At 40.8% G+C, this 120,904-nt stretch overlaps 1 protein-coding gene across 2 annotated transcripts; it reads right to left on the reverse strand.

The window, feature by feature from the left end:
* Positions 1 to 6,055: 6,055 nt before the first annotated feature.
* On the reverse strand, positions 6,056 to 86,983 carry LOC311066895 (complement C4-like). 2 transcript variants are annotated; one of them, XM_084088332.1, is made up of 41 exons: positions 86,850 to 86,983; positions 69,524 to 69,710; positions 69,106 to 69,277; positions 62,894 to 62,964; positions 61,287 to 61,375; positions 58,269 to 58,351; positions 58,079 to 58,166; positions 57,762 to 57,882; positions 57,517 to 57,646; positions 56,736 to 56,848; positions 56,392 to 56,553; positions 54,952 to 55,119; positions 54,496 to 54,681; positions 54,208 to 54,363; positions 53,951 to 54,083; positions 51,408 to 51,479; positions 49,580 to 49,789; positions 33,052 to 33,163; positions 32,756 to 32,826; positions 32,538 to 32,677; positions 31,951 to 32,169; positions 31,780 to 31,831; positions 31,408 to 31,497; positions 31,042 to 31,248; positions 29,443 to 29,518; positions 29,045 to 29,237; positions 28,784 to 28,885; positions 18,341 to 18,503; positions 18,032 to 18,216; positions 17,762 to 17,920; positions 15,601 to 15,660; positions 14,701 to 14,791; positions 12,380 to 14,585; positions 12,199 to 12,289; positions 11,666 to 11,740; positions 11,459 to 11,565; positions 10,145 to 10,230; positions 9,901 to 9,993; positions 9,723 to 9,806; positions 9,396 to 9,528; positions 6,056 to 6,371 (listed from the first exon to the last, which is right to left on the reverse strand). In XM_084088332.1, the coding sequence occupies exons 1-41, from the start codon at positions 86,924 to 86,926 to the stop codon at positions 6,230 to 6,232; spliced, it is 7,155 nt and encodes a 2,384-aa protein (XP_083944458.1). In that variant the 5' UTR covers positions 86,927 to 86,983; the 3' UTR covers positions 6,056 to 6,229. The 2 variants fall into 2 exon arrangements, with proteins under 2 accessions (XP_083944458.1, XP_083944457.1); XM_084088331.1 differs by having other exon boundaries at positions 10,145 to 10,234; positions 11,463 to 11,565; positions 86,850 to 86,982.
* Positions 86,984 to 120,904: the final 33,921 nt, after the last annotated feature.

Raw genomic sequence — 120,904 nt, forward strand, 5'->3', positions numbered from 1 at the left:
TCAGTAAACAAAGAGTGAATATTGTGATGTGACATTTTAGACATAATATTCCAAATATTCTCTGTTTTTGCTCTATTTCTCAAATGACAATAGTTCCAAACAAGCCACAGAAAGAGTTATGCGTATTTGTGATTCAGTGACCTAGTTGCTTAGTTCCAGAACGAATCCACTGTTTTGAACAAATCAGTTGAATGAATGCTTCTATGACTGGTACATTAAGACGGTGATTTGGTGCCACCTATTGGCGGTTTTAACTTCATAATTAAAAATATAACTTATAAAGGGGATGCCAGTTTGAAGAATGCCATTTTATGGTGGCATAGGAACCATTATACTTGAATTGTGAATTGTTTAATACCTTTTAATGGTCTTCTGCAATGTTTGAGGCATATTTATTTTTTCATGCATTAATGTTGGTCTAATTTCAGTTACATTTACATTTTAGGCTATGTAGTTTGAAATTATATGTATTTTTTATTTTTTAGATTTTTATTGTAGTAACCACTCAGCTGTATGTGGAAATGCATATTTTAAAAAAATGTTGCAAATATTTAGTACATAGTCCACAACTTCTGTAGTTTTAACTTATTTTAATATATAAATTCAGTGAAATCATCAAACGTTTGTATGACTTGCTAGTGACTTGTGACCCAAGCTACGACTTGACTTGCTTGACATAAAGCAGTGACTTGACTTGACTTGCTTTTCACAAAATTGACTTGGACTTGCTTGAGACTCGAAGGTTAAGACTTGAGACTTACTTGTGACTTGCACATGTGTGACTTACTCCCACCTCTGCCACGTAGGCTCACTATTGGCCGATGCTGGTCATGTGTGTGATGCGTGACGCATAACACAGAAGCGCTGCGCAAAAACACTACGTGAACCAACTCGAGGCCCAGAGAGAAGGAAATGAATAGTGGAATAAAGTCGTTATTTTTGTTTTTTTTGCGCACAAAAAGTATTCTCGTCGCTTGATATACTTAAGATTGAGCCACTGTAGTCACTTGGACTATATTAACGATGTCTTTAATAACTGTTCTGGGCCAGCAAGTTTCATTCCCTTAGAAGCCTATGGAGGAGTGAGACAGCTGTCAGATTTCATCAAAAATATCTTAATTTGTGTTCCGAAGATGAACGAAGGTCTTACGGGGTTGGAACAACATGAGGGTGAGTAATTACTGACAGAATTTTCATTTTTGGGTGAACTAACCCTTTAATACACATGTAGATAACGAAAAAGATGCTGTGGGATTGGCATTTAAAGACATTCTGAACTCTATTGGAGTTAGACAACTCTCTAGATCTAATATTATTGCATGGAATCAATGTTGATGCAGAGCGATGACATCTCAGATCATTATCTAGTGTTGTGTATACTTCATTTAGTCAAGGCTCGACTCTGTGTTACAAATATGTTAGACCTATCACTTCTGCCACTAAAGATTGCTTTATTAATAATATTCCTGATCAGTTTCATCTTCTCAGCATCCCAGATAGCTTAGAAGAACTCGATTTTGCGACAGAAACTTTTGACTCTCTCTTTTCCAGCACTTTAGACACAGTTGCTCCTTTGTTCTTAACACTAGAACCGCCATGGCGGTCATTTTGACCGTTTTGAATTTTATATCTGCAATAACTTTGTTGAAAAAATAAATAAAATCCTGCTGGTACCTGACTTTTCCTAAAAGTGTCTGTATTTTCATTTAAAATGTTTTTCATATAAATTACACAAGGCAAAAAAACAAATGAACATATTTACCTATTTCGGCCATAGACGGTCAGATTGACCGCACTGAATTTCGCGGTATTATTATCAATATACACAACAATAAAATGTGGTAAAAAAATACACAAAACATATTCCACAACAAATCATTTAAATGTAATGATATTCAGAACAGAACAAGAATGAAAAAATAACTAACGTTATAAACAAGCCAAAATGAAATGAGCTACTTTCAAGCGAAAGTGAAAGTAAGCGGCGTTGGGCTCACGTAACTCTCTAATTAGAATCAAAATGTTTCACATTTGCGATGTATTTGGAAAGAAACTATTCTTTATTATAGGCTTTGTACTTCATTCACGTTCCAATATCGACGGAAAAAATCATCCTCTTCACATGCGCAAAATGGTACGAATTGTAGGCTAGGCCTACTACTGACTATATAAACAGAGCAGTGGAATTTTTATATGTTAGGTTGACTATTTTATTATTATATTTTATTATGGCTATAATGAACAGGCTGCGATGTCAAGATTGCAATTGTGGAATATGGTGTGTGTGTGTGTGTAAGGTGCGGGCGCGATCGAACAGTGTAAACATGAAAACATAGGCTGCTCCGTCATTTTGTTCAGGACATCTCCGGATATTATTATTTATAGATGTATAATTAAACTTTTTTAAATGTACAGTTTGGTGTTGTTTTGTTTTTAAAAGATATCCTAATACAATAAATGCATTAATCTCTCAATTGGGTATTTATCATTAAAGATAGCCTATAGAGTTTGGAATCTAGCGGTCAAAATGACCGCTTGCGGCAGTTCTAGTAGTTATGGAATTCTGGCACTTCTAGTGTTAAAGAAGATTAAAGAAAATAGTCCAACACACTGGTACAACAAGCACACTCAGGCCCTTAAGAGAGCAGCCAGAAAAATGGAGCACAACTGGAAGAAAATAAAACTAGAGTTTTTTTCGCATTTCTTGGAAAGAGAGCACGACTGCGTACAGAGAGGCCTTAAAAGCTGCTAGATCTGCTTATTTGTCAACCCTATTAGAAGAAAACAAACAAAACCCTAGGTATTTATTTGAAACAGTGGCTAAATTAATGAAAAATAAAGCTTCAACCCCAGATGTTCTCCAAGCAGCACAGCAGTAATGACTTTATGAACTTGTTACGACCCTTGGCTCAAGGGAAGCAACAAAAACAAGGGACACACGGAAACCAAATTATAGGCTCAAAAATAATATTTATTTAATTACAAAATAAGGCAACACTAAATAATAAAATGAAAATCAATTAAAGAAAATAAGTGTTTCTGTATTCATCAGTAAAGTCAGTGTGTAAAGCAAGATGCAGGGTTGAAATGTAATGTAGTGTTGAAGTAAAAATGTAGATGCAAATGCAAATGAAAAGGTAACCAAATACAACGCAACCCAAGTCCAACAACCCAAAGAAAAAACTCTCCGGTGAATTGGTGATCTCTTAAGCCGCGTCTAAGGCACAAACACAGGTGCTTCCAGTTGACTGTCAATTGAGGTGATTAGTGAGCTCAGGTACCAACAGCAATTCCCAGAATCAACAGCAGAGGTCGTCACAAACTTCTTTACTTACAAGATTGATAATATCAGGGAGAAAATTATAACTATGCAACCGTCTACTACAGTATCGCGTCAGGCAGTGCATTGTAGTGTCCCTAAGAACAAATTTGATTCATTCATTGCTATAGGAGAGATAGAATTTTCTAAACTCGTTAAATCATCCAAATCGACAACATATTAGACCCTATACCGACTAAGCTGTTGAAAGAGATGCTTCCAGAGGTCACAGAGCCTCTTCTTAATATCATTAATTCATCTTTGTAATTAGGATACATACCAAAAACTTTTAAGCTGGCTATGATTAAACCGCTTGTTAAAAAAACGCAACTTGATACTACAGAATTAGTCAATTACAGGCCGATCTCAAATCTACCTTTTCTGTCAAAGATACTAGAAAAGGCAGTATCCTCACTGTTCCTTTTTAGAAAGAAATGGTATCTGCGAGGATTTTCAGTCAGGATTTAAACCGTACCATAGTACTAAGCCAACATTATTTTAAATACACTCGAAAATTATGTTGGCATTAGTGGAATTGCATTAGCATGGTTTAAATCATACTTATCTGACTGTTATCAGTTTGTAGCAGTAAAGGAAGAGATGTCTTATCGATCAAAAGTTCAGAATGGCGTACCACAAGGCTCAGTACTGGGACCATTGCAGTTCACTCTGTACATGCTACCCTTAGAAGATATCATTAGGAAGCATGGCACTAGTTTTCACTGTTAATGCTGATGATACTCAGCTCTATATTTCTTCACTCCCTGACGAAACTTACCAATTCACAAAATTAACGGAATGCATAGTTGATTATAAAAAACTGGATGACTAGTAATTTCCTACTACTTAATTCTGAAAAAAAACCCCAAAAAAAACAGAGATTCTAATTATTGGACAAAAAAGTCCTCACGTAATAACCTAGAATACTGTATAACAATTGATTGCTGCTCTGTCAAGTCTTCGTCGTCGGTTAGGAACCTGGGTGTGCTCTTTGATACCAATCTTTCATTTGAAAGTCACGTGTCTAGTATCTGTAAAACCGCATTTTTCCATCTTAAAAATATATCTAAATTACGTCATATGCTTTCAATGACAAATGCGGAACAGTTAGTTCATGCATTCATGACATCAAGGCTAGATTATTGTAATGCTATTATGGGTGGTTGCCCTGCACGCTTAATAAACAAACTACCGCTGGTCCAAAACGCAGCAGCCAGAGTTCTTACCAGAACCAGGAAGTATGACCATATTAGCCCTGTTCTGTCAACACTGCATTGGCTCCCTATTAAACATCGTATACATTTTAAAATATTGCTGATTACTTAAAGCACTAAATGGTTTAGCTCCCCAGAACTTGAGCGAGCTCGTAACGCATAATAGTCCGTCACGTCTATTGCAATCTCAAAATTCCGGCCAGTTGATAATACCTAGAATATCAAAATCGACTGCTGCCGGTAGATCCTTTTCCTATTTAGCACCAAAACTTTGGAACAGTCTTCCTAACATTATCCAGGAAGCAGACACACTCTGTCAGTTCAAATCTAGACTAAAAACACATCTCTTTGACCTAGCATACACATAACACATTATAGACTTCTATAATTCAATGTTAGGCTGCATAGATTAGGTAAGCCGGAACCGGGAACACTTCTCATAAATCCTGATGTACTTGTTACATCATAAGAAGGATGGTGTCTACGCTAATATTTAGGCGCTCTGTTTATCCTGAGGTTTACCGCAGTCTGCCGGATCCAGGCCGTATCCAGATCGGATGAAAGACCTGTGCCTGGACACGATGACAACGCAGTCCTGAAGTCTCAACTAGTCTCTTCCCTGTGAAGGCCTCCTTCTCTTCCCCTTACCTCTGTACAGATAAAATGTTGTCTGGATAATTCCGGTTCATGTGGCTACTCGGAAGTGATAAAACATTCTGTATTATAACTTTTTCAAGGCTTGTACCTTGGAACCTATTTCATGGTTTGCGTTCTCGAGTCACCAGGAACTGTTGCAAATGATTGGCCGGATCGCATTAAGGGTTTTCTGTTAGAACGGTGTTGTGTTAGTGGCCCCTAAGTTAATAACTAATCATTGTTGCGATGGAAGTGAATCAATCAAAACTAACTTTAGCTGGACAATAAATTTATTCTAGAGCTGCTGTAAAGCCAAAACAATCTGTTACTTTAATTTCCTATTATCACTGTAAAGCTGCTTTGAAACAATCTATATTGTTAAAAGCGCTATATAAATGAAGGTGACTTGACTACTAATGTATCCCCCGTTCCCGGAAGGAGGGAATCGATAAGTTTCGCCCCGTCACCACAATCCATGTGCAACTGCTGAACGGCCTGGACACCGTCTCGGCTCCTCAGCAAAATCTTGAATGAGTGAGTGCTGCACACTTCCTTGTATACACGTGGCACAGGGAGTGGTTTGCAATGCAAATCTCATTCGCCAATGTCCATTTTCTTGTTTTGTTACCATTCAAAGTGATTGGGCTCTCAGGCGAGATTTGTCGCTGACTTTACGGTTTTGTTCTTTTTCTCCAATTTTCAATTACATTTTTGCTTCAAAGAAAGGTTTGTGATGTGATTCACCTCACAGCTGGTTGGCATCGTTTAATGCCTTATAACACATAAACAAAAAACTACTTATGGAACAAAATGCAGCTGAAAAAGTGGGTGGGAAATAATGCACTATTGTGATTGTTTTGAAGATAAGTACATTTAAAATGCTTTGTAAGCAGGTTTATTTTAAGACATGATAACAGAAAAGCATATGCATGTCGTACAGGTTTGTAGTTATCATAATCTGTAGCATAAAAAGATGAGCTTTGTTTACAAAAGCTGGTTTACAATTTAGGGATGCATGTAGATTCCTCATGTGGAATTATTCAATTCCCCAAATTGCAGTTCAGACTACACACCCATCAACTTGGTACTTTTTCACAAAATCAATCTGTTCCGTGCAGTAAATCATATTGACCGCTGCTTGGCATGTTGAGGTTGATAGCTTCTGCTCAACCCATGTCTTTGAATCCAACAGGTACTGCATGCTGAGAGAGAAAGAGTTCATGTCTATTAGCTTTAAGGTCTTCTATATGCTAGTACATCTGTTTTCAAGGTTTTTAATGCCAATTTTGTCAAAGACCCTGAAATATAATAATCTAAATGCAAGGGATCCTACATTTTTCATGTATAGGCAGCTACTGTATATTTCCAAGTATAAAGTTATTTTCTTAATACGATATTGTATTAAGTTATTTTCTAGTATTAAAGCAGATCTGAATTTGTTACATGTACTACCGTTCAAAAGTTTGGGGTCAGTACAATTTTTTAAAATGTTTTTTATGTTCACCAAGACTGCATTATATTGCTGTGAGTTTGTGGAAACCGTGATACATATTTTCAGGATTCTTTAACGAATAGTTCAATAGAACAGCATTTATTTGGAATACATTTTTTTGTAACCTTTGCTGTCACTTCTGATCAATGTAATACATCCTTGCTAAAAGTATTATTATTATTATTATTATTATTATTATTATTATTGTTAAAAAAAACAATTACTGACCGCAAACTTTTAAATGGTAGGCTAATGTATAAACCAGAAAAGTATGGAAACTATTTAACTATTTAAATTAATTATATTATTTTTAGTGCTGTCAACCCTTAACGCATAACGTTAAGGCATGTGATTGATTTTTGTCCAGTTCAACATGTTAAAATATTTAAAGGGATAGTTCACCCAAAAATTAAAATTAGCCAATGATTTACTCACCCTCAAGTCATCCTAAGTGTATATGACATTCTTCTTTCAGACGAATACAAACGGAGTTATATTAAAAAATGTCTTGGCTCTTCCAAGCTTGAAAATGGCAGTGAATGACTGTCTGTCTTTGGAAGTCCATCAAAGTGTATCTATTCATGATTAAAGTGCTCCACGTGTCTCCAGGCATTAATAAAGGCCTTCTGAAATGAAGTAATGTAAGAAATATATAAATATTTAAAACTTTATGGACTAAAATAACCAGCTTCCGGCAGACGGCCGTACACAAGTAGACTTGCGCCAAAAGATTAACACTTGAACTTGACGCACAACGTAATAGAACCGCGAGAGGCATCATTTGCTATCATCACATTGTGCGTCAAGTTCAAGTGTTACTCTTTTGGCGTAAATTGATGCGTACGGCCGTGTGCCGGAAGATAGCTATTTTAGTCAAAGTTTTAAATATGGATATTTTTCTTACATGAAGGCATCACTTCACTTCAAGAAGGCCTTTATTAACCCCCGCAGAGCTGTTTCGAGCACTTTAATCATGAATAGATGTGCTTTGATGGACAACCTGTGGAATAACAAATTTAAGAATCTATTTTAAATATGCTTCCGTACATAACATCACGGTAAATAATATTGTATTTAGCTTTTAAGGTTAAGATGATGAAATCACACAAATGATTTGGCTCAGCAAAGTTGCAGTTCCTGTTTTCTCCATTATAAGTTAAATGATCACTGAGACTGTCACCTTTTGTTCTGCAAATGGCTTTTGGAGCCCAAATAGCTCTTGGAGCCCCAGCCCCAGACGTTGAATCGTTAGGCTGATTGGATTAGCAATGCAATAGACTGTTATGCTGATTGAATTAGGATTGGCCAGACCCTCAGTCTAGGGTGTGTTACCTAAACCTGTATACTCATTTGCATGCTTTGTTTGGATTTGCCTCCACCTTTTTCAGGCCCTCCTCCTTGTAAAAGTATAAAAAACTATACTGTATAGAACTAAGTTAGACTGTTGGAAGAACTGCAGCAACGAAATGCGAAGTTCTCAGTAAAGAATAACTTCTGTTTGAACACGATCCCAACATCTCCTGGTCTCTGCTTTGAAGAAGGAAAAAGTTCCCTACAACATCCAAAGACAGACAGCCATTCACTCCCATTATCAAGCTTGGAACACCCAGGACATTATTTAATATAATTCTGATTGTATTCGTCTGAAAGAAAAAATGTCATATACGCCTAGGATGGCTTCAGGGTGAGTAAATCATGGGCTAATTTTCATTTTTGGGTGAACTATACCTTTAACGCAGCATCCATTTTTTGTCATCCTTTGGCAAGCTTTACGTTATATGATCATGTTCTTATTCACGCAAACACTTTTAAAGAGTGACATTAAAAAAGAGAGCACGCTGTCTGTGAATGTCATGTCTCTTTCTCTTTCGCGCTTGAACGAACAGTAATACACACATGTATGCCAAAACGTCCGTTTTGTCGAGTATCCTCATAAGAGCAGTCTTAAATGAATGTTAAGAGTTGTGAGTGAATGAGACGCGTGTGTGATCTTAGTGGCAGGTCTTAAAAAGTGACAGCAATCACTAATGCTTTCTGTCAGTAAAGTTAATCAAAGAACAAAGGTAACAGAGAAATTCACTTACTGCTCTTGACAAAAGAACTTTTGTAGCTTTAATAAGGATAAGCCTAATCTATATTTCATTTCTAATTTATGCAGTGCAGATTGTTTGATAACTTTATTCAATTTCTGTATATTTCAGAGGGCACAGGTAAATATGATATTTATTATGGTTTTATGTGAGGATTGTTTGAAGTTCACTTAAATTAAAAGTTGTTATATTTTTTGAAGCCTAATAAATGTAAAAAATAAAAACTGTAAACAAACTGTTTACAACACTGTAATGTTGAATGGCAATAATTAATGTTTTAAAATGGGGGAGACATCAGTAGCTGTATTAGTATCAGTGATACTGGCCTTCATTCATAAAAATATGCCATTAAACAAGTATTTAAAATATAGCGTCTTTGTTGCTTCTATATTAATTTGGAGATTAACTGTGAAATTATTACATTATAAAATATATTAAACTTATCAAAACTTGTTTTTAATTGCAATTAATTGATTAATGTGATTAATCTATAATTATTTTTAATTGATTGACAGCACTAATTATATTGGAACTTTTCTAAATATCCAGAAAACAGAAAATCATACCGAAATATGTCCCACCCAAACTTCACATTTCAATAAGAAATACATCTTCTAAATTAAAAAATTAAAAAAATTACTTACTTTTCATTCGAGTCTTTGGTGGGGCCATCATTGCCCATGATGAGGTACGTCTCGCCCTCTTTCAGCTCATCTTTGCAGTGCTTTCTCTTGGCAAACACCCGTGTGCTGCCTGGGTTCACATCCAAGTCTCCCACTGAGGTTTAGAGATTAAAAACTTAATTTAGTTGAGCATTTATAAAATAACAAGCACAGCACAGTGTCCTTTCTTAATTTATTTTTTAAATACTTGTGACTATCTATATTGCTCATAATTACTGTAATGCATGTGACACTCTAATGAACTTGCTATTATTTTTTAGGGAAAATAATACAAAAATATTTACTTACTGTATTGGAGGACCTCCTTTACAGATGTTGAATACAAGATAAAGTTGCTCTCCTCAGTAACTGAATCCACAATGACTTCAAATGCTGTCAGAAAAAGAATATGCATTAGTAAAGGTAATATCTTCAAAAATCTTTTAGGTTTTGTTAATGTTTGCTTGTATAAATTTGGGTCACAAACCATAGTCAATGTTGGAGTTGTAACAAGCATAATCATATCTGTCCTTTTTAGTGATTTTCATCTCAGTTGTTTTCTTCTCGGAGAAACAACCCCCTGATGACACAGAGACCATAAGATTTTATGATGGCATAAAAATCAAACCAATTCTACAATTAGCAATCATTGGAGTGGTGTAGATATGCTAACTGGTTTTAAAATGGGTGTAATTGATTGAATGGTAAACGAAGAATTACTGAGAACCTACTTTCTGCACATTGGCACACATCATCTGAGCACAGGACAGAAACCATGTTGCTCCTCTTGGGGGCGCTGTACAGCACAGAACATCTCCTGTCTGTGAAAACGATGGGGATTGATATTTAAATCAGTGACTACGTTTACATGCAGCCAATAACCCGTTCAAAACCGGAATATTAGCAATAACCCGGTCGCGCACGGCCATGTAAACACCGGCAAAAATCCGGATATGCTCATATCCCGGTTTTTAAAAACCCGGATATGATCCCTGGGGTACCCCTTTTCTAACCCGAATATTTGGTCATGTAAACGCGTATCGGCACAATTTCATTTCGCTTCTGTATTCAGTCTGAGAAAGCATAATAGCTTTCCGTTTTCCGGCCAATCAACGAACAGAGGGTGGGCTGAGAGCCGTGACGTAGACGCTGATTGTACCGTGGATGCGTAGATTTACTTTACATAATCTGCAAAATAATCTGGCGGGGGCGCTTGTTGTTGTCTTTGGATACAGGAAGAAGAATCGGAAATGACGCATATTGCGTCTTAAGGTGGTCCGTACGTCCAGACGCTAACCGTGCGTCGCCGTTTACATCGGGATATTGCCAATTGATTACAAATTCCATGTATACAGGAGTAACTCGCTCTGCTCACGCATGTAAACGGGTTATTCCGAATGTTTCAGAAACCCAAATAGTGACCTTAACCTGACCGTAACCCTAATATTGACAGCTTGTAAACGTAGTCAGTGACAAATCAGAGCATTTTTGAATATCTAGTGCTCTGAATATCAGAGCACTTTTGAATATCTAGTTTAAAACAAGTTTTTGGATATGTACTCCTTAATTCATGTTAGTTTCAAAACCTTTACACCATTTTAAAGAATGGTTTTGATGTAATAACTCAAATATTGTGTTGCGACAATTAACTGAAAAGGAAATATTCTCTCTCTCTCTCTCTCTCACACTCTCTCTCACACACACACACACACACACACACACACACACACACACACACACACACACACACACACACACACACACACACACACACACACACACACACACACACTTCAGATGTTTATTTTTCATAATTTCCTCAAAAAAACGTTTACATATGAAAAATGTATGTTATCTTTTCAGAATTCAGCTCTTTAATAATATTTATTTTCATTATTATATCAAGACAGTTGTAACACCTTGACATTTTGATATTATGCTCCCTTATTAAATATTTATCAAATAATATTTATCATGTCATTAACAAGATTAAGTGTCACAGTCTGGTAAAATACTGTACATTTGAAGTGAATTGGAGGAACCACTTGCCTGGTTCATAGTAATCATAAAATGTAGCAGGAGCTGGTTGAACTAATCCAATGGGCACACTCTGCTTAGCTCCGAATGCTATACAGGTCCCATCTTCATCTATCTGAGGGGTGAAGGAAATACAAGTTTGACTTTTTTTTTTAACATTTATTTTTTATTGGGAGATATTATTAATTATGACTGTGTGTTTGTGCTCATGTCACCTCATTGAAGTACAACAGCACTCTTCCACGTGTGAGCTCATAGTGAGAAATATATCTGTCCACCAGGTCTTTCAGCTGTTGGAGAGAATGTTACAGAAAATAAGAGAAAAGTAGAATCAACAGAAGAAAGCAAAATGCAAAAAGACATTTCATAAGATACAGACAGATAAATATTAAAACAGGAAGTCTAGATTACACACTTGAAATTATAAAAATATAAAGTTCTATATAAACAGATAATTAAATATATTTATACATTTAATAAACAAATAGGCCTAATTATATATATAACAAATAATGATAGATAGATAGATAGGTAGATAGATAGGTAGGTAGATAGGTAGGTAGATAGATAGATAGATAGATAGATAGATAGATAGATAGATAGATAGATAGATAGATAGATAGATAGATAGATAGATAGATAGATAGATAGATAGATAGATAGATAGATAGATAGATAGATAGATAGATAAAAATACTTTCAAAATGCCATGTAAGGTCAAAAGTCATTGGATAAGATTAGGGTTGACCTTTTCCAGATCTGTACTGACTGCATCAAAGCCACTAAGTAGAGTTATGTCAGCAATGGCCATTCCAGAGAGTTTCTTCCCCTGTGTGTGCCTGTGAGGGGACAGATGATTCTAATAAACCTTTAAAACAGTAGATTATGATTAAGACAACTGATGTTTGTCAGAAGTATATTTTTCTCACCTGACACACACCGTATAGACCACATCATTTTGCATGTTTTGCATGGAGTCTCTTCTTTGTCTCTTCTTTGTCTCAGTCTTCTCAGTGACCGACTTGAGGGGATCTCCCTTCCCATCTGACTTTTTAGAGTGATCTTCTCCCTTCCCATCTGACTTTTTAGAGTGATCTTCTCCCTTCCCATCTGACTTTTTAGAGTGATCTTCTCCCTTCCCATCTGACTTTTTAGAGTGCTCTTTTCCCTTCCGCTCTTTAGAATTTTTAGAGTGATCTTCTCCCTTTCGCTCTTTAGAATTTTTAGAGTGATCTTCTCCCTTTCGCTCTTCTGACTTTTTAGAGTGATCTTCTCCCTTCCGCTCTTTAGAATTTTTAGAGTGCTCTTTTCCCTTTCGCTCTTCTGACTTTTTAGAGTGATCTTCACCCTTCCGCTCTTCAGAATTTTTAGAGTGCTCTTTTCCCTTCTGCTCTTCAGAATTTTTAGAGTGATCTTCACCCTTCCGCTCTTCAGAATTTTTAGAGTGCTCTTTTCCCTTCTGCTCTTCAGAATTTTTAGAGTGCTCTTTTCCCTTCTGCTCTTCTGACTTTTTAGAGTGATCTTCACCCTTCCGCTCTTTAGAATTTTTAGAGTGATCTTCACCCTTCCGCTCTTTAGAATTTTTAGAGTGATCTTCTCCCTTTCGCTCTTTAGAATTTTTAGAGTGATCTTCTCCCTTTCGCTCTTCTGACTTTTTAGAGTGATCTTCACCCTTCCGCTCTTTAGAATTTTTAGAGTGATCTTCTCCCTTTCGCTCTTCTGACTTTTTGGAGTGATCTTCACCCTTCCGCTCTTTAGAATTTTTAGAGTGATCTTCTCCCTTCCGCTCTTTAGAATTTTTAGAGTGCTCTTTTCCCTTCCGCTCTTCTGACTTTTTAGAGTGATCTTCTCCCTTCCGCTCTTTAGAATTTTTAGAGTGATCTTCTCCCTTCCGCTCTTTAGAATTTTTAGAGTGATCTTCTCCCTTTCGCTCTTCTGACTTTTTGGAGTGATCTTCACCCTTCCGCTCTTTAGAATTTTTAGAGTGATCTTCTCCCTTTCGCTCTTCTGACTTTTTAGAGTGATCTTCACCCTTCCGCTCTTTAGAATTTTTAGAGTGATCTTCTCCCTTTCGCTCTTTAGAATTTTTAGAGTGATCTTCTCCCTTTCGCTCTTCTGACTTTTTAGAGTGATCTTCTCCCTTCCGCTCTTTAGAATTTTTAGAGTGCTCTTTTCCCTTTCGCTCTTCTGACTTTTTAGAGTGATCTTCACCCTTCCACTCTTCAGAATTTTTAGAGTGCTCTTTTCCCTTCTGCTCTTCAGAATTTTTAGAGTGATCTTCACCCTTCCGCTCTTCAGAATTTTTAGAGTGCTCTTTTCCCTTCTGCTCTTCAGAATTTTTAGAGTGCTCTTTTCCCTTCTGCTCTTCTGACTTTTTAGAGTGATCTTCACCCTTCCGCTCTTTAGAATTTTTAGAGTGATCTTCACCCTTCCGCTCTTTAGAATTTTTAGAGTGATCTTCACCCTTCCGCTCTTTAGAATTTTTAGAGTGATCTTCTCCCTTTCGCTCTTTAGAATTTTTAGAGTGATCTTCTCCCTTTCGCTCTTCTGACTTTTTAGAGTGATCTTCACCCTTCCGCTCTTTAGAATTTTTAGAGTGATCTTCTCCCTTTCGCTCTTCTGACTTTTTGGAGTGATCTTCACCCTTCCGCTCTTTAGAATTTTTAGAGTGATCTTCTCCCTTCCGCTCTTTAGAATTTTTAGAGTGATCTTCTCCCTTTCGCTCTTCTGACTTTTTAGAGTGATCTTCTCCCTTCCGCTCTTTAGAATTTTTAGAGTGATCTTCTTCCTTCCGCTCTTTAGAATTTTTAGAGTGCTCTTTTCCCTTTCGCTCTTCTGACTTTTTAGAGTGATCTTCACCCTTCCGCTCTTTAGAATTTTTAGAGTGATCTTCTCCCTTCCGCTCTTTAGAATTTTTAGAGTGATCTTCTCCCTTCCGCTCTTTAGAATTTTTAGAGTGATCTTCTCCCTTTCGCTCTTCTGACTTTTTAGAGTGATCTTCTCCCTTCCGCTCTTTAGAATTTTTAGAGTGATCTTTTCCCTTTCGCTCTTCTGATTTTTTAGAGTGATCTTTTCCCTTCCGCTCTTCAGAATTTTTAGAGTGCTCTTTGGAATCAGAAGTTTCTCGTTCTTTAGCTAAAAATAGATTTTTGTAAGAATAATTGCACAGTCACATAATAAGTGAAAAATGAAAAAAGTTAAATGTAGTTAAATTTAGTCTCAATTTTGCCTTGGATAATTCATAACTCACTTGTGTATTCCACTTTTCCCTCTACAGTCACATGTATTGACAAATCAGCACAGTTGGAGTCTTCCTTAAGAGCATAATAAGTCTTTGCCACCTACAGTAACACAAATCCCCATGAAAGATAACACAGCTGTGGTATCCATTTATATATTTGGGGTCAGTAAGACTTTTTTTATGTTTTTGAAAAAAGTCACTTACGCTCAACCAAGGCTGCATTTATTTGATCAAAATTCAGTAAAACAGTAATATTGTGAAATTTCAAAATTTAAATATATATATTTTTCTATTTGAATATTTTTTTACAATTTAATTTATTCCTGTGATGGCAAAGCTAAATTTTAACAGCCATTACTCCAGTCTTCAGTGTCAGATGATCCTCCAGAAATCATTCTAAAATGCAGATTTAGTGCTCAAGAAACATTTCTTATTATGGTAACACTTTAGTTTAGGGTCCATTTCTGACTGTTAACCTTTTGCTCATTAGCATGAATATTACTAGGATATTGGCTGTTTATTAGTCCTTATAAAGTATGAACATATTCTACATCCTTTAATCCTACCCAGTACCTAAAATTAACAACTACCTTGCTAACTATTAATAAGCTATAATTAGTAGTTTATTGAGGCAAAAGTCATAGTTAATAGTTAGAATTGGACCCTAATCTAAAATGTGACCCTTATTATTATCAAAGTTGAAAAAAGTTGTGCTGCTCAATAATATTGTTGTGGTTATCGTGATAATTATTCTGTGATGAATAGAACGTTTTTATTTAAAGAAAAAAAATATTTTGTAACATTATAAATGCCGTTACTGTCGCTTTTGATCAATTTAATGCATCCTTGCTGAGTTTTTTTCCCCTTAAAACTCTCTCCATTTATGGAAATATTATTTAAATCGCTTACTTTCAGTTTAAATTTTCCTTCTCCAGAAAGGTGTACATCTATTCCCCTTCCGGCTAGTCTCTGGGAAGACAAAAGCGATAAGCAGAAAGATAAAGTACAAAAAAATAAAATAAGTTAAGTCATGACTGTCACAGGCATGTTCAGTTTGTTTTGGTTATCACTCATCACATGTGTTCCTTTGTTCTAGTTTCCCACCACTCATCAGTCACCATTGACACTAACACTTATCATCACAGCTGTTCATCCTTTAGTTAATCATCTAGTTAATCATCTATGTGAAGCCAGAGCTTTCCCTACCCAATGTTTTTTTTCCTTGTTCTAAAAAAGAATTACGTAAACAAGGCGTTGTCTCAAGAAATATCTGCGTACACACAAAACTAGGATAAGCTAATATTAAACTAAATGATTGACACCATTGCAGAGTCTTACATGCAGCAGAGTTTTTAGAGTCCCTCAAAGAACTGAAATATATATCAAAATCTTTCTTAAAAATGAAAAAAGGAGTTTTCTTTGAAAATTTACACTTGTGAATATAAAATTTGGCAAGTAGCAAGTTAAGAAAAAAATAAATAAAAATAAATTAAGGGTCTAATTTCAGAGACTCACCAAAAAACAGATTTTTTTGGCTTATACAGAAATTTAAAGATAGATACCTTAACAAAATTTGAAAAGTCAACCCAGAAGATTTTGCAATATACAGACCCTTTCCAAAAAATTAGAATATCATGGAAAAGTTTATTTATTTCCATAATTCAATTCAAAACGTTAAACTTCCATAGATTATAGATTCAGGGCCCACAACTTAAAACGATTTCAAGTATTTAGTTCATTATTTGTACATAATTTGGGCTTCCAGCTCATAAAACTCACGAAAACAGTATTTCAAAAAAATAGAATATTACATGAAATCACACAGTAATTACACAGTGATACCATGGTCATTGAACCAGGTTTTGGTAATTTTGGCAGTGTGGGCAGGTGCAAATCCTGCTGAAAAATGAAGGAAGCATGAAGTGCTCTGAAAATGTCCTGGTAGACAGCTGCGTTGACTCTGGATTTAATAAAGCACAGTGGACCAAAGTCCTCTTTTCTGATGAGAGCAAATTTTGCATCTCATTTGGAAACCAAGGTCCCAGAGTCTGGAGGAAGAATGGAGAGGCACACAATCCAAGATGCTTGAAGTCCAAACCAACACAGTCTGTGTTGGTTTGGGGAGCCATGTCATCGGCTGGTGTTGGTCCACTGTGCTGTCCACTCAACGCAGCCGTCTACCAGGACATTTTCAGAGCACTTCATGCTTCCTTCAGCAGACAAGCTTTATGGAGATGCTGACTTCCTTTTCCAGCAGGATTTGCACCTGCCCACACTGCCAAAAAAACCAAAACCTGGTTCAATGACCATGGTATCACTGTGTAATTACTGTGTGATTTCATGTAATATTCTAATTTTTTGAAATCCTGTTTTCGTGGGTTTTATGAGCTGGAAGCCCAAATTATGTACAAATAAACAACTAAATACTTGAAATCGTTTAAGTTGTGGGCCCTGAATCTATAATCTATGGAAGTTTAACGTTTTGAATTGAATTATGGAAATAAATAAACTTTTCCATGATATTCTAATTTTTTAGAAAGGGTCTGTATACATTCCCAAAATAAATGAATAATTGTCTCAAAGTGTTCAAAAGAGAGCAAGACACCTCTTTCATCTAAAAGTTGACTCACTAAAAGTATATTTTTATCAAACCAATTATTTAAAAAAAGAGATTTATTTTTATATTTAATATTTTGGTTGTTCCAGATAAAATAGCCATGTGGAGAAAGATTATAATTATCTATTAGGGACCAGCATATTAAAGCTTGTTTATGAAAACTAGAAAGAGTCAAAGGTATTTTAGAGATGTTATAGTTGAATAGTTATAGTTAAAATAATTATCCAAACATTGTCTTTATTATGAAGTGGGTTCTTGGTAAAAAAAAAAAAAAAAAAAAAAAAATTATATATATATATATATATATACACACACACACACACACACACACACACACACACACACTGTATTCCGTATTACAACAGAGGCTATCCCGGCGGTGGGGTTCACAAAATTTCAAGCAGCAAAGGCTGATCTGGCTATATTAGCTAGCTACAGGTTCAGTCTGTTTACCTTTAATTCTATTTCCACTTTCTTTTCATTTTTGTCCAACTGCAGCCTCTCCATCTCAGACCTTCCTGGAACGGTGAACTGTGCGTTGACTGTAGTGATGGGGATTTGTGGTATATTCAGTGCATACTCTGTGAGGGCTTCCAAAGCGATGATAGTATCCTAAAGTGTGTTTGAGCAGTATAATTAGTATTATCATTTTATAATTCCTTCTTCAGATATTCTTTGGCATCAGGAACCATGAAAAAAATCATTCAGTTGCATTAGACTCACCTGTGTTGATTTGAAACCTCCTTCATAGTTCTCTTGTGAAGACAAGAAGCATGCGGCAGCATGTGCAGTTTTTAAGTCATTCTGTTCTAGTGCAGTCATGAGAGCGTATGCGGTGGTCTCTACTGTTAACGCCTCATTTACCAGTCGCATATTGAAGTCATCTTTCCACACAAGACACTCTCCCTCTAATCGGTTCAGTTGAGCAGGTGAGAAGAAAGAATTTACAGAAATAACATGAATGAATGACTTAAATAGATGAGTCTCTTTAATAAAGTATTTCCATAAAAAATTCAGTATGTGGTATGATACCTGGTTTTGCAAGACTTTTGAGTTTCTTCCAGGCTGACAGTGCACGAGTGTGGTCAGTGAGGCAGATAGACAAGCAGTATGCCGTAATGGCTAATGCATAGGGTCTTTTAAGATCACCAGCCCGTATTAGGAGGAAGTCGGTGGCACGATACATACTTTTCTCCTAGTCAGCATTAAAAGACAATATTTTTTTCCTTTATTACAACATCACATTCTTTCATTTGTCTCTCGAGCAGGCTATTTGTCAATCCAGGCTCACTGGAAATATGTGACTCTGACAACATTTCTGCAAAACACAACCTTGATGAAGGAAGCTAAAACAGCAAAAGATTTGCATCTCGCACTTCACTCCACAGAGCGAGTATAAATGGGAAGCGGATGCAAGCACCAGTTGTTTTTCACTGAGGAGCCGAGCAGGAGCGTACATCTCCCATCCCTCCTTCAGGGAACGAGGGTTACATGCGTAACCAAGACGTGGGAGAGGCTGTCGTTAGGAGCATGAGTTCTGGGAACCAGGTCCGGTTGGGCCAATAAGGGGTAACTAGCAAATCCTCCTCCCTGACTTTGCACAGTGTCTGTGTGAGAAGGCTCACTAGGGAAAACGTATACTGCCGTAGGCCCCGAGGCCAGCTGTGTGCCAGTGCATCTGTGCCTATAGGGTCCCCTCGTTCATTGAGTAGAATAACTAGCAATGGGATGAGCCCGGAGAGGCAAACAGGTCTACCTGTGCAGCTTCGAAGTTGCCCCATATCAGCTGGGGCACCTGGGAATGGAGACTGCACTCTCCAGAAACCACAGGCTATCGTGAGAGCTTGTCGGCTGCACGATTGAGCAGGCCTGGAATGTAAGTGACTCCATAGCAGGAGACAGCGGGCACGTTGCAACATGTGGCGGGAGCATAGACCACCTTAATTGTTGATGTTCGCAACGGTCACAGTGTTGTCTGTACAGACCAGTTTGTGCTTGCCAAGTAGCGGCTTTTTGAGGCGGCTCAGCGCAAGGCGTACTGCTAACACAGGGGTGCCCAATCCTGCTCCTGCCGATCGACTGTCCTGCACAGTTCATCTCCAACCCTAATCAAACACACCTGACTTTAATTTTCAAGTGATCCCGAAGACGTTAATTGGTTGCTTCAGGTGTGTTTGATTAGGGTTGGAGATGAACTGTGCAGGACAGTCGATCGGAGCAGGATTGGGCGCCCCTGTGCTAACAACTTTAGGCAGTTGATGTGCCAATGCAGTTGGGGGCCCGTCCAGATCCCCGCAACTGCATGCCCGTTGTACGTGGCCCCCCAACCGGTGGTGGAGGCATCCGTGGTGACCACAGAATGCCTGTACACTTGTTCTAGGGGAACTTTGCCCATAGAAACTAGGGATGTTAACTGATGACCGTTTGACCGATGGTTGACCGTATCAACGTTAACCGATCAAAGTTGTCGGTAGTCGGTTAAAAAAAAAAAGTGATCTCTAAATTAGGCTATTATAGACAGTGGACTAAACGCTACTACAGTTAGCCATCTCATTCCAAGATCTTTTTGTGTGAAGTGAACAAATCCCTCACACTCAATTTTTCATAACTCGCCTGTTTGTACTTAATAAACCAATAAAAACATTTGGCGCGAGGTCACAGCGTTTGGGTTCGCGCGCTCACAAGGTTTGCGAAAAGTAAAGGCTACAGGCTAAAACACTCAAGGTTAGAGCCAGGGCAGACAACAGGATGAAGCGTGCAAAGAAATGTAGTGTGTGGGACCATTTCACCAAAAAAGAATCACACAGATGTAAGTTGCAACTTGTGTGATACAGTGCTTAAATACAGTAGTAGCACATCATCTATGATGTAAGGTGATGATGATCATCATCTTTCTTTATTATTGTTAGCACTACCTCAAACTAAAGCGGCGTCTCTTCGGAGCTGTCATTTTCTTAAATGAGCCGTGGCAATGATGAACTTCAAACGCTAGACAAACGCCTTTATTTTCAATGCGATCACCTTGTACCCAAACCATTTCGAAACTAAGGAGCCATTTGTCCTCCGATTACATACAAGCTCCTCGGCGCCACGTTTGCGGGACTCATGTTTCGCGCTGTAAGGGATTTTAAAAAAGTGACGTGAGTGGAAGGGCGGCGGAGAGATGCGACAGAGTTGTGAAATTGCAGGTGCGGCTCGAAATGGCTGTTATTTCAAATAGCGTAGCATATTTTAAACTAATTGGTTAACCGGTGTTCAACTGGCTAATGAGGCTCGGTGGTCGGTCAAGAACATTTTTAGTTTTCGCCATCCCTAGTAGAAACAAAGGGTCTGACCACGGGCTGAGGGTTCGGCGGCAGGCCGGGGTTATTGTCACAAGGAGCTTGCCACTCTGCCACGCCCATCTCGGGACTCGGCCGTGAAGCCAGTGCTGAAGCAGCCTCATATGAAAAAACCAGAGCGGCATTACTGCAACTGCCATATGCCCCAGGAGCCTCTGAAAATATTTCAGTGGGGCCGCTTTCCTGCTCTGGGGTGTATTCAAGAAGTTTAACACTGACCTCCACACGTTCCTCTGTCCCAAGTCCCAACTGGCTAAGGTGACTGAGCACCATGTCCCTGTGTTCGCACAACTATTCCCAAGACTGAGCTAGTATCAGCCAATCATCGAGGTAGTTGAGGATATGAACACCATACTCTCTCATGGGAGAAATAGCCACCTCCGCGACCTTCGTAAAGACAGCCCGAAGGGTAGGACTTTTTACTGATACAGGAATGGCCTGTGTCGTGGGAGAATCGAGACATGAAAGTACGCGTCCGAAAATACATTTCTGTGTCAACAACTCACAGGTCCAAGATCGACCGTGACCCACCGCCTTTCTTGGGTACAATGAAGTACGGGCTGTAGAAGCCGGTCTTCATATCGGCTGGAGGGACGGCTTCTCCAGTAGGACTGCGATCTCCATTCGCAACACAGGAGCACCCTCGTTCAGCACGGAGGTGAAGTAGATGCTCCTTAAGTTTTTTTTATTGAAACACTACAGGAACACAAACAGAACATAACTGAAGATTCTCCACCCGCCCCTCCTCTGGGGGAGGGAGTGCTGCGGTCACCATCTCCCAAAAAGCTGCTTCCTCCATCCCTGGGTTGCCCATCTCAGGGACACGTGTACTTGCACTTGCCACCTGGTTTGGCAGCGGCTGAGACGGGCTGGGCGGCCTTCCAGCAGCCGGCTCCACACTGAGGCCTGGGTAAAGGCAACCATCTCCCAAAGCAGGCCGAGCGGGAGCGGAGGTGGCGGCAGGAGGACGCCCTCGGCAATGAGCAGGCAGAGGATCTGCCAGGGCAAGATGTGTCAGATCGCCTCCCTCTGCTAAGAACTGCGGGGCGATGTTCTCCACCACATCACCGAATATGCCAGCCTGGGAAATGGGGGAGTCCAGGAACCGATACTTGTCAGTTTCCCTCATGTCTGCCAGGTTCAGCCAGATATGGCACTCCTGGACACAAGTGTGGACATTTCCTGACCAATTGAATGTGTGGCAACCTTTGTCGCCCGGAGGGCAAGGTCAGTTGCTGTACGGAGCTCACCCATAAGTTCACGGTCAGGGCTACCCTCTTGCATATCCATGAGTTTTTTGGCCTGATGGACTTGCAGGACCTGCAAGGAGGAAGCACCTGTCCACATTCTCTGTAAGCCTTGCCCGTGAGAACGGACAAGAACTTACAGGCCTTGGATGGGAGACGTGGATTACCCCTCCAGGAAGTAGCGGTCGCCAGCACAGTTGCATCGCGACAGATCGCTCAACCTAAGGAATACCCACATACCCTTTGGTCGAACCACCGTCAAGGGTAGTGAGGGGGAGGAGGTACCAGCCAGAGTCCTGCACGGGTCTGATTTTGTAAATCTGCACCCGCCCGTACCCGCAGTGCTTCAAACCGCATCTGACCCGTTATCCGTCAACAGCACTAATTAAAATCCGCACCCGACCTGACCCGCTTAAAATAGAACCGACACCCGACCCGCACCCGAAATAAAATCAGTTTAGCCAATCACATTATAGACACAATTACAAAAATGTTTATTGCCAGGTCATACAGAAGTTATAACGACAAGAATTAACACAAGGACAACTTCAGCCGAAGCTGTCAAAAGGCCGGTAACTACATGAAGAACATAACGTTACCACAAAACTGAGTAGCCTAACAGACGCGGCTACAACACTATATCTGGCACGCAATATCGTCTAGCCTACATCTGACAATTTCGCGTTCAAACACGCCCTGCACACTATACATACTGAACAACAGTGTTAAATTCGAAAAATACTGTTCGATAGAACTGCTTGCTTTGTTACCACAGATATCTGCGTGCTTCCTCGGCGATGAAGTTCCACATTTGCGGCTATCCAACACGAAACTGCATGCAGCAAAGCCTTTCACAATATTGTTTTCTTCAGATAACTCCAAATTTCTCCCACACACTGGACTTGACTTTTGATGACGTATTGTCGGCAACTTTACAATCTCCACCAGCTATTCTTTTCTTCAACTCCTCAGCATCCATCTCGACGACTGCAAGCAGATCGCGCGCGCGGTAATGAGGAATTTTTAAAAGTGAAAGTATAGGTAACGTTATAGATCCTGGGAGGGCGTGCTGCGTGGGCACAAATAAACTGATGTTGATTTTAAATTATTTTATCGACTTGAAATACAGGAATATTTTTGTAGATGTGTTCCTAAAAATATGCATATATTTTTACGTTTGCATGTGATTGTTTTAAACCCGTGTTTAGACCCGTGTTTAGACCCGTGTTTCCCCGTGTCCGACCCGACCCGCACCCGTATCCGACACAGTTACCCGCGGGTACCCGAACCCGTGCAGGACTCTAGTACCAGCTCTGTTTCTGGCAGAAAAAGGTGTCGTCCACGACCTGGTAACCTTCCACTTCCGGAAGAAAGGCACTGGGGCGGCGTGCTGAGAACCAGGACACGATCAGTTCCACTCAAGCCAGACTATCCTGGTGGCCCAGGAAAGCATAGCCATCAATTCTGGATCAGGCTCGGGTAACGCTAATCTCCCAGAAGGGGGTAGCGCAGATTCAAGCTCACGCTCCGATGCTGCATCTGGTCGGCAGGGGGAGCTCCAAATGAAATGACTGGCCGGTCATAAGAGGAGCCAGTGTGATCAATTGAAATCTCCATGGCTTGTGGTGTTTGTGAGGAGTGAGGGACCCATGGGGATTGGGTACGGGGCGGGGAAGCCCTTTGCCCTCTAAACTGTTATCCTCAAGTCACCTTGGCTTTTTGTCCAAGTAGCCCTTTTCTGGGGTTGGACAGAAGAGGAACTATATTGAGGTATAGGTAAGGGGATTCCACCACCTTTAAGGTATAGGAGTCTCGACCGTTACACAGAGATTGTCATGTTCCCGTAGTGAGAACATGAGTCATCCACAAATGCTGCTTCAGTGTGCTCAATGCCCAGGCATGTGTTGCAGTGTTCATGACCATCAGCCTGCGGCAGGAAACGACCGCATCCAGAAACACGTTTGCTCTTTCAGGAATTAACTCACTCAGCTGTTATTAAAACGGCGATCTCTTTGAAGACGCCCTCAACACCAACACTGCTGGAGGGGCTTTTTACTGAAGAACGCTCGACACACTCGTTGAATTCAACACTCTCAGAGACTGCATAAAGAAGATCTGTTCAGCTCCGAAGCGAAAGACAACTGGTGCTTGCATCCGCTTACTATTTATACCTGCGCTGCGGGGCGGAGTGCATGAATCAAATCTCGCACACCAATGTGCATTGGCTCATTCTGTTTACACTCAAGATGATTGGGGCTCTCTGACGAGATCCCAATACATCAGTACGTCGAACGTGACCGACTGAAAGGGCTGAAACCCCTAATATTAAGACCTATGCTGCAATAACAGTTATAGTTATTTATATTATTTTTATAATTACTTATAAGTTATGCATTTTATTTTTCAATGTGCATGCTCATAATCCATTATAAACTGATTTATAAGACTTAATTAGTCAGTCATATGGTTCCATGAATGAACAGTTCATGAAGTCACCTTCATCTGTTCTGGATGTGGCCCGGACCCGGCTGACTATCGTAAACCTTGGGATAAACAGAGAGACTAATATTAGTGTAGATGCCATTCTACTTATGATGTAACAAGTACATCAAGATGTTATGGGAAGTTTTCCCGGTTCCGGCTGACCTGATTTATGCAGCCAAATAATCCTTTTACATGACTTGAATTCTAGAAATTGATAATGTGCTGTATATACAGTATGCCAGGTTAAAGCAATGTGTTTTTAGTTTGTAGTGTGTCTGCTTCCTGAACAATGCCAGGAAGACTGTTCCAGAGTTTTGGTGCTAAATAGGATCTACCACCAGTAGTGTAATCTAGTAATAATCTAGCCTTGAGGTCATGAATGCATGAACTAACTTTTCCACATTTGTCATTGAGAGCAGGGCTTGTAATGGGGGGTTACACAGGGGGATGGAGCCCGGGGAGTGAATTTCGAAGGGAGGCAATGTTCCAGTTAAAATTGTTTAAATTGTTTAGTGAAATTAAGTAAAAATTCTCACTGTAGGTAGGTGCATTCACCAACGCGATCGAAAAGTGTGATTAGACTTGCGCAATCCGTTCCTATGATAAAATGTGCAACCCATTTGAATTGAATTTGAATATAGAGAATGTAGTTAACCCCCTGGGGTCGGCCTTGCTTTTTTTCTTATCAGTGCGAAAGAGACTCAAATAACTCAGTCGATTTTTGTCATACATAAGTGTTATATACAATTCAAAACTGTTAAACGTACACTATGTAATTTTTTTCGCCACTAGGGGTCGCTAACCTCTTACAATAACAAAGGCGTGGTTTGATGACGCAACATTTGCTAAGAATTATGGATCTTGTCGTCAACGTCAAGCCGACCGAACTAATAATGTTTATGGATGAGTAAATACATCAATGTTTTTATCATGACTGTGATATGAAGCAGTTCGGGATTGCTAAGAGACAGCTATCAGCTCCACATGCGACGCGAGTCCCACGGATATAAAAGGAATATGGACATTTCATTCTACTGAACTACACACAAGTGCAGAATTACAACTCACAGGTCAGTTTATTAGACAAATTAAACTTGTGAGGTAACGCAGCGCTGTTTCACTTGGTCTAACACTGTCACACTAAACTGCATGTGAATGTGTTGGAATGTATGTTATTCTATGTTAGTTTGTCTGTATGAGACTAGCAGTAAGCTAGATCAACATTAGAATAACATCCAGATCATATTCTAACATTTTATCATTGTTGAACTATATAACATTGATTAGTTTTATGTAAATGTGCTCACCTGTTTAATAAAGTACATGTAGGAGCGGTCGAAGTCTCGGACATGGAGCCCTCGTTTATATACTGTCTATGGGAGCTCTAGGCATCTCAAAAACACTGCGCTGATATGGATTCTCGTTTTAGTTCTCCTTTTTTATCCAAAGTCTGCTTGCCATGGTCCATAATGTTTGAACGAAACAACAACAGCGTGCAGATATACATTTCGAACTACACATTTGTCCACGTCTGTCGCCTTGGTTACTATCAGAGGGCTCTGGTTGCCATGGCAGTACGAGCGGAAACCAGGGACAACGCGGATATGACATCATTGACGGCGACAAAACGGAAATAAAGAAACGTGCCGTGTCTTCGAATTAAATTACAAATTTCTCCTGGTTTTAAAGTTGTTGGAAACAGTCGGGATAATGTAAGTACACAACTAAAAAAAAATATAACATAGATATAGTGACTTTTGCTATTTTTAAAGCAAAAAAGTTACATATTGTGCCTTTAAATGTCTACTTTTATTTGTGTACACATAATAAAAACAAAATGTTGTGATTTTCATGAAATAAAGAAAATAAACATGCACGTTCTGCCATCTCTCTCATTCTGAAGCGCGACAGAAAATTAACTGTAACTCTTAAAAAAAAACAAAAAAAAAAACTAAGTAATAATAAAAAACCTTCCCAACTAGAGTCCCACCAGTGAATCTCAACCATTTCCAGCCCTGATTGAGAGCATATGTTGTAGTTTAGATATATATTTTAAGATGTAAGAATGCGTTTTTATGGATGCTAGAAACGTGTCTTTCAAATGAAAGATTGGTATCAAAGACCACACCCAGGTTTCTAACCGATGACAAAGACTTGACAGAACTTCCATCAAGTGTCAGACAGTGTTCTAGGTTATTACGTGCAGAGGTTTTTGGTACAATAATTAGAATCTCTATTTTTTCAGAATCAAGTAGTAGGAAATTACTAATCTAATTTTTTATGTCAGCTATGCATTCCGTTAATTTTGTGAATTGGTAAGTTTTGTCGAGGTGCAAAGAAATATAGTGCTGAGTATCATCAGCGTAACAGTGAAAGCTAATGCCATGCTTCCTAATGTTATCTCAAAAGGGTAGCATGTCCAGGATGAAAAGCAACTGTCCTAGTATTGAGCCTTGCGGTACTCCATACTGATCGATATGAAACCTCTTTTATTGCTACAAACTGATAACAGTCAGACAAGTATGATTTGAACCATGCCAATGCAATTCTACTAATGCCAACATAATTTTCGAGTCTTTTCAAAAGAATATTGTGGTCGATAGTATTAAATGCAGCACAAGATCCAGTAAAACTCCTAGAGAGATACAACTACGATCAGATGATAAGAGCAAATCATTTGTAACTCTAATTAGGCAAGTCTCAGTACTATGATACAGTCAAAATCCTGACTGGAAATCCTTAGATACCATTTATTTCTAAAAAGGAACATAGTTGTGAGGATACTGCTTTTTCAGTATCTTTGACAGAAAAGGGTAAATTCCAAATTGGGCTGTAATTGACTAATTCCGTAGGATTAAGCTGAGTTTTTTTTTTTTAAACAAGCGGTTTAATAATATCCAGCTAAAACGTTTTGGTATGTATCCTATTGACAAAGATGAAATAATGATATTGAGAAGAGGATCTATGACCTCTAGAAGCATATCTTTCAGTAGCTTAGTCTGTATAGGTTCTAACATGTTGTTGATTTAGATGTTTTAACGAGTTTAGACAATTCTTCCTCTCCTATAGTAATGAATGAATGGGATTTTTTCCTCACGGGACACAATAATGCACTGTCTGAAGCGGCTGGTTGAAGCTGTACGGTTGCATGGTTATAATTTTCTCTCAAATATTATCAATCTTGCAAGTAAAGAGGTTCATAAAGTCATTACTGCCATGCTGTTTGGAAACGTCTGGGGTTGAATCTTTATTTCTCATTAATTTAGCCAGGGTTGTATTTATTTTCTTCTAAGAGGGTCGAAATTTATTTTCTTCAATAGTGCTGTCTTTCCACAAAATGAAAAAAAAAAAGCCCTCTACTTTTATTTTCTTCCAGCTGTGCTCCATTTTTCTGGCTGCTCTCTTAAGGATCCGAGTGTGCTCGTTGTACAGCGTCGCTGGACAATTTTCTTTAATTTTCTTTAAGAGCAAAGCAGCTACTGTGCTGGAAGTGCTGGAAAAGAGAGTGTCAATAGTTTCTGTTGCAACATTGAGTTCTTCTATGCTTTCTGGTATGCTGAGGAGATCAAAATAGTCTTGATCAGGAAGATTATTTATAAAGCAATCTTTAGTGGTAGAAGTGATCGTTCTACTTTATTTGTAATAGGGAGTCAACTTTGCAGCCTTGGCTAAAAGGAGTATACATAGACTAGATAATACTCTGAGATGTTATCGCTCTGCTGCAGAATTTCAACAGCATCAACATTGATTCCATGTGACAATATAAGATCTAAAGTATGATTAGGGCAATGAGTTTTTGTTTGTTTTTTAAGTATGATTTTAAACTGCTATAAGCAATACCATATTGCTGAGGAGATTTGGGTTTTAACATATCAAAATTAACATTCATGACCTCTAATGCAAACATTAACCAGTAAAATACATAATTGATACATATAATTGCTACAGAAAACAAGTGTAACACTTTGATATTTGATAATTGCCCATTGAAAAAGCAAATTGATGACTTATAAGTAATTATAAAAATAATATAAATGTAACTTTAACTGTTCGTATAATATCGTATAGGTCTTAATGAGTCTTTGTAAATATATTTATAGAATAGTAATACTTATACACAGCAAGTATAATTGGCGCTATAATTCATTATACTGTAAGCATGGGCTTCACGGAAATTGTATATATATACATATATTGTATATATATATATATACACATATATTGTATATATATATTGTGTATATATATATACATATATTGTATATATATATACATATATATATATATATGGTTTTGTGTTCCCCTCACACTTTGCATTCAGGGTTTTGTGTTCCACCGAGAAACTTTGCAGTGTTCACACACTTTTTGAGACCAGTGTAAATGATACAATCACTGATTCTTACCACATCGGTTAATTCTCTGCCCAAGAAAGGGAGGGAATGATAAAGGGCTATCGTGATGAAAGCTGTTAAAGAGGCATCTTGCTCAACTCCTCTAATACCTCCCTACAACAAAAACAATGAATATCAGCACATTTATTGCAGTACCACAGGAATGCAATTGCTGTTTATACTATTTTGCAATGTTTCACATGTTGTTTGACATAGTAAAGTTTTTTTGCAAAACCCCTTGGTTTACTGGCAAATGATGGAAGGCATTCAGACCTGCATTTCTCTGTGTATGACTGGATTGGCATCAGTGAAGGACCCATCTGAGCTTTGTGTTCCAATCAGATATGTGACTGCTTGACGGATGTCCTCCAGTGAAATCAACTTTTCCGTTGAATTTTGCTGTTTAAGAGTTCCTATCTGTCCTTCAGCAACTAGGGACAACACTTTCGCCACCAGCGCAGTCAACCTACGAGAAGTGAGAAGCCATCTATTACTTCGAATAGGTTGGGATTTAAAATAAACAACAACAACATCATTTTATTTGCAAAAATAGATATGGGAAGTGTAGCACTGAATTGCACAAAAGAGGTCACATTTTTGTGACTTGGCATATTTTTGACATCGAATGCATATCAAATTTACCATCACATTTAAATGCACATCAAATTTACCAGGTACTTGTCGGATGGTCTTGCCAAGCTCCGTAGGATCCATCAGGCTTTTGGAACATTAAAATTCGCTCATAACCTGCCAGGATAAAATGTAATGCCACAAACTTTTAGAGTCAGGGCAGGGTACAGCCTGATACAATCAAATTGTGTTAAATCATAGGCCTTAGTCAAAAAATAAATTATATTAAAAAGATTTTTGCAAACAGGTGTGTGGGGGACATTTGGTTGTTGACTGAAGAAAGTTCACCCAAAATAAAAATTATGTTATTAATTTTTCACATTTATTTCAAACTCCATATCATTTTCTTAAAGGGGTCTAATGATGTGATTTCTTGTTTTCGTTTTTCTTTAGTGTGGTATGTAGCTGTTAGTGCATGTATAAGATTTGCATATTTACAAAGCTCAAAGTCTCAAACCCAAAGAGATATTCTTTATAAAAGTTAAGGCTCAGCCACGCCTTCCTAAAAAACTTTGTTCAAACACGCCCCCACAAATCTACATCAGTGTGTGGGGGCAGAGTCTCATAACACCGCCCAAATGTATACGGAAAGAAAAAAGGTGTAACTTTTCTCTCGCTGTATTATTGTTTCCGCCATGTTGTGGAGACGCTGTGTTTATCATTGCGAAAGCTAAACTACTTTGTTTGGCCTTCCAAAAGAGGACACAATTAGAAAACCGTGTTTAAGCATTATTTAAAACGCTATTGCAGAACAGTACACCTACAATTTTCGACTGTGTGCAGCGCATTTTTCGGAGGACTGTTTCCAGAACCTGCAAGAGTACAAGGCCAGCTGTGTACAAAGGCTGATTCTAAAAAGTCATCATGCATCTTTGCATGCACATTCTGGTGCTTCTGACTCACACAGCCTGTAAGTATGGTTTCATATTTTAAGAATTTGCTACTGACTATTCAAACGCGAGTGGCGTGACGCGTAAGAATACAGTACATGTCATTATAATTATGTCCCCAATGAAATAAAACCTTACCAATCTGATACGATCTGGTCCAGTCGTGCTGGCAAAGTTGATCAATCAGCTTGGACATCTGCATTTCCGAATCAGATTCGGGCTCAAATTGATCATAAGGTAGAACCGACATTATCACCTGTCATTATTGCTTTGGGAGCTGATGTTTCAAAAATTTTAAGGAGCATGACATTTCCGTCACACGCTTAAGAATTTCAGGCCAATCACAATTCACTGTATCGCTGACCAGTCAGAGCACACCGTGCTATTCAGAACGACAAGCTTTGTAAAAATCGAAGCGTTTCAGAAAGGCGGGGCATAGAGGAGCAACAATAATGTACTGTATGTGTAAAATAATTACTTTTTTTAACCTAAAACTGCGTAAAGACACTGCATTAAACCAAATACACAAAATAATGTTCTTTTTAGAACCATCATATGACCCCTTTAATGAAAAATTTATATACATTTTTTTAAAGACTGTGTTTTGACATTTTTGTAAAATGGCATGTACCCAAGGTCCATTGGACTGTCATTTAAAAATATATATATATTTAAAAAATATATATAAAATATATATAATTATTATTTGTATTTTTATGTTTTCTTATGTGGCATACAGGTACACTAAACCTTGCTCAATGAAATCCATTGCTTTGTCTCTGGATCCTGCTTCCAGTTTCAGCCAGCACTGAGTTTTGTCTATGTAGCGGACTGCCAAGGCAGTTGGAGACATAAAGAACATAGTCTGCTCTCCACAGCCTTTCGGTGCTCGGATCAGATTTTCCACTTTGGATGGTGAGAGTAACGGAACAGCAGTGGACTGGAAAAATACTACTTCTGCATTCAAAAGATTTTAGTTAAATCTAAGATAATACAATAAATACAGTATGGGATTGACCTTACCCAATAAGTAATAATAAATAATAATAAATATAAAAAATGGAGAATTTGACAGCATTCACAACAACTAAGTTTTAAAAATATGTTGCTTTGGACCTTCTAGTTTGACAAACAAGTTGACATCCGTTTCAGGGACAGTGTTGTTTGGGAAAAATCCATCGATAAACAACTGCTGGTCACTTCTACCTGATGAGCAGAGTTCAGGTATTTATAAACATGTATAAATGCATATATAACGAATTTATAAACAATGTCACAAACTTTGTCAGAGCTTTAAAAAAAAAAAAAAAGCCAAAATATGTGTACATCTGTAATGGGTGATCGGTAACACTTCAGAATAGTGTTCTATTATTAAAGAATAACAACACAGGAACAAATGAGTAATGACTAACAACACAGGAATACATAACTACAGAACAGTATTCAAAAGTGTGACTGGGTGATCAAATGAAAGATAACAAATCTCACCATCCAGATTAATAAAATAAGTCTGCTCTTCTCTCTTTTCCACTCCCTCATTCTGAGACATGAAGAGAAAGACAAAAGAATATATTTTAGAATCACTGAAATCCAATTGTTCCAAAAACAACAAAGGATATGAGATCAATTTGGGTATTCTGATATTCCACTTCTCCTTACCATGACCAGGAGCATCTTTTGAACAGAAGCCACTTTAGTTTTTTCTTTTTCATCTTCATAAAGTTCAATAGTGATAGGGATTTGGCCTGTTACCATGGGAACAGCAGGGAAAGTCACAGTTTGAGATGACTGTTGCTCCAGACTGATTTTGACAGTGGAAGAGGAAGATGCTGACCCAGGTGAACAAAGACCATCCACTTTCTTCATTTGCACAACAAGCTGATCAGGAAAGTGATAAACAACATTAATCTCAGAACAAATTTGTCTTGTAATGTATTCAAATATACACTGTATATTGTAACAAACACTCTTATGATGATTTAAATTGGGTTTTATTTAAAACAATTATCATATGACTGAACCAACTTCACTATACCAATAAAGTCAGGTGGAAATTAATTACTTAAGGTAACAACAGCAACTTTTTACAGTTTCAATGAATTAATTAATTTTATAATAAATATAAATATTAAGTTTATACACTAGTAAAATGTATCTTCTGTAAATATATATACCATTTATAATTGTCAAAGTGGTATGATAGTGCAGTGAATTTGTTCGGATTTTTATTTTTATTTTTAACAAACCTCTCTTTTCATCTTTCCATAATTAAAGATCACCACACCTATAGACAGTTGTTCAAAGCGTTTGACCGAATAGGGAAGCCTCAAGGATATAAAGAGCGGCTTAAATACTGGAAGGTCAACAGGCTCTGTCACACAAAATCCTGTAAATAATAAAAGTAGAAGTTTTGTTCTTTGGTGGATTTAAATTAAATTTGATAGCAGTGAAAGGGGAAAATTACCATGGGATGGAGATAAGCTGAGAGCCTGGATCTCCCATGTTGTGATAGAGTGGGGTAAATGGATTGTGTGTCTGGAAGAAAGAACTGGTGCAATTACATCATTGTACAAGACCTTTGTAAACACTAACACTTAAGACTGTTTTTTTTTTTTAAATGGTAACATTTTAAATTGTAATAACTTTATGTATAATATTGTAAAAGTGAGCACTTTATGCCTTAGACTCTCACATATTATGTACTTAAATGTAACATTTATATATTCTTACTTTATAGTAACTGAAAGAGAAGCTATTCACCTATCTTTTCCTTTCACATCCATCTCCTTAAACCCAAAGCTTGGAGGGAAGTATCTGCGAAATGTTTGTATTTCAAAATCAAAGAATTCCTCATCTTCATTAAAATCAGAACCTAGGGAGATTAAATATTGGTGAATCATTTGTGATTTTTTTAAATTGTTTTTGTTTTGATTACTTCATTGTACAGATTGTGGCACAGCTTAATTTACAAAAGCCTTCGTGTAATGATAGTTTACATGGAGCAGACGAAGACAATAGCCGCGTTTCCACTGTCGGGCCAGGGCCGGGCCGTGCTAGAGCGTGCTAGGGCCAGTCGCGTTTCCACTGTCACTTCCGGGGCTTGATCGGGGCTTACTCGGGGCCAACGGCCAGGATTTCTGGCCCGTGAATACCTTGGGCCAAAGCGGGCCAGCTCGGGCTAGAGGAGTGGTTACGAACAGAGGCGGAGTTCACCTGAGTCGGGAGACGGCAGCGCCGGATGATTCTGTTAGCATTAAAGACTTTTAAAATAATTTAACTCGCGTTCATGTTTGAATGCCTTCTGTTTGTGATGCAAAAGACTATGCGCGCTAACCGTTACCACCATAGTAAACATAGTAAACGCTTGAAGATACGCATAGTAAAAAAAAAAAACACAGTGAACGCTTGAAGAAATCAGACCAATCTTAAAGGCTATCACAGTCATGTTTTTATTTTATCTGTCAGTATAGCCTACGTCTCGTCTCTTTAAACCGGACTATCATAAAATAAAGTAACTTTTTTTTCGGGAGCTTCTTCTGTTTCTCTGACTGAAAATATCTGTATGGGAGTCGAGAGAGTGCTAAAGCTCCTCAGGTCGTATGGCATATATTTGTAGAAATTAACATTCTTTCTAAATGTGATGTATCTATGTGTCCTGTAACTACTAGATAAAGAAACAGACGCGACTGAAAAAGTAAGTGTGTCATCTTTCTTTTGTGAAATAGACATAATGGTAATTTATTTCTGAGTGACTAATGTGCAATTTTGACATAAATTAATTCATTATGATCAATGTATCACTTTTTATTGTAAACCTGTGGTAAAACATCGATGCTTGGGTTTTAAATATTCAAGTAAACAAAACAAAAAAATTCCAGCAAACGGCCGCTTTTATCGTGTTTGTTTTCAACGCTGTTTCCAGTGATTTCTGATTAGTTTTATGATAAAACTTCCATTTGTTGGTGAAATGATGGGTTAGTGTGAAGTTGTTCCAGAGAGGCGTGTTACGGGCGTGTTTTAGTGAAGCGCTGTGGAGCTTCTGGCCCGACAGTGGAAACGCAGGCCCGGTGCTATTGGCCCGAGGCTATTAGCCCGGCACGGCCCGTTTAAAGCCCTGGCTCGCACTGGCCCGACAGTGGAAACGCGGCTATTGGTGAAGCACCAAAACCATGAAACCAAACAAACTAAATCCTGGCATTAAACAAAACATAAACTATGAACTTGACAACAAACAATGGGCCTGGCATGTGGAACATGGAAGCGTGGAAACAGCATAACATTTTTCAATATATGACAAAGTAACATGCAAACATAAGGGCTTAAATATGAGACTATGGGGATCTTCGAATTTTTGTTATTGCCGGAGTATCTGAAGCTTGTGTAAAGGATTCAGCCATCTTCTGAATGGAGGCGGGAAGCAGCAGCTCATCTGCATTTAAAGGGACACACACAAAATACAAATTTGACAAGCTATAATAAATGATCTGGGTGGTATTTTGAGCATAATTTTCCCAGACACATTCTGGGGACACCATAAATTTATATTATTATTAGGGCCCGAGCACCGATGGTGAGAGGACCCTATTGTTTTTGCTCCGTTTATTATTATTCTTCTCCAAAGTGAATCGCTTTTTAGAGGGCCTTAACATGCTCGAAAACTCATGAAACTTTGCACACGCTTCAGAAGTGGTGAAAATTTATGTGTGATATGGTTTTCAAAATGGGGGGGGGGCAAATTCGGTAAATTATTGCCCCCACATTTTGCCCCGGCTCTAGGTTTCACGTACAGATATGAAATTTGGTACATACATGTAATGACCCAATACCTACAAAAAAGTCTCTTGGAGCATAGCCCTAAACACAACAGGAAGTCAGCTATTTTGAACTTCCTCCTAGATTTTGTGCATTTTTCGTTATTTCCTGATGTTGTACTTTAACAAACTCCTCCTACAGTTTTGATCTGATCCTCTTCAAATTTGGTGAGTGTAATCATAAGGCCTTTGCAACGTTAAATTGCGAAGATCTTGAGTTTTCGTCGAAGGGTGTGCCCTCGGCGGCCTGACAAATGTTCACCCAATTTCGGCCTTCTGGTGATGTATGCATGATCAGATAAGTTCTCTGTCAATATTGCTTGCAGTTCCAATGTTGCTAGGCAACCACAGACAGCCTGCAGTAACTCAGGCATTCAATGTCCAATCTGCCCCAAACTTCACATGTTTGATAAGAGTCCTGTCCTGAACACATGACCATGCTCATATTTGGTTATAGCAATAGCGCCACCTGCTGGTAGCAGGAAGTGTGGCAAATACAAAACGTGCTCGAAAAATCATGAAACTTTGCACACGCTTCAGAAGTGGTGAAAATTTACGTGTGATGTGGTTTTCAAAATTGGGTGGGGCAAAATGGCTTAATTATTGCCCCTACATTTTGCCCCGGCTCTACGTTTCACGTACAGGTATGAAATTTGGTACATACATGTAATGACCCAATACCTACAAAAAAGTCTCTTGGAGCACAGCCCTAAACACAACAGGAAGTCAGCTATTTTGAACTTCCTCTCAGATTTTGTGCAGTTTTTGCCATTTCCTGATGTTGTACTTTAACAAACTCCTCCTACAGTTTTGATCTGATCCTCTTCAAATTTGGTGAATGTAATCTTAAGGCCTTTACTAAAGGCGCCGGGTGGCGGTGGCAGGGGTGCGAGGGCCCTTTTCATCGCTGCTTGCAGCTTTAATTTGTATTATATTATCTTGTGAAAAGGGGCATAATATGTCACCTTTAACTTTTTTTGCTCACCAGCCAATGTGGCTAGTGGTTTTCCAAAGTTACTAGCCACTCAGCATTTTCACTGGCCACAATTTTGACATTGATAAATGGGTAAAAACTACAATATAGATCATTTAAATATTGTCTCATAATTTGGCAGCCGGTAGACTATATTAGGCTGCTGTCACTTTAAGACCTAACGCACGAACCCATTATACTGTTTATACAGCCAATATACTTGTCTTTATGTGCACGCAAATCTATGGGAATTATAAAAATATGCTCAATACGTGCAGTCCCTCTGTGAAATTCAAGCCCTGTAACAGCAACAATATTCATCCAGAGCAAATGAAACAAGTGAGTAAAGGGAAGCAGGTTTGTGTGTACTTGCTTTCAGAGAGATTAGACAGCGAGAATGCGCAGCTGGTATTGTGTATAAAAACATTGAGACAATGGCACATCTGGTATACAGGCTACATGATCAGCGGGCTTTCCGGCTTGAAAGAGTAATGAGAGACTGCATCAATCATGTTGTAATAATAAATGTACTAATTAAATTGTGTATATGGTCAAATAAAACAAGATTGCTGATGTAGATTTTTTATTTTTTTTAAACAATTTTTTTTAATGCATTTAGGATTTAATTTGGGATTCAAATTTAATAGAGAACATTTATTTTGATCATGTGCCGGTATGTGAGTATAAACACACTGTCATTCTCGATTGTGTAGCGGGCCCTTTGCTCCAACAGCTGGATCTCTAAGGCAAGTTTCCGTTTCTCTAGCTCAAACTTCTCCTTTTCTACCCTTAACAGTTCTCTGTCTCCATCTCCACTCTCATAATTTATTTCTCCAGTAACACAGACTGGGGATCCCGATTCTTAACAGGCACTGTTGTCGTGTTTTTCGGAGCTGTCCTCGGAACTAAAGGCAGGTCGGGATTATCTGCAAAAGTTGAATGCGTTATTAAAATATAACTTTCTTCATAAATTTGTGTAGGCTACACCGTACACCGTGTAAACAGGTCTAGCCTATTACTATTTATTATTCCACTATTTTAAGAGGCAATACTTTCATAACTGTTGTTTGATGAAACATTTGATATGGAAGAAAAACTTGCGTCCTCTTCAGCTTCAGCTTATTTTCTTCGGTTAGATCTACGTAGCTGGCACTAGTGTCACAGCCTTTTAGGCTGGTAAATGCTGGTGAGTCCTCTCCAGCATCCATTAGAATACTGTAGGGTGAGATTTTAGGAGATTTCCACCTGTTGCGGAATTTTTAAGCAGGATCGAGTCTCTCCTGGCTGCCTGAAGAAGGTCTTTCCATTTCTTTTTTACTTCATCGACTGTCCGATTTCCTAGTCCACCCTCAACTTCATTTACTGCAGCTGTTGTCTTTTGCCAGATGTTTTTTTTTTTTCCTTACTGAATTGTTTTGCTTGCATACCAAAATATGCATATACTTACTGAATATCTCAATCATTTTTCTTGATTCACAATCTGAGTGTGGCAAGCATGCGGAGGTCGAGGGCTGTAGGAGGACAGCGCGAGGCCGGTGGCGTGATTAATAATGCGTGACACCTACGCGACGCACTATTCTCGTATCTCTTATGGAGGAGTGGAAGCATAAAGGAGGAGTGATGACTGTGAAGATAGAGAGAGGACCAGGCCTGGACTTATGTTGTGTTTTATGTTTTATTATATGTGACAGCAGTCGTCCGTGAGGGGCTGCTGTCTTTTACTTTCATTTTGTATTTGTTTATTTTATGTTATTAAAGTCTTTGAATGTTCGCCGGTTCCCGTCTCCTTCTTCCCATAACAACGAACTTTGCTACACTGAGTAATTTAATTTTCGTTTTTTTGGCTTAGCAGTCATTTTTCATCTATTCATTGGAGCCAATAAATTGAAATTTGTAACCATAGTAACACAAACAGCATCTCAACTATCTGTGCAGTCCAACATGTCAGCATGTACGCGCATCTTCTATGCTTAGCATAGCTGTGCCTAGTCGTAGTTTTAGATGGTGCAACAGGTGTAAATATTCATCGGAAAGCTGGATGTAACTAAGTCTAGCGTAGAGCTTACACCCAACTTTTTTATGACCAGCTGGTGCAACCAGCCCCTGGAATGGAAGAGGAGTTTCCAGCTAGATGTCAGAGATGGACTGGTATCGAAGCTCAACCGTGTGCCGCCTTTTTCTGTGTGTTCCACTGCCTGTTGAGGGCAACTTAAACAAGAATTATTGTTTTCCAGTGTTTTGTGCAATAAAATCAAAACAACTTCACAAAAAGTGTTGTTCTCCTCTTCCAACTCTCACGGCATAAACAGCTTCCTGACACTCGGCGGCAAGCTGTCAAATCACGCCATGCTGAAAATTCTCTCACATTATGCAGAGGCGCAGAAAGCGTTGCCAGGTATATCAAGTTGGATGTTAAACTCAGTATCAAACAGACACATGCTCCAAGCAACAGCACACAGACACAGAGAAGGTACAATCCCCTTTGGACTTTATATGAGATTTAGGGATCTTTAAAAACAAAGTTTGAGATGACCTCAATTCTGTCAGGTCCATTAAGTCAAGAACACAGACAATAAAAATAAAAGAATTTATATTGAATAGATTGCAAAACAGGTTGATGTTCCTGAATTGAATTTGGCGGTATGGCTCTGTTCAGGGAGTCCTCTGACCTTTCATGAGCACCATGAAATAGCAGAGAGTCAGAGGACAGCAGCAGCAGCAGCATTAGGGAACGCTCACACAGTTTAGGACTGTGAGAGCTAAAATATCCCCCCTGTGAACAGAGCAGGCAACATGACATAAAGCAAATACCATGTTATGCATAAGGAGGAGCTGGGGAGGTTAGAATTAGCAGAGTCAGGGGACAGCAGCAGTATGAGGAGATAGCAGCCGCATATAGGGACAGCATTATCAGCATGAGGGGATGCAGCAGCAGCATAAGGGCTCTCACATTATTTTGACTAGATGAGCTATTCCCCCTAAAACAGAAATTGAGTGTCTCGAACGGTGTCGTCTGAGCCACCCTAATTTAGCAATTATATTATGGTAAAAATTATTAATTAATTACTGAAATGACTATTCAAGACCACAATAGCTAAAACATGCTGTTACCTAGAATTATCTGTCTTTGAACTGTTTTGACAGTCTACAGTGTAAGCGCTATGAAGAGATGACTAAGCCACCTTCTGAGAAACAAGCTAGATGAAGGAATTAAACAGCTTTTTACCAGCGTACAGATCAGCAGAAGCGAGCAGCAAGTATGTATGAGCAACTAAATGTGCTTTAAATAGGGTGCCTTGTTTGAGCTTTGGCCATTGAGCAGCGAGGGGAGTTAACGAGCTAATGCAGCTCAGCTGGAGCTCTGAAGGAGCCTACAACGTGATGATCTAGTATTGCAAAACATCCAACTTGGTGGAGCCACCTTCAAGGAGGCTAGTATCTGTTAGAAGAACTAGCCTCAGATATCTTAGGTGTTCTCACAAAAATTCTGTGGGCCTGGTTTTCCTAGTTTATATTGCCAACGGACAGCGTACTCAGCAGGAGTGCTATCGCCCCTTTAAACAAGGGGAGTACAATCTTACACTACCTGACTATCGAGGAGGCCTATAGACAGGCCTACAGCTTCAATTATCAAAAGCGTCAGCCCATGGAATGCTTAGGCTCTAAGGGAGTGTACTCAAACCATCTCGAATGGGAGGGAGTACTAATGTGTCTCTACCTGAGCCCTAGTGTTGCATGGTGAATAAACTAAAGCTGTGGGTAGCAAAGCACTCTAACAATGACCCTAACAAGGGAGTCCTACCAGCATGCAGCAGCATTTTCTCTGGGTCGAGGCCTATTTATCTTGTGATACAAGACAGTTTCCTTGTTTCTCTGCTAAGCCCAAGGGAAATTGAGGCCTCAGCTATGAAGCCAACAACATTTAAACTTATCACTTGAAATTTAATTAAGGCTTAAGGCCTAGCTGGATAATTCTAGCTACTATTATATACAGCTCCGAAGAGCGGAGACCTCAGCATCACTGCTTCCGACTCTCTCTTTCAAGAGAGAGAAAACCCTGACAACGCTCAGAAGATACCGGAGGCTTTAGGAGATAGCCTGCTACTTGTGTTGTTATTCATTCTACCCTTTAACATCCACTAGCATTATCACCTAATGCAAAGGTGGGCCTAGCCTAAACGACTCTTGTAGTAAGAGGAGGCCAGTACCAGGGAGAAACTAGACCTTACAGAAGATAAACTGAAGGTGCTCTAGCTCTAAAGAGCCTATACTGAGGAGCTCAGGACGAGGATACTTCTAGCAGATCACCTTAAAAAAAACTCCTAGTACACCTGCCTAAGCCAGATATTGAGGCGGCCCCTGATGTGTCCAACACTTGAATATCATATGTCTGAAGTTCAAAGCTATAGTCTTATTTAAAGGGGTCATATAATGCCATTTTTGTACAAGCTAATATGATTCTTAAGAGTCTAAATTAAAAGATTGTAATATACTTTAATTAAAAATTCTCATTAGTATTGTAAGTAAACACTCATTTTACCTGGTCAAAAACAGCTCTGTTTTCAGCACGCCGTTTAAGTGCATGTGTCTTTAAATGATAATGAGCTTTGCTCAGCGCCCCTCTGTTCTGTGCATACACCGTAACACAATAACACAATAACCATAACGCGTTGTTCATTCTAAACGTGGGATTATGAATTATATTGGGAACGTCGTATATAGAAAACATGCCGTAATGTACCCTGAGTGTAAACAGCCGCATTCATCGTGAAGCGTGCAGAAAGCGATTTGCAAAGATTAATATAAATATTAATTTAAAGGTTAATAAAACGTTACACTCACTTCTTCCTCTGGAGGTGCAGCAGGAACACGAATAGTTGGTACCGATCCTTTTTTCAGGAGCAGCTTCTTAGCAAAACCAGCTTTATATTGACCTCGTTTGTAAAGCAGTCTGGTGTGTGAAATGATTCGCGCAAACATGAAAGCATTGACGTTGATCGTGGGGAATATTCCCTTCGAAAACAAACTCAGCCACTGCGTCTTCAGCGGTTTGGATTTAGGAACATCAAAATGACTGCTGTGTTCCTTATTACACCCAAGAACAGAACACCACAATCGCGTAGACGCCATTCTGCTCATAGACAGTGCTCCAGCGTATCAACAATGACCGTGCCGGTCCGCGCGGACTATGATTGACAGCTCGCTCACGAGCGAGGGCGGGTCTGTGTTGAAACGCTGCTGTCAATCAACAATCGTGGGAGGGGCGTCGATTTTGTGATGATCTGTTTAAAGCACCTGTGCACGGTGGCCTCACCAGAGACTTCTCTATGAGATGAAGCCAACCTGTACAGTACTGGGTGACCACAGATTGGCACCACCTACTACATAAACCTGACGATGAATGCGAGCAGAATATGGGTTCGTCCATGCCTTCTTGATCTAAGTGGTCTGTGTGGGTCCTAACACCCCAGTGTAGTGATGGGGACACTATACTGTCAAAGAGCACCGTCCTTCGGATGAAATGTAAAACCGAGGTCCTGACTCTCTGTGGTCATTAAAAATCCCATGGCACTTCTCGTAAAACAGTAGGGGTGTAACCCCAGTGTTCTGGCCACATTCCACCCATTGGCCCTTAACAATCATGGCCTCTTAATAATCCCCTTCCATTGAATTGGCTCTAACACTCTCTCTCCTCTCTCCACTTATAGCTGGTGTGTGGTGAGCGCACTGGCGCCGTTGTACTGTGGTTGCCGTAGCATCATCCAAGTGGATGCTACACACTGGTGGTGGTTGAGGAGAGATCCCCTGATATGATTGTAAAGCGCTTTGGGTGTACAGTAGTACATATGAAAGCGCTATATAAATGCCTCATTCTATTCTATTCATTCTGTGTGTAGATCAGGAAGGAATGGAAGGCTCACGGGAGCTGGGGAATTATAGCCAGAAAGGATCGGTTCATCGAGCCTGCCGCAAACGGCTCCTTCCCTCACACGCTCCCATGGCAGTTGAAGCCTCTCTGAAGCGCGCTCCATAACACTCAACAGCTTTACATACGAGGGGCAGGGAGGCTGTGAGGGTTCAGGTAGTACCTCTTCTTCACCCTCATCAGCCATATCCTGATCTTTTGAGCTAGGTGCCAGCAAAGCACTTGCTGCTGGATCAGAGATAACACATCCTCTTCCAGCAGTGCACTCTCGCAAGCTTCTGACGGGTGTGTAACGGTGGCTGCCCCAAATCAAATTTGATTATTTAATAAATGTAAATTTCATTTAAATTGTTCGGGCGCCAGACAAGTCAAAACTTATATTAAAAAAAATATATATGTAATGACGTTCAGTTTCCCAGATAATAGCTCAAACTACTGAAACACAAAATGAATGTCCAATACCCACAATAACATAGAATAGGGGCTTAAATGACACACATTCACAGATTGAAAGGTTTCAGTCAAAAATTGTTATTTAGGAAAACATTTTACAAAAAAAAAAGAGTTACACAAAGTTACATTTTCACACAGAGTTTGTATTTTTTTTCTTTGCCTCACATGACAAATGACAAAAGAATTAATGAAAACAAACAGTAAGGAGATTGCTGCTCAAGTTCAGTTCAAGTTAGATTTCACCCAACAAACAACAAAAAAAGAGAGCCCTTGATTCACCAATGTCTTAAAGTTTTGTTTCTCTTACGAGAGGTCTCTCGTACTGCGTAATATCTTACGCTAGGGGAAAACTCTTTTCCGCGAGATATTGAAGCCAAAAATTATCCTTAATTTTGAATTAATGCAAAACGCGTTGCCGCAGCATGCAGACATAGGCGAGACGGCTCGCGCGCCCATTGGCTGCCCTGCGACAACTGCAGCAGCCTATCGAAAGAGGCCCTAATGATGTCAGATCCAATGAGGGCGCTTCGCGCCCACTGCGTCACGTCCCGCCGAGACAGGCATGGCTTGGGCCTATAAATATAGCTCGACAGGCTGATAGAATCTGATTTTTCATCTCTCCAGCGAAGCTCACGCATCACTGGATCCCGAGAGGAAGAAGCCGCGCCGTCTGAAAAAGCCTTCTGCCGGACGAGCCTTCGAATCTGAAGCCGCTGGCCGATAACTCGCTGCCTTCAGTCGCCGTTCCTGCTACGCTATCCGGCGTGTATATCCTTTTTCTCTGCTAAGTGTGTGTTAGCCGCTGCGACTCACACTCTGCTAAAAGAGCCGAGCGTCTTTGTTAAGATGTCTCGTACCTTCTGTGCCTCGTGTCGAGCTCCACTCAGCGACGGGGACTGCCATGTCATCTACATTTCCTGCCTGGGTGAGGATCACGCAGCTCTCGTGCTCGCTGACGGCGGCTGCCCTCATTGCGAGCTGATGTCCATGGCGACTCTGAGGACTCGCCTTGTATCTTTCGCCGAGACTGCACCTCCGCCCGCTGTGGTGCCATGCCGTAAAATGCGCCGTGCTCAGCAGGTCCCGGAACCTCCTCCAGCCTGCAAAAGCTCGCTGGTTCGCCCGCCAGCTTTGCCGCCTGCTTCGCTCGAGTCTCTTACAGTCGGACAGCGGCCGCCGTCTGCCGCCACTTCCGTCATGGATGACAACGAGGAAGCCGTGTTTGTGGAGGATGACAGCTGCTCTCTTCTGGCGTGGGGCAGTGAGGACTGGTCGAGCTCTGTGGATCTCGCCCCCTCTGTTCGCCAGCCTTCTGGTAAAAGAGCTAGCATCGATGCAGAGCTCATGCGTCTGCTCGAGCAGGCCGTAGCGAGCCTCGGCCTTGAGTGGTCTACGCCCGAGGAGCCTGCGCACAATCGGCTGGATGGTTGCTTCCTGCAAGGGGACCGCGCTTCGCCGTCCTCAAGACCTGCGCCGTTTCTTCCTGAGCTTCATGAAGAAGTCGCTAAGTCTTGGAACGCCCCCTTCTCAGCCAGAGTGCGTACCTCAGTCTCAGCTGCACTCTCTGTGGTGGACGGTGCTAAAGACAAGGGGTACCTTTCTCTTCCCCCCGTGGAAGAAGCTGTAGCGGCCCATCTTTGCCCGCCCTCTGCTGGACGGTGCGCTAAGACGGCGCTACCATCTAAAGCTTGCCGCACGACGTCAGCCATGCACAGCCGCGCTTACACCGCCGCTGGACAGGCTGTTTTGGCATTGCATTCTATGGCCATCCTGCAAATCTTCCAGGCTAACCTTCTCCGTAAACTGGATGAGGAAGGACCGGAAGCTATCAGCGTGCCGGACCTTAGGAGCGCGACGGACTTAGCTCTTCGCGCCACTAAGTCCGCTGCACAGGCCATAGGGCGGAGCATGGCCTCTCTTACCGTGGCAGAGAGACACTTATGGCTCACGCTTTCTGAGATGTCGGACTCGGAGCGCACTGCGCACCCCCATCTCCTCTGCCGGCCTCTTTGGATCATCCGTCAAAGATTTCGCAGATAGATTTGCTGAGGTGCAGAAAACTTCACAGGCCATGAAACACTTTCTGCCTAAGCGCTCCAGTTCCGCAGCAGGTCGCCCTAGACAGCCATCTGCTCGAAATTCTCAGCCACAGCCACTGCCCGCCGCCACCTCACAGCGTCGACAGTCCCGAAACCCGAGACCGCGCTCTCGTTCTACTAGCCGTGGGCCACGGCCTAAGATCGAGATAAAGCCTGAGGCCTCAAAGTCTTCCTAGCACGCCTAGGAGAACGACCCGTCTCTCACCCGAGACTCAAGTCCCGCTGCGGCCAGACTTCCACCAAAACCTCGTTCAGTTCCAGAAAATGTGACTGTTCCAGTGTATTCAGCAGAAAACAAGCCGGTACCACAGCCCGTTTGCCTGCTCACAAACGCCGTTTTTATGGCGACCCAGATAAATCCCATAAAGAGTGTATTTTCTGGTATTCCGGCCATGGCCGATGGTGTTATGAGTGTAGTGAAAATGCCCACAGCCCAGTGTTCATCCCTACATGCAAGCACAGCCCGCCACACAGGGCTCGCACACATAAAATTGACTCATGTCGATTGTGCATTAAATGTAGTGAATGTGCCGACGACCCAGTGGCCACAAACACTACACACTGCATGTCTCACGGTTTCTGTGAAAGCGAAACCAACACGCATACAGTCAGCTCAAGCAGACGTTGTTTTCAGTGTAGTAAATGTGCCCGCTGTCCTGCGCCCACATTCATTCACAGACATGACAAGCCCCACGGGGTTCGCCTCGCTCGCTCTCTCTCAGCAAGCCGCCATAGGAGAGTCGAGCGCGGGCAGGCTGCCCGCTGTGATCAGCGCGCACCCCGCCTCGAACGCTGCAAGCACAGCGCTTATGCTACAGCATACCGGAGCTTTCCGGTCACCACCATGTCGCGGCCAGAGCCAAGATCTCATTCAAACCCTAGCTATTCATGCAAGTGCATGGGAAAAGCTCCCCGGGGTATCGAAATGGGTGCTGAACATTATAAAAAGAGGCTATTCGCTACAGTTCGCTCGACGCCCCTGTCGTTAATTGGCGCGAATCTAAACTACGGTGAAAACTGAAGTAGCACATCTACTTCGAGCCGAAATCGTCAGTACTCCAGTTGGGTCTGCTTCGCATGCGCCCACTGCAGTTCTGGCTGAAAGCGCGAGTACCGCGTCGAGCGTGGACCTCCGGTCTATTTCGCCTCAAGGTCGATCAGAAATGCGTCTCAAGAAAACGCTCACTGTCCGGAGTTTTTCTCCAAGAGCAGGGATGCGCTGGCTCACGTTTGGCCCCGCTGCCCGCTCTATGCTTTTCCCCCAGTCACGCTCTACTCCTCAAAATGGTCTGTGTTCTCTAGCTGGTGCACAGCCCGTGGCATATCACCCCCTGACTGTGGGGTGACAGAGGTTCTTTCCTTCCTGCAAGAGCTATTGGATAAGGGCAGAACTCCACCCACGCTCAATGTTTATGTGGCGGCTATAGCAGCGTTTACTAAACCTATACTTGGCCAGTCACTTGGACAGAACGATCTGGTCATCCACTTCCTTAGAGGAGCTAAGAGGCTGAATCCTCCCAGACCTCCCTCAGTCCCCATGTGGGACCTTTCTACGGTTCTGGAAGCCATGAAAGTTGCTCCATTCGAGCCAATCCAGTCAATAGACATCAAACACTTGTCTTTCAAGACAGTGTTTCTTCTGGCTCTCGCTTCGGTGAAGCGAATAGGGGACTTGCAAGCGCTCTCAGTAAGCGCGTCGTGCATGGAATTTGGGCTGAATGACTCAAATTCATACTCAGGCCAAGGCACGGATACGTTCCTAAATCCCTCAGCACACCGTTTAGGGCGCAGGTGATTTCCCTGTCGGCCTTGCCGGTCTCTGACGAGGAAGGAGACGCGGGCTTCCTTTGCCCGGTCAGGGCTTTAAGAGCTTATGTGTCTCGCTCAGCTGTCTTCAGACAGACGGAGCAGCTCTTTGTTTTCGCATTGCTCTTCACATTGCAGGCTAAGCTGCTTTCGATCTAATAAATCAGCTTTCTGCCCCGAGGTTTTCGGCTCAGAATACTGAAACTGCTTAAACGCGGCTCGCTGATCGATTTAATTATTCTATGAGCAATACGTAAGACTCATAATATTCATCAGTTCAGGCCGGGTTTTCGCCCTGACTGTGTGGAACACTTTTGGTATGATATGCTCCTTATAGGACGCTTCTTATTACGGGAATGATGCTGTTCCAGCCCCTCTTTCCCGGACTCTCTGCGAGTCCCTGGTGATTATGCACTATATGAACCCCGGGCACCTGCCCTTGGGACTTTGTTGGATCTCAGCATGCACAGCGTTTTACACTGTGTTCCCCTAGCGTAAGATATTACGCAGTACGAGAGACCTCTCGTAAGAGAACGTACTCGGTTACTAACGTTACCTCGGTTCTTTCTAGAAGAGGGAACGAGTACTGCGTATCTTTGCCGTGCCTGTGACACGCTCTGGTTCGCTTCGGCGATGAAAAACCAGATTCTATCAGCCTGTCGAGCTATATTTATAGGCCCAAGCCACGCCCGTCTCGGCAGGACGTGACGCAGTGGGCGCGAAGCGCCCCCATTGGATCTGACGTCATTAGGGCCTCTCTCGATAGGCTGCTGCAGTTGCCGCATGGCAGCCAATGGGCGTGCGAGCCGTCTCCCCTATGTCTGCATGCTGCTGCAACACGTTTTGCATTAATTCCAAATTAAGGATAATTTTTGGCTTCAATATCTTGCGGAAAAGAGTTTTCCCCTAGCGTAAGATATTACGCAGTACTCGTTCCCTCTTCTAGAGAGAACCGAGGTTACATTAGTAACCGAGTACGTTTTTTCTCAGTTTTTCGTGTTCAGTTTCAACCAAAAGAAAGAAGGGTAAAAAAAACCCAAAGAAAAACAAATAATCAAACAAGCGTTTGGTGTGTGGGTGTGTAATGCGTGAAGCAGTCTGTGTAGCGGCCACACCACTGCAAATTCAGGGCCGGGGAAAGAGTTTGGAGACTTGCCGTTGGGTAAAAAAAGACAGAGACACAGAGACTCCAGCAACGAATAGCAACACCTGCTTTCAGGTAGCGTGTGTCCCATTCAGATAACCTACACGTTTGTTTGTTTGTTTGTTTGTTTGTTTGTTTGTTTGTTTGTTTGTTTTTTACGCTCCTCCTCTTCCGTTTTTCTCTCTCTCTCTTTTATATAAAATTCTTCTTTACTTCCTCATTGGTTTCCACCCATTAGGAAAAATGAAAAAGCCGTTATGGATTTCTTCCATATCGCCACAGGCATGAGAGAGAGAGACACCTCTCTCAAACTCATCAGCGAGCTCCATCTGGGATTGAGTCTCTGCTGTGCCTTAGCACGAGAGACTCAGATGCCTGTCACAGACAGATGCCTGTCCCTCTTCCCTCGAGAAGAGTGCCAGACGCGAGCAGAGTTTTCTCTCACAGGAAAACTCTCACAATCTGTACAATCAGGTCTCTCAAGAGCTGATCGTGCGTGCTCTTCGCCCCAAACAGTAAACGCACAAGCTGTGTGTGTGTCATCTGGTGTTAGATACCTGAGACATGGATCCACACACTTCTTGAAATGCTTATCACTTGCCATAATTCTTTCTTACTTTTCCCAGGTGATTGCAAATCAGACAAAATAGTCCCTGAAGACGAAAAGAGAGAGACATGTTCTCTAGGCGCCCCTTTTATACTTCCGGGTCGCACTAGTTATGACGTCATAGGCTGTCGCCGGTCAATATGGATTGCCGTGATTGGATAGCTTTTCAGACACCGGTTCACGTGGAGGGCGCCCCCCCATAGCATCATCGATGCAGTGCGAGTTCCCTTTCAAAAGGTAACAACTGTAAAAACAATTGTGAATTATAAATGGATTATTTTCCTGTTGGTCTATAAACTTTTACATTTACAATAAGACTTATGGTATTCCATTGCAACAAATGGAAATACGTTAAAAAACATTAGGTACTTGTTTGAGCCTTTAATTTGTAATTTATTTATTTCCAAGTTCCCACCTTATATGTATCTCCCTGCTGGCCTTTTTAATAATTTAATTTCCCTCTTTCTGCTTTTTCTTTGCACAGAACAATTTATCACTTCAGCCATAAATGAAACGTTTTTTTGTTATTTTTCCTACCCGTATGATTTTCCTGTCCACTATCCGTATGATCCTTGACTACTGGTTTACTTTCTTTTCCGATGAACTATTTTCCACTATTTATTCCCACTACAATGTTCATCCTTTATTTCCGGATCACTGCCAAAGCTACGGTATCTTCTTGCAATCAGTGCAACAGTCCAGTGTTGCGAACCACCAACCCTGGCTCCATCAGCTCTCAACAAAGTAACATGGCACACATAAGGGCTTAAAAACAAGACTATGAGGATCACATGACAAAAGCAACAGAACAGACAGAACTAATAAAACAAGAACCAATAAGAACATGGCTGCATCTGATACTTCCCAACTATGTAGCAGGTGAAAAAGAAAATGTGAAAAAAGAAGTATGTCCGATTTCACAGTATTCATGAAAGAGTAGGCAAAAAGTACCCGGATGACCTACTATTTCCGGCAAGATTCTGAAGTGTGCATATGATGGACACTTTACTATCCCATGAGGCCATATAGAGGATTTGTGAATGGCAGTGAAGCGACGCAACTGACACTGGTAAGTCAGATATATGATAATGACAACATGCCGGATGTAGCACGTCTGGATTACATTCATACTGAACACATGCATACAAAGAATCAGAATGCACTTTTTTTTAGCATTCATGAAGTAATTACTTGTTAAAATAAAGAGTATGTGATTTCGGATGCAGCCCCTGACACATCAAACAAAGGAACCAATGAAATCAAGACACGTGAACAAAGAAAGCACATGACAGGACCACATGATGGGAACAGGGAATCACATGGCAAGACTAGATTCCACAATCAGACATGAAAGACATGAACATGAAACAAAACCAAAGCAGATATGACATTTTGAAAGCACTTTTAGTTTTTTAGTTTTTCACTGACTTGTGCCTGCATGATAGCTTTTCATTAGAGGCTATACTTACTTTTTCTATCCCTTTTCTTCGGGTCCTCTTCCCTTTTTTTGTCTCTTAGCTGGGTTGCAAACTCACAGCACTCTTGGAAGGCATTTGCACAGTTTCTGTTTCCCATTTTGCTCACTCTCTTTGCTCTGTGCTTGCAAGCAAACCTCATAGGAACCAGGGTGAAACCATGGCGACAACATTTCTGCAATTCATCTATCTTAAATGCAGCCTCTAAGGAACAAAAATAATAATGAGCAGGAGGAGTTGACAGTAATTGCACAACTTTAAAAGCAAAACCAGTTCAAGTCTGGTCTAAGTTCTCAATCTCATCAAAACATAAATTGAAAAATATCATGCATAAAGGCTATGTATAGCAACAACAACAACAAAAAAAATTATATTAGATGTGCTCAGTAATTTTCATTGAACTTTTTAATTAACCACTATAAAAATTAATAGTACTATGTACTAACATTTTAAATTAATTATTTGATTTATTGTGTACACGCATGTTTTTTACAATGTACTATTTTATAAGGCACACAAACTACAAGATCTTTGGTCATGCGGAAACCCCAACTAACAACGGAAAAAAAACGTTTTCTCACACAAATTCACATAAGACATAGAGAGCAGCTCATGCTCGCTGTTCGAGTCATATGTGCAGAAAAAAGGTGAGACAAAAAAAGAAAATTGGGCAGAAATACATGTGGGCTGGCTGTCCATTAAGCAAAAACTGATGTTAAATTAAATGTATCATAATGTCAAGTATTATATGCAAATTTTAAATACATTTTAAAATAGTTCTTGTTAGTTTATTATGATAAAACAGTTATGATCAAATTGTCGCCTTGCATTCATGTAGCCTATATTAAGTTGCACAATATCATTAGAGCACTTTACCATATTGTTCCATCGCTCACACTACAAGATCACGTTAATATAATAATATGGCGATAATATCAAAGAGGTTTGAAAATATCACAGTGTCTATGACAGCTCGAGACAGGCTCAGATCACGTCTCTTATATGCTCTTATTTAACAAGCATCAGCGACCGCAACGAGCACAGATTTGGCCATGGTCCGGGGGCTTTGTTGCAGACAGCAAAATCCAGCAAAATGTCATGTATTGTAAGCCTGCCTTTTAACCCACACTTTTTTTTTTTAACCAAGTTCTTTTTTAAGCAAATGAATTAAACTGAAAGGTATTGTGAATTACTTTTTTTTGCTACTCAAATTTTGATATGTAAATGTATAAAGTCATTTGTTACTTCACTACATCAAAAAGTTTACGTAATGCACGCTACTTGCAATGTGTTAGCTCCTACACAGCTTTTGAAAAATTCAGTTTAAAAAGAGACTTATATCTAAGAAAACTTATTTTCGCCATGGAATAAATTTTTTTAATTCTGACTTTTTTCTATTCCGTGGCAGAAAAAAACATCGATACACATGAGTGTTGTGAAACTACAACTAAAACAAACTATTAAAATGGGTTTTGGTAATTAAAATAAATCTGAAATAAAATAAAATATAAATATTAGATGAAAAACAAAAACTTAATTAATAAAAAACTTAAATGAAAATTGTAAATGTTGCCTCGGTAGTTAAATGAAATAAATCATTTTAAGCTGAAGCAATACAATTACTGAAAATAAGAAAAAAAATAAAAAAAATGATAAAAGCACATAATATTCAAATTTAAATGATAACTGAAAATATACAAATAAAAGCTAATGAAAAATATTAAAAATATAATACTATATAAATAAAAATCCTAAAATAACTCAGATGAGTTTTGATAATTGATACAAAAGGTAAACAAAAATTCAGCTGACAATACTATACCTTTTTTAGCCATTTCTGTTTGAATATCTGTAGAGCGTTTGTTGCGTCTAAAACCAGACTCGCAGCTGAAACCTGGAAGTACAATGAATTGGAAAATATTATTTCCATATTATAACAAACCTTTCATGTAAAGGCAATAAGCACAGTACCAGTCCGTTTCTTTTTAAGCACTGATTGAAAACAAAAACATAAAATTTGCATTAGGTTTCCATTTCTCATGTACTGAAATGGAGAAGAGTTTGGCACTGTAACGGCTGGTCCGAACAGACATGCACAGTTATTTGCTACAGTATATGTAACAAGTAATATTTAAAAACCCACACCCAACCAACAAACCAACAATTTTTACTATGTGTGAAAATTGTATGAGACAACCCCAAAGGGTAATTTTATAGAACTACTAGTTAATGTAACCCCCACCTATATCTTGTCTCCTTTCAAATGAATGCTCATTTAATGACTCACACTTCTCACAGAATGCAGCATGTGTTTGTTACATTAATCAGAGTATAAATGGACACACGGAACCATCAAAACCTTCCTCAGGGACTTCACAAACTTCTTCAACTGCAAAGGACTGTATGAGTTCCCAGGTTCTGATTCTGCCTGCAGATTGATGTCACTTAAACGATTCCTGATCTTGCTACACGCTCTAAGCGCTGTACATGCTGAGAAATAATTATTTTTCTGTGACCATGAAAAATACCCTTTCTGAGAGTTGATACTTGTACCCCTAATCAGGTTTACACTGTGTAGAATGAACACACGCAAGACGGCAGGTCCAGATAACATCCCAGGACGTGTCCTCAAGCTGTGTGCTTCAGAACTGACCATCTTTAATCTTTCCCTCACCCTGCATGGCTACAGTCCAATTCTGTTTCAAGTCCACTATTATTCCTGTTCCAAAGAAAGACAGAGTTTCTTGTCTTAACGACTACAGAACAGTGGCTCTCACAGCGGTTCTCGTGACGTTTTTTGAGTCTCGTCAAAAAACACATTCTGAGCATCATGCCAACAAACCTGGACCCACTACAGTTTGCATATAGGACAAATAAATCCATAGAGTATGCCATTTCATTTGCTATTCACAAAATTCTGACTCACCTGGAAAATAAAGATTGCTATGCCAGACTACCCTTTATTGATTATAGTTCGGCATTCAATACTATCATCCCCTCAAAACTCATAACCAAGCTGCATAACCTGGGGCTGCCTTCTACACTGTATAACTGGATACTGGAGCTTCCTCACAGTAGACCACAACGTGTTCGCACTGGAAAACACCTCTCCAGCACCAGCATAATGAACACGGGCACTCCTCAAGGCTGTGTACTCAGTCCCATACTGTACACTGTTTTCACACATGACTGTGTCGCTACCCAGCCCAACAATGTCATCATAAAATTCGCAGATGACACCACAGTCATTGGTCTTGTCACAGGCAAAGATGAGACTGCTTACCAGAAGGAAGTGTTGGAACTGGTCACATGGTGTGAGGCTAATAACCTCACACTTAACATCAGTAAGACCAAGGAGATGGTTGTGGACAGGAGGAGGAATGAGCATGTCTATCAGCCACTACTGATCAGAGAAGCTTAGGTAGAGAGAGTGGTCAGTTATAAGTTCATTGGTGTCCACATCTGTGAAGACCTCAAGTTGACGCAGAACACAATGAAACTGGTAAGTATATGTCACCACATATACTCCATAACTTCTACAGATGCACTATGGAGAGTGTGCTAACTTGCTTTGTGGTCTGGTAACAGCACAGCACATGACAGAAGGGCACTACAGACGGTGATAAAGTTGGCCCAGAAAATCACAGGGACAGATCTCCCTTCACTGCAGGACATCAACAATAAAATGATTTACAAACAGACTAGCAACATTATCAGCGACCCCACTCATACCACCCACAATTTCTTCATCCTCATGAAGTCCGGCAAGTGATTCAGGAGCACTGCGTCCAGAACACCCAGGCTCCGGAACAGTCTATACTCCCAGGCCATTAGACTGATAAATGGTTGACACCCACTGCCACTTCCACCTGGACCATCAGGATTAGATAAGCCCCTCTGCACTTTACCTACTGGACTTTGCACTACCTCATACTGCATTTAACTGATAGGCGTGGACAATTCAAATACCAACTTTACATACAGTAGACACTCAACACTTTAATTCGAATGTCGATTTATCGATACCTGCACTGCAGCATTCCTGGTTTGTCAACATTCCTGGTTTGTCATTTATGGGATGTTTTCTATGTTTTATTGCCTTGTCCTTTTATATGTATGCTTGTATATTATAATAAAATAACAATTTCATTGTACCAAGTACATCTGACAATAAAGATTTTTAACTTTTGATAGACAGCCAAAATAGAGTGTTCACTGGACGAGCAGGTTAACTGATTGTAATGTTAATTCTGATACATCAAGTTAATTCAATTAACTGATCCAAATATTTGTAATTAATTATAAGTTATGATTAGTTATTGATATTTCCCCTTTGAGCTAATTTGCTACAGCATCATTTAGCACCTTTTCTCATCATTGAACGGATTGTGGTCGAGTGTGAGATGAAGGCCAGACCAGCGTCATTAAAAACAGCAGCTGTGTTCTCTCCACCACCATATGAACAGCCCAGATCATAAGACTGCATGGAGGTGAACACCTTCGAACAGGAAAATGAGAAACAGTAAAAAAACAAAAACTCAAGAACAAATTTGGGTTTATCTTATATGTAGGTCTATTTCTGGTTTTTCAGAAACCAATAGGTGCTAGTTAGTGCAACACACCTGTTTTGGAGTGAGTTTGTTTTGAGAGCCCAGGGCATAAATGGCTTTGTCCACAACTAGTAAGGCCACTTTTGCATTCTGTGTTCCAACATCAATGTCAAGCTCAGCTGAATCTTCTGGCTCATAATTATGATTGCCATTCAGTTTTATCTCAAGCTAAACAGGAGATGGGAAAGCAGAACTGTAAACATTTGGAAATATTTTACTGTACTGTATAATTCTGACATAAAATTACAAAAACATTGTAAGGTGTTAAAAAAAATTAAAAGCATTTTAGTATCTGCTTACCTTTCCTTCACACCTGTCCTCTACATCTACCCACACTGAGTCTGCAATGATGTCACCATCTGTGTCATAGTAAAAGGCGATCACTCTGAAGGACGGGATCATCTCTGGGCTGATATGGATGGATATTTTGACTGTAGAACCTGATGCAACAGAGCTTGCTGTTCTCAGCATGCCTCTGCTGACAATCTGAAGAGATGCACATATTTCTCAAGAGTTCTGAGGTTTATAAAATAGTAAATCGTAATGAAAAAAATCCTAACGAGTGCAGTAAAAATATCTAAACATGCTTTCTGTAAATCAAAATAAATGTGCCACAGAAGGAAAATTGAGTAAGATATTAAAATAATATTTTTTTCTGAGAATACATTAAAAAAAAAAAATCTTGACCAATGGTATATTAAAAACATTAGACATTTCACCACATGTAGTCGAAGGAACATTTAATACATTACTTACCATGTAATATATTTGCCCTTCTACTGGATTGCCACTGACATAAAATGCAACATCTAGAGAATCTTCTAATGACAGGACTTTATTAGTCACACTCAGATACAGGAAGCTGTTTTTTGTGGATTTCTTTGGGCGCACTTCTTTTGTTGACTTGAAACCATCTACTGTTGCCTGTTGAAATTAATCAATCAAAAATGTACATAGTAATAATCAGCCCCATAATCATGTAATAATGTAGAATATAGTAACTAAAAGTTTTTTGTTGTTTTTTTGGCCTGTTTCACACCACCCACAAAATCCTTGTATGTTGTAACTTAATACATAATAGTAAAAGTAGTAAATATCAACAATGGGTTTCATACACTGTTACTGCATTTATTTTATTTTATTTTTGGATTACCTTATCACAAAAAGAATTTGGAGTGTTCTATTTGAGAAAGTCTCTTTCTTTTGACTTGCTCCCTTTTTTGTCAGGGGCCGCCAGAGCAGAATTTTGTCGTAAAAATATACATATTTAAAACTTTATAAACGAAAATAACTGGCTTCCGGTAGCGGTCGACGCCCGTTCATGGAGATGGATGCTGGCGTATGACGTAGGACGTAGCGTAGGAAGCGTCGTGACGTAGAACGAACGTAGAGTTTTGTTTTGCTCTGCTCTCTGGCTGCGCTGTCACGTTCGTTCTACGGTTCTGGTTCCACCCAGCTCAAAGTCTCCTGTGCCTCTGCTGGTTCTTCCCAGCTCAAAGTCTCCTGTGACTCCAGTGTTCCCACCCAGCCTCCCTCTCCCACCTCCTTTTCCCAGTTCAGCCAGTTCCTCTGCCCCACCTCCTCTCATTCCCTTCAGCCCCTACACTCCATTGCCACTCTGTCGTGTAGATTTACCACAGGTCTTCCGGTCTCCAGCTCTGCTCATTCATGAGGATCCTTGCGCCCAGCCACTGAACACGACTTGTCGGTTCCACCTTGGCTCCTCCCTCCCTCGGCTCGACCTGGGACCATCATCCTTACGGCTCTGCCTTGGTCAAACATCATCCTGCATGTGCCACTAATTTACAGGCCTTCAGTTACGTTTCATCCCTCCACCCCTTCGGCTCTGTCAGGCTCTGCCTTCCCTCCAGCTTGCCTGGGCTCAGTCCTCTGGCAACCTGGCTCCACCTTGGATGGTCATCACTGCGGCTCAGATCTAAGATCTATATAAGGCCAGGAAGAGTAGGCTATTTTTGAGTGGTTTCGGTTGTTCCTACATTTTTACATCAAATTAGAATGAATTTTAGAACAAAAGTTACTGATGAATCATGATTTGTTCATGAAAACGTTCATATGCAAATTTCATTCTCAAATTCATGCACTCGCACAGTTAGTGAATGAGACCTAATGCTTTTGCCAGCAGTGTGAAACAGCCTTCACAGGTATTAAAATAACTTTATTCTTTGATCGTTTAACCTGCACTGAAATGGAATGTGGTGTTCCTTCCAAATTGAAATTTTGAAATGCAATTCCCTCTTTATTAGTTTTAATATTTATGGACTTTTCTTTGGTGCTTGAGACATCTAACTTCACTTGAACATCTTCAGCTGCTGAACCATTTGGGTGATGGACTGTGACCTAATAAAAAACAGAAACCACTGTTACCCTATCCCAAAATCATCAGCAAAATGTTTTCCATTATAGACTGAAAGCTACCATTATGAATTACTGCAAGCATAATCCTTTATGACTGACAATATCATTATGATGCATAGTATTGTGAATAGAAGTTTGATTATATCAAATGGTGTTTTATTTACCACCGCTTGAAAGGGAAATGTAGGTGTGTAGAACGATCTTGTCCGAGACAGATCCACATTGTATGGTCTCAAAACAACGGGAACGAAAGCTGCTGATTTCTGTACCTCACCACCTTATGAGAGGTGCACAGACATTTTAGGTAAAAAAATATATATAATAATTAACTTTTCAGCTAAGAAATGTTTACTATAGAACTGTAGGCATCTTAACATTAGGCTACATAGCACATGCAGACAAATTACATTGGTTTGTCTGTTTAATCAATAGTCTGTTCAGTTAATCTTGCATTTTTGGGGCCAGATTTACTAAACAGGGCAAATTAGCATAAGACTGCAATCCCATAAAAGCACAGATGGTAGTTGAAAGTTCTGCGAGTAAACCACTGACAATTAAAAAAAAAAAAAAACTGACACAGAAAGAAGACAGATGCAGCCATGTCAGGAGCAAAATAGATTAAGACTCTTTTTTGTTCAATGTTAAATAATGGCGCAAATACCAGTATATACAGAAAACCTTAGCAATCCCATTGCATGATTTATTTAAATACTCTCCCCCCATAATTTCATGCCTATGAAAGGGAAAATCCAACAAATGCATATGCAATAAGGTCAGCTGCAAAAATATCTGTGCATGCCTCATTGCGTGTCTTTAGTAAATCATAACAGTAGTTTTAACGCCAAAATTGGGTTTGTGTTGGCACGAGCTGTTAATAAATCTGGCCCTTAGTCTTTAAAGTTCAGTTAACTTTGACAAAAATGATTTCATGTCACGATTGATTACTTAAAATATCTGTGACTGTGACAGCAATGTAGAATTGTGCCTGAATCACTGCCAAATTTTCTAATGTTGAATCCAGGAGATGCTTTATTTCTGAAATTTTAACTGTAATCTCAGCACGGCCTCCTTTCACCTAAAAAGGGGAAAAACACCATGAAACAATATTAAAGAGTGATCTATGAGTATATAGTAATCTATGAGTGTACTTACTCTTCTTGGCGATTAAATAGATAACGGTTTCTACTCACAGATCCAGTTTTCTCCAGTCCCTTGATGAATTTGATTTCTCCAGGATTATTTTGTGACTCGTGTTTTTTCATCCCAAACCAACAGTTGAAAGCACCATCAATTACCTTGCCATATGTGTATCTTTCAAATGATTAAAAATTAAAAACAATTAATCTACTGTCTCAAATTTAGTAATTTCACATTGATACCATTAATAGAATAGTTCACCTCAAAATACAGGTTTGGAATGGCATAAGGATGAGTAAATAATGACAAAATTCTTCTTTTGGGGTAAACTATCTCTTGAAGAGTGTTTTTGATCTGAATGTGAACTTACGAGGCTTGAATGGTGAATGTGAATGTCTCCGCATTCACAAGCAGAAAGGCTTTCTCTGACTGAACAGTAACCTCAAAACTGGGAGGAACTGACAAAAATGCATTGTATTTGAGTTAGATGCAATACGATATCTGTGAATAAAGTTATTTGTTTATATATAAATACAAATGTCTAGTTTAATTTCATTTACCAAATTTCTGGACCCTGAATTGACACACTGCAGGATTTTTCTCGTCACCTTTGTAATGTGCTGTAATCTTCCATACACCAGGTCTGGAGAAATTGAAATAAACATCTTACAGTGGATATAACAAGTCTACACACCCCTGTTAAAATGCCAGGTTCTTGTGATGTAAAAGAATGAGACAAAGATAAATCATGTCAGAACTTTTTTCACTTTTTATGTGACCTATAACGTGAACAGTTCAATTGAAAAACAAACTGAAAACTTTGAGGGGAAAAAAATGAAAAATAAAAAACTTACAATGACCTGGTTGCATAAGTGTGCACACCCTCTTATAACTGGAGATGTGGCTGTGTTCAGAATTAACCAATCACATTCAAACTCATGTTTAATAGAAGTCATTACACACCTGCCATCATTTTAAGACATCATGACTCTGATTAATCACAAATAAAGTTCAGCTGTTAGTAGGATTTTTCTGACATTTTCTTAGTTGCATCTCAAATCAAAAGCCATGGTCCACAGAGCATCAGAGGGATCTCATTGTTTAAAGATATTAGTCAGGAGAAGGGTACAAAAGAATTTCCAAAGCATTAGATATTCCATGGGAACAGAGTGAAGACAGTCATCATCAAGTGGAGAAAATATGGCACAACAGAGTTATTACCAAGAACTGGACGTCTTGAAAATTGATGAAAAGACAAGAAGAAAACTGGTCAGGGAGGCTTCCAAGAGGCCTACAGCAACATTAAAGGAACTACAGAAATTTCTGGCAAGTACTGGCTGTGTGCTACATGTGACAACAATCTCCCATATTCTTCATATGAATGGGCTATGGGGTAGGGTGGCAAGACGGAAGCCTTTTCTTACATAGAAAAACATCCAAGCCCGGCTGAAGTTTGCAAAAACAAACATCAAGTCCCCCAAAAGCATGTGGGAAAATGTGTTATGGTCTGATGAAACCAAGGTTGAACTTTTTGGCCATAATTCCAAAAGGTATGTCTGGCTCAAAAACAACACTGCACATCACCCAAAGAACACCATACCCACAGTGAAGCATGGTGGTGGCAGCATCATGCTTTGGGACAGTTTCTCTTCAGCTGGAACCGGGGCATTAGTCAGGGTGGAGGGAATTATGAACAGTTCCAAATACCTGGGCCCGGTTTCCCGATAACGCTCACTCTTAGCGCGCTAAGAAAGCTCGAAAGGTATATCTTACCAAAGTTGTTTATGTTCCTAAGTGTGTTCCCCGAACCATACCTTAGGAAGCTGCTTAAGATATACCTTCTAACGTGCGACGTTACCCGGCGCTGTCCGTAGCGATGGTGCTGAATTGTTATTCTCTCGTGCAGGGGCTGTTTATGTTAGAAAGCGGTATTCTTTATTAAAGAAGCACTTCAGAAATAGTTGAAATTGCAATTTATTATGATTATTGGATATTATAAAAAAATAATCCAAACTATAATAGCCTATAATAGCCTAGCCTACATATTTTAAAATTGTAACATATATTGCTGCCACAATAACCTTTTCAAAAATGTACGTGCCTTCTTCTCTTTCCCATTTTTGTTCGCTGAGGTGGAGCTGCGATGAAATATTGTTCTTGTAAATACTTTCCAGCATTTCAGTAATAAAAGTTTACATCTTGCGTACGGTGCTCGGCAGTGATCAAAAAGGATTTAAACCGTGAATTTTGAATCTCTTGTAAACTCAGAGATGTGGATTCAGACGGCAATTAAATTACCACACAACCTGTTTGTCAAAAAACAGAAGGTACTAATTTGGCCAGGGATTTTTACGCGGGTTGGGTGAGAAAAACACTGATATTATGGATTCGGACGGCACTAAAATCACCGACTTACCCCTGTAAATGTTTAAAATACCGGACGAGCCCATGAGAAACAATATTAGCGTCCGAATAGGACTTAACTGACAGTAGCCTATGCTTTCACTGGCCTTTAAAAGAGCGTTTTAATTAAATTAATAATATTGTATAATAATATAATTAAAAATCTAACAACAATCAGTGTAATGACAATTTTATTCTTTGCATGAAAACACTTGAATTAGCCTAATTTAATACTTTCTGGGTGTATTAAAACTTCAGAATTATATTCATATAGACCTGCAACAGTGATAAGGTAAAGCTAAGAGTGGTCCAGACCAACCTTACGAAAGTGTGACTTACAGAAGATATACTTAGCGAACAAACGTTTCGGGAATCGTGCCATAAGGTTAAGAGAGAGGTTAAGGAATAGGTTAAGAACTACTTAGAGATAAGAACGCTTTGGGAAACCGGGCCCAGGCAATTTTGGCACAAAACCTTCAGGCATCCGTTAGAAAGCTGAAAATGAAGAGGAAGTTCATCTTTCAGCACGACAACGACCCAAAGCACACATCCAAATCCACAAAAGCATGGCTTCACCAGAAGAAGATTAACGTTTTGGAATGGCCCAGCTAGAGCCCAGACCTAAAACCAATTGAACATCTGTGGGGTGATCTGAGGAGGGCTGTGCACAGGAGATGTCCTCGCAATCTGACAGAGTTGGAGCGCTTTTGCATAGAAGAGTGGGCAAATATTGCCATGTCAAGATGGCCCATGCTACTAGACTCCTACCCAAAAAGACTGAGTGCTGTAATAAAATCAAAAGGTGCTTCAACAAAGTATTACTTTAAGGGTGTGCACACTTAAGCAATCGGATTATTGTTAGTTTTTTTTATTTTTCCCCCTCAAAGATTTCAAGATTTATTTTTCAATTGAATTGTTCACGTTATAGATCACATTAAAGGTGGAAAAAGTTCTAAAATGATTTATCTTTGTCTCATTCTTTTATATCACAAGAACCTGGCATTGTGGGTGCATAGACATTTTATCCACTGTATATGGGCTGATGATAAATACAGCAGCTTCAGAATGGTGCCATCTTAAAAAACTGAATAGCATAGTAATATTTATTTCCGTAAGTATCAGAGATTTTATACTTCAAGGTATTTAACTAAGATAGAAAATGAGATTGACTGTACTTTGAAATATCAGGGATGTGGTAGCTCATTGACAGAATGCCATCTAAAACTTTGTGTGTCGATTTCTTGACCTTGTTCCCAGCAGCATTCTGAGGATATAAAGGTCAGTTAGGCATCTCTTCCATCCCTTGTAAAAAAAACACTTAACAAAAAGCTGAGAAAATCACTTATTGGTCAAAGACTATGTCCGAACGGATTTAGAATGATGATCAAAATTTATCAAAATCCTTAAGTAGATCGCTTCCATCAATACCCCCAGTTTCAGTCCTAGACCTCTTCCTATGTTGGGATTTAATTTGGTAATGTCAGGCAGTTTTGTCAGATTTATATGCTTTTTAATGTTTGATGATACTTGTGCATGAGCAATGTTTATATCGCTTGTTTCTGCGGCTTCTTTGTCTGTGTTTTGATCTGGAGATTTCAGAAGAAAAGCGTAATAGCTTCCCCTACAGTTAACAGTTAAAACATGGATTGCCAGACATTTCTGTAAATGATGGAGAGAGAATTTAGGAGATTTGAAGTAAACTCCTACACTACCAGTTCACATTCTCAGAATTAGGTATTCATTATTTTATTTTAATAATTTAATAATATTTTATTTCAATAAAAATAAATCAATATTTTTAAACAATGTAAGTTTATAAGACATGTGAATAATTTATTTAATTGGCTATCAATCAAAATAGTAAACAACTACAAGCCAAGTATACTTTGCATACTTAACTATGCGTTTAAATATATCTTGATCAAAACATTGAGTACAAGTATAGGCCAAATATACTTTATAGTATATAGTAGACTTTTCTCTATCAGTATGTGTCAAGTGTACTTAAGTGTCATTTTAATATTTCGGAGAGGTACATAAAGTATATTTCTGAGAAGTAGACAAAACGCAGACTGAAAGCATCCTTTCTTATTTTGTTTAAAATAAGTATACTAATAGCATACAGTTTATTTTTGCTCAATACATTATGGCAAGAATTTAAGATACAGGAATAATCCTATTTCTGTCAGGTCCATTAAGTCAAGAACACAGATAATAAAAATAAAGAATTTTTATTGAATAGATTGCAAACAAGTTGATGTTCCTGAATTTAAATTTGGCGGTATGGCTCTGTTCAGGGAGTCCTCTGACCTTTCATGAGCACCATGAAATAGCAGAGAGTCAGAGGACAGCAGCAGCAGCAGCATTAGGGAACGCTCACACAGTTTAGGACTGTGAGAGCTAAAATATCCCCCTGTGAACAGAGCAGGCAACATGACATAACAGCAAATGCCACGTTATGCATAAGGAGGAGCTGGGGAGGTGGCGGGCAGCAGAAGCGAGCAGCAAGCATGTATGAGCAAACTGAATGTGCTTTAAATAGGGCGCCTTGTTTGAGCTTGGCCATTGAGCAGCGAGGGGAGTTAACAAGCTAATGCAGCTCAGCTGGAGCAGATCAGCTGACAGGACAGTGTTGTTAGCAAACAGCATTAGCAGCGTCTTGACTACCTGGCCTGCCAGAACTGACATTGACGCTCAATTTCATGAGATAATAATAAAAAATAAAAAAAACTCAGAATGAATTATTGACAGTAAGAGAATGTGTTAGTACTTTCATACTTACATATATAGAGACAAGAACTATCATTGATTTTGGTCGCATGGAGTGGTCCAGAGTGAAGACCCTGAACAAAACTGAGAAACACAGTAAACCAGGTAAAAACAAAACAGTAATATGCATACATGAATTTTTTGACTTGTGACATGCTACATACACTCACCTAAAGGATTATTAGGAACACCTGTTCAATTTCTCATTAATGCAATTATCTAATCAACCAATCACATGGCAGTTGCTTCAATGCATTTAGGGGTGTGGTCCTGGTCAAGACAATCTCCTGAACTCCAAACTGAATGTCAGAATGGGAAAGAAAGGTGATTTAAGCAATTTTGAGCGTGGCATGGTTGTTGGTGCCAGACGGGCCGGTCTGAGTATTTCACAATCTGCTCAGTAACTGGGATTTTCACGCACAACCATTTCTAGGGTTTACAAAGAATGGTGTGAAAAGGGAAAAACATCCAGTATGCGGCAGTCCTGTGGGCGAAAATGCCTTGTTGATGCTAGAGGTCAGAGGAGAATGAGCCGACTGATTCAAGCTGATAGAAGAGCAACTTTGACTGAAATAACCACTCGTTACAACCGAGGTATGCAGCAAAGCATTTGTGAAGCCACAACACGCACAACCTTGAGGCGGATGGGCTACAACAGCAGAAGACCCCACCGGGTACCACTCATCTCCACTACAAATAGGAAAAAGAGGCTACAATTTGCACGAGCTCACCAAAATTGGACAGTTGAAGACTGGAAAAATGTTGCCTGGTCTGATGAGTCTCGATTTCTGTTGAGACATTCAGATGGTAGAGTCAGAATTTGGCGTAAACAGAATGAGAACATGGATCCATCATGCCTTGTTACCACTGTGCAGGCTGGTGGTGGTGTAATGGTGTGGGGGATGTTTTCTTGGCACACTTTAGGCCCCTTAGTGCCAATTGGGCATCGTTTAAATGCCACGGCCTACCTGAGCATTGTTTCTGACCATGTCCATCCCTTTATGACCACCATGTACCCATCCTCTGATGGCTACTTCCAGCAGGATAATGCACCATGTCACAAAGCTCGAATCATTTCAAATTGGTTTCTTGAACATGACAATGAGTTCACTGTACTAAAATGGCCCCCACAGTCACCAGATCTCAACCCAATAGAGCATCTTTGGGATGTGGTGGAACGGGAGCTTCGTGCCCTGGATGTGCATCCCACAAATCTCCATCAACTGCAAGATGCTATCCTATCAATATGGGCCAACATTTCTAAAGAATGCTTTCAGCACCCTGTTGAATCAATGCCACGTAGAATTAAGGCAGTTCTGAAGGCGAAAGGGGGTCAAACACAGTATTAGTATGGTGTTCCTAATAATCCTTTAGGTGAGTGTATATATTATGTGAGAGACTAAATGGAAAATGTGTAGTTCTTTCACCTCCTGGGCCAACTAAAATGAACTTAAGTTAGTAGGAACCAGAATTATTTTTTTTTATTTTTTTTAGGACCCGAGATACACATTATTATTATTCATAATAATAATAATAATAATAATATGTCTATGTCTCCCGGCTGGCCTGGGAACGCCTCGGTGTCCCCCCAGAAGAGCTGGAGGAAGTGTCTAGGGAGAGGGAAGTCTGGGGATCTTTGCTTAGACTGCTGCCCCTGCGACCCGGCCCCGGATAAGCGGAAGAAGATGGATGGATGGATAATAATAATAATAATAAATACTGTCACCTGTATAGTGTGTTTTGGTTCTGTTCCAGTCTTCCTGACTTTGCCTGTGTTCCCTAGTTAGTTTAATGGGTTGTTAATTAGTCCCACACATCTGTTCTGTTTTCCATTGAACTGTATTTCTATTTCTCTGTTTATTCAAAACAATGTGAAAATCATCCTGATCACTCCTTCATATAAAACAATATAGTCATTTAACTTTTGTAAGTCACTAATTGTCAGAATGGCTGAGGGCATGAAACATCATGAATAATGCTGTGATTCATTAAAATTCTGTACGTTATTTTATTTTTTTAATAAAAGTATCTTCTGCTCACCAAGGCTGCAATTATTTGATCCAAAATAAAGCAACAACTGTTTATTTTTACAATTTAAAATAAATGTTTTCTATTTTAATATATATTAAAATGCAATTTATTCATGTGATCAAACATTTCAGCACCATTACTTCAGTCTACAGTGTCACATGATCATTCAGAAATCATTCTAATATGATTTGCTGCTCAAGAAACATTTTTGATCATTATCAGTGTTGAAAACAGTTGTGTAAAAAATAATATCAGGATTCTTTGATGAACTGAAAGTTCAAAAGAACATTTTTCTGAAATAGAAAGATTTTTTTAACATTAAAAAATGTCTTCTTTACTGTTACTTTTGATCAATATAAGGCATACTCATTGAATAAAAGTATTAACTTATTTTAAAAAACAACACCATCAACAAAAAAACTAAACTCTTACTGAGCCCAAACTTTTGAACAGTAGTGAATAATGTTACAATAGATTTCTATTTCAGATAAATGCTGTTCTTTTGGACTTTCTATTCATCAAAGAATCCTGGAAAAAAAATTGTACACACTTTCTATTCATCAAAGAATTCTGGAAAAAATAATTGTGCACAACTGTTTTCAACATTCATAATAATAAGAAATGTTTCTTGAGCATCAAATGAGCATATTGAAATGATTTCTGGAGGATCATGTGATGTGAAACTGAAGACTGGAGTAATAATTAATCACAGGAATAAATTGCATTTTAAAAATATATCCAAATAGAAGTTTGGAAATAATCCAATGAATATAAATAAAAGCGTACTCATCCGAAATTGTATCCACGGCTGGATCAAGTCGCTATTCAAAATGCAAACGTTCATTGTCGGAGTCCCGCTCTTCTTCTGAGGAAAATGCGATCTCTTCGTCACTATCCAGGACGAGCTGAAGAGCTTCCTCGCCTGTGTAGCATGCCATCTTTTAAACGCGCAGGAAAGTGAATGAAACTTATGATGAAACTTAATGATTTTTAAGGCATTGTTGGGGGCGTTTACCATTTTGCATAGATCGCCACAACACATTATCTTATGAATAGTGCGCTCTGTGCGTGGGTGTGTTCACTAATGATAATTAGCTGAGCCAGGAGAAACTGTACATCTCTTTAGTTTCATACAGATTACATTGCTGGAGAATATTTGTTTTAAATGTGAATGGTTTTATTTAAAAGTAGACATTTCAAGCTTTCTTTAGACATACGTTTTATGTTTGTGTGATAAGTATTCGCTGAGTTTCAGATCCTTATTCAGACGTCTTTCCAGCCCGATCTCATCCCAAGACGTCATATACTGACGCTTTTGACATTTCGTCTACATCCAACGCACATGGCACCCTTTAGCGTCAATATGAGACGCAGATAGATATGGGCCAGAAGGCGCCTCCTAGCGGTCTAACCCTAACCCTACCCCAGACCTAAACCTTCCCATAACCGAACAAAGCTCTGTGCGTGTCATATTGACGCTAAAGGGTGCCATGTGCGTTGGATGTAGACGAAATGTCAAAAGCGTCAGTGTATGACGCCCTAGGATGAGAATGCGTTGGTCTTTCAGAAAGCTCATCCTGTTTATTTTCTTTATTGTACAAAAACACAAGGTTTTTTTGTTATTGTGAGTGTACTTGTGCCATGAGGAAAAAATCCATCGCGCCAGCGCGTTCTTCGGGCTCAGAGGGTTAATCTCCAATTTTCCTCAAGTTCATTGTCTGGTATCATCTTAGTTGTATGTGGTTGTGTTTAATGTGTGTAAGAATTGATAAATTAGGAAATTCCGGACAGTCTGTTTCGGGGGTGACCAGACCCTGAGAGGACAAAAGGACCTCTCTGGAGATTACCATTTGAACTGGCTCCCGTGCACCATCGAGACGAAAGTCTCACCTCCGAATCAACTTCATCTACATCTCTTTCCCTCTCCCCTCACCCCCTCTCTCTCATACTCAGATGATCACCTGAAGTCACTCAAGAAAATGTGTAGTTTAATGTGAATGATTATCACAGAGTATTTTCATGTTTTTTTCACCTCCAACCGCGCATCTCTACCACCTGGTCCCGGAAGGGAGTGGTGGGAACTTTGGGCATGTTCCGGGCTGGGATCTCAAGATCAGGTGAGAGAAGGCTCAAATGGGATCAAAGGGAGCTGTCTGTACACCGAAGAGGACTACAAAGAGATCCCAGGAACATACACATTCAAGGCGGAGGGGAAGAGCCTTCGCTCCAGCCTCTTTTGCAGAAAGGAAAGCACAGAACTGATTGGCCATCTCCGGGGGTCTTCTCAGCACCAAGAGCACCACTCAGTGAACAAATTTCCACTTTAAGGCATAAGCTTACCTAGTAGAGGGAGCTCTGGCTTAAGTGATAGCATCTACCACTGCCGGTGATAGGCCATTTAAGTCCTCCACATCCTATCCAGAAGCCACACATGGAGGTTCCAGAGGTCCGGACGAGGATGCCATATGGTGCCCCATCCCTGAGAAAGAAAGACCTTCCTCAAGGGAATCCGCCAAGGGGGGCTGTCACATTGAGCATTAAGTCTGAGAACCAGGTCCGGATAGGCCAGTAAGGCGCAACCATCAAAACCTGCTCCTCATCCTCCCTGCAAGTCTCTGCAAGCAGGCTCACTGGGGGAAAGCTGTGTGCCAATGCATCCGTGCCGAGGGGTGCCTCAGTCAGAGAATAAAATAGCGGGCAGTGGGAGGATTCCTGGAAAGCAAACAGGTCTACCTAGGCCTCCCTGAATCGACTGCAAATCAGCTGGACCACCTGGGCATGAATTCTGCATTCTGCTGGGAACATGAGCTGTGTGAGAGCATGTCGGCCACATGATTAAGCTCGTCAGGAATGTGAATGACACGGAGCGACCTGAGCCGCTGCTGACTCCAGAGGATGAGATGGCGGCCGAGATGTGGCATGCGACGTGAGTGCACGCTGACTTGGTGGTTGATGTACGCAACTGTCCCAAGGTTGTCCATTTGGACCAACTCGTGCTTGCCTTGGAGCAGCAGCCGAAAGGGCGAGCAGCACTGCCAGCAACTCAAGCAGGAGGAGTGGGAGGTCCCACTGTTACCCTCAGATCTCCCTGAGTGCTAACCAGGCCCTGTGCTGTGCAGAGGAACCGGGCTGGGTAGCAGCAGAGGGGACTCCAGCCTTCATGAGGAAGGAGAGTCACGATCACAATGTCGCCCTGGTCATATTCTCGCAATGAAAACATGAACCATCCACGAATGCAGTCTCAGCATGCTCGTGGCCCAGCCACATGAGATAGCGATCATGGATGAATGAATGAGTGGATGCAGGCCTCCATCTTATATACCCATGTGTCCGGGGGAGTGGCTAGGCATGCAATCACTAATTTCATTGGCCGTTTTTGTGAAACTCAGAGGTAATTGGGGCTCCCCAGTAAAGCCGGGTGCACACTCTGTGATTTATTATTGTCCTTTATGATTGTTGCTTGTCAGACTGTACAAACATGATCCTCGCTTTAAGCTATGTCACACTGTAAGATCTCAGTTGTCACTGATGTCAGACTGTACAGCAGTCAAGACAATTAAAAACGGACGTGCGCAAGAGTTTTACAAATGACACATTCGGTGATGTGAGCTGCATTACACGCGGGATTGAAATGATGGCTACAAAAAAATCTTGAATGTTTATTTTGGTCATGCAGTCGTCGTAGGAGAAGTCACACTGCAGGACTGCGAGTCAAATCTTCTGACACTGCCAGAATTTCATCGGAGGTCAAATTCGATCGCAACAGTCATTAATCGGCTGTCTGTGAACGTCAAACTAATGGTCAAAGACTTCAGATTTTAGCCTAGGATCAGAGGAGTCTTTTAGGATTTGCAAAATTTTTCTCAGACGGCCAAATCGGGGCCAAAATCACTGCAAGTAAAAAAAATAAGTACTACATAAGTAAATAAATACTGCAGTCTTTCACAAAAAGTCTCATTCTGATATTAATAAGGTGAATACTACTGCAGGTGTCATACACATTCTTTTCATACACTTTTAATTTATACATTTAATAATAATAATAATAATAATAATAATGTTACATTTACATGCCGATTTTTGTTACCTATCAGCTTTTGTAAATTTGAACTTGGACTCATTTTCTATCCAGCTTCATTAAAATGTTCTTACTGTTGGCATTAGTACAGGAAATTACAAGTGTGTTTACTGTACCTTTCTGTTTAGGGTTGTAAATGGGTTTGTCAGTCTGAATAAAGATGTAGCCGATCTGCTTGGAGACCAGGACGCGAGTCTGCCATTTCTGACCATCAACTTCACATGCCAGGTTGAGATAAGGAGGCTCTCCATTGATAGATTTAATTTTTGAAACTTTATTTGCAAATATCTTGAAGAGGAAACACAGAAATGAGCCTAATACACAACAACTTTCTAAAATGGCATGCTTATGTTTTTCTACTTTTTATTCAACAATAAATTTGAAAATGATATCGGAACAGCCAGATATCTAATTATTTGACATAGTTATTTAAACATAACTAAATTCTACGAAAAACGTTTGGAATTGAAAAAAAACCCTGAAATAACAAGAAAATGCAGGTCTATTTATTCATTTAAATGTTTATTTCTTTACCTCAAGCTTAAATTCCTCAAACTGTCCTTTTTTGCTGATTGGTTTGGTCTCCCGTGAAGACATCGGAGTACGCATCCCTGTTTCTAACTGACAGGACACAGGTTTGCCAAGCAATGCCTCCCCCACCTGAATCCTTATGGGTTCTTTCACACCAACATGAAAGACACTCGGAGCAATGATTAGGAATCTGACAAACACAAACCAAGACAATTTTTTAAATCTCTATTAAATTTAGTTAAATTATTTATAAAAATGGCAACAGCATTTACAACCCATTTCTCTTCTGTAATGTGATCATTTTAGAGTAAAACCAAGTAATCAATGAGAAAACATGTAAAGAATGACACGTTTTCCTTTCATGGCATAAGTGGAGCTAGACCTGAATGAGAATTTGCAGTAGATGCACTAACAACTACTTTTGAGAACCATGATTTAGAAGTTGAATGTCATATTTACCCTTATCTTGACGTATGGTTATTAGGGCTGGGACAATACACCTATCTCCCGATTCGATGCCATCACGATACTTGGGTACCGATACGATATGTATTGCAGGGTTTTTTTATAATTGCGATTCTACAAGTATTGCGATTCGATATTGCAATATATTGCAATTTTTTTTTAACACTACACCATGGGGAAAAGTTAAATCATACACTTATACAGACTGTACATGATGTATAAGATGAGTCATATTTACAAAAACAAATCATCACATCTTTCTGACTTTTATTTCAAGAAGCATCATACAATACTACATTCTCTTAAATAAATTATTCAATAACAAATACATTTTTTAAGTGTCACTTGTCTTCACTTAGTGGCAAAACAATGTAATTGATAAATGTTTTACTTTAAAGGTGCCCTAGAATTTGAAATTGAATTTATCTTGGCATAGTTAAATAACAAGAGTTCAGTACATGGACATGACATACAGTGAGTCTCAAACACCATTGTTTTCTCCTTCTTATTTAAATCTCGTTTTTGAAAAACACCCCTGAAAAATAGCCGAATCTCCACATAACACAGACTGTGACGCAACAGTTGAGATCATTAATGTACGCCTCCAAAAATTTGCATATGCCAGCCCATGTTCAAGGTCAGGCGGAACTGCGCAGCCGAATCATCGTCCGAATCATTTTTCTTTGAGAGACATCATGGCATGCAAACGAGCGAAGCATGGCAGTTGCTCAGTGTTTGGATGTACAAATGAACACAAAGGTATGTTTTAGTTCCTTCATCTGAGCCTCTGAAGAACCAGTGGGTTATGTGAATGTCTGATGTGTAATTGTTCAAGTTCAGACAGATAATCTTTCTCTCAAAGTCGTTCAATACATGAATATCAGTCACGTGACCTCTTACGTCATCCGCTCTTTTTCCAGTTGACTGCCGCCATCTTGAGTACCTACCAGGTACTGTCTATGGTACCGACAAGCATTAACTAGCTAGCTTGCTACTATTTACAGCTTCGTACGGATACAGTAAATGGCTACGAAAGACAACATTTCGCACCTCGACTGCCATGAAAAGAAACGCTACTTTCAAAAAATAATATCGTTAGGGTGTGATCCCTACGCGATACCTGATACGTACTTACAGTCTCTGTCTGCTGCTACCGAACTACCAATCCTGGCATTCAATGATATTATATGTTGATCCGACTATTTTAAGTGTGTATTTAAATGGTCCAGGGGCAGAACTTTTGCCAAGCGTGTCAGAGGTTCTGGGTTCTAATCCGCACTCGTATAGGTTTTTTTTTTTCTCATCAAAAGTGTGAATTTGTGTTCAGTTTGTTTTGTAATTTCTCCGGAACGAATAGAGAGTCTCTCCACATTGAAGCGTGCGTCAGAGTGAAGACTGTGCGCGAGCCACAAACAAACACAGTAAGTTATCCGTGCCACTGATCGCAGCGGCAACGAGCACTTTGATCACTTGATTTCAGAAACAACACATTTCAGCGCTAGATCGCCTCTTATTTAACAAACGAACGAAATGAATGCTCTGCTAGTTAACTGGAGATGTTTTGTTTATTTGTATTGGTACATTCATGCCACGAGCTGTTTCAAAAGTGGTGGGGATATGTCCCACTCGCCCCACCCGCAAATTACGGCGTCTTTTTTCGCCTGTAAAAGGATATTTTGGGGTCTCCTTTTTTGTTGTTGCACCCCACCGCACAACATATTGAAGATATAGCTATTTAGTTCCTTTGCGACTGACGTGAATCAGGTACTCAAAATGGCGGCAGACAAGTTTTAGAAGTGAGTGACGTCAGTGAGGAGACGTTGGTGACATCATCTGATATTCATCTATACTGTTTATGCATCAGTAAATCAAGCCAGTGACTAAACGATCAACTTAACGTCGTTTCTCTTAGTAGGATGAAAATAATCTTACTTCAACTGTGATTAATATACAGATAGCGATCAAAGAACAATCCCTTTCCAGTCGCCCAAGCTGTCAATCACACAGCGCGAGTTTATCTGGACACTTGCCAAAACTCGTTATGAAATCAGTGACGCTGTTACACTGCACAACGAAGCTCTTACTGTACGTACATCATGTTTGCATTGGTGAAATCATTAGTGAGAGTGCAGAAACTGCGTTGCAATGATAAGATCTTCATTCACACGATCTTATGCTGAAGTCTCACAGCAGCCAATCACAGCAGTGGGCGTTTACACTGAAGTCTCACAGCAGCCAATCTCAGCAGTGGGCGTTTACACTGAAGTCTCACAGCAGACACGCCCCTTCAAACAGAGTGTTCAAATCAGTGGCTAAAATCAGGCTAGGAAAAATGCCTTTTATTTCTAAATTATAACAACATAACATTTTGATCTAAGAAACATACTAACATTATAAGGGCACCCTAGGAAACATTCTAAAATAATAAAATAATCCATGCAAGGGCACCTTTAAGCACCAAGTTTCTATCAAAAGCTGATCGTTTTGATCGTTATCGTAGACATCAGTGTTCATATTTGAACTTTTTATCCAAGTACTATGGTAATTTTAACTGTTGCATCACAGAAATGATGATACTATGAGGTTGAAAAGACTGTTTGTGAAGCCGTTTCATGACAACTCAGCGGCAGCGCCAACACAGCTTTGAATGTTGCAATATGATTTTGTCAAAGTTTAATAGACAGACGAATTGAAAGATTGCGTGGGTGTTTGAATCGAGATCACAATCTTTTAATGATGAATCGTGCAGCTCTATTGTACAGTCATGGTCAAAATTGATGGCACCCCTGATAAATATGATAAAAAATGGCTGTAAAAAATAAATCTGCATTGTTTATCCTTTTGATCTTTCATTCAAAAAATTCACAAAAATCTAACCTTTCATTGAAGTAAAAGAATTGAAAGTGGGGGGTAAATCACATTATAAAATAAAAGTTTTTCTCCAAAACACGCTGGCCATAATTGTTGGCACCCTGTTATTAAATACTTTCTGCAACCTCCTTTTGCCAAGATAACAGATCTGAGTCTTCTCCTATAATGCCTGATGAGTTTGGAGAACACCTGACAAGAGATCAGAGACCATTCCTCCATACAGAATCTCTCCAGATCCTTCAGATTCACAAGTTCATGTTGGTGCTTCTTCTCTTCAGTTCAGCCCACTCATTTTCTATAGGGTTCAGGTCAGGGAACTGTGACGGTCATGGCAGAAGCTTCATTTTGTGCTCAGTTACCCATGTTTGTGTTGATTTTGATGTTTGTTTTGGATCGTTGTCCTGATGGAAGATCCAACCACGGCCCATTATAAGATTTCTAGCAGAGGCTGTCAGGCTTTGATTTTTTATCTGTTTGTATTTGCTAGAATCCATAATACCATGTATCTGAACAAGATGTCCAGGACCTCCAGCAAAAAAAATAGGCCCACAACATATAAGATCCAGCAGTATATTTAACCGTAGGCATGGGGGACTCTTCATCCCTGTTTGCACCAAACACATCTGCTGGGTTTGCTGCCAAAAAGCCCTTTTTTCATTTCATCTGACCACAGAATCCGGTCCCTTTTGAAGATCCAGTCGTGTCTGATCACTGAATATGCTGGAGTTTGTTTTTGGAGGAGCGAGGAGCATTTTTCTTGAAACCCTCCCAAACAACATGTGGTGATGTAGGGGTTGTTTGATAATTTTTTTTTAGGCTTTCTGACCACCAAGACTCAACTAATCTCTGCAATTCTCCATCTGTGATCCTTGGAGAGTCTTTGGCCACTCAAACTTTCCTCCTCACCATCCGTTAAGACAATATAGACACACAACCTCTTCCTGGCAGATTCGTAACATCTTTAGTTGATTATAACTTCTTAATTATTGCCCTGATGGTCAAAATGGGGATTTTCAATTCTTTAGATATTTTCTTACAGCCACTTTCTATTTTGTGAAGCTCAACAATCTTTTGCTGCACATCAGAACTATATTCTTTGGTTTTACTCATTGTGATGGATGATTAAGGGAATTTGGCCTTTGTGTTTCCTCATATTTAAACTCCTGTGAAACAAGAAGTCATAGCTGGACAATTTCATGTTCCTAGTCACCCTGGTGTGCTAAAAAAGGTAAATATTAATGGGAATACTTCAGAGATATTTTTCTCATAAAAAATTCTAGGGGTGCCAACAATTATGGCCAGCGTGTTTTGGAGAAAAACATTTATTTCATAATGTGATTTACCCCCCAATTTCAATTATTTTACTTCAATGAAAGGTTAGATTTTTGTGAAATTTTTGAATGAAAGATCAAAAGGATAAACAATGCAGATTTATTTTTTACAGCCATTTTTTATTATATTTATCAGGGGTGCCATCAATTTTGACCATGACTGTATTATCTCTCTCTCGGCATATGAGTAGCGTGAGGGCTTTTCAGTGCTTTCAGTCTCGCGTCTCTTCCACATGTCCACTTGGGATATTACATCACTCAACACTCATAGATAATGACACATTTCATCCTCTGTTGGAAGAAAGTGTCTAACTTCTGTCAACCTCATCTACATGCAAGGACAAAAATAAAGCAATTGAATTTGAATTAATATTGATTTTGGAATTATTTTTATTTTTATTTATGGAATATATTTTTTTCTCCCAGCCCTAATGGTTATGCTTCCTCAAAACGTCTCAGATTATGACTGTAACCATGGTTCCCTGAGAAGGGGAACAATACACTGCGTTTTGGATGGATGCTATGGGGATGCATCAGCGTGCATTCCAACCTGATTGGTTGGCGACAGTCCGAGACATCATTAGCAAAGTGCCCAGAAGTAGCACAAGTAATCAATTAATTTGTCTAAGGAAGAGGTGTAGGCAGACCCAATGCCATGGCAACAAGATGCAGTGTCTCATTCCCCTTTTCAGGGAACCACGGTTACAGTCGTAACCTGAGACATTCCCTTTCGAAGGGGAACTCTACACTGTGTTATAAGAAATATCTAACTACACTTGGGTAAGAGGCTGTTATAATCTGAATTTTTGGAAGACAACCAAACATAAACATTAGGGCTGAACGATTAATCGCAATTTACATGTAATTGCACTTAAATCGAGATGGCTTATCGCGATTTTAAAATCGCAAAGGCTGTGATTTTTTTATTTTTATGCGCAGCTTGTCATTGATGTACTGCTCTGTAAACGCTGCTCCATCTAAAAACACTGTGAGTTTGAGTCACTTATTGCATTTGAAAAAACAACATGCGTCAAACATCTTTCCAAAACATGAGAAGCATTTATGAACCTCATGTCCAACAACAGACAACATTTAATAACATGCATTTACTCCAAACTCACTTAACGACAGTTGAGCATCCTTCTTTGAGATGATGTGCCTTCTTACACAGAATAAGGCAGTCGTGTATTTATAAGTCATGTTTAATCAAAGCGTTTCAATCTTCTGTTTATTCAGCTACAGCGATTTCCTGGATGTACTTCTGCAGCGGGGCATATTTATCGTGTTTGCATGAGAGCGCCCTCTGGCGTTCAAATGGGGCAGTATTTAACCACTGACAAGCTGCGCATAAAATAATTGCAGCCTTTGCCAAATCGCGTGTGGTTTTATTGCGATTAATAGTGCAGCCCTAATAAACATAAATAAGACAGTTTGAACCCAAAACAATTAACCCCCTGAGGTCGGCAAACGTGCAGGCGCGTTTTGCTGGATTTTCTTCACATTGTAGCACAATAAACTTAAATTACTCCGTCATTTGTGGTCACACAGAAAAAAAGAAATATGAAAAAAGAATCTGTGATATTTCTTCTTTTGTATGTGTCCACTTACAATCAGATCAAAACATTGTGCTTTTGTAAAATAAAGAAAATAAACAGGGTATGTTTTCTGCCTCTCCATCGCAGTGAACTTTTTTTTCTTGAGCACGTCTATAAACTGAAACAAAACTCAGCGAATACTTGTCACACATTTATGAGCCATATATCTTTATACACATTTAAGTGTGTACTTTTAAATGATCGGATTCAAACTGAAAACAAATATTCTCTGTTTAAGTAATTTGTATAAAACCAACAAGATGTCCAGTTTCTCAAACGCTTGCTCATTATTTTTAATTTGACCACACCCATGCGCGCAAAAGAGATTCACATGCAAATCTCCACATGGAACGCTCGCACTCATTACCTCAAAAAACAAAACTCCACACTTCATAAGTCTCTGCTTTTCGTCGAGTTTGGAAGACACGCAGTGAGTTTACATTGGATTTACCTCAGAAGAAGAAGAACGCGATTTGAAGACAAGAAAGATGTAAGGTAAGAAATTCTTAATTTTTAGTTTATGTTATTGTTGCATAAACTTCACATTATAGTTGAACTGTTGCTAGATATATGGTGAATATTATAATATTTAGACCCGTGTTTACTGTTAAATACTGTGTTTGTGGATATCTGCTCAAACGTAGATATGTATAATATGGTAACCATAATGTTTCATATTTTGGAGTGCGCTCTGCGTTTGAATGTAACATATTTTCAAGCGCGCTCTGCCTTTGAAAAGCAAAACGCACCGAACAGTACATTAGGCAACAAACATTAGGCAAACATATGTTTTTACTCCATTCTCATTTAATATCATCATAACGAATGGAAACATTTGAAGTAACATATGATAATCAATATATTTTTTTATAGTAGTTGTCACTGAAGTGCTCCGTTTGAAAGATTTATATGGTGCTATAGGTTATTGTTATTATTATTTTATGTAGCACTGAGCGTAGCCTATGCCTACAAGGCACAACAAACCTGGTGTTCATTATTGTTGGAAACATTTGTGTGTGTATTCTGTGAATTTTAAAAAGCAATTTTAACCAGAAAAAAAACAAAAAACATTTTAACCGTGCAGCCCTCTCTTGATATCAGCATGTTCACAGTTTTTTTTTAATTTTTTAAATTTTTATACAGGGACCAGATGCCACTGAGTCCTGCTGACTTCAACATTCACATGAGCATGGTAAAGTGAAAATCAAACACCTTGGAAATGAAAGGTATGTACAATGTTTTTAGGAATGGCACAAAGGACTCTGTCTTTGGATTATTGTTTTCAATAATGTGATTTTTTGTCATTTGTTTTGTATCTTTGGATTATGTTGTGTTGTAAATAAATCCAAACAATCAAAAAGCCATTATTTTTTAAATCTCCTCATTCTTTGTGCAAGGTTGTTCAGAATGATAGGGCCTGATAGCTCCTAATAGGGCCATTAGGGGTGGGTCTTTGTCTTTCTCAGGTGTGAAAACAATACATACTAATGATGTGATCACTCCTCCTCACATAAAGCTTTCTTACACAAAACACGTCTTACAAATTTTAAATCAATATATTGCCTTATCTGAATGAGCAGTCAGGATGATTTTCTCATAGTTTTGGAGCAAATATTCTAGGCTACGTGATACAATTTTCAAAAGTCTTGTGAAGAAATAATCAGTATGGGTTTCATGGCCTTATTTCAGTGACAATTTTTTTTTTTTGTATTTTCACAAACCACGCATAAATGTCATTATCTCAAAACTTCAAACTTTTACATACATGCTGCTGACATATTATTGTAGCAGAGTTTGTGCTAAATACAGTGTAATCAGACTTTAGCCATGAAAATGTCACAAGTAACAGAAATAAGCACAAATGTCAGAGCATGTCAGAACACCTCCAGGGCCAGAAAACACCTCAGACCCCAGAGGGTTAAGCATCATGGATAGATTATATATACAGTACTGTGCAAAAGTCTTAGGCATGTTAATATCATTAAAGGTCATGAACAGAAATACACATTAAGCAGTCAACAACATGTCCTTCTATAAACACAGATTAACTGACAAAAAAGAATATCTTACTTTGATTGAGAAGGAAACAAACATGTTCTGAATCAGGACATTTTGAATTGAGGCGATGCAGCAGGTAAGCCATGCTTCCCTCTGGCCAAACAAATCTGTCTTCCTTCTTTTTTTTATTTTTTTTTATTGGCGGGAGGCATCTAACAATTTAGGTGCATATCTGCCACCTGCTGTACTGGAGTGTGGGCCAGAGATTTGTGTTTTCTTAATAAGAAAAAAATAATTAAATAAATAAAAATAAATAAATACAATTATTTTCATGCTTTCTCACATTGTTTTATTTAACTCAGTATGTCCTAACCTCATCCTTGATATTATGGTTTGCTCTCTAGGAGTTATTCTTGTTGATTTAATTTGTCCTACTACTTGTTTTATCCTGTATAAATAACATCCTTTACTTTCTTCATCCCATTGTTTTTGCCATGTATTCATTATATTAATACATATTATTGTTTTAATTTCTGCTTTACTATACGATACCTCCATTATTCTGTCTTATTTTAAAGCTTGCTTTGCTAAAACATCTGCTGTATCATTCCCCTCAATTCCCCTATGGGCTGGAATCCACATAAATCTAACTCTCATCTCTATATGATTAAAATTGTACAGAGTTTCATATATTTCATAAACAAAATCAGGGGCCGTATTCACAAAGCATTTTATCTTACCACTAGGAGTACTCCTAAATCGCACTAAAAAATTTAACTAGGAGTTTTCTCTTAAAAGTTATTCACAACGCCTTTCAGACCTACTCTTAGTAAAGAAAAATGACAACTCCTAAACTAAGAGTGAGTCTTCGTTGCTATGGATGACGTCATTACTCATGCACAAGCTTGACTGAAGTGACCACCTTGATTGGCTGAGGATTGTAACGCAGGAATGATTCCAAACACCTCCCCTACGATGATGAGTGACAGGTGACAGGTCTGAGAATGCGTGCGCTACACAAGTAGTGCGAAGGACGTAAGATGATGAATAACTGAATAAATAGCCTAAATGAATAAAGAGTAAGGCAAAACAAATAGCATAGTAGCCTAATGAAACATATGGATTGATGCAATATCTTTGCAACATTATTGAATTAATCTGTCACTATATGCCTCTGCCTATGTTTTCAAAGAGAAGAACATTTTAATTCACAATGAAACGTTACAATTAGTTTACATGCAATGAGTAGCCTAGTTTTGGTTGTGTTGGTGGCGTTATTGCATCCCTAGTTATGCCTACAATGCAAAATTGTTTCCTCGCGATTGGAAGCTCCTGTAGCCGTCGCATACGCATTTCAAAACATCGCAACGTGAAATGCCACAAAAAGCGGTTTGTGAATAGGTCTTAGTGAGTTAGGAGTCCTCTCGACTTCTTTTAAGCTGTCCCAGGCTTAGTTGCTACTTTTAGGGCTAAAATGTTCACGGCAGGCTCTGTTGTGGGGGAGGAGCTGTGGAGGGAGGGCTGTAGCGCAGCAGAGAGCAAGGGGGAGTGACCTGTAAGTTGTGCTTGTTCAAATTTCCAGGCTAAGTCAACGTTTTCTAAAAGCTCCCTACTGCAGCTTTAAAATTATTTGTGAATACGGCCCCTGGTCTGTTATGAGATGATAAAGACTGTAAAGACACCAAAGCTGATATCTGAGCAAATTTCTGCCATTTTAAGCTTATTATGTTCTACACATTAATGCCTTTAAAACAGCTAACATCTCAACTGTATACTGTTAAATGATCAGATGTTCTTTCCCTAATATTTATCTTCAAATCTGGAATAACCAGTATTTCCAGTATTTCTACTCTTAGGTTCCTTAGATCCATCAGTAAAAATCGCAATAAAATGCATTGCATTGTTGCAACATGCATTGTTCTCAATCTTTCATCTATTATATCTGCCCTATTTCCTTTCCGATTAAGTCTCTTTATTTCATCTTGTATATGTAAATCTAAAATCATTGGGGGAAACATCCAACATGCGGTGCTTCCCAATTCGCATACTATCCGTCCTAAATAGTATTCGAAAATAGAATTAGTACATCCCAAATCGTAGTATGTTGAAATGAGTGTTCCAAAAGATACCCGGATAGTCTACTATTTCCGGTCAGAATCCGAAGTGCAGATCAATGCACACTAATAGCGGCTAATATTGCCCACAACCCATTGCGCGTTGGAATAGGATTCGGTTAGAACTACAAACACGAGTGAAAAGTGTATAAAAAAAAAACTACAGACATGGAGGACGTGCGAGTCTGGCGGTTATGTAGAGAGGTTTAGATAAAGGGGTTTGCGTGATTAATTATCAGTATCTAACCTGACGAAAATGTATTTATTCAATGTTGTCTTCATTATATTGCATCTTGCCTACTTTTTTGCGACACACTCAAAAGTATGTACTTTTTCTTCACAAAAAGAGAACATACTTTTAGGCGTAGTATAAGTAGGCAAATTGAGACGCAGCAATGGTAATATGTCTTCCTCTACTACAGGGGTGCCCAACCCTGCTCCTGCCGATCGACTGTCCTGCACAGTTCATCTCCAACCCTAATCAAACACACCTGCCTTTAATTTTCAAGTGATCCTGAAGACCTTAATTGGTTGCTTCAGGTGTGTTTGATTAGGGTTGGAGATAAACTGTGCAGGACAGTCGATCGGCAGGAGCAGGGTTGGGCACCCCTGCTCTACTACATACCTGGCTTTACATTTACATTTATTCATTTAGCAGACGCTTTTATCCAAAGCGACTTACAAATGAGAACAATAGAAGCAGTTAAAACTAACAGTAGGACAACAATATACAAGTGCTGTGACCCTTCTCAGTTTAATGTAACGCAGTAAAAAATAATAATAATAATAATAATAGAATAGAATAGAAGAGAATGTGTTAGTATTACTGGATCAAGTGCTGTCAAAAAAGATGTGTCTTCAGCCGTTTCTTGAAAGTTGCTACGGACTCAGCAGCTCTGCTTGAGTTCCACCAGCAGGGTACAGTCATGGTAAAGGTCAGAGAAAGATATTTTGTGCCTCTTTGAGATAACCTCACAAGACGTTGTTCGCTTGCAGAGCGCAAGTTTCTGGATGGCACATACGTCTGAAGTAATGAGCTTAAGTAAAAGGGAGCAGAGCCAGTGGTTGTTCTATAGGCAAACGTCAGTGACTTGAATTTGATGCGAGCGGCAACTGGCAACAAGTGCAATTTTGTGAGGAGAGGAGTGACGGGCTCTCTTCGGCTCGTTAAAGACCACTTTGGCGGCAGCATTCTGGATCAGTTGCAGAGATGTGACAGTGCAAGCTGGAAGACCAGCCAGGAGAGCATTACAATAGTCCAGTCTGGATAGAACAAGCGCTTGGACAAGAAGTTGTGTAGCATGCTCTGATAGGAAGGGCCTGATCCTCCTAATTTGTACAAGGCATATCTACATGACCGGGCAGTTCTAGCAATGTGGTCTGTGAAGTTCAATTGATCATCAGTTACAACTCCAAGGTTCCTGGCTGACCTTGATGGAGTTATGGATGACGAGCCTAGCTGATGGTGAAGTGTTGGCCAGGACCACAAGTAGCTCTGTCTTCGCAAGATTTAGTTGAAGGTGGTGGTCCTTCATCCAGCCAGAAATGTCTGTCAGGCAGGCTGAGATACGATCAGCTACCGTCAGATCGTCAGGCTGGAATGAGAGGTAGAGTTGTGTGTCATCAGCGTAGCAGTGATAGGAAAAAACATGTTTCTGAATCACAGATCCTAGTGATGTCATGTAGATGGAGAAGAGAAGTGGTCCAAGCACTGAGCCCTGAGGCACTCCAGTAGCTAGATGTTGGGTCTTAGACACACCCCTCCATGACACCCTAAAGGACCTACCTGAGAGGTAAGACTTGAACCATTTGAGTGCGGTTCCCAAGATGCCCTTCATCTTTAAGATTGACAGGAGAATCTGGTGGTTAACTGTGTCAAAGGCAGCAGACAGATACAGCAGGATGAGAACTGAGGATTTGGAAGCTGCTCTTGCCAGTCTCAAAGCATCACTTACTGAGAGCAGGGCAGTCTCAGTTGAGTGTCCGCTTTTGAAACGAGGAGGGTTGAGAAGAGAGAAGTTATAAACAAAGCAATTATAAACAAAGAGACGAAGATACCACACTGAGGATCAACAACTTCCAAGGTCTCCAGTCAGTGTGGACAAATCAAGGAAACAAAAAGGGTAAAAAAAAACAAAAAAACACACCAATTAGGCCAATCCCCTTGGATATCAACAGCGGGAGAAAAGCCTCCAGACAAGAGTTCAAAGAAATTAACACAAATACAGCAAACAACTTAACCTATGTAAAAAGACAGAAAAGAACAAAACAAATAAAGTGGTGCCAGTCCATCAAACACACTCTACACTCAAACACACATTCACAACAAGGACAGGTATAAGAAATCCAACAGAGTTGAGCAGGCAACTGTGTAACAAGCCAGCCGCCTGCTAACTTTAGATAGCCGCGCATCCAATATCATTTGACCCATGGGAAAGAGCAGCCGGGTACGAAGAAGAAACCTGTGAGCAAAACATAACGTGGAAAGTGTATAAGCAAAGCAGCAGATGTTTGGTGCCGATGTAGCCAACTGGATACACAGCCAGGATGTCTACTTACAAACATATCCCACATTAACCATTCAACTATTACTCAGTGTAGCAACATACCTATGATTAACAGCATTGAGTCACGGGCCCCAAGCTCTGATTGCCGATAGCAGGGCACACACTCAGCTGGTGAAAGGGCTGCTACAGCACCGGGGATTCTACAACACAAAACATTCCCTATAAGCCCAAGTTATGAAGTAAAATGAGTGGAGAGAGAAACGGAACTAGCCATACCTGTGGTGCTACGGTAAAACGGATAACCAAGACAGACGTCAAGTCACTGGGCAGGTAAACAAGACAAAAGTCGCGTGCCCGGTGACGTCACTTGTCAAAAGAAAAGTCCCAGTTTATAAAGGGGCTTGGCCATCGCAGTTGGCTCGCAGTTAACTACCCAGAGCCACTCACAGCACAACAAGTTAAGTACCACTTGGGTAGGCATGAGCCAGACAGCTGGGGAACTCAAGTTTGACTGGTGGGTTGTGCTGACTTGTAGATGAACTATCAATGACTGAAGACTGTAGGTTTGATCTCTTTGGTCTCTTCTCTTCAAACAATCTAGCACTGACTGCCCAAGACCTTGAATGAGCAGTTCTAAAAGTTTTTTCACTCTGCTGCACTCGTGGTCTATGCATTATAACAATATATCTTCCTCAGCTTTGCATTGTGACTCAAAATCGGTAATGGAAGCTTGTTTATTCACCTGTTGACTGATGATGGTAATCCATTCCTCAAGTTTGGTGAAACGTTCCGTGAGTTGTTCTAACATGGCTGAAATGGCAGTAGAAGGGTTGTGTGGGTTCCTCATAAATTTCAGGTGGTGGTGGAGGTAGAAATTGGATGCTGTTGGGACTATTGTCCATAATAACTTATTTATTTTCTTCCTCTGAATAGAGGTACAGGTCACTGAAAGTGTTAATCAGCTTTCGTTGTGGTTATCTGTGGGTGATGAAAGAATCATATCCAAAACAGGCATGGACTCATCCCCCTCCAGAGCATCATGGCTTGCCATACTTGTCTTGTCTGAGATTCACACACAGTTCTATAAATGAAAATGAAGTTAGTTTTTTATGTCCCTGTTCAGGCGACAAATCCAACAGGATCCACAAACGATGCCAACCGAGGTCATGAATAGAAATCCACTTGATCTCTAATTCCATGAATTACACAGTAAGCAGTTAACAACATGGAATTCTGCACTCAGCGAATGGAACCTGTCTTGAGCCTGTAGGAGCAGGAGGCAAGCGTATGCCTGTTCAGGGTGAGTGACCGCAAACCTCCCTGGCGATTTATATGGGACACCACTACCATATTGTCTGTCCTGAAATTAACATGACATTCCGTCAGGGCCGAAAGGAAGTGATCCAGAGCCAAGGAGACGGCTCCTAACTCTAGGCAGTTTTTGTGCCATGAGAGATACTCGCTTGTACAAACACGATGACCCTTGAAGACCACATCCCAACAAGTCAAGAAGGTGTCCGTTATGATAACCTGACAGTGGCAGATCACACCAATCTTGACCCCTTGAAGAAAAAAGAGAGGGTTTTTCCACCTCCAGAGAGCATGAGGGCAACTGTGCAATACTCTCAGCTGACGGAAAGCTGGCCAAGAAGGGCGAATGCCCCTGAGTTTCATCCACCACAGGAATGGCTTCATATAAAGCAGACCCAAAGGCAGCACAGGAGAGGTGGTTGCCTTGAGCCCCAGAAGTTTGCGACATGTGCCAATCGAGACATGATGGCTGAGCCTGAAACGGGCCATGCATGCACAGAGACTGGAAACTCGAGCAGGGGCCAAGTAGGCATCCATCGATAGAGAATCGAGCTGGACACCCCAGAAAATGGTCTGCTGAGAAGGTGTTAAGATGCTCTTCTAAGCATTCAGTGTGAGACCAAGAGACTGGGGATTGTGGAGAAGGACGTCCCTGTGATGACAGTCTAACTCTCTGGATAGAGCCAGAATGAGCCAGTTGTCTTGGTAATTTAGTACACGGATGCCCTGGAGCCTCAAAGGGGCCAAAGCTGCATCCGTGCACTTGGAGAACATCTGCAGAGCCAAAGGGAGACCAAATGGACGGACCTGATATTGCAACACCTTTCCCCAAAGGCGAATCTGAGGAACCTTGCCGTGGAATGACCCGGATGTGGAAATAGGCGTCCTTCAGGTCGACAGAAACAAACCACTCCTCTGTTCAGATCTGATTAGGAAGAGTTGGAAAATGTGTGGTGTTGGTGTGCCTCCAGGAACAGGTTTGGGAAATGCAGCCCTAAGCCATTATCTACCACAAAAATAGAAGATCCCTTAGCTTCTATGCCTCTAAAGCAGGGGAAGTCCCAGCCTCAATAGAACCTTCCTCCCTGCCCAGCTGGCTACTTTAGCCCCAAAGGCAGAGCTCTACCTGTCTGACCTGTCTATGACAGCCTTTTCTTTTCTGACACAGCTCTCAGGAACCGCCTGCCACAGGGAGGTGTTGTAGTATTTTTATATATATATTAAGTATTTTAAGCACTGAACCATAGAGAGTGAGAAATAACAAGGAGGGACGTCCCCTAGGCAAAGTTCCTCTACTTTTAAGTGTTGTTAACTCACATGAGTGTTAAATAGGCCAGTCAGGCATTTAATAACCCACTTTTCAGGGAAGCAAACCCATAATTAGAACCCATTTTAGTAGTTTGGTTGGGGGAGCAAAATAATTAGCAGGAATACCAATTGCTATGATCATAATATTTAGTTTCCTTTTGCATTATCCCAATCCAAAAAGGGAGCGAACCCTACTTTGACCCCAACTCTGTTTAGAAAGGAACATTTTGTTTAGTATACTCAACCCAATGGGAAAATATTAGAAGCTAGAGGGAAGAGTAGAGATGTTATTTCTCGTCAGCATTCGGGTCTTTACCGAAGCGCTTCTTATTAATCACTTCCCTGAGATCTTGTCTCTTCCTCGCACCTCGCCTCCTCTGCTCTCGACTCCTCGAGGAAGGGAGAGTGCAAGTGGCCACATTCTTCCTCTGGCCCTGCCTCCGGTCTTCGGACAGTGGCAGGCCAGAACCCAAAGAGGCTTTAGGCAAGGATCTGGATCGGCACAGAATGTATTTTCTGAACGCTGCCGACTGCGTCCTTGCCTCTCTAAACATTCCGACCACTTTCTCAACAGATGTGGCAAAAAGTTCAGAGGGCAAGACTGGGGCATCAAGCTAGATCTGTGGTGCGGCACAGTTTAGAAACTACTACATAGGACAGTCCCTGCCCCTTATCCAGATCTATTAGCAGATCTGCCTGGCTTGACCAGCCTACCACAAACAACTTCCTGTTTTTCACGCCCCCGAGCCAGATCCAATCCGGCCGTGGCACAGGTCATGATGTCCAGCAATTCCCTGAATGTGGGGCTGGTAGGTTGAGAAGACTTCCCTTGCCTTCTTCAACCACATCCGCTTCCTCTTGGCTGGATGGTGTCAGCAATATGCTATCTGCTGGATCGGAGAATTCGAGAGACAACACATCCTGATCCAGCTGATTGCTCAAGCTGGCAACTGAGACACGAGAAAGAGTCAGCCCTTTCTAGGGAAAAACGGCTGACCTTCTCAAACAACTATTTAATTATAAATAGTTAACTATTTAATGCATTAAAGTAGGCATGAAAAAGAAGTTGTGATAGTCCTTTCTTCCCTCTTGTGATGTAAATCTGAGTTAAACTGCTTCTTGAAAAAGAAAAAATTATGATTGATTTTGTCCATCAGGAATTGATTGGATTGTTGTGGTTTGCTATTGCCGCAATTTCTTGTGAGTAACAGGTTGTCCTGCCCTCACACCAAAAATGTCATTAGAGAAGAGATGTCATACAGACTCAAATGATAAGGTGATCGTGCCTTTGCGATCACTGGCCTGAAACTCTGAGATAGTCTACCTCTCGATATCAGATTAGCCCCCTCTATTTCAGTCTGCTCTAAAGACATTCTCTCTGGCATTCAGTATTCCTTGACCACTGGTTTGATCATTTACTTTTATTTCTTTAGTTTTATTTCTCTATTCCTCATAGCTTTATTTTGTATTTCTTGTAGTTTTATTTTTGCGCAGTAATTTGGTCAACCTTTGTTGTTTTTAAATGTGTTGTTTTTGTTGTTTTATTTATTATAAATAAAAATTGTGTTGTTTTGTGTTGTATTGTATTGTAAGATGTATTGTATTGTATTGTATTTGCAAAATGAATGCAACATAATATTCTTATTCTCATTCAGCCACTTGTGTAATCAGCTAAAGGAATTATATACTATATTGTTTCATTATTGTTAAAATTATAATACTACCACTACTACTACTACTACTACTAATAATAATAATAATAATAATAACAATAATGATAATAACAATAACAATAAACAATAGTAATATTTGTATACTGTAATACTTACATTTTATTGTCATGTCCCTGAGCAGCAAAACTCATGTACAACAGCAGATAGAGAAGAGGATGCACGTGTACCTCCATGGTGAGTGTGTAAGTCCTGTGTGAGGATACCAAGTAGATTTAGAACTCTCAGCTCTGCTATGCAAATGTCTCACAAGAGCAATTGAGTGAATGTTATTATGGGGATTAACAGGGGTTATCTGTCTTTGTCATTGCACAACCAGTGTCTGTGCTCTCATTGGATACACGTTATGTGCAGATTTCAGCAGTGTATTTAATGTGTGGGGTCAAATTGACCCCAAATGTTTTAATATATGATAAATTACTCAGATTGAAAATATTTGTAATATAATTCAAGAATTTGTTTGAATTTATTCATACTTTACCTACCCAATATTTGAGAAAATATTAGGACAAAACATAACATTTTGATTTTTATATTTTATTTGTAAATTGAATTGCTTAATTTACTTTAAAAAAACACATATTACACCTACAAAGTCATATCTGAGTACAAACTCGGTCTTGTGGACTTACAATGGCTGCCGCGTGCGCGTGTCCTTTAAGTCCGTGAGACCGTAGGGTCAATTTGTCATTTATCATTTTAAGCCTCAGAAGGGTGCTCGCGAGCACCCCCTTTGTGGTCGATATGCGCCCTCGATGCGCACTTTTGCCGAGCCCGGCTCCCCAGCAGACTTCTTCCCGACAGTCAATGCGGCATTATGTCACGAAAGTGCGGACTCTTAGGAAGACCACGAGTGCTTAGGGTGCCATTTGGGACCGGGCTCTTGAAGCTACACTGGAGGCGACAAAGGGTGCTTCTCAATTCTTATATGTGCATCCTCGTTTCCTTTCATCACTTCCTTTCCTCGTGTCTCAGCTCCACCCCCTGTAGGATGCGAGTGAAGGCTGCAAGGAAAGAAAAGAAGGACGGAGGAAGCTTCACAGCGTTATCAGCGGCGCTCAAAGGATGTACCCTTATATTGTTATGTAGCTTGGTTATTTAAGAAATTCATAATAAATGATAATAAAGCAAGATACCCTGTCTAAATATGTGAGATCTGTGGTTTATTTAAACTGCAAAGGTAAAGTATAAATTAAAATGATTGTGACAGATGTGAAGGGGGAGGAGAATTTATATGTGTCAGGTTTCTCGACAAGAAAGACTTCCGCATAGGATACACCTGTACATCCTCGCTCATAACTCCTCTGGAAGCTTCCTCAGACCTCGTTCCTCGTCTCCTTGTGGTGCAATTAAACAAATGAGATGACCTTCAAGATGGCTTTTGTCGCATTGCATTGTCTAGTGTAGGCATAGACACAGTGTAAATCTTGAAGAAAATTTTGTTTTTTACTGAATTTACTGGATATTTACTATTTTATTATTTTAATAAATGCTCATAGGAATCACTCTAATCAGTGGACGATCCTTCATAGTCAGGATCATTGAAAACATTGTCCTCAGTTTCTGAGATTTTGTTCCTCTAAATCACTCACATCATCCAAACACTGTCCTAACACCTCACTCACAGTGTACCTTGTCACCAGTTTTCTTTAGACAGAGAATGACACTCAATTGTCCCCATAAGGTAAAATAAAATCAGGTTTTTCTATCATTGTGTGAGGAAATTTGACTGAAGGTCTCTGTCTTCAAAAATATCTGTTGTCCCCATGATGATTTTTTTTTTTTAATGTAAAAATGCAGGAAGTTGTTTAGGTTATATAATTGTCACCTTTATAGCGCTTTACAATACAGATTGTATCAAAGCAGCTTCACATTGATAACATGAAAATAATACAACAAAGTTTGTTTCTAGAAGAAAAACAACAACAACAACAATAATAATAATAATAATAATAATAATAATAATATACAGTTTGTACAGTATAAAAATCATGTCTATGGAAAGACCCCATAAAACACTAAAACACAACAACAATGATTATTGATACATAAAATGTGTTGCAAAAATGTTTGTCATGTGTTTGTAAACAAAATATTACATGAAATAGTAGATAAATAAAGCTATTTGAAATTTGGCCTTCATATAATAGTAAAAGAGAAAAGGCTCGAGATTGACCAATAAATGATATTTACTTAAGTTTGCCATATCATGAGAGAGATTCATCAGAAAAAAAGTAAAACAAAACAGGAAAATATTCTATAAGTTTTTTAATTTTTATTTTATTTTTCACAAAAAAAAAAAGGGAAAAAAAGAAGAGGTTTGGGTCAAAATAACCCCAGACATCACAGATTGGGTCAAAATGTGTACAGACATTTTGAAAACTCTCTAACACAAGATATCCACGTTTATGAATTTTTCATAAGGTTCAGAAAGGTTTAAAGATACAGTGAGCATATTTTTCATAGATGTCAAATTTGATTCAGGGTCAATTTGACCCCAGATATTTTTGAAAGGTCAATGTGCCTTCTCCAAAGTCATGTGGTTTGAAAAAAAAAAAAAAAAAATCAATGATTTTATGTGTTTTGGCTCAATTTTATTTGGATTAGTGGTCATTTTGAAAATGTAGTACAAAGTCCATATTATCTAGGTCCATGTATTTCATTGGATTTTATTGAATCATTCTATGAAAATCGTGATTTTTTTTTTTTAAATGTCTTAGTTAATACTTTAAAGTATTAGGCAAAGTTTGTACTGTTTTTGGTTTATTTTGTTAAATAAAATATTTTTATTTTTGTTCAATAATATACTGTCATTAAAATATTAATTTAAACCAGGAAGTATGACCATATTAGCCCAGTTCTGTTAAAACTGCATTGGCTCCCTATTAAACATCGCATCAATTTTAAAATATTGCTGATTACTTACAAAGCACTAAATGGTTTAGCTCCACAGTACTTGAGTGAGCTCTTAATGCATTATAGTCCTTCACGCCTATTGCGATCTCAAAATTCCGGCCAGTTGATAATACCTAGAATATCAAAATTGATCCTTTTCCTATTTAGCACAAAAACTTTGTAACAGTCTTCCTACCATTGTCCGGGAAGCAGACACACTCTGTCAGTTCAAAGCTAGATTAAAGACACATCTCTTTGACCTATCATTCACATAATACATTATAGACTTCTATAATTCAATGTTAGGCTGCTGTAACGATCACCAGCTGGAGTTGCCCTTGAGAGCCACCAGAGGGCACTCCACATAAGACCATTATCACTCTCAAACTACATTTCCCAGAACTCACTGCCTGGACTCATTATCACTGATCACATTCACCTGTACCTCATTCACTGATTGCATTCACCTTTGTCTTATCATCCTGTTAGTCTCAGTCTATATATACCTTGTTCATTCATTCACTCACTGTGAAGTCTTGTTAAGTGTTACACTGCATTTCTGAGCGTTTCCCTGGTTTTCTTGTTTCTTGGTTTTTGATATCTTGCCCTGTTCCCTGGATTACTCTCTTGCCTCTGGTCCCTGCCTGTTTGTTTTGTTTATTTCTTTGTTTTGACTGCCTGCCTGTGTATGACCCTAGCCTGTACATTGGATTACGCCTCTGGATTGCCCCAGCCAATAAAGCTGCATTTGGATCTAACCTTTGTGTCTCGGAGCGGTTCGTGACAGAAGACTTCGCCATACCCAGATCCAGCAGCAATGACAACATGGACCCAGTAACTAGACTCTGCTCCATCTTCCAGGATGGTCATCCCATAGAAGACTATGTGGGTGAGTTTGTGGCTTGTTGCCACCTGGCCCCGCTGGATGACGGGGAACTCAAGGATTGCTTTTGGATGGGACTGGATCAGGACGTGAGTTTTTATTTGCCTGAGACTGACCCCAGATGGACTCTGGTTCAATATATAGATTTTGTTTTGCTATTTTGTGGGTCTCCCTTCATAGTGGGCGAGGTTGAGCCCGCACTTCACGTTGCTTCTGCTGATCCAGAGACCGTTCACGTCGCTTCTGCTGATCCAGAGACTGTTCACGTCGCTTCTGCCGATCCAGAGCTTCACACCAGTCCAGCCGAGCCTGCACTTCACGCCAGCCCAGAGTCTCCTTCGCCACTGGTCCCGTCCAGTCCAGAGTCTCCTTCGCCGCTGGTCCCGCCCAGCTCAAAGCCCTCTTCACCGCTGGTCCCGTCCAGCCCAGAGCCTTCACCGCTGGTCCCGCCCAGCTCAGAGTCCTCTTCACCGCTGGTCCCGTCCAGCACAGAGTCTTCTTTGCCGCTGGTTCCGTCCAGCACAGAGCTCTCATCGCTGCCCAGCACAGAGCTCTCATCGCTGCCCAGCACAGAGCTCTCATCGCTGCCCAGCACAGAGCTCTCATCGCTGCCCAGCACAGAGCTCTCATCGCTGCCCAGCACAGAGCTCTCATCGCTGCCCAGCACAGAGCTCTCATCGCTGCCCAGCACAGAGCTCTCATCGCTGCCCAGCACAGAGCTCTCATCGCTGCCCAGCACAGAGCTCTCATCGCTGCCCAGCACAGAGCTCTCATCGCTGCCCAGCACAGAGCTCTCATCGCTGCCCAGCACAGAGCTCTCATCGCTGCCCAGCACAGAGCTCTCATCGCTGCCCAGCACAGAGCTCTCATCGCTGCCCAGCACAGAGCTCTCATCGCTGCCCAGCACAGAGCTCTCATCGCTGCCCAGCACAGAGCTCTCATCGCTGCCCAGCACAGAGCCCTCATCGCTGCCCAGCTCCAAGCCCTCTTTGCCGCTGGTCCTGTCCAGCTCCAAGCCCTCTTCGCCGCTGGTCCTGCCCAGTTCAAAGCCCTCGCCGCCGCTGGTCCCGTCAAGCTCAGAGCGCGCTGATTCCGATCCAGAGACTGAGCTTCCCGTCACTTCTGCCGAGCCAGAGCCAGAGCTTCATGTCAGTCCTGCCGAGCCAGAGCCAGAGCTTCACGTCAGTCCTGCCGAGCCAGAGCCAGAGCTTCACGTCAGTCCTGCCGAGCCAGAGCCAGACTGCCGAGCCAGAGCCAGAGCTTCACGTCAGTCCTGCCGAGCCAGAGCCAGAGCTTCACGTCAGTCCTGCCGAGCCAGAGCTTCAGGTCATGTCTGCCCGTCCAGAGTCTCGTCCCGCCGAGACTGAAATTGTTCCTGAGCCTGAATCTGATCCTGATACTGATCCTGAGCCTGAATCTGTTCCTCTTCCTCTTTCTGCGCCTGTGTCCTCGGACAAGAGGGCCGACTCCACGCCTGTGTCTTCGGACAAGATGGCTGACTCCACGCCTGTGTCTTCGGACAAGATGGCCGACTCCACGCCTGTGTCTTCGGACAAGATGGCCGACTCCACGCCTGTGTCTTCGGACAAGATGGCCGACTCCACGCCTGTGTCTTCGGACAAGATGGCCAACTCCAAGCCTGTGTCTTCGGACAAGATGGCCACCGCATCCCCTGAGCCCGTGCCTGTTCCTGTTCTTGAGCCCGTTCATGTTCCTGAACCGTTGGATCCGCCTGAAGGGTCGTCTCCGGCCCAGCCACCTGAAGGGTCGTCTCCGCCCCGGCCAGCCTGCTCCGCCCTGGCCTGCCGCCCTGCCAGAGTCTTCAGGTCCCCTTCCGCTGCACGGGCCTGGCCCTCCGTCCCGCCCCCGGGTCCGCCTCTGCTCCACCTCCCTCCTGGACAGTTTTAGGAGCGTCTGGAATCCGCTCCTTAAAGGGGGGGCTATGTAACGATCACCAGCTGGAGTTGCCCTTGAGAGCCACCAGAGGGCACTCCACATAAGACCATTATCACACTCAAACTACATTTCCCAGAACTCACTGCCTGGACTCATTATCACTGATCACATTCACCTGTACCTCATTCACTGATTGCATTCACCTTTGTCTTATCATCCTGTTAGTCTCAGTCTATATATACCTTGTTCATTCATTCACTCACTGCGAAGTCTTGTTAAGTGTTACACTGCATTTCTGAGCGTTTCCCTGGTTTTCTTGTTTCTTGGTTTTTGATATCTTGCCCTGTTCCCTGGATTACTCTCTTGCCTCTGGTCCCTGCCTGTTTGTTTTGTTTATTTCTTTGTTTTGACTGCCTGCCTGTGTATGACCCTAGCCTGTACATTGGATTACGCCTCTGGATTGCCCCAGCCAATAAAGCTGCATTTGGATCTAACCTTTGTGTCTCGGAGCGGTTCGTGACAGATGCATAGCTGGAACCGGGAACACTTCCCATAAATCCTGATGTACTCGTTACATCATAAGAAGAATGGCATCTACGCTAATTTTAGTGTCTTTGTTTATCCAGAAGTTTTCCCGCAGCCTGCCGGATCCAGGCCGTATCCAGATCTGATGAAGGACCTTCGCCTGAACCCGATGACAACGCAGTGCTGAAGTGCCAACTAGTCTCTCCCTATGGAGGATCCCTTTACCACTCTACAGATAAAGCGTCGTCGGGAAAACTCAATTCGCGTACCTACCCCGAATTGATAAAATAAAATAAAATTCTGTATCAAAAATTATAAGGAAACACTTTGTTTAGGCTTGGTCTGTAGGGAATTACAAACCTGCGCACATATATTCAAACGCACATAACTATAGAACCAATTCTTAATGCGCATGTGAACGCCATCAGCGTTTATCACAGGTTTCGCGTTTAAAGTTTGTGTAGAGAGAATGGTGTCGTCTTAGCGGCCCCTAATTTAATAACAAATGATCGTTGCGACGGAAGCGAATCAATCAAAACTAACTTTAGCTAGAAAATAACTTTAAGAACCACTATAAAGCCAAAACAATCTTACCTTAAATTATACGTTTATCTCTGTAAAGCTGCTTTGAAACAATCTACATTGTTAAAAGCGCTATATAAATGAAGATGACTTGACTTGACTTGACTTAAAACGGTAATTTTGCCATAAACAAAATTATTTTAAAAAGTAAAGATTCTGAAAGCAGCGAATGAGATCCCAAAATAATTTAACAAAGCTTTATAGTAACAAATGTATATGATATTTTATTATATGATATAATTAATATCATATTTTTTAAATATGTGATGCGATCTGGGAAAACCCATCACATGGTAAAATTTTACCGATTACAGCTTTTGTAACAAAAGTTATGGTTATCTGAAGTTGGCTGATCGATATGATTTTTAGGAACGGAATTTTGAGAAAAACATGTTTAATTAACTGTCACGTCCTACTAGCGGGACGATTGGCGCTCTTTTTTTATTGCCTTTTTTTCATATCACATATTTTAGTAATCATCATAGATTAGGTATCATTCGAAAGCTTACGAACTCAAAATTCATCATGTGAAAACCGTTTTGAAATTGGACGAGCAAGATCTTTTAAGCGAGCAGCTACTTCAGACTCCATTGTTCCCTTTCATTCAGTCACTACGAGTTACGTCAGTGAATAACGAAATGGAGTTTCGCTTAGAAGCCTATCACCTTCGAGTTCTACAAAACGAGCCAATGACATGGGAATGCCATGGGTCTGCGGAATTTGCATGGCGCAACTCCGCCCCACCACTTGGGTATAAAGGAGGAGCGCGGCAATCTCGCATTATGTTTTTAGTTTTATTCACTCCCACAAGCCATTCTGAATTATCTTCACTCTACGAGACGAGTGGCTCTCCAGTGTGTTGGTGCAATGGCACGTTCCAGCGAGATCTGCTGCTGATCTGGGGTGCGTTTCCCGTACAACTATATAGCTCGCTGCTTAACTACCATAGTACAATGCATCGTTGGAGAAATCAACTAGCTAGTCACGACTGTTTCCCGAAACCGTATGTCGCAAAGTATCGTTCAACCACGTTGGTTTATGACGTCTCGCACGTGGTGGACTAATAACTTATTTTAATTAATCTGTTTGAGATCGAATTAACGCTAGATTTTGTCATATAAGTTACAGACATGGCATCTGAAGACCATTTCTAATTTTTCTCAGTTATTTTGCTTTATTACCAGACTCAATATTTGGCTCGTTCTTACATAGTAGAGCACGTTCGTACATGCGCAGTCTTCAAAAACGGTGCTTTAAATCTCTTGACAAACTAAAAGACGTAAATTACATTTGTATGTATTCTAAATAAATAACACGGGTTGTACTGAATGTCAGCTTGCTTATTTTGCTAAAGATAAGGATTTATTCAGTCTACATCTCATGTAAACTAGAAACTATGCTTCTAACGACAGCTCGAGAGCTGTCGTTCCAACCACACAAGTTTGCGATGCTGTTTGCGAACGTTCGTTGGAACGATGGTTTCGGGAAACACCAAATCGTTGAACTATGCTGATAACGACGGAACTTGTGACCATAGTTGGCTAACGATGCTTTCGGGAAACGCACCCCTGTGCAGTGATCTGCCGACAATGTGTGTGCTTCTCCCTGGGCGCTTCAGCACGCTGCTGAGCTTTTTCCTGTCTCTAAAAAAACTGCACATGGCACATCTTTTTCAAGATGGCTCGCCTGTGTGTTTTCTGGATGTGGGCGTGTGATCCTTCTGCCTAACGGTCACGAGCGTGTTGTTTGGTGTGTTGGGCTTAATCATGCTTGGCAGCGCTTGTGGATGAGTCATGTTTTCATAGTGGGAACATGACCATTGCGATGTTTAAATCGAGACTCAATGATCTCGGTGGGTGTAGAGTCCCCTCTGCCACACCCCAATCTATCTCTTCCTCGAGAGGGGATACTTTGGCTGGTGGCCAGGGTGATCTGAGGGTTACGATGTGGCATAATAACCGTCAAGTCTTCCTCTGGCCACGCCCCCCTCCACATCGTAAACCATGGAGCTTCTGTGTGCCTGGTTCCTCTTGGGGACCCAGTGTTTTCATTCGGGGCTCCGGCGGATGATGTCATGTCACTCACAGCATCCTCTAGAAATGAGGATTCGACTGTGTTGCCTCCCTCGGGAGTGCCAGCATTAGCAGAGTCAGATCCAGAGCTGACGGCACTTGCCACCAGTGCCTTTCTTCTCGGTCGTTTTCGACTACCCAGAAGCAGACTCAGGCCCTTCTGCACCGATGGTCATCCATCCGTGCAGTTTCCTTAGTCTGCTTCCCGCCGAGGTCTTCACCGGGATCGGGACCCCGTGCAGGAGGAAGTCACAGGAGGGCAAAGAGTCGCAGGAGGGCAAGAGGACAAAATATCTATCCCATCACATAGATCTGGGCTATTCAATTGGCGGCCCGCGGGCCAAATGCGGCCCGCCAATCATCTCCATGCGGCCCGACGGCACCAACCTCCCTCCTCCTCTTTTCCTGGCGGTGCGGCTAATTCAGTTTGATACTCGCTCCGATTGACCTGAGAAACGTTTTACGTGCGAATATTGCAGCAGTTATTATATGTGTCCCGAATTTATGTCGACTGAACCAGCAATAGGCTACCAATCATTCGTGAATGAATCATTATTTTGGTTCGATTCTAAACGCGCTTGCATAACGGTCTAAAACTATTCGGATTCATTCGGACCGCTCCATCACTGAATCATCTGAAGCGGTTTCTCGTTCAGTACATTATAACAACAAATGAAACATGCTTTCAGTTGTTTCACTAGTTGTTTCAACACGGCCCAGCACGGAGTTGCGTTTACTCCCGGTCCCGGACACTATATTAAACAGCGTTGCGACAACTAGTGGGAAGTGTTTCAGTTCGACAGAAACCTCTCTGTTACAAACCACAAATCACTCGATGATTTAATCAGTATTAAATCTGATGAAACAGCCTCAACATTCCCAATAAGACTGATGAGGAAAGCAGGAGAAACATTGTGGCATGAACGAAATTAGAAGACTTTAAATCCCCTAATCACCCTTACAAACATTTACCATGAATTTACTGTAGTAATTTACCATGGTTGGGCAGAAATGTGTAATATTTATATTGAATACTATGTGGTAATACATAAATATAGTAAATATATATATATATACTATAATATTATATAGTAGGCTATAATAGTAAATATAGTGATTTATATTGCATTAGTTTTATTAGGTGGGTAGAGGAATATATAATTAATGCTTGTTATGAAATTATGTCAGTTTCTTTGTAAATGTAACGGTCACCAGCTGGAGTGCCCTTGAGAGCCACCAGAGGGCACTCCACATAAGACTATTATCACTCACAAACTACATTTCCCATAACTCACTGCCCGGACTTATCATCACTTATCACTGATCACATTCACCTGTACCTCATTCACTGATTGCATTCACCTGTGTCTCATCATCCTGTTAGTCTCAGTCTATTTATACCATGTTCATTCATTCACTCACCGCGAAGTCTTGTTTAAGTGTTACACTGCAATTCCGAGCGTTTTCCCTGGTTTCTTGTCTTTTGGTTTATTTGGATTTCTTGCCCCGTTCCCTGGATTACTCTTTTGCCTCTGGTCCCTGCCTGTTTTTAGTGATGGGCAGATCGAGGCTTCGTGAAACAATGAAACAGTTGAAGCAAATGTGCCATATTGTGTCGAGGCTTCGAAACAATCCGACACCCGTCTCAACGGTGACACCTAGTGGTCACTTGCAGGTGTTGATCTGAAACAACCTTGACAACGAGCCATTAAAAATGTGTTGTTTTTTATTATTGTATTTTTTTTTTATATGTGAAGCTTGTAACCTGTAGGCTCCTCACTGTGCATGTTATTTTGGTCATGAAAAATGAATATTAATAAAAGAAATCAAGCCACAAAGTCTCACTTTTTTATAGATTTTTATTCAAAAATATTAATTTCTCTGCTGTGGAAGGACTTAGCCTACTACTTTTTTTTTTACAGATAATATCTCCAGCCTTTGAAAAAAATCCTCTCACAAGGGACACTTGTTGCTGGCATGCAAAGATATTTTTTATCAAGGACATACAAATGAGGAAAGATTACTGCTCTCTCTTTCTAGTAAGTTAGGGGATTATGAGTTCTGGGCAAAAACGTATCGTTGAGGTATTTTTTCGCTTCCACTGCATCAGCTGTAGCATTGTGTATCATCTGGGTTTCACGGATACAATTTTCAAAAAGTTCCCATAAACTGCCCTGTATTGATTTTTTGATGATGATGATGATGGGCCTGATGTTGATATTTGTGGCTTGGAATGAAAATGAAAACAGCAGTTAGTAACAAATCCTAAACTGACTGCATATATAAAGTATAAATCATATTATATTATATTCACAATGAAGCTGATTTTAACATGATTGGCAGCCGTTATTGGGACGTTAGGTTGTAGGGCTTAGGTTGACACAGGCCTATGGACTTTCTAAAAAGTGTCCCAACAGTTTGTAATTATATTTCAATTATAATTATATTTCAAACAATGCATACCTTGCTTAGATGGCCCAGCAGTGTCAGTAACAGGCCTAGGTACAGGGGGAATGCCATCCTCTGCACCCTGCAAAATGGCAGGATGAGTGCTCCTCAAATGGCGTATCATGGATGATGTATTGTTGCAGAAGGCTAGCTGCCGATCACAATATACACATCTCACTTTATTTGGGGTTTCTAAATGGAAATGCTTCCACACCACAGATTTACGGCATCTCTTCTGGGGAGCCTCCATTTTATCTATCTATATAAATCTATCTATCTATTTATCTAGATATGTATCTATAATCTATGTATCTAGATACTGTATGTATCTATATGTATCTATATATAATCTATCTATGTATCTATATCTATCTATAATATATCTATATATGTATCTATCTATTAATCTAGCTGTGTGTATATATATATATATATATATATATATATATATTTATTTATTTATATCTATGTATCTATTAATGTGTCACTATATGTATACTCTGTCTTTCTAGCCTATCAGTCAATGTGTTGTGTAAATTTAAATGTAAGCCTAAATAGCCTATAACTAATCAAATCACACTATGTCACTATATCATCAAAAATCCGCTATCTCAAAATCAAACTCCTCTCACAAAAAACCCACGAGGTCAATATGCGTTCACTTATACACATGTGCAATTGTGTGGTCTGTTCCCGACTGTGTCAATCAAACGCTGATTCGGCGGACCACACCTGATGAAACACTAGTGAAACACTTCGAGGCTTCGTTTGGCCAAAGTCACGTGACATGGGTGTTTTGAATCATGCTTTGGATCAGTGTTTCGAAACATCTGCGCTTCGGGATCTCGCAAAGCTTCGGAACGAAGCGTCAGCCATCTCTACGCGTCAGCCATCCCTACCTATTTTGTTTGTTTCTTTGTTGGTTTGTTTGGACTGCCTACCTGTGTTTTGACCTTTTGCCTGTACACTGGATTACACCTCTGGATTACCCACAATAAAGCTGCGTTTGGATCTTAACCCTCGTGTCTCGGAGCAAGTTCGTAACAGAAGACTTCGCCACACCCAGATCCAGCAGCTATGACCTCCAGGAATCCAGCAGTACGGATCTCGCCTGATCTTCCCAGCATGAGCCGGGAGTTTGCTGGACAGATCGCGGCCTTGGCCCTGGATAGCCTCGATCTGTTCCAGTACACCTGGGGGTTTGTTCCTCTCGCTGCCTCTTGCTCTCTGGGCGACGAGGCAATTAAGTTGTGTTACCGGCTGGGGGCTAAGGAGGTCGACCCGAGGGAGCTCCCCGATCTCTCCGGTCTGGATTGGAGAGAAGCACTCTCCAGATGTCTGGAGAGCTTCCTTCCGTGGCACGCCATGTCACCGTCTGCACTTCACGCCAGTCCAGCTGAGCCCGCACTTCACGCCAAATCTGCCGAAGCCAAGGCAGTATGCGTCATGCCCGCCGCCCCTGAGACTGAGAGCGTCATGCTTGCCGCGCCTGAGACAGCAAGCAACATGCCCGCCAAGCTAGAGCCCTCTTCACCGCTGGTCTCGTCCAGCACAGAGCCCTCTTCACCGCTGGTCCCGTCCAGCACAGAGCCTTCTTCACCGCTGGTCTCATCCAGCACAGAGCCTTCTTCACCGCTGGTCCCGTCCAGCACAGAGCCTTCACTGCTGGTCCCGTCCAGCATAGAGCCCTCTTCATCGCTGGTTCCGTCCAGCTCAGAGCCCTCTTCGTCGCTGGTCCTGTCCAGCTCAAAGCCCTCTTCATCTCTGGTCCTACCCAGCTCAGAGTCCTCTTTGCCGCTGGTCCCGTCAAGCTCAGAGCACGCTGATCCTGATCCAGAGACTGAGCTTCACGTCACGTCAGCTGATCCAGAGCCAAAGCTTCACGTCACGTCTGCCGAGCCAGAGCTTCACGTCACGTCTGCCGAGCCAGAGCTTCACGTCACGCCTGCCGAGCCAGTGTCTCTTGACAAGATGGCCACCTCCGAGCCAGTGTCTCCGTACAAGATGGCCGCCGCCGAGCCAGTGTCTCCGTACAAGATGGCCGCCACCGAGCCAGTGTCTCCGTACAAGATGGCCGCCGCCGAGCCAGTGTCGCCGTACAAGATGGCCGCCGCCGAGCCAGTGTCTCCGTACAAGATGGTCTCCGCCGAACCAGTGTCCCAGGACAAGATGGCCGCCACCGAGCCAGTGTCTCCGTACAAGATGGCCGCCGCCGAGCCAGTGTTTAAGGACAAGATGGTCGCTGTAAATAGACTCAAATATTATGTTGGCATTAGTGGAACTGCACTTCAAACATTATGTTGGCATTAGTGGAATTGCACTAGCATGGTTTAAATCTTATCTGACCATTATCAGTTTGTAGCAGTAAATGAAGAGATGTCTTATCGAAGTTCAGTATGGTGTACCAAAAGGCTCAGTACTAGGACCGCTGCTGTTCACTCTGTACATGCTACCATTAGGAGATGTCATTAGGAAACAATGGGCCCTACTTTAACTCTGAAAAGCAAGTATCAAGTGCAAAACACAAGTAATTTTGTGGGCAGGTCTTGGGTGCTATTGCTATTATACCGGCGGGATAAATGACTCTTGCGCCCGACGCAAATCTAAAATGGGTTGGTCTGAAGTAGCTTCATTATTCATAGGTGTGGTTTGGGCGTAACGTGAAATAAACCAATCAGAACGTCATCTCACATTCCCTTTAAGAGCAGGCACGCTTGTTCTATAGCGGATTCCTATTATAACGGCGGATTTGCCAGGCGCACACGAGTAGCGGTTCACAGCCGAGGAGACCGACGTTCTCGTCAGGGACGTTGGGGATGGAGAAACACACCCAAATTAACTTCGGTTAAACAGGCGTATGATAATTTGAGTAAATGTGTAAGCTAGATGTATGCTTTTATAATAAAATGTCTATCTATCTATCTATCTATCGTAATAATGTATGATTTGCAAAAATGATAACTGCTGCGTCTGTGTGTAGATGAGAGAATCAAAGTGTATGTGCATTGAGCACACACTACATTGATTATGGCCCTTAAAATAGCATATAAATAACATGCGCAACGCGCCACTGACTTTAAACTTTTTTTTCGGCCAGTGGCGGAACTCCCCGGGGAGCGCAAGTGTATTTCTTAGTTAACCGACGTGCGTCTGTGGAGGGAAAAGTCCGCTTTGCGCGGGTGCAAAATAGGAATGATACATGCGTCGGTGTACAAAGTCAATTGCGCTGGGTGCAAGATAGGGCCCAATAGGTTACTATCATAACCCCGGTTCTCTGAAACATTGAGTGGAGAGATCCACCTGTGGGAAGGGCATCCGTACCTGACCTCTGCAGAAGCATCCAATTGCACCAAGTCTGGCTAGACAGACAGAAGCGCGCAGCCAATGCCAGGTGAGGCCACACCCCCTTACCTACGGGCATATAAGGCTAGGCGCGCTGCTATTCCTCAGTAAGTATATTCGTTTCTCGTGCGGCAAGCGGGGCAAAGCTGGTGGATCTCTCGATGTTTCAGAGAACCGGGGTTACGATAGTAACCTATTGTTCTCTTTCATCATCTTGTGTTCGAGATCCACCTATGGGAGAGACATGGACAGCTCCCCGATTGCCCAATACACTCACAGTGAGGTTCTGAAAGCCAGAGAAAGACGGTCACCTCGGGGAGGTGGTGCCTGACACGTCCCTTAATCATGAACCTGCAAAGGTGACGCCATACCTAACTGCTGTGGACAAGCAGGACATGAAACATGCATGAGACACATACATGATAATAACCCCAACACACCAAGGCACATAAACTATACCCATGAAGGGAAGTAAATGTTTGGTGACAGTAATGAACATGGCCAGCCGGCCCATTCACTCTTATTGGTTTTACCAAACAGGGTTGCAGGGAAGAGCTAAGAAGACCCCACCACTAAAACCGAATGTGCTACCGAGGTTCTAGTGACATCCAGCCGGTAATAACGCACAAAGGTATGAGGAGAGGCCCAACTGGCAGCGGAGCAGATGTCCTGCAGTGACACTCCCCTAAACAAAACCCAAGAGGTGGCTAAGCCCCTTGTAGAGTGAGCTCTGATGCCCCTTGGGGGCTGAACTCCCTTTGCTTCATAAGCCATAGTTATAGCATCCACAACCCAATGTGAGAGACGTTGCTTCGATATGGGACTCCCTCTGTGCGGGGGGGCCCATGAAACAAAGAGCTGGTCGCCCTTCCGGAAAGCACTGGTCCTGGTCATATATGCCTGTAAAGCACGGACTGGACACAGAACATTCAGCCTCTGATCCTCTGGAGAGGTAAAAGGTGGAGGGTGAAAGCGGACACCTCCGAAGTGAACGCAGGGAAGCACTTCGGCATGAAGGCCGGGTTAGGCTTAAGGGAAACCTTAGCTCCACTGAGGGAGAACTTAGTGCACGAGGGATGAACCGAGAGTGCATGTAGCTCACTGACACGTTTAGCAGATGCCAAGGCCAAGAGCAAAGCTGTCTTGAAGGACAGCAGCTTAAGGGAAATACTCACCAGAGGCTCAAAAGGATGTTGAGACAGCGCTTCCAGCACCATGGAGAGGTCCCACTCCGGAACAGTTCTCCTGATGACTGGCAAAGAGCGGCGTGCACCTGCACCCTTCATAAATCTGCGGATTAGAGGGTGCTGCCCGACAGTAGAGCCCTCAAAACCCACATGACAGGCTGAAATCACAGCCAGGTAGACCTTAACAGTGGAAAAAGACCTCCCTTTTTCCATGAGGTCTTGAAGGAAACACAAAATATCAGGCACCGAGCACTGATAAGATGTGAGACCGTGCCCATCGCACCACCCTTCGAACACTTGCCACTTACAGCCATATAAGGACCGTGTAGAGATGGCCCTGGCATTCTGAATAGTGGTGATCACACACGGCGAAAGCCCAAGTGCATTCAGGTTCGTCCTCTTACGGGCCAGGCCCAGAGAGCCACCCTGTCCGGGTGGGGGTGGTAAATTTCCCCGTTGGCTTGGGACAATAGGTCCGTACGAGCGGGAAGGCGCCACGGCTCGGCGTATAACAGAGGAATTATCTCCGCCAGCCATGGGGCTTTGGGCCACCTGGGTGCTATCAGAATGAGAGACAGGCCCTGCTCTCTCACCCTGGCCAGTGTGGGAATTATCAGGCACAGGGGAGGAAAAGCATACAGGAGCATTCTGGGCCATGAATCCGCCCCCAGAGGGGTTCCCCGTGCGTAAAAGTCTTCGCTGTCCCAGTGGCGCAAGGCTGCCAAGCAGGTGCGTGTCACTGTTACCGAGTGGCAAAGGTCGCGAATCGGGCTGAAATGTAGTGACAAAACCCATTTCATGAACGCTCTCATCCTCAGGAGTCCCAACGGCACAACTTGGGTGGAAGAAGCCATGAGACCCTGCAGTCTGAGACATGTGCGATATTGCACTTTCGCCCCTTCTCTGAACTGCGACAGACAGTTCATCAGAGAGCGAACGCGCTCTTGAGAGAGACGCGCTTTCATGGAGACTGAGTTCAACTCCAAGCCCAGGAAAATGACATTCTGACTGGGTGTAAAATTGCTCTTGCTCACATTCACTTAGAACCCGAGCGATGTGATGTGCGCGAGCAGACGGCCGGTGTCCTGCAACACCTTCTCCTTTGATTCGGCTATGACGAGCCAATCGTCTATGTAAGTCAGGATTCTCAGACCTGATTTTCTCAGTGGTGCTAAGCCCGCCTCCGCACACAGACAGAAGGACCAGGGACTTAAACTGAGCCCAAACGGAAGAATTGTGAATTCGTAACATATGCCCTGGTAGGTGAAACGAAGAAACTTCCTGTGCGGAGGATAGATGCTTATGTGAAAGAAAGCATCTTTCAGATCGACTGATGTGAACCAGTCGTTCTGTTTTATGGCACGGGCGAGTGCGCCTTGTGTCAGCATTCTGAAATTGTATTTCCTCAAATGTTTGTTCAACACTCGAAGGTCCAAGATAGGACGGAGAGAGACGCCTTTTTTTGGGACCAGAATATAACGGGAATAAAAACCCTGGTTCATCAGATTGGGGGGCACCACCTGAATCGCTCCCTTGTTTAGGAGAGATGATATTTCCTCTTTCAGAATGTGTGAGGTGTTCTCTTCCTTGTGCGAAAAGAGAACGCCGTTGAAATGCGGGGGTTTCATTGCGAATTGCAATCTGTAACCCTGCATTACTGTACGCATCACCCAACTGAAACGGTTCGCCAAGCCGCTTCGTGACTCGCGAGTGCTCCCGCTCGGGCCAGAGCGGAGCTGTGTGAACCCAGCTGGTTTATTTGTGATGCAATGGCGCCATCTGGTGGGCACACTAGAGGCGACATGCAGGGGTTCGGAGGGATTTCCTCTCTCTGCAGTGAGAAGAGTTCTCTCTGCGGAGAGAGGTCTTCTCTCCAAAACGAATTCATTTGATTCGTATTTTTTTGTGTTTTGTGTGTTTTGTGTTGGGCAAACACTGGGGCCAAAGCCTTTATTGACAGAGTGAGGGGAACAGAGTGTGAGCAGTGTGGTGTCACTGTGCTTAAACTTTCCCTCACAAAGGGCCCCCTGAATGTGGGGGGAAAACACACATTTCCTGAACACACGAGCTGGGCCGTCTCGACAGGCGGTGAGCTGACCCATCCGCGGGAGCCCCTGGGTCTTTTGGACGGGGGTCCTAGAAGAGGAAGGGAGTCCGAAGGGCTCGTGGCCCGTGAACATGGACTCGATGCCCCCATCGGCTGAACATCAGGCAGGCCGCTTGCGTTTCGAGTCGGTGGGGTTGGGATTCGCTGGTCTCCCCCAGACTTCCCCCAGAGCTTGGTAGGCGCTGGGTTATTATGCCATGGGAGTGGTTTGTTGCGGGGCTTTTCCTTGCCCTGAGGAAACTGTCGTCCCGTGGCAGGTGGGTTAGGCAAACGCGCAGGGGGCGCCTGGCGTGGAACCGCCTTCTTGGGAAGGCACAGCTTGAAAGCCTCATCCTCCTTCTTCTTATCGTCACACCGTTGTTGCATCAGTGCGACGGCGGGGCCGAAGAGAGCCCGGCCGGGCTCCACCGGTGCGTCCGTGATGCGCCGCTTCTCGCTGTCAAGGAGTCCCTACAGGTTCAGCCAGAGCGCGCGCTCTCCCACCACGGAAAGCGCCATGGAGTGCCCGCAAGCTTGGACAGCCTGCCGGGCGTTGCGGAGGACGAGGTCGTTCACCGTAAGGATCTCCTTCCACAGGGTCTCAGAAGGATTTCCCTTTTCCAGTTGCTGCCCTAATTCTTCGAGGATCTCTGCCTGGTAGGCAGAGAGGAGCGAAGAAACGTTTAGGGCCCTGACAGCCACGGCCGAGGACTTATAAGCGGCCTGGTGAACGGAGGCAGCAAAACGGTCCATTTTGTTGGGCAAGACCGGCTTAGGGGGAGCGAGCAGCCCACCCTGAGGGGGTTAAGGTGCCTGGCGATGGAAGGCTCAACGGCGGGGGGGGGTCGCCCATACTGTGAGCTGCCATGTCCTTAACCTCGAGTCCCGTGAGACAGTGTCTGAAGTCGAGCAGGTCACTCCAATAATTTTTCATGTGCTTAGCGCACGCCGGGAGGATGGGGAAGAGTTGTTTCCTCGGGCCGGGAGGGGGTCCCAGCACTTTCCCATCATAAATATCCCTCTCCTGGTTGGTAGTGCTCCGTGGTGTCGGCCAATCAATGTTGAGACGAGCGGCCGCTCGCTCACACACTTCCAGGAGGATGGCTTGAGGCAGAGCCACGTGGGCGCTAGCCTGGTGAACACCAGAGGGGGGGAAGGCCTCCTCGTCCTCTGAAGCCCCAAGAATGGCCACATCATTCTCTTCGCCAGAACCGGGCGGTTCGTGGACGAGAGCGAGGTTGCCCTCGAAGATGTCCTCTTTGGGGAAGGCGGGATTGGGCTGGTCAGCCCAGATGAGAGACGTTGCGCGCCGGGAAGCCCCCAGTAGCGCGTCGTCATCAACCGTGTCGCCCGTCCGAGTCAGAAGAGCTGAGTTCGGTGCACTGTGTCACTGCCACCTTAAAACGGCGTTTAAGCAGCTTCCTAGGCAGCATGAGGCAAAAACTGCAATTCTCCGGGTTCTCCAGGGCTTCCCGAGTGTGCTTAGGACCCAAACAGACCACGCAAAGCTAGTGAAGATCCTTCGCTGCGATAAGAGCACCACACACGGCCGGGCAGGCCCGTGATAGGCTATCTCCTGGAGAGGCGGCAGGCTTAGACACTGACATACCAGTGAAGAAATCGGAGAAATCCGTGGCAGGCAGCCGTGAGGAAAAACGGTGAAAATAGCGAGAGCGTGGGCGGCTCCGAGTGCAAAACAACAGCAGTTGAAAAAGACGACTGTCACGTCCGGCAGAGGCTGATCTGATCGATATGTCCTCCTGAAGACATGAGGTGAGCAGTGTAAAAATCAACCGAGCTGTGAGATGCAGAGATCGCGAGAAGCGAATGTCAACTGAGGAATAGCAGCGCGCCTAGCCTTATATGCCCGTAGGTAAGGGGGTGTGGCCTCACCTAGCATTGGATGTGCGCTTCTGTCTGTCTAGCCAGACTTGGTGCAATTGGATGCGAGAGCGTGGCAGGTCAGGTATGGATGCCCTGAAGGGCAGGTCAGGTATGGATGCCCTTCCCATAGGTGGATCTCGAACACGAGATGATGAAAGAGAACATGGAATTAGCTTTCACTGTTATGCTGACGATGCTCAGCTGTATATTTCTTCAAAACCTAACGAAACTTACCAATTAACAGAATGCATAGCTGATATAAAAAATTGGATGACTAGCAATTTCCTTCTTCTAAATTCTGAAAAAACAGAGTTTCTAATTATTGGACAAAAAACTCCCACACGTAATAACCTAGAATACTGTCTAACACTTGATGGCTGCTCTGTTAAGTCTTCGTTGTCGGTTAGGAACCTGGGTGTGCTCTTTGATACCAATCTTTCATTTGAAAGTCACATGTCTGGTATCTGTAAAACCGCATTTTTCCATCTTAAAAAAAAATATATATATATATATATATATATAGACTTTTGGCATTTTTAAAGCTCTTCTCAAAACACATTTTTTTAAACTTGCATTTGAATGCTGATGTCTTATTGTGCTCGTTCTATAGTTATTTTTATGTTGCTGTTTTTGTTTCTATTAAGTTTTACTTGTAGTATTTCCTGGTGGACTATGATTTTATGTACAGCGCTTTGAGAAGCTGCTTTTAAAGGCGCTCTATAAAATAAAGTTTATTATTATATATATATATATATATATATATATATATATATATATATATATATATATATATATATATATGAAGAGTTCCAAAAGTGCCATCTGAAATTTTCTTCTAGAATGATCATTTTTATCAAGCTTGTATATTTAAGTTCAGTGATTTCACTTAAATGGAACTTAAATATACGAGCTTGATAAAAATGACCATTCTAGAAGAAATTTTCAGATGGCACTTTTCAGAGGCTTTTGCATCTGAACTCTTCATATATATTATATTTATATATTTATATGTTTATATTTATATATTTATATATATATATATATATATATATATATATATATAAGCAGAAATATATATATGCTCTCATTGACAAATGCAGAACAATTAGTTCATGCATTCATGACCTCAAGGCTAGATTATTGTAAGGCTCTACTGGGTGGTTGCCCTGCACACTTAATAAACAAACTAAAGCTAGTTCAAAACGCAGCAGCTCGAGTTCTTACCAGAACCAGGAAGTATGACCATATTAGCCTGGTTCTGTCAACAGTGCATTGGCTGCCTATTAAACATTGCATATATTTTAAAATATTGCTGATTACTTACAAAGCACTAAATGGTTTAGCTCCGCAGTACTTGAGCGAGCTCTTAACGCATTATAGTCCTTCACGTCTATTGCGATCTCAAAATTCCGGCCAGTTGATAATACCTAGAATACCAAAATTGGGTATATAAAGAAATGCAACAAGAGGCTCAGGTGCGATTTGTAATGGATCAGCCCATTATGCTGAGTGTCTGACACAGACTACTGACGTCAACTCCCCTCTTCGATTGATTGGCTAGAGGAGGAGCTGTCAATTTAGAACTAGTGGACCAATAGTGACGCTTAAGCCCGCCCAATTTTTAATGTGTTTAAAGTTTTTATATATGCTTGTTATTTTTTATTCTTGCTTTTTATATTTTGATCCGTGACCATGTTGTTTGCTATTCTGATCATTTTGCTTTACTTTTTTTCAGTTTATGCAATATATTTTTACATGTGTTTTAAAATATTTGATTCACGCTTATTATTTTTTTATCTGTGACCACAATACTTTTGACGGGATATTGATCCCATAAGGTTGCCGCTCGGAAACAACACAAAAATTATCAGAAGAGTGTGAGAGCGATGCACACTTTCCTTACCACTCTGCATACAGCGGCCTTACTAATGTGCTCTGCATCTCCGATGTTATAGAAAAACGTGCAATGAATAAATACTGCACTGCAAAAAAAACAAAAAAAACAATGCTTTTCTCACTTAATTTTTTTGTCTTGTTTCCAGTCAAAATATTGAACGGTTCAATTAAATCAAGATGATTTTTTAAAGAAAAATGACATAAGGGGCCCTATTTTAACGATCTGAAACGCAAGTGTCAAAGCGCAAAGCGCAAGTAACTTTGTGGGCGGGTCTTGGCGCTGTTGCTATTTTCCCGGCGGGATAAATGACTCTTGCGCCAGGCGCAAATCTAAAATGGGTTGGTCTGAAGTAGCTTCATTATTCATAGGTGTGGTTTGGGCGTAACGTGAAATAAACCAATCAGAGCGTCATCTCACATTCCCTTTAAGAGCAGACGCGCTTTGTTCTAAAGCGGATTCCTATTATAACGGCGGATTTGCCAGACGCGCGCCAGGAGCGGTTCACAGCCAAGGAGAGCAACGCTCTCGTCAGGGACGTTGGGGATGGAGAAACCCACCCAAATTAACTTCGGTTAAAAAGGCGTATGATAATTTGGGTAAATGTGTAAGCTAGATGTATGCTTTTATAATAAATTGTCTATCTATCTATCTATCTATCTATCTATCTATCTATCTATCATAATAATGTATGATTTGCAAAAATGAAAACTGCTGCTTCTGTGTAGATGAGAGAATCAAAGTGTATGCGCGTTGTGCACACGCTACATTGATTATGGCCAAGCATGCGCCCTTAAAATAGCATATGAATAACATGCGCAACGCGCCACTGACTTTAAACTATTTTTTCCTGGTTAGTGGCGCAATTGTTTTCTAAACCTGCAAAATAGCATGAAGGAACGTTTGCGCCGGAACACGCCTCCTTTTTTGCGCTGAACCGCCCAGGGAGCGCAAGTTCATTCCCTAGTTTAGCGACGTGCTTCTGTGGAGGGAAAAGCGCGCTTTGCGCGGGTGCAAAATAGGAATGATACATGCGTCAGTGTACAAAGTCAATTGCGCTGGGTGCAAGATAGGGCCCAAGATATTTCTCTCCTGGGGAAAAAAAAAAATTTAAGTACATTTCCCTTATTTAATTATCTGCCAATGGGGTAAGAAAAATATTTATTTTTGCAGTGTGAATGAATGAATAAAGTATTTAAACATCGCTTACACTTTAAAAAAGAGGAGGAGAGCGAAAGAGGTTTACTGGGTTCTGGGTTTACTGAAGAAAACCTATTCCTGACCAGGTTAGGTTCACAGAGTAAGTTACCATGGTAAATGACTCTGAGTATAAATTGCCTCTCTTTCAGAAATGGGCTTGACCCATAGACAGTAAAAGAAATGGACACAGCGACCCCATTGGATTCAACGGAGAAAAGTGAAGTCAATTAGAAGCACTCACTTCCTGATGGCTGAGCACTGAGTACTGCACAGACTCAAACTGAGCTTGATGACGTAGATGTGACGTGAGCAACCTGTCTGTCTTCTAGTAGCTGTGCCAAGAGAAATTTGAATCATTCCCTTCCCTTCCAAAACTTGCAGAGACAGAGAGCGAGAGTAGGAGCTCTCCATGAGCTAGGAGCAGGAGCAACTTTTGCTAAGTATTCTGATTAATTATTTTGTCATTTTTCCTCCACATCCCCCGATTGCCTGCGAGCTTCTCCTCCTGTCTATACGGTCATTTCTCTACTGTGCGACAGAGAGTCGTGTGGTTATGACGCAATCGTTAGCCTATTTTTACAAAAACTGCTTCTACGGGGCCATAACGTAAGATACAAGGGAATGGAGCCTTTTATACATTTTCGTGTTTCTTTAGAAATAAATAATGGACAAATGGAGTCTTTAAACGGCTCAGATGTGAAGTTATTCACTGTCAAAGTGACGCCAAAATGAATGAAAGTCAATGGAATGCTAACAGCAGGTGATGGTCTGCTAATCAATGGCGGCCCCCAGGGAAGCTTCTGTTTTCCGGCTGATGGGTTACCCTCTTGGCTTGACCAGGGGCGCGGGAAGATGCTGCAAAAATTTGTGGTTCATTTAAATTTTTTACTCTTTTTTAGCATTTAGTCATTTATTTGTAATAAACACTTTAAGTGGGCTATTAGAATAGAATTAAATTAACCGATATGCTAAAAGCTTGTTGTGTTTTGTGGAGTTTTGACGAGTTTTATATACTTGATATTGTTTCTTATTCAAAAGTGGTGAATGCAAGACATGGGCTGTGTGCAAGTGTGACATTCTTGCTCATGTTCATGTCTCTTGCACTTCAAGAAATCTGTTAAATGATGTTAGAACTTTATTCAGGAAATTCTTAATAGACATTACTAAAGCAAGATGCTTTTTTTAAAGAATGTAGAAAAATGAATGCTTTATTCAAACGCTTTAATAACATTTTAACCTATCTAATTACAGTCAGTACAATACAAATCAAACGCAAATAGCAAGCACGCAAAACAAAGGAACAGAGAAATAATAAGGTAGATGCACCATTGTTTGAAACTGTGTTAAAGGGTTCATATGATGGGATTTCTTGTTTTCCTTTTTCTTTAGTGTGTTATGTAGCTGTTTGTGCATGTATAAGATCTGCAGAGTTGCATAAGCTCAAAGTCTCAAACGCAAAGAGATAGCCTATTCTTTGTAAAAGTTAAGGCTCATCCACACTTTCCTAAAAACACTTCGTTTAAACACTCCCCCACAAATCTACGTCAGTGTGTGGGGGCAGAGTTTCATTACACCGCCCAAATGTATACTCAAAGAAAGAAGGCGTAACTTTTATTGTCGCTGTATTATTGTTGCCGCCGGCGCCGCCATGTTGTGGAGACGCTGTGTTTTTCGTTGTGAAAGCCAAACTACTTCTTTTGGCCTTCCAGAAGAGGACACAATTGGAAAACAGTGGTTACGCTATATTTACAACACTGTTCCAGAACAGTAAAACCAAAATATTTGACTGTGTGCTGCGCATTTTTCAGGGGACTGTTTCCAGAACCAGACCGTACAAGGCCGGCTGTCACAAAGGCTGATTCTAAAAAGATCTTTGCAAGTATAGTCTGGCGCTTCTGACTCACAGACACAGCCTGTAAGTATGTTTTCATATTTGAATCATTTGCCACGGACTATTCAAATGCGGGTTTTGAGCAGTATAGTGTAGAGCTCGTATGTCGTTTCTACGATGACAAATGCAGACATGGTTTTATGTTTACACTGTGTTCTCCCCCCATAGCGCGGCACAATGAGTAAAAAGAGAGTATAAGTCATTATAATCAGTAATTATGTCCCCAATGAAATAAAACCTTACCAATCTGATACGATCTGGTCCAGTCGCACTGGTAAAGTTGATCGATCAGCTTGGACATCTGCATTTTCCGGATCAGATTCGGGCTCGAATTGATAAGGTAGTAACGACATAATCACCTGTGATTGTTGCTTTTGGAGCTGATGTTCCAAATATGGTAAGGGACGTGACATTTCCGTCACACGCTTAAGGTATTCAGGCCAATCACAATGCACTGGATTGCTGGCCAATCAGAGCACACCACGCTTTTCAGAACGATGAGTTTTGTAAAAATCGACAGTTTCAGAAAGGCGGAGCATAGAGGAGCAACAATAATGTATGATATGTGTAAAATAATTTCTTCTTTTAACCTCAAACCACATAAAGACATTGTATTAAACCAAATACACAAAATAATGTTGTATTTAGAACCATCACATGACCCCTTTAAGTTTTGTTGGTAGGTGGTTCAACACACAAGACTTCTGTAGCCTATAGGATGCACCTGTGTTTTCTCTCTAATGAGGAAGCATCAATCATACTGAGAAGTGCACATGCAAAACCAAAATGGCCGTTTACCAATCAGTGGCCAATTTCAAACTACAATGGATGTTTTTCAATCATTTTCAACTGACTTGCTAAAATCATGAAGGCCCACCCCTAAACCAAGCCCCCAGTGGATTAGAGCAAATTGGGTAAAGCGGTTAAAAATGCCCATCGTGGTTTGAAAACACCCCACTGATTGAGAAACACCGTCTAGTGTTCTGCAGAGATACATGCATGAAATGATCTTGTGCTCATCAACTACAAATCACTGTTAGTTCAGTGTCTCCACTCGTGTGTTGTCGACTTTCATCAAAATTTCAATGCTGATCCAACACACTTTAAACATTGAAATGTCCAACAACCAAAATGATGGTTGTGATCAAAACTCATCATTGTACTGTATCAATGTCACCTTGCTATCTATCTTTTTTTTTTTTTAAGATTTATTTTAGCTTTTTATTAGGATAGGACAGTCGCTTGACAGGAAGTGAGGTGGGAGAGAGAGGTGGGAGAGAGAGGGGGGACGGGATCGGGAAAGGTCCACAAGCCGGGACTCGAACTCGGGTCACCCGAAGCACAAAGGCGCTACATGTTGGCTCACTTGCCCACAATGCTATCTGCGCCGACCTGGGCTGTTATCTTAACAACTGTCTGAGAGTTTAAGGTCAGTAAGATTTTTTTTTTTTAAAGAAATTAATATATTCTGCAAGGATGCATGAAACTGATCAAAAGTTAGAGTAAAGACTTCTATATCAAATCAATGCTGTTCTTTTGAACTTTCTAATTAATCAAAGTATCCTGAAAAAAAAAATGTATCTCTGTTTCCACCAAAAATATTAAGCAGCTTTAAACTGTTTTCAACATTGATTATAATAAGAAATGTGTCTTGAGCACCAAAACAGCATAATAGAAGGGAGTAACAGCTGCTGAAAATTCAGCTGTGCCATCACATGAATAAATTACATTTTCAAATATATTAAAATAGAAAACAGTTACTTTAAAATTGTAATAATGTTTCACAATATTACAGTTTTACTGTATTTTTTATCAAATAAATACACGGTCATGGTCACCATGAAACTTAAACATAAAAATATTACCCCAAACATTCTCGTGTGTGTGTGTGTGTGTGTGTGTGTGTGTGTGTGTGTGTGTGTGTGTGTGTGTGTGTGTGTGTATGTGTGTGTGTGTGCGGTTTTAAAAATGCAAATGACCCAGTCAAAGCATAACAGACCCACTGACAAGGCAAATCACACACACACACACACAGTATACTGTAGAGCATAGCTATAACTTCTCCACAAGCTGTACTTACCCCTTTCTATATAAACTCACCTCGGCTCACATAATTAACTTCACTGTTTCTCATTGTTAACACATCTTTCACTTTCTATTTTTTTTGTAATAGATAAAAATAAAATGTAAAAATTATTCTAATTGGAATGTCTATCATAATTTATAATCAGAATCCTTATGGTAATACCCAGTCGCAAGACATGACTCCAATACAAGGAGGGTTCTGTTAAAAATGACACAATATCCACCTGGATGGTAAAAATCAGAATCTAAATCTAAAATAGGAATTTGAGTTTTTCCAGAAGGATCTTAATCCCAAAAGGATCTTTTTGGTTTGGTTCCCAATTCTGATAGAAATTCCAAAAAGGCTCTTTCACACATTGGGATGTAATACCCTTCCTTCATCATGTCTTTTTTCCCTTTTAGGTAGTGTATCTCAGATTGATGGGGGCGGCTAGCCAGAGGCATGATGTCCATCCACAACTCCTGCACAATGATCAGGAAGACGCAAGAATTGCGTTTGGACAATCAGTCTCTGACTGCCAGGTTGTAAGTGACAGGAGACACTGGAGAAGGGCCACAGAAATCCAGCTCAATCCAGCTGCTACGCAGACAACAGGATGACAACAAAAGTCTTCTGAAACAGACAGTAAATCATACATATAAATCATGAACTTGTATAAAAAAAAGTACCACCACACTGTAGAGTTGCATAGACTTCAGAGTTACATCTTCAGAAGCTTCACTGATATAGAGAGGCTTGCCATCTAATTATATTATATTATGTTATATTATATTATATTATATTATATTATATTATATTATATTATATTATAATAAAACTCTGTGAAGAGTTTTATTGTCTTATTGTAATCCTGACTCTGACACTTTTTCTTCCCATGCCAAACCAATCAAAATAAGTACATCCAGTTAAATGACTATATTGTTTAAATTACTAGAAATCCCATGCCACTGTGATTATTTTCCAACTTACCTTTAGTTGTCTAGTATCGTCATGAACTTCAAATGTTGCTGATAAATCCATACAGGAGTTTTGTGGTCAGTGACCGTCTTGGTCAGCGTCTTCTTCTGTCTCTGTCGGTATCTGTGTGTGTCCACATCTTTCTCTCCCTTTCCTTCTATCCATCTCATTACATGCAGCAGTGGGGTTGCCTAAGAGACCAGGCCTGAAAAGAGAACATCTCTTGTACTACAATACACTGAGAAAGTGACAGGATTGGGGGGTCGAGGGGTTGAGAGAGAGGGAGAAAGAGTGAGGGAGAAGTATAGATGACAGGTGGATGGATGCAAGAATAACTACATTGGCTTGTGTGACTGTGCTGCAGATAGTCAATCTGATGGAGAGAGTGTCTCAAGCCCTTGAGTCTGATAAAATATGGCTTTTTCCAAGACTTTATCTTAAAGTTGTCATTTCACAGGCATTTCAATTTGCTTTTAAAGTTTGTCTTTGACAAATTACAGATTAACAAAGATACCACCCCTGATTTCAAGAATCAGACATGTCTGAAAATCAAGCAGAAATGAGAAAAAATGCACTGTTGTTTAAAACAAACAAGCAAAAAAGGAATATGGAAAATGCTGCCTTTATTTAATTATTAATGGTGATGTGATGCTAATGCTTTTTACTATGTATTAATTATTCAACAATACATTAAAAATGTACTTCACACATACTTTGACTTAAAACGACTAAATATTATATAAAATGCATGCTATATTTAATATATATTAAATAAATGGCAAATAAATAAATAAAATGATAATAAAATACATATAAATAATATTAACATTAATATTAACAAATATATACGTAAACTATGTGCACACACACACATATTCAAGGTGTAAGGAAAATATGATATTACTTTTTACTTGATGGTTACACATGACATTTTTAGAGTCAATTTTAGAGTCAATAAATGAACATGAATACAAATACATTTCTGAGAACTTGGTAAATGATTAGATTGATTAGGCATGTTTTTTCAGTCGTGTATGTCATTGACCCAGGCTTCACTTTTACTGATTCTCACAAGTAAGCAGACTTCTAATTCTATGTATTAAACTTTGCTGCATAATGTGTTTTCATTGATGTAAGGTATAAAAAGTGTATTTTACTTTTCTGAGATTTTATGAATACAATTTGAGCTTGGCATATGTCAAAATGAGCAGAAAAACACAGACTTACACTGAAGGAACCCAAGCCATATCTAGGGGCCAAAATATCAGAGATATACTTGTGTATGGGCCCTTTTGGATCATAAACACCCACCTAATGATGCCCTAGTAACCACCCAGAACCAGGTTCAAGGCTCTTTATTTGTCACATACATGCATGTGATGCAATATAGTGAAATGGTTTTCCCCTAGTTTCTCATCCCACAATGCAAAAATACTAACAACAATAAGATAAAAACAAATAAACCAACACTAGAACAAACATGAGTACATATAAAATCAGTATATGATAATGTCTGTGTTTGTATATAATGTATGTGTAGTCTCATCAAGAGTCCTCATTCATTAGCCGGATTGCCTTAGGATAAAAACTCCTTCTCATTCTTTCTGTGTTGGTTCTCATGATCCTGTAACGCTTCCCTGATGGGAGCAAAGACAATAAGCTGTGTCCTGGATGATGAAAGTCTTTAATAATTATTTTGGCCCCGGTCCTGCATCTCTGAGTGTAAATGTTTTTGATGCCGGGGAGTGAAGTCCTGATGGCTTTCTGTGCTGATCTTACCACTCTGGACAAGACTTTCTGATCTTGGTCCGTTGTGCTTCCAAACCAGGAAATAATACTCCCTGTGAGTAGGCTCTCCACAGCACCAGTATAGAAAGTCCTCATCACTTTTTGGGAAACCTTAAACCTGGCCAACCGTCATAAATGATAGATGCGTTGATTTGCCCTTGTCACAACGTGATGTACATGCATTTCCAGGAAAGATCTTCTGTAAGATACACCCAAGATTTTTAAAACTTCTCACCCTTTCAACACCATAGTAACACCTTATCAAATACTGGTGGGATGTAATTTAAGTGTTATTTCCTTAACTTTTTTTGTTGATATCTTAAAATCATTCTTAAGCAACTCTAATGTGTTGACTCTTTGGGCTTAGTGATTCTGCTTCATGTGCTAAGTCAAATAATTTCCTTTATGAAATGTCCCTTTAGCAGGATAATGCATATATTACCACTGACCACTGTGTTGCCATAGCAAACTTCACACAAAAGGGTGTGGCGTGGGAAAGACTCGCTGAGGTCAGGAGTGAGGGTCAGGAGGTCAGGGATCACCAGCAGCTGGACAACACACAAGAGGAGAGGAGGGTGAGAAAGGAGCAAGGGGTGGTGGGACTGCAGCTGCTGACACAGGGGCTTCAACAAGACATTAACATTGAACTGCGCAATAATAAAGGATATTGATGAGGGTTTGTGCGAAATCCAAGGACTGGTCTTTAGCTGGCATGCCCAAATCTGCTTAAAATCCGCTACTGCGTAACGGTCCATGCCCATTAACAAGAGTTTTGTGACATCTGTTTCGAACTCTTATTGGTATTACGTACCATGTACGTGTGATCCAGAACATGTGGAATGTCCCAGGATTGCTTCCTGAAAAGCAGTGACAAAAATCTGCATCCGGGCAATGTACCGTATCCATTCATCCATCCATCCATCTAAATAAACTACAATAGAAATGTAATTTTTCTTATATATAGATATATAGAGTTTTTCATACCTGAAAACTAATTTAGATTTGCTGGGATTAAAACATGTAAGTACTTAACAGCGACTGAAAATAAAAACTACGTTTAAGTACATTTGGTAAAGGCAAATTGAAATGTAATAAGGGAATTAATATGCCATGGCAGGATTGATTGTGCAGTTATAGGCAGAGATGACTGTGGTCTGAGGTACAAATCCGTGTCCAGGCTGCTTTCTTTCAGGGAGGAGTGAAGGTGAGGTCAGCCATGCTAAGGTCAGGTTGAATTGATTGTGGGGTTTGTTCTTGGGGGTCAAGGGGAATCAGCCAAAAGAGCAACTAAGGGAACAATGGCAATATGCAAATGAATTGTGGGATGGTCCATTTGGCTGCTGATTTACATTCCCATATGTCCTCCATGAGAACCTGCATTAGTGTCAAAGAGTAATAGGATTTCTATAAAAATGTCCATATGTGTCTGAAAATACCCACTTTTCACTTTAAAAGACACTGAACTTCTGGAGGAATGGACTGTAGATGTGCTGGAAAAGCCTAAAGATAGAGAGTTCTTTGGTGGTAACTAAGCAGATATTTAATTGCTACGATATTTCTTGCTAGAAATTACATCAAAAGTTAAAAAAGCTTATCAAAAGCATACACATACACACAAGCTGACCACCAACCGCAACTTTCAGATGCCCTTTTTATTTTTCAGCCCAAATGTCACAGAATCGAAAGCACATGGATTGTGGGATATCATAGGCAAAGGATATGTCTATGCTACCATAAAAAAAATCGGTTAGATGAAGCAATTTTCAGCTTTGGACTCTTTTGGACTTTTGGACAATTTTCAGACATAGACCTTGTGTTCCACTTGTTCTTGGTCAGGTCTTTATGTGGATGTTTTGTTGGTATGCTTGGTTTTATTTCCTTGGTTTCTCGTGTTTTGGGGCCGTTTCAATAAGGATGTTCAACCAACTCTGAGTTAAAACTTGAGCTCTGAGTTGATTTACCCTGATGGAAACTCTTGAGTTTTCGGTTTCAGAACAGCTGAATTGAGTTAGTTCAATCAACTCTGAGTAGACTGACTTAAGTTAAGCGCGTGCACCATGACTATGAAAAGCCATGATCAATGGAGCTCAGAAATGACGATTCACCATGACAACAGCACCGACAAAAAGACTTCCACATTCTTCTGAGTCAATATGTTTAATTCTTAATGGCTGTTTTCATGGTATCCCACGGTCCAAAAAAAAAAAAAAAAAGAAGAAAAAAAATTAAATGAAGTATAAAGAATAATTCAGTCTGGTAAAGCTTTAAGCACAAAGGTTAATGGGTGTAGGCTACATGACTTTACAAACATTTGACATATTTAAAGGGCCCCTATTATGCTATTTTAAAGTTTCCTAATGGTGTTGTGGAGTCTCCTACAAAATGTTTACATGCATCAAAGGTATAAAAAAACTACTCGTTAAATCTCTCTAAATCCCGCCTTTCTGTGATTTACTCTGCTCTGATTGGCCAGACAGCTCAGTCTGTTGTGATTGGCCTACCGTGTACAGCGCATCGAAAACAAAACCGCCCATTGCCATAACAATGTCAGCTCTGCGTGTCCTGGTCCTGAGGCTTCCTACACTGTAAACTAAACACAGTAATGAACAATGACGTTGATTTTACCATATCAATGCGAGCGCGAGTCCGATGATGAAACACTGGAAGGACTAGTTATTCAACCCGAACCTCCATCGCAAGGACGACTTGAGCAGGACATTTCTCAGTGATACACTACACAGTTTGAGGTACATTATATGAGATGTTGCAACTGTAATTCCTCACCATAAGCATTAACAAGTGCATGTCCATCAACAAACCATTTATTTTACTTGTACTAATTTATTTACCGGGTATTTTTCTAATATATTGCGGTGAATACGTGGAAACTGTATCAATAACAGTGCATGTATACAATATACATTAGCCGAGCTCTAGAGTGAATGATCTGATGTAACATAAACATTTGTAAAACAAATATTTCCTCAAAGTAGTGAGAACGACAGACAATCTGCATTAATAGACACAGTTATAGGTAATCGTGGCCCACAACTGATTAACAGAAGTATTTCAGTAAGACAGTGATAACGTGAGTTAGCCAGTTAGCAGGAGACCTACACAATATAAAACTCAAAACTAAGTTTTTTGAACACCATCTTTCAAGAGCAAGCGGTTTGCGAATCCTGCATTGAACTTTGAGATTTAAAAAGCAGTCTTCAGTAAAATAAAGGGAACACAGCAAAAGTTTAGGATTATACTGCTGCGATATCGTGGTAAAGAATAACTTTAACCACTGATTTTTCACTCGTCCTTGGGCAGTGAAAAAAAACTGGCTTTACCTTCACATTTTAGAGCACAGCATCTTCTGGACATGATGCTATCCAGTATCCACAGGAATCAGCTGTTGGTTTGAGGTTCAAGTTTTCCCTGGTGTCTGCACGTGCAATAAGTGGGCGGGCAATATTCTAATGTTTCGTCTTGATGTCACAACTAAACTGCTTATGACTCGTTTGAAAATCAATTCATTTCATTGACTCAGAGTCGACTCTTATTTTTGAAAGACTTAAGATTTAGATTAGATTTCAGATTTAAAACTTTGCAGGATGTTTTCATTCACTTAGAGCTATGTTACAAACTACATGAAAGGTCATTTTCAAAAATCCACAATAGTGGCCCTTTAAAGGTGCCCTAGAATGTGTTGAAATAATATTTTAATTTTGTCTCTGATATCTACATAGAGGGTATGGCTTATTTAAGGGCATTTAAAATGTCCAGATATGGTTTTACAGGTCCATTTTCAACCCTAGAAATTGGCCCTAGAATGAAATGGTCTGTTTTTACCATAGACTGTAAAAAATATGGACAAAGTGTCTGTGACGTCACCCATAGACTTTCTGAAGAACGGTTTTGAAGCCGTTTATGGGGGGTATGGGCGGCGCCATCTTGGGAAATCCTAACCCCGCCCACCTTCTGACCAATCCATATATGGGTAAAAGGGCGGGCTTTGTGTGAGACTGGAACGATGTCATTTTCGCGTGAAGAAAGCAACATAAACAACAATGGATGACATACAGCAGATCTTGTTCTTGCTTCTCGGCATGTTTGTCACAAGAAGCCAAGCGCTGACATTAGGCATGAGTCCGGTTATTCTGCAAATGGAACAGCGCACTCAGCTCGCTCTGCTACTCCGGTTATCTCTGTATGTATATTTTAGGCAACAATAAAACAAAATATGTTATAAAACACCACACTGCCTCTTTTCGTTTTCATTTAAAGAAATCTTAAACATTATAGCCACACAAATGTGGTTCAGGCAACGCGTATTGATTATATTCACTGCATATAACGTTAGCCTATTTATAACAAAATGAAATATATAAAACACAACCCTGCCTCTTTTCGTTTAAATATAATATAAAAATATTAAACATTTTAATATGGTCCAGGCAATATGTGCATTTGTACTAAACAACAGATGTTGCAGTAAACAACATTACAGATCATCTTCGTTGTATTAAAATTTAAAATGACAAAACTCA

The sequence above is a fragment of the Abramis brama genome (genome assembly GCF_963993115.1).
Source record: "Abramis brama genome assembly, chromosome: 17".
In the NCBI taxonomy this organism is placed as follows: Eukaryota; Metazoa; Chordata; class Actinopteri; order Cypriniformes; family Leuciscidae; genus Abramis; species Abramis brama.

Excerpts from the sequence above, each read along its gene's own strand:
- LOC311066895 (XM_084088332.1), bottom strand. The coding sequence starts at position 86,926 with ATGGAGGTACACGTGCATCCTCTTCTCTATCTGCTGTTGTACATGAGT. Across the intron at positions 18,504-28,783 it reads GCAGAGAATTAACCGATGTG|GAGAAAAGTATGTATCGTGC; the intron begins GTAAGAATCAGT and ends AATGCTGACTAG. Across the intron at positions 9,807-9,900 it reads CAACTCCAACATTGACTATG|CATTTGAAGTCATTGTGGAT; the intron begins GTTTGTGACCCA and ends TTTTTCTGACAG.